General features: G+C 42.3%; 3 protein-coding genes and 1 long non-coding RNA gene across 5 annotated transcripts; 3 read left to right on the plus strand and 1 right to left on the minus strand.

Moving 5' to 3' along the window:
- The first annotated feature begins 15276 nt into the window (after window positions 1-15276).
- abraa (actin binding Rho activating protein a) lies at window positions 15277-20818 on the plus strand. The gene is made up of 2 exons (XM_064967277.1): window positions 15277-15917; window positions 19057-20818. The coding sequence occupies exons 1-2, from the start codon at window positions 15348-15350 to the stop codon at window positions 19504-19506; spliced, it is 1020 nt and encodes a 339-aa protein (XP_064823349.1). The 5' UTR covers window positions 15277-15347; the 3' UTR covers window positions 19507-20818.
- Window positions 20819-29710: 8892 nt separating this feature from the next.
- rims4 (regulating synaptic membrane exocytosis 4) lies at window positions 29711-81409 on the minus strand. Of its 2 annotated transcripts, none has more exons than XM_064969234.1 (6): window positions 80738-81409; window positions 61336-61474; window positions 34096-34208; window positions 33679-33780; window positions 33253-33392; window positions 29711-31836 (listed from the first exon to the last, which is right to left on the minus strand). In XM_064969234.1, the coding sequence occupies exons 1-6, from the start codon at window positions 80874-80876 to the stop codon at window positions 31618-31620; spliced, it is 852 nt and encodes a 283-aa protein (XP_064825306.1). In that variant the 5' UTR covers window positions 80877-81409; the 3' UTR covers window positions 29711-31617. The 2 variants fall into 2 exon arrangements, with proteins under 2 accessions (XP_064825306.1, XP_064825305.1); XM_064969233.1 differs by having other exon boundaries at window positions 80723-81409.
- Window positions 81410-83342: 1933 nt separating this feature from the next.
- Window positions 83343-107159, plus strand: LOC135542339 (uncharacterized). The gene is made up of 3 exons (XR_010456051.1): window positions 83343-83526; window positions 106667-106750; window positions 106874-107159. It is a non-coding gene; the product is annotated as an uncharacterized LOC135542339 (long non-coding RNA).
- A 22726-nt stretch (window positions 107160-129885) lies between these two features.
- Window positions 129886-142652, plus strand: LOC135542340 (14-3-3 protein beta/alpha-1). Its single transcript, XM_064969236.1, has 6 exons — window positions 129886-129996; window positions 138863-139163; window positions 139490-139613; window positions 139947-140110; window positions 140457-140552; window positions 140683-142652. The coding sequence occupies exons 2-6, from the start codon at window positions 138870-138872 to the stop codon at window positions 140737-140739; spliced, it is 735 nt and encodes a 244-aa protein (XP_064825308.1). The 5' UTR covers window positions 129886-129996; window positions 138863-138869; the 3' UTR covers window positions 140740-142652.
- The last annotated feature ends 1527 nt before the right edge of the window (window positions 142653-144179 follow it).

Here is a 144179-nt window from a genome sequence, read left to right on the forward strand (position 1 = left end):
TATTTAGTCCAAGATGGCGTAGCAGTGAAGACGTGTTTGTTTTGTCCTCTCATGTACTTTTGTATTTTTTCGTATTTTTTGTATATATATTTCAATTTATTTTCAATCTCTTCTCGTGTTTTTTATTCGATTATACCTTCCGGTAACCTGCCTCACCCAATGTGATACGTAATCGCTATTATTTTCGATTTTAGAACACATTCAAGAATCTCCAGAAGCTAACCAGCTAATTAGCTACAAGCTATTTAGTCATTGTTAGCCACTGCTAGCAGCTTTTACCTACTGCACAGATACCAGCCCTGTTTTTAGCCTGGATAATACTCGCCTGTCTACCAATATCACTTGTCTACCAATATCGGACTGTCTCTCTCCACGTAATCCCTGGACCACTACTTCTGATCTTTACAGCTAGCTTGCAGCTAGCTTGCAGCTAGCTAGCTAGCTCACAGCTAGCTTTCACTCACCGTGGCACCTAGTACCGAAGCTATTCCCTGAGGCCCACCTCCCGGCCTACTCAGCTCTTCACCCAAACCCCACTCATACACAGCTAGAGCCCAAAACTCCACCGGATCCTTATTGTAAACTCTGGACCTTGGCACCGGATCACCGCTGCAACCGATTGGATATAGTGGCTAACGCCACTGCCACGAAGCTAGCACCAGTTAGCCATGAGCCAGGCACATCTCCCGGCTAGCAAACTAAATTCCACAATACCTCTTTCGCCATCTGGCTTGGTTTCTCTGTCGACACGGCGCCCCGCCGCACCACCACGACTGGTCTGCAGACGAATAATCCATCCGCTGTGCCTTCATCCGCCCTCCGTTGGAGCAGACGCTACCAACTTTAAACGCCGTGTCGCTAGGGTAGTGGGGCTCCCCTGTTCCATCTACTGCTGCCCCCTGGACACTATGATCACTTGGCTACATAGCTGATGCCTACTGGACTGTCCTTTAATCACGGTACTCCATTCTGTTTATTTATTTTTTATCTGTCGGCCCCAGCCACGAACTCAGGCTCTGTGTGTAGTTAATCCGACCATCTCTGCCTAGTCATCACCATTTTACCTGCTGTTGTTGTGTTAGCTGATTAGCTGTTGTTGTCTCACGTGTTGTTTTAGCTAGCTCTGCCAATCAACACCTGTGATTACTTTATGCGTCGCTGTATGTCTCTCTCAAATGTCAATATGCCTTGTATACTGTTATTCAGGTTATTTAGCATTGTTTTAGTTTACAATGGACCCCCTAGTTCCACTCTTCATACCTCTGATACCTCCTTTGTCCCACCTCCCACACATGCGGTGACCTCACCCATTACAACCAGCATGTCCAGAGATACAACCTCTCTCATCATCACCCAGTGCCTGGGCTTACCTCCGCTGTACCCGCACCCCACCATACCCCTGTCTGCGCATTATGCCCTGAATATATTCTACCACGCCCAGAAATCTGCTCCTTTTATTCTTTGTCCCCAACGCTCTAGGTGACCCGTTTTGATAGCCTTTAGCAGCACCCTCATTCTACTCCTCCTCTATTCCGCAGGTGATGTGGAGGTATACCCAAGCCCTGCATGTCCCCAGGCACCCTCATTTGTTGACCTCACCATCTTAGGTACGCATGTTCCGTAAAAGAAATGCAGAACTAAGAACAGATATAGCCCCTGGTTCACTCCAGACCTGACTGCCCTCGACCAGCACAAAAACATGCTGTGCCAGACTGCAATAGCATCGAATAGTCCCCACCATATGCACCTGTTCAGGGAAGTCAGGAACCAATACACGCAGTCAGTCAGGAAAGCTAAGGCCAGCTTTTTCAAGTAGAAATTTGCATCCTGTAGCTCTAACTCCCAAAAGTTCTGGGACACTGTAAAGTCCATGGAGAACAAGAGCACCTCCTCCCAGCTGCCCACTGCACTGAGGCTAGGTAACACGGTCACCACCGATAAATCCATGATAATCGAAAACTTCAACAAGCATTTCTCAACGGCTGGCCATGCCTTCCTCCTGGCTACTCCAACCTCGGCCAACAGCTCCACCCCCCCACCCCCCCCCCCGCAGCTACTCGCCCAAGCCTCCCCAGCTTCTCCTTTACCCAATTCCAGATAGCAGATGTTCTGAAAGAGCTGCAAAACCTGGACCCGTACAAATCAGCTGGGCTTGACAATCTGGACCCTCTATTTCTGAAACTATGCACACATATGCACACCCGACTGGCATCACCACCCTGGATGGTTCTGACCTAGAATATGTGGACATCTATAAGTACCTAGGTGTCTGGCTAGACTGTAAACTCTCCTTCCAGACTCATATCAAACATCTCAAACATCTCCAATCCAAAATCAGATCTAGAATCGGATTTCTATTTCACAACAAAGCCTCCTTCACTCACGCCGCCAAACTTACCCTAGTAACTATCCTACCGATCCTCGACTTCGGCGATGTCATGTACAAAATGGCTTCCAACACTCTACTCAGCAAACTGGATGCAGTTTATCACAGTATCATCCGCTTTGTTACTAAAGCACCTTATACCCCCACCACTGCGACCTGTATGCTCTAGTTCGCTGGCCCTCGCTACATATTCGTCGCCAGACCCACTGGCTACAGGTCATCTACAAGTCCATGCTAGGTAAAGCTCCGCCTTACCTTAGTTCACTGGTCACGATGGCAACACCCATCCGTAGCACGCGCTCCAGCAGGTGTATCTCACTGATCATCCCTAAAGCCAACACCTCATTCGGCCGCCTTTCCTTCCAGTTCTCTGCTGCCTGTGACTGGAACGAATTGCAAAAATCGTTGAAGTTGGAGACTTTTATCTCCCTCACCAACTTTAAGCATGTGAAATTTTGTAATACTCCGGGTGTTGTCGGTGTGGAGTCAAACGTAGGAGATAGAGTGTACAATGCTGTGCTCTTTAATTGCGCGAACGCAGCACAGGGTGCTCACACTAATAACGGCCCCAAAACACAGGGAATGAAAAATGACTACTGAACAATGCACGACCAGGAACTAACACGTTCCTCTACTACAGAGCCGAAGGTTACAATGAATAATCCCGCACAACAACCAGGCGGGCCGGCTGTCTAATAAATACAAACTAATCATCACAAACAGGGGCTACCAATAAACATACAAGGAGGGGGAGGAAAGACAATCAGTGGCAGCTAATAGGCCGGTGACGATGACCGCCGAGCGCCACATTTAACATTTACATTTAAGTCATTTAGCAGACGCTCTTATCCAGAGCGACTTACAAATTGGTGAATTCACCTTCTGACATCAGTGGAACAGCCACTTTACAATAGTGCATCTAAATCATTTAGGGGGGTGAGAAGGATTGCTTTATCCTATCCTAGGTATTCCTTGAAGAGGTGGGGTTTCAGGTGTCTCCGGAAGGTGGTGATTGACTCCGCTGTCCTGGCGTCGTGAGGGAGTTTGTTCCACCATTGGGGGGCCAGAGCAGCGAACAGTTTTGACTGGGCTGAGCGGGAACTGTACTTCCTCAGTGGTAGGGAGGCGAGCAGGCCAGAGGTGGATGAACGCAGTGCGCTTGTTTGGGTGTAGGGCCTGATCAGAGCCTGGAGGTACTGCGGTGCCGTTCCCCTCACAGCTCCGTAGGCAAGCACCATGGTCTTGTAGCGGATGCGAGCTTCAACTGGAAGCCAGTGAAGAGAGCGGAGGAGCGGGGTGACGTGAGAGAACTTGGGAAGGTTGAACACCAGACGGGCTGCGGCGTTCTGGATGAGTTGTAGGGGTTTAATGGCACAGGCAGGGAGCCCAGCCAACAGCGAGTTGCAGTAATCCAGACGGGAGATGACAAGTGCCTGGATTAGGACCTGCGCCGCTTCCTGTGTGAGGCAGGGGCGTACTCTGCGGATGTTGTAGAGCATGAACCTACAGGAACGGGCCACCGCCTTGATGTTAGTTGAGAACGACAGGGTGTTGTCCAGGATCACGCCAAGGTTCTTAGCGCTCTGGGAGGAGGAAACAATGGAGTTGTCAACCGTGATGGCGAGATCATGGAACGGGCAGTCCTTCCCCGGGAGGAAGAGCAGCTCCGTCTTGCGAGGTTCAGCTTGAGGTGGTGATCCGTCATCCACACTGATATGTCTGCCAGACATGCAGAGATGCGATTCGCCACCTGGTCATCAGAAGGGGGAAAGGAGAAGATTAATTGTGTGTCGTCTGCATAGCAATGATAGGAGAGACCATGTGAGGTTATGACAGAGCCAAGTGACTTGGTGTATAGCGAGAATAGGAGAGGGCCTAGAACAGAGCCCTGGGGGACACCAGTGGTGAGAGCGCGTGGCGAGGAGACAGATTCTCGCCACGCCACCTGGTAGGAGCGACCTGTCAGGTAGGACGCAATCCAAGCGTGGGCCGCACCGGAGATGCCCAACTCGGAGAGGGTGGAGAGGAGGATCTGATGGTTCACAGTGTCGAAGGCAGCCGATAGGTCTAGAAGGATGAGAGCAGAGGAGAGAGAGTTAGCTTTAGCAGTGCGGAGCGCCTCCGTGATACAGAGAAGAGCAGTCTCAGTTGAATGACTAGTCTTGAAACCTGACTGATTTGGATCAAGAAGGTCATTCTGAGAGAGATAGCGGGAGAGCTGGCCAAGGACGGCACGTTCAAGAGTTTTGGAGAGAAAAGAAAGAAGGGATACTGGTCTGTAGTTGTTGACATCGGAGGGATCGAGTGTAGGTTTTTTCAGAAGGGGTGCAACTCTCGCTCTCTTGAAGACGGAAGGGACGTAGCCAGCGGTCAGGGATGAGTTGATGAGCGAGGTGAGGTAAGGGAGAAGGTCTCCGGAAATGGTCTGGAGAAGAGAGGAGGGGATAGGGTCAAGCGGGCAGGTTGTTGGGCGGCCGGCCGTCACAAGAAGCGAGATTTCATCTGGAGAGAGAGGGGAGAAAGAGGTCAGAGCACAGGGTAGGGCAGTGTGAGCAGAACCAGCGGTGTCGTTTGACTTAGCAAACGAGGATCGGATGTCGTCGACCTTCTTTTCAAAATGGTTGACGAAGTCATCTGCAGAGAGGGAGGAGGGGGGGAGGGGGAGGAGGATTCAGAAGGGAGGAGAAGGTGGCAAAGAGCTTCCTAGGGTTAGAGGCAGATGCTTGGAATTTAGAGTGGAAGAAAGTGGCTTTAGCAGCAGAGACAGAGGAGGAAAATGTAGAGAGGAGGGAGTGAAAGGATGCCAGGTCCGCAGGGAGGCGAGTTTTCCTCCATTTCCGCTCGGCTGCCCAGAGCACTGTTCTGTGAGCTCGCAATGAGTCGTCGAGCCACGGAGCGGGAGGGGAGGACCGAGCCGGCCTGGAGGATAGGGGACATAGAGAGTCAAAGGATGCAGAAAGGGAAGAGAGGAGGGTTGAGGAGGCAGAATCAGGAGATAGGTTGGAGAAGGTATGAGCAGAGGGAAGAGATGATAGGATGGAAGAGGAGAGAGTAGCGGGGGAGAGAGAGCGAAGGTTGGGACGGCGCGATACCATCCGAGTAGGGGCAGTGTGGGAAGTGTTGGATGAGAGCGAGAGGGAAAAGGATACAAGGTAGTGGTCGGAGACTTGGAGGGGAGTTGCAATGAGGTTAGTGGAAGAACAGCATCTAGTAAAGATGAGGTCGAGCGTATTGCCTGCCTTGGGGGTGAGGTAGGGGGGGAAGGTGAGAGGGTGAGGTCAAAAGAGGAGAGGAGTGGAAAGAAGGAGGCAGAGAGGAATGAGTCAAAGGTAGACGTGGGGAGGTTAAAGTCGCCCAGGACTGTGAGAGGTGAGCCGTCCTCAGGAAAGGAGCTTATCAAGGCATCAAGCTCATTGATGAACTCTCCGAGGGAACCTGGAGGGCGATAAATGATAAGGATGTTAAGCTTGAAAGGGCTGGTAACTGTGACAGCATGGAATTCAAAGGAGGCGATAGACAGATGGGTAAGGGGAGAGAGAGAGAATGACCACTTGGGAGAGATGAGGATCCCGGTGCCACCACCCCGCTGACCAGAAGCTCTCGGGGTGTGAACACGTGGGCGGACGAAGAGAGAGCAGTAGGAGTAGCAGTGTTGTCTGTGGTGATCCATGTTTCCGTCAGTGCCAAGAAGTCGAGGGACTGGAGGGAGGCATAGGCTGAGATGAACTCTGCCTTGTTGGCCGCAGATCGGCAGTTCCAGAGGCTACCGGAGACCTGGAACTCCACGTGGGTCGTGCGCGCTGGGACCACCAGATTAGGGTGGCCGCGGCCACGCGGTGTGGAGCGTTTGTATGGTCTGTGCAGAGAGGAGAGAACAGGGATAGATAGACACATAGTTGACAGGCTACAGAAGAGGCTACGCTAATGCAAAGGAGATTGGAATGACAAGTGGACTACACTTATCGAATGTTCAGAACGTTAAGCTTACGTAGCAAGAATCTTATTGACTAAAATGATTGAAATGATACAGTACTGCTGGAGTAGGCTAGCTGGCAGTGGCTACGTTGTTGACACTACATTAATCAAGTCGTTCCGTCGAGTGTAATAGTTTCTACAGTGCTGCTATTCGGGGGCTAGCTGGCTAGCTAGCAGTGTTGATTACGTAACGTTATGTTAAAAGAACGACAATAGCTGGCTAGCTAACCTAGAAAATCGCTCCAGACTACACAATTGTCTTAGATACAAAGACGGCTATGTAGCTAGCTAGCTACGATCAAACAAATCAAACCGTTGGACTGTAATGAAGTGAAATGAAAATGTGATACTACCTGTGGAGCGAGGCGGAATGTTGACCGGGTTGTTGAAGTTCAATTCGGAAGACGTTGGCTAGCTGTTGGCTAGCTAGCTAGCAGTGACTCCTACGTTAAGGACGACAAATAGTTGGCAAGCTAACCTCGGTAAATTAAGATAATCACTCTAAGTCTACACACTCTAAACTACACAATTACCTTGGATACGAAGACAGCAAAGACAACTATGTAGCTAGCTAACACTACACTAATCGAGTCGTTGAGTGTAATAGTTTCTACAGTGCTAGTGGACGTTAGCTAGCTGCTGTGCTAGTGGACGTTAGCTAGCTGCTGGGCAGAAAGCAGTGTAGACTACGTTAGGACGACGAAATACGATAATTACGCAATTATCTTTGATACAAAGACGGCTATGTAGCTAGCTAAGAAGAAATTGCTAAGATTAGACAAATCAAACCGTTGTACTATAATGAAATGTAATGAAAAGTTATACTACCTGCAGACCGAAGTGTAGATGCGACCGCCACCCGACCGGGAAGGGAAACCACCCTCAGTCGGACTCGTGACAAATGTCAGAATAATAGTACAAAGAATTATTTATTTCAGCTTTCACATTCCCAGTGGGTCAGACGTTTACATAGTTAGTATTTGGTAGCATTACCGTTAAATTGTTTAACCTGGGTCAACCTTTTCGGGTAGCCTTCCACAATCTTCCCCCAATAAGTTAATTTTGGCCCATTCCTCCTGACAAAGGTGGTGTAACTGAGACAGGTGTGTAAGGCCTCCTTGCTTGCACATGCTTTTTCAGTTCTGCCCACACATTTTCTATAGGCTGAGGTCAGGGCTTTGTGATGGCCACTCCAATACCTTGACTTTGTTGTCCTTAAACCATTTTGCCACAACTTTGGAAGTATGCTTGAGGTCATTGTCCATTTGACAGACCCATTTGCAACCAAGCTTTAACTCCTTGGTGATAGGGGGCAGTATTTTCACGTCCGGATGAAATGCATGCCCAAATTCAACTGCCTGCTACTCATCCCCAGAAGATAAGATATGCATATTATTAGTAGATTTGGATAGAAAACACTCCAAAGTGTCTAAAACTGTTTGAATCATGTCTGTGAGTATAACAGAAGCTATTTACCAGGCGAAACCCAGAGGACAAACCATTCAGATTTTTTGGGGGGATGTCACTCTCTTTTCAATGAGGTTTCATTGGGATTCCAGATTTCTAAGGGACCTTCTTGCAGTTCCTATCGCTTCCACTGGATGTCAACAGTCTTCAGAAATTGGTTGAGGTTATTCCTTTGTGTAATGAAGAAGTACGGCCATCTTGAGGGTCACTTGAAGTGTACTGCTTGATAGAGGCGCGTGACCTAGCGACAGTTTGTTTTCCTCCTGTATTGAACACAGATCATCCCGTCTTCAATTTTATAGATTTTTTGACGTTAAAGAAGACCTAAAGTTGTATTACAAAAGTAGTTTGAAATGTTTTGGAAAAGTTTACAGGTAACTTTTGAGATATTTTGTAAGTCATGCTGCGCAAGTTGGAACCGCTGTTTTTCTTGATCAAACGCGCCAAATAAATTGACATTTTGGATATATATCGTCGGAATTAATCGAACAAAAGGACCATTTGTGATGTTTATGGGACATATCGGAGTGCCAACTAAAGAAGCTCGTCAAAGGTATGGCATGAATTACATTTTTATTTCTGCGTTTTGTGTAGTGCCTGCAGGGCGTCCCACATATCCCAGAGAGGTTAACTTCCTGACTGATGTCTTGAGATGTTGCTTCAATATATCCACATAATGTTCCTGCCTCATGATGACATCTTTTTTGTGACGTGCACCAGTCCCTCATTCAGCAAAGCACACCCACAACATGATGCTGCCACCCCCGTGCTTCATGGTTGGGATGGTATTCTTTGGCTTGCAAGCATCCCCCTTTTTCCTCCTAACATAAAGATGGTCATTATGGCCAAACAGTTCTATTTTTGTTTCGTTAGACGAGAGGACATTACAATCTTTTTCACAATGTGCAATTGCAAACCGTAGTCTAGCTTTTTTATGGAGGTTTTGGAGCAGTGGCTTCTTCCTTGCTGAGCGGCCTTTCAGGTTGTGTCGATATAGGACTTGTTTTACTGTAGATATAGGTACTTCAAATCAAATCAAATTTTTTATTTGTCACATACACATGGTTAGCAGATGTTAATGCGAGTGTAGTGAAATGCTTGTGCTTCTAGTTCCGACAATGCAGTAATAACCAACAAGTAATCTAACTAACAATTCCTAAACTACTGACTTATACACAGTGTAAGGGGATGAAGAATATGTACATAAGGATATATGAATGAGTGATGGTACAGAGCAGCATAGGCAAGATACAGTAGATGGTATCGAGTACAGTATATACATATGAGATGAGTATGTAAACAAAGTGGCATAGTTAAAGTGGCTAGTGATACATGTATTACATAAGGATGCAGTCGATGATATAGAGTACAGTATATACATATGCATATGAGAAGAATAATGTAGGGTAAGTAACATTATATAAGGTAGCATTGTTTAAAGTGGCTAGTGATATATTTCCATCATTTCCCATCAATTCCCATTATTAAAGTGGCTGGAGTTGAGTCAGTGTCAGTGTGTTGGCAGCAGCCACTCAATGTTAGTGGTGGCTGTTTAACAGTCTGATGGCCTTGAGATAGAAGCTGTTTTATAGTCTCTTGGTCCCAGCTTTGATGCACCTGTACTGACCTTGCCTTCTGGATGATAGCGGGGTGAACAGGCAGTGGCTCGGGTGGTTGATGTCCTTGATGATCTTTATGGCCTTCCTGTAACATCGGGTGGTGTAGGTGTCCTGGAGGGCAGGTAGTTTGCCCCCGGTGATGCGTTGTGCAGACCTCACTACCCTCTGGAGAGCCTTACGGTTGAGGGCGGAGCAGTTGCCGTACCAGGCGGTGATACAGCCCGCCAGGATGCTCTCGATTGTGCATCTGCAGAAGTTTGTGAGTGCTTTTGGTGACAAGCCAAATTTCTTCAGCCTCCTGAGGTTGAAGAGGCGCTGCTGCGCCTTCTTCACGATGCTGTCTGTGTGAGTGGACCAATTCAGTTTGTCTGTGATGTGTATGCCGAGGAACTTAAAACTTGCTACTCTCTCCACTACTGTTCCATCGATGTGGATAGGGGGGTGTTCCCTCTGCTCTTTCCTGAAGTCCACAATCATCACCTTAGTTTTGTTGACGTTAAGTGTGAGGTTATTTTCCTGACACCACACTCCACACACCACACACCACACCTGTTTCCTCCAGCATCTTCGCAAGGTCCATTGCTGTTGTTCTGGGATTGATTTGCACTTTTCGCACCAAAGTGCGTTCATCTCTAGGAGACAGAACGCGTCTCCTTCCTGGCCGGCATGACCGCTGTGTGGTCCCATGGTGTTTATACTTGCGTACTATTGTTTGAACAGATGAACGTGGTACCGTCAGGCTTTTGGAAATTGCTCCCAAGGATGAACCAAACTTGTGGAGGTCTACAATTTTTTTCTGAGGTCTTGGCTGATATCTTTTGATTTTCCCATGATGTCAAGCAAAGAGGCACTGAGTTTGAAGGTAGGCCTTGAAATACATCCACAGGTACACCTCCAATTGACTCAAATGATGTCAGTTAGTCTATCAGAAGCTTCTGAAGCCATGACAAAATTTTCTGGATTTTTCCAAGCTGTTTAAAAGCACAGTCAACTTTGTGTATGTAAACGTCTGACCCACTGGAATTGTGATACAGTGAATTATAAGTTAAATAATCTGTCTGTAAACAATTGTTGGAAAAATTACTTGTGTCATGCACAATGTTGATGTCCTAACCGACTTGCCAAAAGTTTGTTAACAAGACATTGGTGGAGTGGTTGAAAAATGAGTTTTACTGACCTAAGTGTATGTAAACTTTCGGCTTCAACTGTATATCAGAAAAATACATGTATTTTTTGCATTAATGACTGTGAATTTTGTGTTTCATTTATCAGGACTAAGGATTGATATAATAATAGCTGTATTAGGGTATGGGCAACCATAAGTTATGGAAAACAAACACAATTGCATTTTTATTGGTAAATGCAGAGAGATACCGAGACGAGATCCTGAGGCCAATTATCGTGCCATTCATCCAGCACCATGTTTCAGCATGATAATGTTTCAGCCCTATGTCTCAAGGATCTGTACACAATTCCTGGAGTCTGAAAATGTCCTGCATACTCACCAGACATGTCACCCATTAAGCATGCTTGGGATGCTCTGCATTGGCATGTATGACAGCGTGTTCCAGATCCCACTAATATCCAGCAGCTCCGCACAACCATTGAAGAAGAGTGGGAAGACCTGATCAACTCTATGAGAAGGAGATGTGTCGCACTGCATAAGGAAAATGGTGGTCACACCAGATACTGACCGGTTTTCTGATCTTCGTCCCTATCTTTTTTATCTGTGACCAACAGATGCATATATGTAATCCCAGTCATGTCAAACCCATTGATTAGGCCCTAATTTATTTATTTCAAAACACTAATTTCCTTATATAACTGTAACTCAGTAAAATCTTTTAAATTGCTGCATTTTGCATTTTATATTTTGGTTCAGGGTAGGCCTATGCTTTATATAAAGTGTGCTCTCCTACATAGAGTATGCAGGTATTACGGTCGCTGTCCTTTCAGTACCACAAGCCTAGATGCCACATCCTTTTAAGTGTCACTGATTGATTTCACTATTGGTGATAGTGTGATAGTAAGGGTGTGGGCTACCATAAATTGGGTGCACCGTGTGGTTGTTGTTGCTTGTCGCATTATTCTCTGCCACTACTGTTATGTCTCTGTGTGAGTGGCAGCCCTATGCGCGGCTCAGGCATTTTTAATTCATGATGTCATTAAAAAGCACTGCCTCTCCTGCATTAGAGCTAAATGCTGTATATTGTCAGGTGCATAAAGTGATGCTATTATTCTGTTTTTTGTCTCGATTTTTTTTGGGGGGGGGGATTCGCATAAAGGCCTAGGTCCAATAGCCACGGTTCACCACTGGGATTAACTGGTTGTTAGAACAACTAAATTGAGAAGATATCATTATGTTGTGTTTTGGTGATTAAATCAATGTTCTTGTAACGACGTTCTTCTGTTGAAGGAGGAGCGGACCAAAATGCAGCGTGGTGGTTACTCATGTTTAATGTTGGAAAATGACTTGACATGAAAATACTGAAATGTACAAAAACAACAGACGGAAACTTGAAAAAAACTATACAGCCTATCTAGTGAAACTAAACACAGAGACAGGAACAATCACCCACGAAATACGCAAAGAACATGGCTGCCTAAATATGGTTCCCAATCAGAGACAACGATAATCACCTGACTCTGATTGAGAACCGCCTCAGGCAGCCATAGACTATGCTATACACCCCACAAAACCCCAAGACGAAACACACCACAAATAACCCATGTCACACCCTGGCCTGACCCAATAAATGAAGATAAACATAATATATTTTGACCACTTGCGTTACAAGTGTTACCAGTTTGGAGCTTTGTATTAAAAGTTTAGAAAATTCCACACATACTTGGAAATAGCACCAAAGCGATTGACAAAAACTGTAGTATAATTAAGCAATAAGGCCCGAGGAGGTGTGGTATATGGACAATATTTTCAATAGCTAAGCTGTCCCTTGCATGACACAATGCAGAGTGCCTGGATACAGCCCTTAGCCATGGTATATTGGCCATATACCACAAACACTCGAGATATCTATTTGCTATTATAAACTGGTTACCAACGTAATTAGAGCAGTAAAAATAAATATTTTGTCATACCTGTGATACACGGTCTGATATACCACGGCTGTCATCTAATCAGCATTTAGGGCTCAAACCACCCAGTTAATAATGAATAATAGCATACATTGGACTGGATAAATGTTACTTTTTGAAAACAATTGATAACTATCCAGAAAAATGTCACCTTTGTGTTGTTGTATTTGTTTTTGCCAAGGCAGAAACTATTCTTCCTGGAGGCCATCAAAATTAAGGCAGTTATACAATTTTAAAACCATTAAAATACATTCATAAACTTTTTCACAACACACCAAGTGTGTGTCCTCAGGCCCCTACTCTACTACCACATGTCTACAACACAAAATCCATATGTACGTGTGTGTATAGTAAGTATGTTATCATGTGTGTGAATGCATGTGTCTGTGTCTATGTTTGTGTTGCTACACAAACATAGACTGCTGTTCCTTAAGGTGCATTTTTAACTGTTTTTTAAAATCTGATTTTACTGCTTACATCAGTTACCTGATGTGGAATAGAGTTCCATGTAGTCATGGCTCTAGTAGTACTGTGTGCATCCCATAGTCTGTTCTGGACTTGGGGACTGTGAAGAGTCCTCTGGTGGCATGTCTTGTGGGGTATGCATGGGTGTTGTTAGTGTACACACAGCCAATAAGGACTCCTTGTCATGAACTATTCAAGCCCATATTTCCCATACTTTGTTTTCTTCAAAACTCATTGAAACCAATTTTTTATATGCATACTAGATGACTGATAGGGGGCGCTGTGTTGAAGCCATCGTGACTCCGTCTTGGCACTCCACCACCGTTGTAAAAAATATATTTGGGAAGCTATAAAAAATCCATTAATTAATAATGTCTACGTTCGTTTTTGCCACATTTATTCTGTTACAGATACCTTAATTAATGCAACTTTTCAATGATATAATGTGAGTTAAATATCAACATAAATATCAATTTAATATACATAAATATCCTTACGGTAAAATATACTTAAATGCATGTAATTTTGTCCCTCAAATATTTAATACCAAAAACAGGGGTTAATAGGCGGGCGTGGGATTTCAATAATCTCCTGAGTTTTCTTATATCTCGGCTATAGGACAGACACTTCAAAAGATACTTATTTTTGATGAATTATTTGACTATGTGTTTTGCCATGTATGAATGTGTAATTCAATGCGTTTCTATGAGCTAATAGCAGTAAGGCCAAATTAAATGTTTTATCAAATAATAATAAAACATAATAATTTCATACGTACAGGTGTCCTAAAATTCAAAATCAAATAGGTAAATGATCCTTGGTATGACCATCTTAATAAAACAATTCCATATGTTAGCTTAGTAGAATGCTTAGAGATAAGACACCACTTTTATCATTGTAATCATGTTGATGTCATCTCCATGGTTTGTGGTGAGAGAGAAAAACTCCTCCATGGAGGCCCAATCTGTTCTCTCGCAGTCATACACTGCCAGGTTTTTTCCCTGTGTCCACGTTGAAGCTTGGTCGCCTTCTGTGGAGGATATTTTTACAACCATGCAAGGAACAAACAAGTAACAAGATCTCAATTCTGGCTCCCTTGAAGTGTACGGCAATGACTCAAGAATTACATATTAAACAAATTTAAATGAAAGGACATGTGTGGAATGTGTTGTGAGAAATACATACAAATGGCAGTTTGATAAAACCAAATCATCTTTATTGCTCAATGGAAATCTTCCATTGATACAACCCAGATGATTGAAATATCAATTCATGGCTGTGAGTTTAGAAATATTAGAAATCCTTTGAAGCCTGTTATACTTTTCATATGAGTGCTGCACCTTCATGTCAGCGTTCATGTTAGTGCAAAATGTATCATTATAGTCACACTGATTGAGTGAGCAAATTTTCAAGTGTCTACCAAAGATTTATTTTTCAAGCAGACCTCATCAGAATTCATACACTGTTGATTTCATTAGATTTTTTTAAGGCTTGTTTTTCTACAATCTTTGTTTCTGATACAAGTAGACTTTTTACAAACAACAACCACACAAAGGATATTGCACAAATATAATTAGATTTTTGGTTGCTGCGACAGAACTACAATATGTTTGATGGCCAGACAAAGCGGGCGTCCTTTTAGACCTGTGTGCGTCTCCCCAAAATAACCCAGCTCAAGTTCTCTGGCCAGACCCATGCATCAATCAGCAGTAACCTCGCATTCACACTCCAGCAGGCCCCCTCCAAAATAGAACAACACAGCGAACTGTCAAGCTATATGCAACATTGCATGAAAATAAATTATAGCATGACCCAAAAGTATTGATATCACCATTTTAGCAGATGCTCATTATCCAAGACAATTAGTAGCTACGTAACACATATCCTCTATCAATGTGGGTTAAGCAGGAATTTGCCTTCGAAATAGAAATACAGCATTTATAAATCTAGCAAAAAAAATAAGAATGATGTATTCTTATGTTTGTGTGAGCAAGTACTTTTTGATCAGACACTCAAACGTAGGGATTGTTAGAGGTTTGTTACATCATGTATTTTTGTGTATATGCGTACGACGGCAGAACCCTTGTAGACTGTCATTCACTGCAGAGAGTGACCATCTGTTGCCTGGCTCTCTTGAGGGGAAATTCCACCAATGTTTTGGGGTCGTGGTAGTCATCCATGTACGTAGAAAAAAATGTCACACGTTTGGCCTGTGACTGCTCTCCACAACAGTTTATTTAAAGCGGAGCAAAGGCAGCGAAGGATTATTTCAACTCACTCACTCACTGACTACCTACAACATCAACACAATATCTTGTAAGCACGGTCAAGCAGGAGCCATGATGAGTACCAGCCAGGAGGATAGACCCTTTGTTAGGGCTGTGAGGAAGATCAAATGTGCCGCCATGGTCCACAGTCTTGCCAAGAGCTGGCAGGGCTGGGCCGACGAGAACTTGGTCAAACAAGAGACCATACCCTCTGGGTGGATGCCCACCTCCATCATTGAGGACGAAGAAAGGGAGAAGCAGAACGAGACAAAAATCTTAGTCAAGACACGTGTGGTCGAGGCGGACACCGACAGCGGCAGTCTGATCCGAACGGGTGAGGTGACCAAGAGCCACATGCCAAAGTACAGTGAGTACAGCACTGACCTGGTATGCTCAATCAAGGACAAGATTCAGATGGCACCTGAGGATGCCAACAAGCCCTTCCTGGGCAACGAGTCACCCACCCGGAGACGTCTGGGTGTGAGAGCTCAGGTACATCTGGGTAGTCAGGAGCGGAAGATGGGCTCCCGTAGCAGCAGCCTGGACACAGAGGACAGCGGGTTGGGGGAGGAGGCCGGACTCAGTGACAACAGCGACCAGAGCGACCTGAACAAGCTGAAGAAACAGATCAATAGGCCCAAGGTACAGTACCATTCTTTTATTGGACCTTCATTTTGTGCGGCCATTCATAAAAATACTAAATACACAAATCAATGCAATGCAGTAGACACACTTCAAAGGTAAACCCTCTTTTGTTTATCAACAATCTTGCATGGGGGATTTAACATCAGAATAAAAATGTTGATTTCATATTGGCAAAGTTAACAGGAAATGTGGTTGGCTGAAGAAAGGTACAACTCTAAAGTAAATTAAATAATTAGTATTGCTATTTTTGCACCATCACTAGTATCAATTCAACAAAACCACTGACTGTGCTTTTCAGATATTGGAATATCATCCAAAGACGTATTAGCAATCATGTAGGTGCACATCAGGATGTGTAAGTTTTGTAGATCATGGTTGGACTTGGGTAAAAATGTATGGGCGAGGAGTTCCCAAATCACAGGGGGATTTTCCCCCAAAACTACCCTCTTAATTCCACAATGTTTGCCCTATTTTCATGCCTAAACATACTGTTACATTGCAGCTGCAGCCACTCTACCTGGTGATGTTCAGGAGACAATAAACAGTAGCAAACATTCACAAAGGCTGAGTTGAACTTAAAATATTTTTGCCTTTGTTATTGTGATATTGGGGAATGGACTTTGGTTCATATCGTCTGGCCTTCAAGAAAATACACAGATTTATAGGTATTGTATCTTCAAACTGTAGGATTTTTAGCAACTGAACAAGACCAATGAGCCCTCCATTCACCCTAGCAAAGAGTTGCATAACTTGGAGGGATATAAGTCCTTAAAAAGGCATGAAAATGTATTCTAAAACTCCAACACCTATTCTGGAATATACAGTAAATAAATAAATATAGTCACACATGCCTTCCCCCTGACCTTCAGGGATAATTACGAGGTCCTGATATCCATGGTCAGGCGCAAGATTTATAATGGTGTTCGTCATGTTACTAATTTGGCTCTGGACGTGTAAGGCTTGGGCCTCAGGTTTCACAATGTGCATTCTCCATGGTTTAAATGACTCTGTTGTGGAAGATTCGCCTTTCAGGGACCTCTTTGGAAATGCCAAAGAAAGGATCCCTTACACTGTGTTATATTTTAATGGTGTGGCAAAATGTAGATTTCCACCTAAATAGACATACCAAAAATGTATATTTTTTAATGAGAAGGTCATAAACAATAACTAGAAATGTGGCAAACTATAGTTTTGGCAAGTTGGTTAGGACATCTACTTTGTACATGACACAAGTAATTGTTTACAGACATATTACTTCACTTCTAATTCACTGTATCACAATTCCAGTGTGTCAGAAGATTACATTCACTAAGTTGACTGTGCCTTTAAACAGCTTGGAAAATTCCAGAAAATTATGTCATGGGTTTAGAAGCTTCTGATAGGCTAATTGACATAATTTGAGTCAATTGGAGGTGTACCTGTGGATGTAATTCAAGGTCTACCTTCAAACTCAGTACCTCTTTGCTTGACATCATGGGAAAATCTTTAAAAATGGGCCACGATCTCAGATTATTTTTTTTTGACTTCCACAAGTTTGGTTCATCCTTGGGAGCCATTTCCAAACACCTGAAGGTACCACAATCATCTGTACAAACAATAGTACACAAGTATAAACACCATGGGACCACACGGCTGTCATACCGCTAAGGAAGGAGACGTGTTCCATCTCCTAGAGATGAACGTACTTTGGTGCGAAATGTGCAAATCAATCCCAGAACAACAGCAAAGGACCTTGTGAAGATGCTGAAGGAAACAGGTACAAAAGTATCTATATCCACAGTAAAATGAATCCTACAATCTGAAAGACTGCTCAGCAAGGACGGAGCCATTGCTCCAAATCCTCCATAAAAAAGCCAGATTACAGTTTGCAATTGCACATTGGGAAAAATATTGTAATTTTTGTGAAATAAAAGCTGAAATATCATTCTCTCTTCTATTATTCTGACATTTCAAATTCTTAAAATAAAGTGGTGATCCTAACAGACCTAAAACAAGGATTTTTTTTACCAGGATTAAATGTCAGGAATTGTGAAAAACTGTGTTTAAATGTATTTGGCTAGGGTGTATGTAAACTTCCAACTTCAACTGTATGTAGGGTAAGAGGGCTTTTCAATGTATATGCTTTCCAAATATATTAACAACTATTATTATTATATTGTTATTAACAACTTATTTTAACATTTCACCTTTCTTATAATTGTTAAATAATAATTATCATATGCAGTGAAAATACAGTGAAAATACATTATAAATTCAGTTTTACATAGAAGGTGATTTGTGACCAGGAGAAGGTGGTCGTGTTTCAATTCTACAAAATTATTCCGTACTTTTTCATGTTGAGAGCTGGATTCGATCGACTTTTAACATGCTGTCACCCAGGCTGAGCTACGTTGCTCAGGGGCAGGTGAAATCTTTGTCTGGATAGGCCAGAAAATGTGACTCCCTATGCAAAAGTCACGTGTGAAACCTGATACTTCACGTCAGCTCAGCTGACACAGTGGTAGCGGAAAGCAGACAGATGGGGCTTTCTGACACTATAAGGCACTGGACCCTGCGACATTCACATAGCGCTTTGTACCCCAAAATGTCAGTAGGAACCGGTTCATTTAACCATTTAAAGTCCCCTAAATAGGGGACTTAACATTTAAGAGAGAAGTGGGGCTACTAATCAACATAAATATGAGCCAGTTTCCTGGACTAAAAAGTACTGGAGATTCTCCATTGAGCATTTAATGGAGAATCTCCATTGAGCATGTTTTTTGGTCAAGGATTAGGCATAGCCCTTTTCTGCAGTCATTGACCAAATGCTCCCTCTGGCCTCGTGGGTGGAATGTTATTCATATTTTTTATCATTTCATAATTTATCAAGATTATAAACAAAAAAGTGACGAAAATCCGGTGTTTCTATCTCAAACAGTTTTGTTAAAACCTGCAGTAAAAGGTTAAAATGGGTCCTGTGTCATTAATACATTGGAAAACTTGTAGTGTTTGTCGTGAATTTAGTAGTGTTAGTCACGTAACTTTTCTTTGTGTTATTGTAATTTTACTTTCTGTGACAATCCAATGAAGAGATTGCCAATGCAAATAAACCCACTTTATAATCTGAGCTAATCTGACATGCCTTCCTATTCTACAGATTAGAGTCACCACCATGGGTGACATCAAGAGCAGGTGGCAGCAGTGGTCTCAGCAGCACGTAGAAGGTCAGAAGCTCAACCCCTTCAGTGAGGAGTTTGACTATGAGCATGCCATGGCCCAGCGGTTGCAGAAGGGTGATGAAGGCTACGGACGCCCCAAAGAGGGATCCAAGACAGCCATGCGTGGCGAACGAGCCCAGAAACATGTGTACAAAGAAATGGAGGAGTTGTGCTGGATCGTCAAGGACATGGGCCTCAAGGACAAGAACGGAAAATCCTACATAACTTTCGGCAGGCTGTTTGACCGCTATGTCAAAATCTCGGACAAAGTGGTGGGCATAGTTTTGCGCTGCCGCAAACACAAAATGCTTGACTTTGAGGGAGAGATGCTGTGGAAAGGCCAGGATGACCATGTCGTCATTACTCTGAGGGATGTGAAAGAAGACTGAACCTGCAGATGATCTAGATTTTGACCTACACCTCTCTCTCTCACAATTTACCTAGACCCACAAGTGCCTTTCATATTCTGACCAGCACAGTCCAGGAGTAGATGTCTTAAGCATTCTAACCATGATAGCCACTGGTCATGAGTTCAACCTCAGTAGGATATTCTAAACATGCTGCAGGCCATTTAAAAAAAATTACGTGACAAAATAAATTGAGAAAAAAAACATGTGGTTTGTGGACACAATAGTGATGTGTGGGTTGACTCAAAACCCGCAGTCGATGCAGTTATACAAAGAGAAAACAATACATAAAAAAAATCCATAAATGTATAACTCTTGTGAAATTTATATCTATAGGGTACACTGAGTTTTTTCATTAGTGTGTAAGCCTAAGCTTTAGGACCTAACTGTTCGTGCTCCAAATAGCCTACCCTCCATTCGCCAAATGCTTATGGTAATGGGCAGAAAGAGTTCATGTTGATCCACTGATTAAATAAGAGAAACGTTTGCGAAAAATGGAGAGTTGAAAATAAAGAAGTGGTAAAAAAATTGGTGAAGTGGTAAAAGAGGAAGAAAGCAGTGTTACTGTATGTTACTGTATGTCTGATGATTGTGAGACGCTGTACAAATTTGACAGTCACAAGACAGGTACTTATAAAAGGCCTATGGCACATCATGGGAACTGTAGCCTACTGTTCAGGTGGGTTAAATGGAAACTGAAATCTGGACACTGACTGTAGATCTATAACCTTTGCTAGTGGTTAGAAGCATTGGGCCTGTAACCGAAAGGTCAAAGATTCATATCCCAGAGTAGACTAGGTGAAAAATCTGCCGATGTGCCAATGAGCAAGGCAATTAATCCCAATTGCTCCAGGGTCGCCATCAATAATGGCTGATCCCTAGCTCTGACCCCACTCTCATGGGGAGTAGGATACGCAAAAAAACGAATGTCCAATTCACACGTGTGAAATAGGAAAAATGCAAGTGTACATTTTGATTCGGGAAGAGGAGTGGAGAAAATTATTTCTTTCAGGATCTTGAAAGAATTTGAATGTGTAGTTAGTGACCTTCTGTAGAGGTGCTACATAAAATGTGGCTCCAAGCAGAACTGAAATCTTAGCAGTGTCAAATGACCAAATCTTATTTGGTCATTTTCACAGCTTTCTATTTCCTTACGAGCGTGCAATGGCCAAGAACATATTTCCATTTTATTGCATTTTCTAGATTGTAGCCTTCATTCTATCAATGTATTACATTATTCTTGTCACGCCCTGATCTGTTTCACCTGTTCTTGTGATTGTCTCCACCTCCTCCAGCTGTCGCTTATTTTTCCCAGTGTATTTATCCCTGTGTTTCCTGTCTCCCTGTGCCAGTTTGTCTTGTATGTTTTCAAGTTAACCAGCGTGTTTTTCCCATACTCCTGTTCTCCATTCTCTTTTTCTAGTCTTCCCGGTTTTGACCCTTGCCTGTTTTTTTCTGGACTCCGTACCCGCCTGCCTGACCCTTCTGCCTGCCATGACATCTAGCCTGTCTGCCACTCTTTACCTCTTGGACTCAGAATCTGTTTTTGAACATTTGCCTGTCCATGACCATTCTCTTGCCTACTTTTGGATTAAATAAACAACAAAGACTCTAACCATCTGCCTCCTGTGTCTGCATCTGGGTCTCGCCTTGCGTCCTTATTTTACGAACTGGCCATGACAGACCCAGCAGACTTGGACCAGCTCTGTCACGCTGTCTCCCTGAATGGAGCCACTATTGGGAAACATGAGGAGTTGTTACAGGACCTTCTGGAAGGGCTCCGTTCCTTGACGTAACTCCACGACCAAGGGTTTAAGGAGATTATTGAGAAAATCAGGGAGTTAGCTCAGAGGCTGCCTGGCACCTCTTAGAATCCCCTACCACCCAGTAATGTTTTTCCTAGTAGTGGTAAGCTTGATCAGCCTACCCCGGCTCCCCGAGAATCTCACTTACCTCCTCTGGAGCAATATTCTGGTGATCCTGGTACCCGCAGGGTTTCTTTTCTCAGTGCTCTCCTATTTTTGAGCTACAGCCATCTTCGTTTCCTTCAGACCGATCTAACCGATCTATGTTATTACGCTAATGTGGGGAAGGGCGCTCTCCTGGGCTTCGGCAGTTTGGGAGCAACAATCCGTCATTTGCTGTCATCTGGAAGATTTCATGGCAGAAATGAAGAAGGTATTCGATTCTCCGGTATCTGGGAGAGAGGCGGCCAGTAAACTTCTGGAATTACGTCAAAACTCACATAGTGTGGCAGACTACGCAGCTGATTTTCACACATTGGCCGCCAAGAGCGCCTGGAATTCAGAGTCTTTTTTCGATACTTCTCTTCACGGATTATCTGAGGTGGTAAAAGATGAGCTAGCTGCTCGGGAACTACCAGTGACTCTACCAGTGACTCTCTCATCGTCCTCACCATTAGAATTGATGGACTTCTCAGGGATAGGCGACCCATCAGCGCGAAAGTTGTAAATCATGCAACAAATGTCGGTACATATAAATGTCTTATATCGGCTGAAAGCTTACATTCTTGTTAATATAACTGCACTGTCCAATTTCCAGTAGCTATATTACTTCGGGAAAAAAATGCTATGCTATTGTTTGAGGAGAGCTCCTAACAACTAAACACTTTTTTTTCATCGCGATAGGGTTGATAAATTCACCTTTGAAGGTGAAATGTGTACTTACATTCTGATATCTTGCTCTGATTTATCATCTGCAGGGTCCCAGAGAAAACATGAAGCGTTGTTTTGATAGATTAAATCCTTTTCATATCACAAAAAGGTCCATATAGCATGCACAATCAATTTTGTATTTCCACTCGTTCAATTTGCAAAGAAAGGAGTCTGTGAAAATCTAACCCTAAACATTGTTTCAACCAGTCAAATCACGTTCGTATTTAGGTTGGTTTGTTCTTTGTATTTTCTTCTACCAGATATAGACCAGTTATATTCTCCCATATTCACATTTCCACAAACATCAATGTTCTTCCTTTCAAATGGTACCAACAATATTCATATCCTTGCTTCAGTCCTGGCCGTTAGATTTTGGTATGTCATTTTTGACAAAAATTGAAAAAAGGGGACTATCCCTAAGACGTTTTAAAGTGGAGAAGAGCAAGTTCCACCGCTCCACAATCACTTTTCCGGGATACATAATAAAAAAATAAAAAAATCCTTTATTTAACTAGGCAAATCAGTAAAGAACAAATTCTTATTTTCAATGACAGCCTAGGAACAGTGGGTTAACTGCCTTGTTCAGGGGCGGAACAACAGATGTTTAATTTGTCAGCTTGTGGATTCGATCCTGTTACTAATCCAATGCTCTAACCACTAGGCCACCTGCCGCCCCAAAATCATCTTCGAAGGGAATGTTCAGATTGATCCGTAAAAAGTGAGAGAGTGGTGGATTGGTTCCAACCCACGTACAGGGTGCAGCTACAGCGGTTTCTGGGGTTTTCTCATTTTTACCATTGTTTCATTCGGGGCTACAGCAACCTGACTGCTCCCCTCTCTGCACTCACCTCTCCCACAGTACTGTTCACATGGTCCCCTGCAGCAAACAAGGCTTTTGTGGATTTGAAGCAACGATTCACCACTGCCATCCGGATCCGACCCGTCAGTTTGTGGTGGAGTTTGACGCTTTTGACGTGGGAGTAGGGGCCATTCTTTCTCAGCGATCCGTCCAGGACCAAAAGCTTCATCCCTGTGCCTTCACTTCCCATCGTCTCAACTTGGCGGAGAGGAACTTTGACGTTGGCAACCGGGAACACCTAGCAGTAAATATGGCCTTGGAGGAGTGGAGGCACTGGCTGGAAAGGGCGGAACATCTAATTTGGAATATCTTCACACAACCAAGCGCCTTAACTCTAGGCAGGCCCTTTGGGCTCTGTTATTCACAGAGGTTTAATTTCACCTTCCCCTACCACCCAGGGTCCAAAAATGTGAAGCCGGACACCCTTTTCCACCTGTACAGTTCTGCTACCACACCCTTGGAATCAGAGACCATCCTCCCTGCCTCATGTTTGGCGGCTGCGCTTGTCTGCGGTATTGAGACTCTGGTTCGCAAAGCACAACGTTCCCAGCTGGACCCTGGGGAAGGTCCGGCTAACCGGATGTTTGTTCCTGATTCAGTCCAGTCCCAAGTCCTGAAATGGGCTCATTCCTCCAGGCTTACCTGTCATCCTGGTTCTCGTCATACCCTGGCTTTCCTTCGACAGCACTTCTGGTGGCCCACCATGACTCCTGATGTCTTGGCCTTCGTCACGGCATGCATGGTGTGTGCTCAAAGCAAGACTCTGCAGTAGGCTCCGCCTGGTCACCTTCACCTTCAGCCATTTCCTGTTCCTCATCACCCCTGGTTCCATATTTCCCTGGATTTTTTCACTGGGCTTCCTCCGTCAGATGGCAACACCACCATCCTGACAGTGGTTGACAGGTTCTCCAAGGCCACCCATTTCATGCCTCTTCCTAAATTACCTTCCGCCAAGGAGACGGCCCAGCTCATGGTGCATGGTGCCAGGAATACTCTCCCCTGCTCGGGCACTGGACTATCCCCCTTCGAATGCTCCAAGGGATATCAGCCCAAATATTCCCAGTGCAAGAAGTGGAGGTCAACCCATCTTCACCCCAGATGTTTGTCCGTTGCAGTCGGCGTAACTGGAAAAGAGATCCGACTGCTCTTCTCAAGACATCCTCCAGGTATCGTCCACAAGCAGATTGCCACCGGACTCTGGCTCCCCACTGTCGGAAAGAGGGTATGGTTATCCACTCTACCCCTACTGGTAGAATCCCATAAACTTTCCCCCGTTTCATTGGTCTCCATTCTCTTTTTCTTGTCTTCCCGGTTTTTACCCTTGCCTGTTCTGGTCAGCAAAGGTTAATTTTGTCTTCTAAGGCAACATATTATAAAAGGAGAGATGCTGCATATATCTAGTTACAGACAAGTTGACTAACAAATAGTCAAAAAATTGTTTCGCCGTCTCTGTCTGTAACCTACAGCGCATTTTCAATATTTCCTGGTTAGAGTCAGGTGCGGTCAGATTTTCACTTCGTCACATATAGTTGGGTGGTTGCGGAGGTTTATTAGCAAATGCGGACGGGTGCAGGTGAACAATCAGCTGACACCACTAGAACACACGCTTGAACAAGTCACATCTGAAAAATGTCACGTGGATATTTTGTTTACATGAGTCAGACATGGTTTTCCGTGGTTTCACATTGATTTTCACATGTACATTTGTTTGTACATGTACATTTGTTTGTACACAAATAATCCTTTGCAAAATGTTAACTATGCAAGCCATTGGCAAATGGATACAGCTCTTCATCATGCAAACAATGATAGCCATTGAACATGAGTAGAAAGATCAAGGGAAAGTCAAGTCTGAAATGTCAAAGTGGAAATTACAAACTTCAGAAGCCTTTTTAAACCTTAAATACACTACAAGTCAAAAATGTCCTGCATTGCATGAAAGTGCTCCTGCAACATTGTGATCAAATTAAGATCCGACATCTGTATTGGACATAAGTAAAGGACACTTGTGGTGTTCCACAAACTAACAGTGGTTGTAGTTCCTGAGTTTCGATTACCATTTATGCTAGAAGCTGGTTTTGAATAGAGCCTAACAATGCTCTATTAGATATGGGAGGAAATCTTGAGTATGCTGAACATGATATGCTAAACATTTAAAACATTATAAGATCATGTTACTGGAACGTACAATAAGCTATCAGCAATCAGTGTAGTTTTTTCATTCCATGATTGAAATATGATATACAAGAAACAGCTCACATCTTTATATTAACAGGGATAGTTGCTTAACGTGAATTTTTTTTCCAAAATTAAAGCATGTAAGTCTTCTTACAGAAAGTCAATGTGTACATTTCCAGATTTTTATACAGTGATACAGGTTATTTATTTGTTTGTTCTTGACTGTATTATATTTCTCCCAAACAGCTGTATTTATAATGAAAATATTTTTGTGTTATTTGAAATATGTTTTTGGTGAATTGTGTGTGTGTGTGCGTGGGTGGGTGCATGTCTCTATGTACGTACAGAACCAGTCGAAAGTTTGGACACGCCTACTCATTCCAAGGGTTGATCTTTATTTTTACTATTTTCTACATTGTAGAATAATAGTGAAGACATCAAAACTATGAAATAACACATATGGAATAAAGTAGTAACCACAAAAGTGTTAAACAAATCGAAATATATTTTATATTTTAGATTGTTCAAATAGCCACCATTTGCCTTGATGACAGCTTTGCACACTCTTGATATTTTCTCAACCAGCTTCATGAGGTCACCTGGAAAGCATTTCAATTAACAGGTGTGCCTTGTGAAATGTCTTTCCTTAATGTGTTTGAGCCAATCAGTTTTGTTGTGACAAGATAGGGGTGGGATACAGAAGATAGCCCTATTTGGTAAAATACCAAGTCCATATTATGGCAAGAACAGCTCAAATAAGCAAAGACAAATGACAGTCCATCATTACTTTAAGGCATGAAGGTCAGTCAATCCAGAAAATTTCAAGAACTAATATTTCGTCAATTGCAGTCACAAAAATCATCAAGCACTATGATGAAGCTGGCTCTCATGAGGACTGCCACAAGAACAGAAGACCCAGATTTACCTCTGCTGCAGAGGATAAGTTCATTAGAGTTACTAGCCTCAGAAATTGCAGCCCAAATAAATGCTTCACAGAGTTCAAGCAACAGACACATCTCAACATCAACTGTGCAGAGGAGACTGTATGAATCAGGCCTTCATGGTCAAATTGCTGCAAAGAAACCACTACTAAAGTACACCAAAAAGAATGGACCTTCTTAGGCCAAGAAACACGAGCAATGGATATTAGACCGGTGGAAATCTGTCCTTTGGTCTGATGAGTCCAAATTTGAGGTTTTGGGTTCCAACCGCCATGTCTTTGTTAAATGCAGAGTAGGTCAACGGATTATCTCCTTATGTTTGGTTCCCACCGTGCAGCATAGAGGAGGAGGTGTGATGGTGTGGGGGTGCTTTGCAGGTGACACTGTCTGTGATTTATTTAGAATCCTAGGCACACTTAACCAGCATGGCTACCACGGCATTCTGCAGCGATACACCATCCCATCTGGTTTGCGCTTAGTGAGACTATCATTTGTTTTTCAACAGGACACCTCCAGGCTGTGTAAGGGCTATTTAACCAAGAAGAAGAGTGATGGATTTCTGTATCAGATGACCTGGCCTCCACAATCACCTGATCTCAACCCAATTTAGATGGTTTGGGATGAGTTGGACTGCAGAGAGAAGGAAAAGCAGCCAACAAGTGCTCAGTATGTGTGGGAACTCCTTCAAGGCTGTTTGAAAAGCATTCCAGGTGAAGCTGGTTGAGAGAATGCCAAGAGTGTGCAAAGCTGTCATAAAGAGGAAGCTACTTTGAAGATCTAAAATATGAAATATATTTGTATTTGTTTAACACTTTTTTGGTTACTACATGATATCCTATGTGTTATATCATAGTTTTGATTCCTTCACCATTATTCGACAATGTAGAAAATAGAACAAATAAAGAAAAACCCTTGAATGAGTAGTTGTGTCCAAACATTTGACTGGTACTCTATATGAGGTGTGTATAGTCGGGTGTGTGGATGAGTGTGACCTTACTGTACTACACACTAATCAAATCACAGAAAGTTGAAGCGGATCTTAAAAGAGAGGAAGGCTCCCAGACACAAGCAGAAGTCTGTTGTGTTGACATTCACACGAAAAAGGACCTAGAGGCCAAATTATTCCGTGACCTTCGGAGGTCTATTCAAACAATTCAAACAAATCGATTAAAAAAGTAAGTTCCCTATGTATGTTCATCCACTTCAAAGTAATTCCAGCATCCAAACTGCACTGTGCGCTCGCAGCATTTGATTTACTGTATGTAACAGCTCAAAAAGTGTAACGACATTCAGCAATTGTCTTTGGGTTTACACTCTTGTAGACTGAAATAATGTATGTGTCTTGCTGACAAAAGGATATTTTTTGTTGAAAGAAAAGTTGGGACACCTGAAGAGGGGCTGAAATACAAGACTGTCCTGGGAAGACATGTGCAGCCACATGGAATTCATTTTTTAAAACCATGACACAGAGTAATGTGCACTCTGCAAAGGACAACCAACAACCAGGCTGAGCTCTGTCTATGACCGCCATGGAGTGCCCTATACAGTCTACAAATGCTGTAGGTAACTTATGCTGTAGGTAAATGCTGTAGGTAACTTGAAAATATGACTTTAGGCTAGGTTGCATTGTTTACATAATCCGTTCATAAATAATTAACATTGATGTATTGGTATAGATTTTATTGCTTACCATAATCTGTTGATTTCATGTTGTCTGTCAAAGATACACACAGCAATGTTCACAACATGTTGTTACAAATAGGAGTAAACTATTTTATTGACAGTTGGAATAGAATAATATTTCACCAAATTGTGCATTACTCAACAATTAGTTTGAAAGAATTTCAAATATTGATGTTATAAATTATTGTGAGAAAACCAAGGATCCACATGCTTAACAGCATCAGAAAGGATGTGTTCCCCATTTCATCCCACACCTCTGCACAAGAAAATGATATGCTCTGGATCTAGTTGAAACACACCCATGTATTTTACTAACATAAAACAGTGCTTTCCTCTTTTAAATACCCAAACCCGCAAAGCAACAGAGACGCATGGGGCAAATTAAACTGACAAAATAAGCATTGGACAAAATTGAATTCAAAATAAGTTGAGACATCGAAGAGAAAAAAAACAGTTCACATTTTTACACTTTTTTCCCCTTGAATTACATTTTAGGATTGTTAAGTCATCTGGTATGATTCTTGTGTTTTTAAGGCCTCTACTTGCATCACAATTGATGGTAATGAATTGAGATGTGCATGACAGATACGAGTAAAACAAAAGGGATAAGGATTCTGATGATAGCACATTTTTTGTGTTTTTTTGACATTCTCCACCAATTAACCATAGTGAAACATCTCATTACAACAAACTGAAAGTCACACACCACTTCATTAGACCCATGAATTAAACTGTTGGATAGGCGATATCATACCTCTATGGCTGAGATACAGTATATGAGACAACCACAAGTTAAATTTGAAATCGGGTTGCACTTGTAAGTAGTTACATGGTTAATATTTTGAGCATTCTTCAAACATTTCCTACAATTTTCATTCAATCATAACATTTATTTTGTATTATATCACAGTTGGTGAATCTTACAATAAACCATGTTCCATTCCATTTGGAAATCCAAAATGGTACACCAAAGTACTAAAGTAGGTGAATGACAACCATGCAATGTCAATATTATTTTATTTTATTAATTTTTCATATAGCTACTTTAAATTGATTTTGAAAGTAATGGTATAAGGAACAGAAGCCTGGAAGCTATTGTCTTTAATTGATAAAGGTTATTCCTCAAACTAAAACCTTCCATCAGTTTTTGATTGGAAAATGACTTCAGTTTTAAAATGGAGATTATTTAATGCCATGTGTATCTTTCAGTTGACATGGTACTAAATAATATCAGTTATTTTTGAAAACATAGATTTTTCCCCAAAGGTTTGTTTTACATATAAAAAGAAAATATTTTGGCACAAAGAAATAAAAAATACAAAAACATTCCATTTAAGATAAGTAGATTGATTTGATCTATACATTTTTTTCATGTGTGAAATGTACAAAATACAATCGTACAGTACAATGCACTTTTTTTTACAAATGTTTTAAATCCTTAACTAGTTTTTCCAATATTCTTCAATAATATGGCGTCTTTCTTTTCATGTCTCTTCTATATAATATGTTCAGGCTAGTAAAGGTTCAATCCAAATGTTTTCTTGTTTGATTGTAAACTTGGTACAATGTGGTAAATGAGTTTTCTGGTCAGACTATGAGTGAAACTGTTTCTCAACATATCACCAACTCTGTTTAATTTTGTCCTCTTTGTCCTATTGAGCCACCCTAATGATGTAGCATTTGTCAGTTCAAACACATGCATACACTTATACACTCACTCACACAAATGCATGCATACATACATACATACATATACATACATACATACATACATATACATACATACATACATACATACATACATACATACATACATACATACATACATACATACATACATACATACATACATACATACATACATACATACATACATACATACATACATACATACATACATACATACATACATACATACATACATACATACATACATACATACAAACAGTACATACATACAAACAGTACATACATACTTTACACACTTATTGTCTACACTGGATTGCATATAAATTACTTACAGGTTGTATTACCTTAATAATAGTTTTAGCCTTATACATCACACTTTGAGGGACATAACATGGAGGTTTGTTGTGGATTGTTGTGGATGGGTGCTGCTACTTATTGCTTTACAAAATGAAGATACTGATTGGAAAAAATACATGTTTCAAAACAGTAAGTCTTGGTATCATATTCCTGTACCAGTGCTACCTGCTCTAGTGAGCTCTTATCTTTATCACTTTGATGCTGTGCCTACAATTTAATGTTCATCTTAAGACTTGAATTTAGTCTTCAAGTTAATTCAGCATTTTCAAAATGTTGTCTCCATATTATTTTTTATATTTCATAAAAATTTGACTTAATACATTATACACAACATGTAGGCTCATTCTAGCTAGACCCAGGTGTTCTGTGTAGTACTTAAACGGACCAAATACACTTGTTTCTTAATAGTTAATACAGCTATTCTGTTTTCAACAGTAGCACATGAGTCAGAATTGCAATAATCTTCATAAATCTGAACTTAACTGCTACATGTTAAGGACAATACACAATGTTCCAGTGAATGGTTAAAATGGTTTAGCTCCTCAATCAATTTACAATTTAGTTTTAACCAACTTGTGTTGTTTCACTTCCCCTTGTAATTTCTCATGCTTACTATTATTATTTTGTGATAAGCTAATATGGTATTCTGTCATGCAGATGCTACCACCTAATGCTACAACCTTACTATGCTACCAAGTTCTGCGTCTCTGCCCTTTGAACATGAATCAAATAAATCAGAAAACACACTTTGGCTCACTCAAGACTAACATTCATAGAAAAACATCCATAATAAAGCGGCCAAATAAAATACATGTTATTTTCATTACCCTACAGCTCTACAATTTTCTGTAAATTCCTTTGATTTAATTATATATCTGTCATATTTCCTCTCAGACCTTTGTAGATGATGAAAAAATATATTTCAAGCTTTCCTCACTGCTTCACTTGTGGAGTTGTGTTAATCACTACCTGCTTTGACAGTGTCATAATGATGATTGTAATTTAAAAAAGGACAGCTCTAACTGAAGCTTCAGTGCCCCTGTCACGAGCTGTAATCAGATGTTTCCTTTCGAAAATTACCCTTTTGAACAATGGCACAAGCTACAAAGTCAAGACACTTACTGGTAAATTGGCACAGTTGAAACTGTTAAAATATTAGACAAGCTTCAAAGAGAATCTTAAATCTATTCAAACAACACTTAAGCTCAATTTAAATTTGAATTCTCAGCTTGGCTTATTTAATTGTAGAGAGAATCTGCTTTCCTTGGTGGTAGATGTCTAGAACTTGTGTTGGCTTATTTGCTTCTGTACCAGCTACATTATAACCATGATATTGCACATTCAGCTCTGTGTTGCAACCTTCAGCTTCAGACCCAATGGCTGCCACCAGAACACAGGAATGAAACATTCCCAGAGGAATGCTCCCATGACACGCATTGACATATTATCTGGGGCCATGTAAAAAAACAGCCCAAGTCAAGAGTAAGAATAAGGAAATCCTATTCTCAAAGTCTTTCTAGAACTTTGGTGCCCCCTTTTTCTGCTGTTTAAAATAAATTATTTCTGAAAAACAGTGCAAGGCCAGTGTCACTAACCATCTCAGAGCAGTACACTACGGTCAATATATGTCCCTCTGAAGGGGTAGTGCATTTCTTTTGGGGGGCACACAAAGGGAAGGGTTTGTTCAAAAAAGAGCCTGTTAGCAAAGTTCTTAAGAGCGCTCAAAGGATGGGCCCACGGTGCTCTCCAAGGACAGTTGGGAAGAGTGCCGGATCAATGGTGCCATCGTGGGGTCCACCATGGACGAGGTGGGGAAAAGCTTGTACCAGCCAATCACCATGTTCGTCAAATCCAGCTCCTCCAATAAGATGCGGGCGACACCCATGAAGCATTTACGATCCATTCGTCCGTAGTTTCCCCAAACAATCACCTGTTGGAGAAATAAAATGGGAATGTCAGTGAGACAAACAGAGATGCTATTTCCTGCAGGACAAAATAATCAATGACCAAAATTGATTTCCTCTGTGACTCAGTAGACAAATCACTTCTACTAATGTTTCTCAATCTTTGGACGGAAGATTGTTTCTCTGCCTAGGCCTCCACTACATATATGGTTCCTCCTCAACCTCAGGTTTCCAGAGGACATTTTGCAGAGGGGCTGGGTTCTATTTAAGCCTATAATGTTTGTTATGACAGAAAGGAGTAAATGTTCTCCTCTGAAAATGTTATTTCAGATGAACATCCCCTTTCCTTTCTAATACCAGAAAACCAGGCAGTTTATCCCTGTGTTCCCATGCCAAGTCTCCGAGAGGCAGAAATGTGTCTGAACAGAATGATAAGGAAGGAGGTGCAAAGATCTAATTATGCAGTGATAGGACACCAAATCATTGCTGGGATTATTCACAAGCTGTCAAGTAAACAGTAACTGTTTTGAAAGGCTATTAACCTCTCTGTTCTGTTCTAACTGCTAGGGCATGACTTTAGTTAGCCATATCCATGCAGAGCCCTTTTGCGGCTTCAATAGAGAAACTAAACTTGGGATATACAGAGCCTGGCTCAAATGGATAAGGCTATCAAAATATGAAAATAGGGCAGTCACTATACTTTATTCTTTCTTTGGCACAGTCACTAATGTATGTCGGTGGAGTAAACTCAGCATGCCTTCAGTCCTTCCATTGTGCTTGTTCTCATAGCCGAGTGGGCAAGCCTGATCCCATACTAATAGAAACTGATTTTGTATGTCTGTACTGCCACAGGTGTGTGTGTGAGAAGTAAACAGGAAGAAGGTGTGAGAGGGAGCAGGGAGGAAAGAATGAGTGGAGAAAAATATCCAGTGGACTTGTATATCAGGCTTCCTGGAGCAATCGTCCAAATCATCACTTTTCATCGTCTGATTGCACCTTCGGGGCAAGGAATTTGTTCCACTGGTAATGGTAGATGGTAGCTGACGCTACACTTATAGATATACTTTACATGATGTTGTCTTTACATCTTCATAGGCTAGTCTACAAAATTAGACAACAACACTAGTTAACATTAGCCCGGTGTCCTGCATTTGAGGTTATCGTCAACAGGAGTAAATATTCAGAGATACAGTATCTTTGATTGCCGCAGTCACTGCCATTGTAATTATAGTAGAGACCACCAGGGCCATGTTCATTGGGCACCAAGCGGAAGAAAACAGATGGAAAAGGGGAGGGACTACCTGGACCTGGATACTCATGATCAATTTCTGTTTCAAAACATTTTTAAACATTTTCCATTGCGTGTCCTTATGAACATGAAACTGATGACGTATACATTACGTATATGGAGTGAATAGTGACTGAAATCTGTTTTACCTTACCTGAACGACTTTCGCCTGTGGACTCTCCGAGAACACCAGCACTTGGTTATACAGGGGGTCCAGGGATTTCCTAACCGACTTTGTCTTCTTTTTTGCAACACAGATCCCCTTTTCAAGGAGGTACACTTTAATGTAAGCCGCTGGCAACAAGAGAAGACAGGTATAATTGCATTGTGTGTCTCTGGGGAACGCGTAATACCTCAAAGCAATCAGATCACACAGATACGCTTTTCATCCCCCATTTCAGATTACAAGATTAAATATTAGACTTTGAAATCTACCATGAGGAACAAGGTTTGCAGTGTCTCAAAAATGGTTTTGTTTCTTCCTCCACTGTAGCAATATATGGTTTATTTTGAGTTCTGATTGGATATCATCTCCCAGAGAACTAAAGGGATTAGATGATGGTTGCATCTCCTTGCTCACCTGGAGGTCCTTTGGATCCAGGTTTCTGTGTGAGTCCTCTGGCCTGCACAATCTCCACCTCCAAACCACCATTTCTCTCCAGCAGGCCTATTTCAACATCACCTGGATAATTATAAACATATCTATGACAATAGCCACTCACTCACACTCACAAACTTTACTACTATTGAATGTTGGCTGTATGGTTCATACACATTACCTAATTGTATTACATTTCCTAACTCATGAAACCACACAAATCTTTTTGCTTTAAGACAAACAATATATATTTTGCTCATGTGGTGAAGTGTGGCCCCTTCTGTCCATTACTGCACAATATATCTGTCCAGTTAAATAAAGGCTAAATAAATCGAATCAAATCAAATTTAAGGGACTTCTTTTGGCTCGCTATCTCAAACACAGCGTTGTAACTCTCACCCAATGATGTTGTGGCTAATGTCTGTCGCCCAACAAACTGTGCAGGGCCCATCCCATCTAGGAAGTCACTGAATTGGGCGTCAGAGGCAAGGCACATCCCACTGTAATTTAGACTGGCAAAAAGGAGAAAGAAAATATTAAATTAGAGAAACTGTCAGCTTCGCTTCTCTAAAGAGCAATCCTAGTAAGGCTTTATTTAATTAAGCTTTGTTTTACAGCTCCCTGCCAGGTAGCTATGTAGGAATTACATTTTGGTTTCTTTGAGATTCAGTGACACAACTTTTGTTGAATTCTTAGTTAATAATACCATGTAAATATAAGATAAGTATGAGTAAGCACCAGTGTTACGCTTTATTTTATGAGAATTTCTGAAAAATCATCGGATGTTTTGGAATCAAAATATTACTGCACGTAAGGCGCCAATCTAAAGTGAGATTTTTGGATATAAATATGCACATTATCGAACAAAACATACATGTATTGTGTAACATGATGTCCTATGAGTGTAACATGATGTCCTATCCTTGTCTGGAAAAAAATATGTTTATTTTTACTTGGCTATGACCTAACATAATCATATGTTTTGCTTTAGCAAATCGGACATGATGGGTAGATTAAAAAGGATGTTTATCTTTCATTTGCTGTATTGGACTTGTTAATGTGTGAAAGTTACATATTTCTAAAAAATATTTTTGAATTTTCTGCGCTGCCTTTACAGCGGAATGTTGCCGCTAGCGGAACTCCTGCACTAGAAAAGTTAAAACTTGTTTTTCAACCACTCCACAAATGTATTTTTGGCAAGTCGGTTAGGACATCTACTTTGTGCATGACACAAGTAATTTTTCCAACAATTGTTTACAGACAGATTATTTCACTTATAATTCACTGTATCACAATTCCAGTGGGTCAGAAGTTTACATACACTAAGTTGACTGTGCCTTTAAACAGCTTGGAAAATTCCAGAAAATGATGTCATGGCTTTAGAAGCTTCTGATAGGCTAACTGACATCATTTGAGTCAATTTGAGGTGTACCTGTGGATGTATTTCAAGGCCTACCTTCAAACTCAGTGCCTCTTTTCTTGACATCATGAGAAAATCAAAAGATATCAGCCAAGCCCACAGAAAAAAATTGTAGACATCCACAAGTCTGGTTCATCCTTGGGAGCAATTTCCAAAGGCCTGAATTTACCATGTTAATCTGTACAAACAATAGTACGCAAGTATAAACACCATGGGACCACGCAGCCTTCGAGACCTATATCGACACACCTGAAAGGCCGCTCAGCATGGAAGAAGCCACTGCTCCAAAACTGCCATAAAAAAGCTAGACTACAGTTTGCACTTGCAAATGGAGACAAAGATCATACTTTTTGGAGAAATGTCCTCTCGTCTGATGAAACAAAAATAGAACTGTTTGGCCATAAAGACCATCGTTATGTTTGGAGGAAAAAGGAGGAGGCTTGCAAGCCGAAGAACATCATCCCAACCGTGAAACACGGGGGTGGCAGCATCATGTTATGGGGGTGATTTGCTGCAGGAGGGACTTGTGCACTTCACAAAATAGATGGCATCATGAGGTAGAGAAATGATGCGGATATATTGATGCAATCTCAAGACATCAGTCAGGAAGTTGGTCGCAAATGGGTCTTCCAAAAGTACAATGACCCTAAGCATACTTCCAAAGTTGTGTCAAAATGGCTAAAGGACAACAAAGTCAAGATATTGGAGTGGCCATCACAAAGCCCTGATCTCAATCCCATAGAAAATGTGTGGGCAGAACTGAAAAAGTGTGTGCGAGCAAGGAATGGGCCAAAATTTACCCAACTTATTGTGGTAAGGTTGTGGAAACGTTTGACCCATGTTAAACAATTTAAAGGCAATGCTACCAAATACTAATTTAGTGTATGTAAACTTCTGACCCACTGGGAATGTGACGAAAGAAATTAAAGCTGAAATAATTTATTCTCTCTATTCTTATTCTGACATTTCACAGTCTTAAAATAAAGTGGTGATCCAAACTGAACTAAGACAGGGAATTTTTACTAAGATTAAATGTTAGGAATTGTGAAAACCTCAGTTTAAATGTATTTGGCTAAGGTGCATGTAATCTTCCGACTTCAGCTGTAAAATGTCTGCTAAATGGCATATGATAATTAGTTTTGAATAAAATTACTATTTTACTTCTTCACCCCCCTCACTCAATCACAGTGATTGGAGAGGCACCTGAGCTCTTATACTCAGCTCATCCCGATTTCCTTTGTATTTTATTCCGTCAGAGACAAAATGCTGCCAAAAATCCCACATCAAGTAATTCCCTTAATTCTGCCTCCAGGCTGGTGGTTTAGCTGCTCCTCGGTGCTGGCCTGCCGCCAGAGGACCACTCTGTGCTGCTTCCTGCCATAGACAGGCCGCCCAAACTCCAGCCTCATTGTCAGACACCATTAAGCCAAAGCTGCCGCTATTATATAAGAGCACTGAGTTCCACTGCACCAATACAGTGGCAGTTCTCTATCGAATGTTTAATTGACATGAACCCACAGGGGTTTTCCTTGAATATTGGAGGGGGTAAGGCTGATGTTGTGTTGAAGGGAGGTGTATGATGAGGGCATTTGTTATCGCTTTACTAGGGGTGGCCATTGCTATGTTTAGATGTTGTCATTGAATAACTCAGTCCATTGCAGGACATGGCAACTAACATACTGTAATAAAGTGTAATGCAGTGTGTGTTGTTGTGGCTCCCAGGTCAGTGTTACAGACTGCTGACATTGTGACTGCAGATACAATTATTCTTCTAGGTTCACAGGTGCATTTGATTTTACTGTGGTATTTACATTTCACTATATGTACACCATTGCCGCTTTGAAATGTATTAAAAACATGTACCAACCCAAACCCTGGTACCCAGTTTGTTTTTGTTGAAGTACCAAAAATGTGATGAATTGTTACCACTTAACCTCTTACAGTGCCTTGCGAAAGTATTCGGCCCCCTTGAACTTTGCGACCTTTTGCCACATTTCAGGCTTCAAACATAAAGATATAAAACTGTATTTTTTTGTGAAGAATCAACAACAAGTGGGACACAATCATGAAGTGGAACGACATTTATGCAAAATTATTCAGCCCCCTTAAGTTAATACTTTGTAGCGCCACCTTTTGCTGCGATTACAGCTGTAAGTCGCTTGGGGTATGTCTCTATCAGTTTTGCACATCGAGAGACTGACATTTTTTCCCATTCCTCCTTGCAAAACAGCTCGAGCTCAGTGAGGTTGGATGGAGAGCATTTGTGAACAGCAGTTTTCAGTTCTTTCCACAGATTCCCGATTGGATTCAGGTCTGGACTTTGACTTGGCCATTCTAACACCTGGATATGTTTATTTTTGAACCATTCCATTGTAGATTTTGCTTTATGTTTTGGATCATTGTCTTGTTGGAAGACAAATCTCCGTCCCAGTCTCAGGTGTTTTGCAGACTCCATCAGGTTTTCTTCCAGAATGGTCCTGTATTTGGCTCCATCCATCTTCCCATCAATTTTAACCATCTTCCCTATCCCTGCTGAAGGAAAAGCAGGCCCAAACCATGATGCTGCTACCACCATGTTTGACAGTGGGGATGGTGTGTTGCTTTTTCACCAAACATAACGTTTTGCATTGTTGCCATAAAGTTCAATTTTGGTTTCATCTGACCAGAGCACCTTCTTCCACATGTTTGGTGTGTCTCGCAGGTGGCTTGTGGCAAACTTTAAACAACACTTTATGGATATCTTTAAGAAATGGCTTTCTTCTTGCCACTCTTCCATAAAGGCCAGATTTGTGCAATATACGACTGATTGTTGTCCTATGGACAGAGTCTCCCACCTCAGCTGTAGATCTCTGCAGTTCATCCAGAGTGATCATGGGACTCTTGGCTGCATCTCTGATCAGTCTTCTCCTTGTATGAGCTGAAAGTTTAGAGGGATGGCCAGGTCTTGGTAGATTTACAGTGGTCTGATACTCCTTCCATTTCAATATTATCGCTTGCACAGTGCTCCTTGGGACGTTTAAAGCTTGGGAAATCTTTTTGTATCCAAATCCGGCTTTAAACTTCTTCACAACAGTATCTCGGACCTGCCTGGTGTGTTCCTTGTTCTTTATGATGCTCTCTGCGCTTTTAACGGACCTCTGAGACTATCACAGTGCAGGTGCATTTATACGGAGACTTGATTACACACAGGTGGATTGTATTTATCATCATTAGTCATTTAGGTCAACATTGGATCATTCAGAGATCCTCACTGTACTTCTGGAGAGAGTTTGCTGCACTGAAAGTAAAGGGGCTGAATAATTTTGCACGCCCAATTTTTCAGTTTTTGATTTGTTAAAAAAGTTTGAAATATCCAATAAATGTCGTTCCACTTCATGATTGTGTCCCACTTGTTGTTGATTCTTCACAAAAAAATACAGTTTTATATCTTTATGTTTGGAGCCTGAAATGTGGCAAAAGGTCGCAAAGTTCAAGGGGCCCGAATACTTTCGCAAGGCACTGTACATCTATGGGGGCGCTATTTCATTATTGGATAAAAAAACGTCCCCGTTTTAAGCGCAATATTTTGTCACAAAAAGATGCTCGACTATGCATATAATTGACAGCTTTGGAAAGAGAACACTCTGACGTTTCCAAAACTGCAAAGATATTGTCTGTGAGTGCCCCAGAACTGATGCTACAGGCGAAACCAAGATGAAACTTCAAACAGGAAATGAGCAGGATTTTTGAGGCTCTGTTTTTCATTGTCTCCTTATATGGCTGTGAATGCGCAAGGAATGAGCCTGCCCGATCTATCGTTTCCCCAAGGTGTTTGCAGCATTGTGACGTATTTGTAGGCATATCATTGGAAGATTGACCATAAGAGACTACATTTGCCAAGTGTCCGCCCGGTGTTCTCCGTCGAAATTGGTGCGTCATCTTCAACTGCACGTCTTTTTCCAAGCGATTCAGGAGACATCCACGAACGATATATCTATGAAGAGATATGTGAAAAACACCTTGAGGATTGATTCTAAACAGCGTTTGCCGTGTTTCAGTCGATATTATGGAGTTAATTTGGAAAACAGTTCGCCTTTTTTGATGACTGAATTTTCGTTTTTTTTTGGTACCCAAACGTAATGTACAAAACGGAGCGATTTCTCCTACACAAAGAATCTTTCAGGAAAAACTGAACATTTGCTATGTAACTGAGAGTCTCCTCATTGAAAACATCCGAAGTTCTTCAAAGGTAAATGATTTTATTTGAATCCTTTTCTGGTTTTTGTGCAAATGTTGCCCGCTAAATGCTACGCTAAATGCTACGCTAGCTATCAATACTCTTACACAAATGCTTGTTTTGCTATGGTTCAAAAGCATATTTTGAAAATCTGAGACGACAGTGTTGTAAAGAAAAGGCTAAGCTTGAGAGCTAGCACATTCATTGAATTTAATTTGCGATTTTCATAAATAGTTAACATTACGTTATGCAAATGAGCTTGAGGCTATAACTGGACACAGGTTTTTTTCATAGCCAAACGTGAACAAAACGGAGCGATTTGTCCTACACAAATAATGTTTTTTGATAAACTGAACATTTGCTATCTAACTGAGAGTTTCCTCATTGAAAACATCTGAAGTTCTTCAAAGGTAAATTATTTTATTTGAATGATTTTCTTGTTTTTGTGAAAATGTTGCTGGCTGAATTCTAGGCTCATAACTTTGCTAGCTATCAATACTCTTACACAAATGCTTGTTTAGCTATGGTTGAAAAGCATATTTTGAAAATCTGAGATGACAGTGTTGTTAACCTCTTAGATCTATGGGGGCGCTATTTCATTTTTGGATGAAAAACGTTCCCGTTTTAAACAAGATATTTTGTCACAAAAAGATGCTCGACTATGCATATAATTGATAGCTTTCGAAAGAAAACACTCTGACGTGTCCAAAACTACCAAGATATTCTCTGTGCATGCCCTAGAACTTGAGCTTCAGGCAAAACCAAGATGAGATGGCATCCAGGAAATGAGCAGGATTTTTGAGGCTCTGTTTTCCATTGTCTCCTTATATGGCTGTGAATGCGAGAGGAATGAGCCTGCCCTTTCTGTCGTTTCCCCAAGGTGTCTGCAGCATTGCGACGTATTTGTAGGCAGATCATTGGAAGATTGACCATAAGAGACCACATTTACCAGGTGTCCGCCCGGTGTCCTGCGCCGAAATTGGTGCGCAAAAGTCACCTGCCAGTGTTTTTCCATGGGATACAGAGAGGAAAGCAAGCTTCCACGAACTGCATATCAATGAAGAGATATGTGAAAAAACACCTTGAGGATTGATTCCAAACAACGTTTGCCATGTTTCGGTCGATATTATGTAGTTAATCCGGAAAAAGTTTTACGTTGTAGGTGACTGAATTTTCGGTTCGTTTCGGTAGCCAGACGCAATGTAGAAAACGGAACGATTTCTCCTACACACAGACGCTTTCAGGAAAAACTGCGCATTTGGTATGTAACTGAGAGTCTCCTCATTGAAAACATCAGAAGCTCTTCAAAGGTAAATGATTTTATTTATTTGGTTATCTGGTTTTTGTGAAAATGTTGCGTGCTAAATGCTACTCAAAATGCTATGCTAGCTTTGCATACTCTTACACAAATTAGTCAATTTCTATGGTTCAAAAGCATATTTTGAAAATCTGAGATGACAGTGTTGTTAAGAAAAGGCTAAGCTTGAGAGCAGACGCATTATTTTCATTTTATTTGCGATTTTCAGAAATCGTTAACGTTGCGTTATGCTAATGAGCCTGAGGCTTTAGTCACAAACCCGGATCCGGGGTGGGGAGTTTCAAGAAGTTAACAAAAGTCTAAGCTTGAGAGCAAATATATTTATTTCATTTCATTTGCGATTTTCATGAATAGTTAACGTTGCATTATGCTAATGAGCTTAAGGCTATAAATAGGATCCCAGATCCGGGATTGGTCGACGCAAGAAGTTAATGAGTTGGACGCAAAGGATACAAAGTTGCCCCCAGACAAGGCCCAAATCCCTGTCATTCACATGAAGAAAATAAGGAAATACAGGGGGAGGAGATCAGGGTGCCTTGGGAGAATCGTCGACGAGTGGGTAACCGCCTCTACCATCCGTTCTATTATCCAACGTGCAATCACTGGATAATAAACTGGATGAGCTCCATTCCAGACGATCCTACTGTCATGATGTGACAATCATTCATCTGATGACTGTTATTAATTTTATCAACTAACTATGTTTAATTGATGCTCTATTCAATGAACATAAACACACATGATATAGGTTATCGATCACTAACGTGATACAATGAAAACAGGTCCCTAGTGTACAAACAAAAGCATGACCATTTGCTTACACAAAGGAAAACAAGGGGTAGGTAAGGAGCGGGAGAGACACAAAGTGAGTCAACTTATTGTACATACACCACCGTTCAAAAGTTTGGGGTCACTTAGAAACATCCTTGTTTTGAAAGAAAAGCTATTTTTTTGTCCATTAAAATAACATCAAATTGATAAAAAATACAGTGTAGACATTGTTAATGATGTAAATGACTATTGTATCTGGAAACGGCAGATTTGTAATGGAATATCTACATAGGCGTACAGAGGCCCACTATCAGCAACCATCAGTCCTGTGTTCCAATGGCACGTTGTGTTAGCTAATCCAAGTTCAGCATTTTAAAAGGCTAATTGATCATCACAGAAAACCCTTTTGCAATTATGTTAGCACAGCTGAAAACTGTTGTTCTGGTCTTCTTAAGATTAGTTGAGCATTTGGAACATGGGATTGATAAAGGCTCAGAATGGCCAGAAACAAAGAACTTTTTTCTGAAACTCATCAGTCTATTCTTGTTCTGAGAAATGAAGGCTATTCCACGTGAGAAATTGCCAAGAAACTGAAGATCTGGTACAACGCTGTGTACTACTCCCTTCACAGAACAGTGCAAACTGGCTCTAACCAGAAATGAAAGAGGGTTGGGAGGCCCCAGTGCACAACTGAGCAAGAAGACAAGTACATTAGAGTGTCTAGTTTGAGAAACAGATGCCTCACAAATCCTCAACTGGCAGCTTCATTAAATAGTACCTGCAAAACACCAGTCTCAACGTCAACAGTGAAGAGGTGACTCCGGGATGCTGCCCTTCTAGGCAGCATTGCAAAGAAAAAGCTATTTCTCAGATAGGCCAATAAAAATAATAGATTGAGATGGGCAAAAGAACACAGACACTGGACAGAGGAACTCTGCCTATAAGGTCAGGATACTGGAGTCGCTGTTGACTCTTCACTGTTGATGTTGACACTGGTGTTTTGAGATATTGCTTGCCTGAGGTAGAGTACCTCATGATAAGCTGTAGACCACACTATCTATCCAAGAGAGTTTTCATCAGTAGTGTAAAGATTTTTGGGTATGTGCACATTAATTTACTATTTATAATTTTGGCAACTTTTACTTTACCTTCACTACATTCCTAAAGACAATAATGCACTTTTTACTCCATACATTTTCCCTGACACCCAAAAGTATTCGTTACATTTTGACAAGAAAATGGTCCAATTCACACACTTATGAAAATAACATCCCTGGTCGTCCCTACTGCCTCTGATCTGGCAGACGCACTACACACAAATGCTTCATTTGTAAATTATGTCTGAGTGTTGGAGTGTGCCCCTGGCTAACCATCAATAAAAAAAGCAAGAAAAGTGTGCCGTCTGGTTTGCTTAATATAAGGAACTTTTACTTTAGATACTTAAAAGTACATTTTAGTAATTCCATTTACTTTGATAATTAAGTATATTTAAAATCATATACTTTTAGACTTTTACTCAAGTAATATTTTACTGGGTGACTTTCTCTTTTACTTAGGTCATTTTCTATTAAGGTATCTTTACTTTTACTAAAGTATGACAATTGAATAATTTTTCCACCACTGGTTTTCATCTCTATTTTTTGTAGTCATCTATTTACCACCCCAAACTTGGACTAAGACCACACTCAGCGAGTTGTATAAGGCCATAAGCAAACAAGAAAATGCTCATCCAGAAGCGGCGCTCCTAGTGTAGAGTGTTTAACACAAAATCTGGGGAGGGGTCAGCTGAGTTTAAGACTGCATCATGTGCATTTAAATGGATAAGAGAGCTTCTGTAACAGCTTTCATCTGGTGAAGGAGAAGCGGATCAAAATGCAGCGTGGCATTTTTGATACATGTTTAATGACGACGAAAAAACACGAACAATACAAAAACAACAAACGGATCGTGAAAACCTATACAGCCTATCTGGTGACAACAAACACAGAGACAGGAACAATCACCCACCAAATACTCAAAGAATATGGCTGCCTAAATATGGTTCACAATCAGAGACAACGATAAACACCTGCCTCTGATTGAGAACCACTCCAGACTGCCATAGACTTTGCTAGATACCCCCACTAAGCCACAAACCCAATACCTAACAAAAACCCCAAGACATAACACACCGCAATAAACTCATGTCACACCCTGGACCGACGAAATAAATGAAGGCAAACACAATATAATACGACCAGGGCGTGACAGAACCCCCCCCCCCCCCCAAGGTGCGGACTCCCGGACGCACTTCAAAACAATAGGTGAGGGTCCGGGTGGGCGTCTGTCCATGGTGGCGGCTCCGGCGCGGGACGTGGACCCCACTCTATTAGTGTCTTAATCCCTCCTCCTCGCGTCCTATGATAGTCCACCCTGGCCGACCATGGCCTAGTAGTCCTCACCCAGAACCCCACTGAACTGAGGGGCAGCTCGGGACTGAGGGGCAGCTCGGGACTGAGGGGCAGCTCGGGACTGAGGCAGCTCGAGACTGAGGGGTAGCTCGGGACTGAGGGGAAGCTCAGCACTGAGAGGAAGCTCAGGCAGGTAGTTGGCTCTGGCAGATCCTGGCTGGCTGGTGGATCTGGAAGAGTCTGGCTGACTGGCGGATCCTGGCTGACTGGCGGCTCTGGAAGATCCTGGCTGACTGGCGGATCCTGGCAGACTGACGGCTCTGGCTGCTCCATGCTGACTGGCAGCTCTGGCTGCTCCATGCTGACTGGCGGCTCTGGCTGCTCCATGCTGACTGGCGGCTCTGGCTGCTCCATGCTGACTGGCAGCTCTGGCGGATTCTTGCAGACTGGCAGCTCTGGAGGCTTCTTGCAGACTGGCAGCTCTGGCGGCTTCTTGCAGACTGGCAGCTCTGGCTGCTTCTTGCAGACTGGCAGCTCTGGCTGCTCCTTGTAGACTAGCAGCTCTGGCTGCTCCTTGCAGACTGGCAGCTCTGAACAGGCGGGAGACTCCGGCAGCGCTGGAGAGGCGGAAGGCTCTGGCAGCGCTAAACAGGCGGGAGACTCCGGCATCGCTGGAGAGGAGGAAGGCTCTGGCTGCGCTGAACAGGCAAGAGACTCCAGAAGCGCTGGAGAGGAAGGCTCTGGCAGCGCTGAACAGGCGGGAGATTCCAGCAGCGCTGGAGAGGAGGAAGGCTCTGTAGTCCTGATGCGTGGTGCTGGCACTGGTGGTAGTGGGCTGAGGACACGCACAGGAAGCCTGGTGCGGGGAGCTGCCACCGGAGGGCTGGTGCGTGGAGGTGGTACCGGGTAGACCGGACCGGGCAGGCGCACTGGAGCTCTTGAGCACTGAGCCTGCCCAACCTTAACTGGTTGAATACTCCCGGTCACCCTGCCAGTGCGGCGAGATGGAATAGCCCGCACTGGGCTATGCAGGTGAACCGGGGACACCGTGCGCAAGGCTGGTGCCATGTAAGCCGGCCCAAGGAGACGCACTGGGGACCAGATGCGTAGAGCCGGCTTCATGGCATTTGGCTCACTCTAGCCCGGCCGATACACGGAGCTGGAAAGTACCGCACCAGGCTATGCACCCGCACTGGGGACACCGTGCGCACCACAGCATAACACGGTGCCTGCCTGGTCTCTCTAGCCCCCCGGTAAGCACAGGAAGTTGGCGTAGGTCTCCTACCTAGCGTCGCCATACTCCCTGTGAGCCCCCCCAAGAAATTTTTGAGGCTGACTCCCGGGTTTCCTTGCCAACCGTGTTCCATCATATCGCCGGCTCCTCTCTCTAGCTGCCTCTGCTCTCCTCGCTGCCTCCACCTATTCCCATGGAAGGCGATCTCTTCCCGCCAGGATTTCCTCCCATGTGTAGCAACCCTTGCCATCCAATACATCGTCCCATGTCCAATCCTCATTGCGCCGCTGTTGCTGTTGCCTGTTGTCATGCCGCTTGGTCCTGTTGTGGTGGGTGATTCTGTAACGGTTTTCTTGGTGTGAAGGAGAGTCGGACCAAAATGCGGCGTGGCTATTGAGATTCATGTTTAATGAAAAAACAAAGGAAACACGAATCAATACAAAACAATAAACGTAACGTGAAATCCGAAACAGCCTAAACTGGTGTAAACTAACACAAGACAGGAACAGGAACAATCACCCACGACACACTCAAAGAATATGGCTGCCTCAATATGGTTCCCAATCAGAGACAACGATAAACACCTGCCTCTGATTGAGAACCACTTCAGACAGCCATAGACTAAGCTAGAAAACCCCACTAAGCTACAATCCCAATAACTATGAAAAACCCCAAGACAAAAACACACCACATACCAAAACCCATGTCACACCCTGGCCTGACCAAATAAATAAAGAAAACACAAAATACTAAGACCAGGGCGTAACAATCAGCTTGATCTCCCCCTTTAAATTAAGGACGAACAGTGACTGCCGTCCTAGCAATGGGAACCTCCCAGAGAGAAGAGCCAGGTTAAGAAAGTCAGAGATATGCTTGGCAATTATAGGGGCAGCAACATTAAAGAGGAAAGCGTCTAAACCATCTGACCCAGATGTTTTTTGGGGGATCAAGTTTAAGGAGCTCCTTTAGCACCTCGGACTCAGTGAACGCCCGCAGGGAGAAACTTTGTTAGCTGAGCAGGGGAAAAAGAGGGAGGAGCATCAGGGCTAGTCACATTAGAAGGGTGAGAGATGAGGAAATGTTGGACAGGCAAGGGGGCATGGCTGAGTAAAATAGGAATCCTGACAAAATGAAGTGGTGATTAAAAAGCTCAGCCATGTGCTTCTTGTCAGTAACAACAACATCATCAACTTTAAGGGACATGGGCAGCTACGAGGAGGAGGGTTTATTCTCCAGGTCTTCAACTGTTTTCCAGAACTTTTTGGGGTTAGACCCACAGGCTTTCCAGATAGCCTGAGTGGACTTATTTCTCATTTTCCTGAACGAGAGCCAGTCAGACTGAGTATAAATGTGCCGAGCATTTCGCCAAATGCAATTATTGAGGTGGAGTAACTCTGCAAGAACACGGTCGAACCAGGGGCTGAAGCTGTTATTAATTCTAATTTTCTTCATGGGGGTGTGTTTGTTAACAATATCAATGAAAATATCAAGAAAGAAGGTCGAAGCGACAAACTATCATGGCCCAAACACATTAAGAAAGTCGTGAAGAGGGCACGACAAAACCATCACAAATTTTTACAGATGCACAATTGAAAGCATCTGGTACAGAAAATGCACCACCCACAACTGCAAGGCTCTCCAGAAGGTAGTGTGGTCTGCCCAACACATTACCGGAGGCAAGCTAGGACACCGACAGCACCCGATGTCACAGGTAGGCCAAAAAGATCATCAAGGACATCAGCCACCCGAGCCACTGCCTGTTCACCCGCTATCATCCAGAAGGCGAGGTCAGTACAGGTGCATCAAAGCTGGGACTGAGAAACTGAAAAACAGCTTCTATCTCAAGGTCAACAGACTGTTAAACTTCCATCACTAGCACATTAAAATTTGTTGAGGATAGGGGGCAGTATTTTCACTTTGGATGAATTGCATGCCCATAGTGAACTGCATCAAACTCTGTCCTAGATTGCTAATATATGCATATTATTATTACTATTGGATAGAAAACACTCTAAAGTTTCTAAAACTGTTTGAATTATGTCTGTGAGTATAACAGAACTCATAGGGCAGGCAATCTTCCAAACAAGAAGTGAAATTCTGAAAGTTGGGGCAACTTTGACATCATCGCCCCCTCCTCTCCCAAAAAGATATGGATCTGGAAGCACTTCCTACGCCTTCCACTAGATGTCCTCATTAGCGGGCAATCCAGGACTCACTTTTTATAATTAGTTAACGCTGTTGTTAGATGATAGCGACATTTTGACGGTACATGTGTACATGTGTGCAATTAATTCAGTACAAACAATTAAAGCCACAATCTGTCATTTCAACTGCCTGACCCTGCCACAATGTTTATGAAGTGGAGGGATGGGGGGGTGGAAATGTAACCACTCTCAAATGGATTGCTATGGGTCACTGAGTATAAATCATAACCTGATAGTTCAAAGATGTACTATGCCTTCAGAAACTATTTTGTTGTGTTACAAATTGGGATTAAAATGGATGTTGATTTTTTTTACAATCTATACAAAATACTCTGTAATGTCAAAGTGGAAGAAAATAAACTATTAATGAAAAATATAACACTAATATATCTTCATTAGATAAGTTTTCAACCCCCTGAGTCATTACATATTAGAATCACCTTTGGCAGCAATTAGAGATGTGAGTCTATTTGGGTAAGTGTCTAAGAGCTTTCAACACCTGGATTGTACAATATTTTCCCAATATTGTTTTTTAAACTCTTTAAGCTCTGTCAAGTTGGTTGTTGATCATTGCCCAGACAGCCATTTTCAAGTCTTGCCATAGATGTTCATAGCCGCTTTAAGTCAAACCTGTAACTAGGCCACTCAGGAACATTCAATGTCGTCTTGGTAAGCAACTCCAGTCTATATTTGGCCTTGAGTATTAGGTTTAAGTCCTGCTGAAGGTGAATTTGTCTCCCGGTGTTTGTTGGAAAGCAGACTGAAACAGGTTGTCCTCCAGGACTGTTTATTTTTATGGTAAAAAAAAAACCTAGACCTTGCCGATGATGAGCATATCCATAGCAGGATGCAACCACCACTATGCTTGAAAATGTGAAAATACTCATTGATGTGTTGGATTTGACCCAAACATAATGCTTTGTACTCAATTTCTTTGCCACATTTTTTGCAGGATTACTTTCGTGCCTTGTTGCAAACATATGCATGTTTTGGAATATTTTTTATTTGTACAGTCTTCCTTCTTTCACTCTGTCTTTGTGGAGTAACTACAATGTTCATGATCCATCCTCAGTTTGCTCCTATCACAGCCATTAAACTCTGTAACTGTTTTAAAATCACCATTCGGTCTCATGGTGAAATCCCTGAGCAGTTTCCTTCCTCTCTGGCAACTGAGTTAGGAACAACGCTTGTATCTTTGTAGTGACTGGGTATAATGAAACACCTTCCAAAGCGTAATTAATAACTTTACCATGGTCAAAGGGATATTCAGTGTCTGTTTTATCTACCAATAGATGCCCTTCTTTGCGAAGCACTGGAAAACCTCCTTGCTCTGTTTGAATTTTTTCAAAAATCTAAATTTCACTTTAACATTGTGGGTTATTGTATGTAGATCAGTGGCACAACATCTCAATTTAATGCATATTCAATTCAGGCTGTAACAACAATATGTGGAGAGAGAAAAAAATAAGGGGTGTGAATGCATTCAGAAGGCACTTTCTGAATATTCAAATGAAAACAAAAACACTAGAATAAGCAAACCCCCCCACCCCTGTACCAACCTTGCTCATTGAGCTGAACATAGGTGCTGAAGACGCATAATGAATTTCCTCCCTGTGTTAAAGTTATGACCTCGATTCCTAGTTTTTTCCCCCCCTTCTCTCTGGTTCTTCGCTGATCTATTTTTAAAGCACTTCAGGGACAGTCCAAACCAGCTGCCACACATTTGGACAGGCAGTCTTGGGAGATTTCTCACCCTATCTCATCTATCTTCTGCCATCACTCTCGACTCAGGTTCACTGTTTCTTTATCAAATAGCGCTTGAAGAAACACGGACATTCTGGGTAATGAGTGGGATAACAAAATACAGACTGACCCAATAACTCTTTTGCTCTCTGTTGCTATTATGCATTACATCCTGTTCCACTGAAATTAAAGTTTTACTCTTGATAAATGAAAATGATTACCCCTGTGTCTCTAATGTACCGTATATTCTAGTTGGCAATGTATGAACACAAAATATATTATAATTTGACTAACAGGTCTATTTTCATGCATTAATAATGATCCTGTGCCCATTACCTTATTAAAATACACATGCTCAATCATCATGCTTCATTACTTTGCCAGCTGAAATATGCAGAGGTACACTACATGACCAAAATTATGTGGACACCTGCTCGTCAAACATCTCATTGCCAAATCATGGGCATTAAAATGGAGTTGATCCCCCTTTACTACTATAACAGCCTCCACTCTTCTGGGAAGGCTTTCCACTAGATGTTGGAACGTTGCTGCGGGGACTTGCTTCCATTCAGCCGCAAGAGCATTAGTGAGGTTAGGCACTGATGTTGGACAATTAGGCCTGGCTCGCAGTCTGCGTTCCAATTCATTCCAAAGGTGTTCGATGGAGTTGAGGTCAGGGCTCTGTGTACATCAGTCAAGTTCATCCACACCGGTCTCGACAAACCATTTCTGTATGGACCTTGCTTTGTGCACAGGGGCATTGTCATGCTGAAACAGGAAAGGGCCTTCCCCAAATGGTTGCCACAAAGTTGGAAGCATAGAATCGTCTAGAATGTCATTGATGATCTAGCGTTAAGATTTCTCTTCACTGGAACTGAGGAGCCTGAACCATGACAAACAGCCTCAGACCAGTATTATCCTCCACCAAACTTTACAGTTGTCACTATTAATTTGTTCTGTGAGCTTGTGTGGGCTTGTGTGGCCTACCACTTCGCAGCTGAGACGTTGTTTCTCCTAGACGTTTCCACTTCACAATAACAGCACTTACAGTTGCCCGGGGCAGCTCTAGCAGGGCAGAAATGTAACGAAATGACTTGTAGGAAAGGTGGTATCCTATGACGGTGCCACGTTTAAAGTCAATGAGCTCTCCAGTAAGGCCATTCTACTGCCAAGGTTTGTCTATAGAGATTGACTGGCTGTATGCTCGATTTTATACACCTGTCATCAACAGGTGTGCCTGAAATTAACAAATCCACTCATTTGAAGAGGTGTCCACATACTCAATCACATTTTAGACTTCCATGTTTGTTTGTTGTGACAAAAACGAAGTCAACATCCTGCAAATTTGTATCTAAGGTTGTACATCAGGGATTATGTACATATTTTTTTGAAAACGAGAGCCAATCTCACGCAACCTATGGTATATAAAATAGCTTTTGAAATTAGATTGGGTGAGTTGACTGAGAATACATTCTCATTTGCAACAACGACCTGGGGAAATGTACAAAACATAGGCCTAGTTACATACAAGATCTAAGCAAGCAAAAAAACACAACACAATACAAAATAAAAAAAACTTAAGATCAATCATAGAAATATAAAAAACAAACACATTATTCCTTAAAAAGGTTCTCACATAGCTCTCTGACTGCATCAGAGGCACCAATTCATGAAATTTAAACCATTCCACAAGCAATGTGGAAAATAGATAAAGACAGATTTACATATCTCTGTCAAGATCGAAGGGACCTCTAGAGTTTACCGTTCCCGAGATCTTGTCTGATAGCTTGTATCTCTAAGGGTTACCAGAGAAATAAGGTAGGGTGGTAGTTTACACAAGAGGGCTTTATAGACAAAAAAGCTTAATGCATAGATCTGTGAGACTTCGAATAAGGCCAGCCTACTTTCTCATACAGAGTACATTGATGTGTGCTGAACCTACTGCCCGTAAAGAAGCATTATGCACTATTATAGACAGTGGCTTCAATACAGTGGCAGCTGCATTCATATAAATTATATTGCCATAGTCTAAAATCGGAATGAATATCGACTGAATTATTTGTTTTCTGCTATTTTACCGTAAGGTACAACCTATTCCTGTAAAATAAGCCAATTTTTATACTTCACTTTTTAACAACTCATTAACATGTATCGGGATATCCAGATATTTACACTTTGTCTAACCTGCATTAAGCACTAATTTTAGTTCAACAAAGGCCCTCTGCAGGGCAATAAAGACAGACTGAAAGAGCCTGGTCAGCCGTGGGGGCAATTTTTTACAGATGAACCAATATTGTTAATATAAATCGTGAAAATAACTGACCAAGACTTTAACCTTGTGGGACACCCTCTGTTATGTCCACAAAACACAATTTAACACCATCAGTAAATACACTGTGTTCTGTCTTATGAATAATTTTCAAAACCTGCAACATGCAGCCTGGTTCAGACCAATTATTGTAAGTCTCTGAATAAGTAATGAGTGACCCACAGTGTTGAAAGCCTTAGACAGGTCAATAAAAAGGGCTCCACAATGTTTCTTCCTATCCAAACAATTAAAAAACATAATTTGGCAGATCAGAGATGGTGGTGTACATTTAGAATACATCTTATGTTTAAAAAGGATCTAAGTTGAGTATTTACCAAGGATTATAAAATGTTTGCTAGGGAAAAGGGCTGGTAATTATTTTGGTCACAAGGGTCACCACCTTTGTGAAGGGGTATATGTGCTGCCTTCCAGACCGTGGGGATGATACCAGAAGTAATCGTAAGGGTACAAATATGTGTTAAAGATTCTGCAATCAGAGCAGAAGAAAGCAGCAGCAAGAAGGGATCACGGAAATCTGCCTCAGTGGATTGTTTTTACATCAATCTCCAGCAAGGCATATAGCACATGACAAGTACAAAGTTGTTGAAATGAAAACAAAGATTCACCAGAAGTTGCCTGATCCTCCATCAATCCAACTGGGGGTTGGGAGAGGGAGGAGCCATCTACTGACTGACCAGGGCCAGCTAAACCAATATTTCTTTCAAATTAAAATTGTACTGAGATAAAATCATGATTAAAAGCATAACTTATTTAATTTTTCCCAGTAATGATGCCAGAGTCTGACAGAATTTGCTTAGGCAGGGAAGGAGGGGAATTCCCAAACTTCATTGCATTTACTGTTTTTAAATATTTGGACGGATCACTAACAGTCAGAAATAGAACTTATAGCTGGATTCAACTTTCTAAATTGAGGAAGTACATGTATTTCTCAATTGTCTGAAAAGCTGCCAATTGGCTAACAAGTCTCTTTTTTGCCTTTGCTCAGGCCTGATTTCTCATCATAATGAGATCTCAAAGTTCTATAGAGAATCTTGTATTAGCTATATTTGTTACTCTAAGGTGTTTAAAGCGGGCGTTTGTCTCCCTGAGATATACAAAGAGATTAGAAAATACCTGCTATAAACAAGTAACCAGAAATTCAAACTTTTTGGGAATAGTGACACTTAGGGAACATGAAGCTACAAGAGTCAATTTCCCATACAGTACCAGTCAAAAGTTTGGACACACCTACTCATTCAAGAGTTTTACTGTTTTTAATATTTTCTACATTGTAGAATAATAGTGAAGGCATCAAACTATGAAATAACACATATGGAATCATGTAGTAACCAAAAAAGTGTTTAAACAAATATATTTTAGATTCTTCAAAGTTTTGCATTGACAGTTTTGCACACTCTTGACATTCTCTCAACCAGATTCACCAGTAATGCTTTTCCAACAGTTTTGAAGGAGTTCCCTCTTATGCTGAGCACTTGTTGGCTGGTTTTCCTTCAATCTGCAGGACAAACTTATCCCAAACCATCTCAATTGGGTTGAGGTCGAGTGATTGTGGAGGCCAGGTCATCTGATGCAGCACTCCATCACTCTCCTTCTTGGTCAAATAAACCTTACACAGCCTGGAGGTGTGTTGGGTCATGGTCCTGTTATAAAACAAATTATAGTCCCACTAACGGAAAACCAGATGGGATGGCGTATCGCTGCAGAATGCTGTGCCTTGAATTCTAAATAAATCACAGACCGGGTCACCAGCAAAGCACCCCCTCACCATCACACCTCCATGCTTCACGGTGGGAAACACACATGCGAAGATCATCCATTTACCAACTCTGCATCTCACAAAGACACAGCAGATGGTCCCAAAAATCTATAATCTGGACCAAAGGACAGATTTCCACCGGTCTAATGTCCATTGCTAGTGTTTTCTTGGCCCAAGCAAATCTCTTCTTCTTATTGGTGTCCTTTAGTCGTGGTTTCTTTGCAGCAATTCAACCATGAAGGCCTGATTCTCGCAGTTTCCTCTAAACAGTTGATGTTGAGATGTGTCTGTTACTTAAACTCGGTGAAGGATTTACTTGGGCTGCAATCTGAGGTGCTGTAAGGGTTTTCCTGTGGTGAAGTAGAGGAGGACCAAAACGCGGCGTGGTTATATTGATTCATGTTTAATTAAAACAGATAAACATGAACACTACAAAACAACAAACGTGGAAAAACCAAAACAGTCCTATCTGGTGCCACAAACACAAAGACAGTAACAATCACCCACAAAACCCAACACAAAACAGGCTACCTAAATATGGTTCCCAATCAGAGACAATGACTAACACCTGCCTCTGATTGAGAACCATATCAGGCCTAACATAGAAATGGACAAACCAGACACACAACATAGAATGCCCACCCAGCTCACATCCTGACCAACACTAAAACAAGGAAAACACACACGAACGATGGTCAGAACGTGACAGGTGCAGTTAACTCTAATGAACTTATCATCTGCAGCAGAGGTAACTCTGAGTCTTCCTTTCCTGTGGTGGTCCTCATGAGGGCCAGTTTCATCATAGTGCTTGATGGTTTTTGCGACTGCACTTGAAATGTTCCACATTGACTGACCTTCATGTCTTAAAGTCATGATGGACTGTCGTTTCTCTTAGCTGTTCTTGCCATAATATGGACTTGGGTCTTTTACCAAATAGGGCTATTTTCTGTATACCACCCAATGTGTTATATGTGAAAATGTGATTGTATTATAAATTGTATTTTGATGTTTAAGAACTCTTGTGAGATTAGTCCAAATGAGGACTTAAAGAGATCCTAATAAAATCCAATAAAATCAATCCCTACCTTTTCACAACAAAACGGATTGGCTCAAACGTAAAACACTAATTAACTTTTAACAAGGCACACCTGTTAATTGAAATCCATTCAATGTGACTACCTCATGAAGCTGATTGAGATAATACCAAGAGTGTGCACTTCTGGGACTATTCTATCGGTTTCATTATACATGCAACCTAAATTAAGCACAGCTCAAGTATTTAAACATTATTATTCTGCAATGTAGAAAATAGTAAAAATAAAGAAAAACCCTTGAATGTGTTTGTTTGTCCAAACCTTTGACTTGTACTGTATATAGCCACCCCTACACATTTTTTCAGTCTATCACACCTGAAAATTTTGTAATCTGTTATTTCAATGTCCTTATCCATAATCAAGTAATTAACCAGGTCTCTGTGAGAACCAGAGTGTCAGGGTTAGTGTCATGCATGCAGACATCTATATGGTCCATATTTGACATCAAGCTTCACACGTTTCTGTAGAACCATCCAAGCCCTCTACGTGCTTTGAAAACAGCAGGGGTATCCTTATACTGTAGGTGTTTTTAAATAATAGCATTGGGTAAGCTGACCACAGCAGGCCTCTCATTTTGGCTAACAGCAACATAGTTAAACTTTATGGGTACAAGGTTACTACTGATAATACCCCAGGGGGCATGGAAATCTATAGCAGTACAATGATAATGCTGTGAAATAGTTGGAATTGGGGGGTTTGGCTGAGTAAATGTGTGATAAGAGCCTCTTCGATATTTTCTGAGGGAACTTTTGCACCTCTCATATTTAGATGCAAGCCCTTGTGAAGCTGGGGCCTCTCCCAGAAGTGGTCCAAATTGTCAATGAATTCCAAATCCATGGTGGAACAGTAGGATTTAACCCTTGTGTAGTCTTAACATTCTGTATACTCCCCTTGTCCTAAGGTTAAAAAATGACAGGCCTTCACTAAACCCCTAAAATAAAACAGCTTAATTGAATTTTAAACCCCAAATCTATTTTGCATGAAGAAACAACCTGTCATTCATCACAAACATTGTGAATATCTGGGTTTTCTCTCAGAAAGACTGCATTTGATCAGTGGACACCACTTGTTTTTATTAAAACAGACCTGTCATAATGTTTTCTTTACTAAAGTAGAGGTTTATTATTATTATTATTGCTAAAGGTACTGCATAGGTGTAAACATTCATTTTGTAGCAAGAGGTAGCACTTGTATAGCCTAAGAAAGTAGCAGAAATGTGCAGAAAGTAGTTTTGAATGCATTTTATTGAAGGGAAATAAAAGTCTTGAACTTTTTTTGGGCAACATAGTGATATTCTTATATACTGTACAATGAGGAATTCAACTACAAAAAAAGTAGTCTTCTCCCATGTTTTAACCATTTTCCCCACCAACAAGGTGTTTAAACAACAACAATAAAAAAAAAAATATGATAATAGAAACAAAACAAGAAACTTGATGAACATAAATCAACTCTAATTATGACATGAAGGACAATATGCACGTGTGTGTGCATGGACTTTGCAGATGTATTTCTGACATGTGCAGCACATGGTATTTGTTTCACAGTCCTTCTTTGGGGGACATAGTTGGCATCTCCTCCTCTTGCCTGCCCCAGTTGCAGCCTCAGGTGGATCAGGATTCAGCCCCCTGAACAGCTTTCACAAGCGCTGCAGAGGCTGCTGTTCTGGGGAGTTGCCTTTCCCAGCTGCTCCAGGAACACCCTCCTCTTGTTCCACTAATCAGGAATCCAAATGGGGTTTATCTTGTTCCATATCACAAAGGCATTGTATGAGGACACATCAACAATGTTATGAAATATGACCAGGGGCCAGCGGGCAGTCATCCTCCTGCAGCTGTAAGTTCCCATCACCTTGTCCAGGTTGTCCATGCCTCCTTTCTTGTTTTTTTTTATTTTAATTTTAATTTTACTAGGCAAGTCAGTTAAGAACAAATTCTTATTTTCAATGACGGCCTAGGAACTAACTGCCTGTTCAGGGGCAGAACGACAGATTTGTACCTTGTCAGCTCGGGGATTCGAACTTGCAACCTTTCGTCCAACGCTCTAACCACTAGGCTACCCTGCCGTCCAGGATGATTGCTGGCTTCCTGTCCTCACGATCACTGATCTCAGCCATTTTGTGTAGTGCGCTCAGGAGAACCACATTCTTCTTCCTCTTTGGAAGGTAAGAAACTAGAGTGGTGGTGGGAGTGAAGGAAAACTTTGATGAGAAGGCCTCTCTGCCCCTTGTTGCAAGGACTGTGCCAACCATGGTGATCTTTCTCTTCTGGAGCTACTGGCTGAGTTCATAAGAGGTGAAGAAATTGTCACACTTGACATTGTGCCCCCTCTGTCCATCTATCACATCCCCTGGTTCTTCTCTGGGCCTCCACTGGTCGGCTTCCCTGTGTAGACTTGCATCTTCCAAACGTAGCTGGATTGTGCGTCACAGGCCACCCATATCTTGATGCCATACTTTGCTGGCTTGCTGGGCATATACTGCCGGAAAGGATAGCAAACTGTTAACAAAAGGGATTGCTATCAGTAAATAGTATCAGTGTCACAGAAAACAAATCACATATATCAATTATATTACAGAAATACATAATAAAATGAACAGTGAAAATCACTTACATTACAGATATGAAAATTAAAATGTACCTCTGAATGGTACCAGTTGCTCATCCTCTGTTACTTCAGGCCCAGGGTTGTAGAGGTACGACAGACGCTCTACCCACTTCTCCCAGACCTCTCTTATGGCTGCCAGTTTGTCTCTCACACATCTAGCAGATCTTGACTCACGGCTACAGATTGTAGCATTCTTGAGAAAGTGTGAAAGACTTTCAGTGGCACGGAAAATCGCCCTTCTTACTCTCTGCATGCCAGGGACTACATGTAGCCTCATCTCGGGACCTATACACACCCGCTAAGATTAGCAGCCCTATGTAGGCACGCAGGTCAATCTTATCCATCCTTTTCCAGTTGTCTCCATATTTACAGAAACACTCCAAATTTGTAATCTCCAGGATGATTTTTTTTTAAGGCTGGTGTGATTAACATGTAGAATGTTGAGGCGATGCCTGAGCATGGGCAACTGCTTGTCTTGTGGGCCCTGGGGTCATGCTTGTTACATTTTGTGCTGACATCCTGTCATGGTTGTTACAAGGACCATGTTATTTTGCTGTAATTTGACAAAAATGTTTCACTTTCAGCTTGAGGGATTTCATCTTTATCTGAAGATGATGCATTGTGCTCTGGGTTGTATTCTTCCCCGTCTTCTTCTTCAGATACCTCCTCCTCTTCTAAATCATTGTTCTCTTGTTCCTCCTGGACATTTGAAAATTCAGATCTATGACCTGTTGGGCACTGAAACGTGCACTCCTGGCTTCAGCAAAGAGAGAAGGGGGGGACTGTCATCTGCAGCACCTTTACAGCCTCTGACTGCATTACCAATTAGTAAACAATGCGTTCAAGAAATGATTATTTTGTCTGAAATGTTGTTGATTTTTTTCTGTGAACTTGAGTCATATATGGTCTCGTGGAGGGGAGATGCTGCAGATGCACAAGAACGTTTTCATTTTGTCTGAGTTCACTCAGCAGCACTCAATCTCAATTTTGTGTGCATGTGTGTGCGCGCGTGTGTGTTTTTTGTTGTGTTTAAATTATTTTATAACTGCCGGGTCAAAAATGACCCTAAGACAATTTTTGTACCCTGGTGGTGTACAGCTTTCATGGAAATATGAACATAGTGATGTTTAACTGGGTTAAACCAGCAGTGTAGACCGAGGAGACAACCAAAGCCATCAACTATGCAGCCTATTTTTGGTCCATGCCCATGATATTATATATGATCTACATTGTCGATGATCTACATTGTTCTTTAATCTCTGTTTGACCTCATCCCACCCTAACACCATCTTTCACCCTCTATTCTCATTGCTTATAGGACGCTGGGGGACTGGGGAAAGAAATATCAACAGAGTAGCAATTGATAGTTCATAGTTTGAGTATCTGTAGATCATCTATTGGGGACTAACCAAATATCTTTCCAGCATCAACATAAGGTGCTGACTTGTATAAACCTAAATTGATAATAACCGAACTCACCTACTATAGAGGTTGCTCCAAAAAAGTTACTATTCATTTGGCTGTATAAGAGCCTCAGCCTATACAATCAAAACTGCAAACCATGCTTTCAGGTGAGATGGAAAAAAACAATGAAACTGATTGAATAGTGTGAGTGTTTGTTCATGTTCTGCATGAGTCCTCATCTGAACCGGAGCAGTCTTTTTGTTTGGATTGTTTAAATTGCACCCATTTCTTTGCCTTTCAAGAATGAACTTTCAGAGAGAAAACCAAATCAAGGTAATAGACCATTTTTCCCTCGCCGGTCGGCCCCAAGTTTTTCGACGGCTTGTTTATGTAAAGATGTTATGTATTCTGTTCATGAGATCCAATAAAATATGGTGAACCATCCTCTGTGCCAAAAAAAGTAATCCCTGACTGTTCAATTCCCTGTAATCCAGCTTCAATCAGGTTGATTTCCCTCCCTGATGCTGTTTCCCCTGTCGGAGTAGCCACATATGTTGCGTAACACTACAGTGTGCATGCAGTGGTCATCCCTGGTCCTTTGACGATGGCTCACTTTGCAGAGTACAGAGCTTGCTCACATTTAGTAGGCGGCTGTCAACAAGGGAAACTTCCATAGAGGAAAGAAATACTGTATTTTCCTCTTAATCGTGATAAAAATCCCTTCTTTCGTGTAATGTGTGTAAGCATTGTTTTTTTAATAACACCACAGGACTGGGACGCTGTTACACCAGCTACCATCGGTGTTAGTCTGAGCCAGCCAATCCACATGTTTTGTGTGGTATACATCAAAATCACACTGCACCTATCCACATTACATTCCCTATTGTTTAGAAAAAGAACAGCAACATTGGATACACAAAAGCTTAGCAGAGGCATTTTGCATTCTGACTCTGGATTAGTACTTGTAGTGCAAATAACTTGTATTGAAATCACCGGTTCATCGGTTCACAACAATTCTTCAGGAATATTTATATTATAGTGCCATAAGCCACAACATTTCGGCCGGATCTCCTTCAATGATTTTTTGTTTTCTTAATTTTAGGCATGAAAGAAGAAAATCATGTAGTGAGATGACAATTTATGTTCTGCTTTGTTTGTATTTTTGTTTATTTTCAAATTGTTTTTGGGATGTTTTTTTGGGATGTTTGTAAATCGGAGCAACCTCAATGTAGGCCTGAAATCCAGAACCTGTTTAGTGCTGACATTTCACTCCTCTTACCCCGTGTCATTGCCCAATAGTCTAGCCTTTCTGTAATCTCAACGTTCAATATGCAGCTGGATTTTGTGCATGAGCCCTGATTGTTTGTTAAACATAACATAAATCATTTCATGACAATCACTGCACCAAATACACTAGTTTCAGTCACTTAACTAGTCTTTCACCTCTGAAGACTAGATACTTCTATGCCAACTTTGGTGTTTTATCTCTGAACACTCAAAGCTTGTTTCTCCACCGACTGTTGGTGGGGAACCATGGGGTATTAACAATGCTCGGTGGAGACTAGAGATCTTGACCGCCAATGTGTCTAGGCTGAGACATGCCATGTACTGTAGATATCACCACACTCACACCTGACCATTGTTACAGCCCCCATCTCCCTTTATGGTCACAGCCCCCCACCTCTCTCTTTATTTTCACTAATTCTGTCATCAATTCAAGGAAAAGTCACGTGTTTACTATTTACTATTTAATGCTTTTTTTGTCAAAAACTAAAAACAAGTATTCAAAAGTCAAATGATAAAATACAACATCTCTAATTAAATAAACAATTCTAAAAAAATAAGTATACAAGGAAAACCAAGAAAAAAATACTCCCAACCCCCTTCCAAAAAAAGAAGTAATGAAATAACAGCTCATAATGGTGCAATACACATTTATAATAAAAATGCACGATATTAAGACATTTCTCAAAAAAAGAATAAGGAGTAAAGAATAGTAAAACGGGTAATGTTCTGTGTGGTGTGTGTATATATATATATATTTTTAAAAAAATACATTGGGATACACCTATTCATTCAAGGGTTTTTCTTTATTTTTACTATTTTGTAATTGTGTAGATACCAAACTATGAAATAACACATATGGAATCATGTAGTAACCAAAAAAGTGTTTCCAAATTGGCCTACAGTTTCCAAATTGGCCTACACTCTAATTAGGAGCTATGTTTTTCAATTTTGAATGTTGGATGCTTAGGAATATTAAAATTGTGATGTGAGTTCCACAACCAACAAGACAGGTCGGTTGAGGGATGAGTGGTGGCGCTCATGAGGAGTGACGCAACCTGTCGGAAGACAATGCTATTCTCCTCGTTCATTAATGATATAATGTTTATATTAGAAGGCCTTTCTCAGCCAATTTGGAAACTGTAGAATGATTTCCCAAAGTCTTATCTGCTTCTATTCCATTATGAGCTGTATTTAAATGCATCATAATGGATGCATCTTAATACTTTTGATAAAATGATCAAACTATCGCAGGTGTTGGAGGTATAATGTGTCCACTCCCAAATCATCAACTGCATTTCATGGCCTATAGCTGCTCTGTTTTATCCTCTAATCCCTACTAATAAAGCAAGGTTCAAAATATAGACATCAAACGTGAGCTAGTAGATTAGTCAGCCCACACTGGGGAGAGGGAAGTTTGACACATTGCATTTCCAAGTGAAAGCCAGTGCCATGATTCCACAGGATTTATGGGAGTTTTTTCAAGATGAGAGATGAGAGATGAGCGCATCAGCGGCATATCCAGACACCAAAAAGCTGAACAGATAAACATATATTTGAGGAGGGGGGAATTGCATTGAATCAAATGATTAATTACCAATGATTTACCGCCCGTAAGGGCGGGTGCCACTAGTAACAATATACTTCACTATACTATACTTCACCTCACTTAGCAGATGGTTTTATCTAGAGGGACGTACAGTACAGTAAATGCATACACATTTAGTATGTTTATGTGATTCGCGCTGGAGTGGACCCACAAGCTTGGCTTTGTTAGCGCCACATGCATACCAACTGATCCACACAGAACCACTGTGAATCAGTGGGCGCCCCAAGTGCTAATGGTGCTGGTTATGTTGCTGTACTCACTTGCCCTCTGAGCCGTAGCTGTTCATGCTGTCTTCAATGGACTCGTGGCTGGCTTGGCGTACAGTGCGGCTGGGCATCTCTACAGCCAGTCCCGTCTCAGTGCTCCTTTGGATCCCCTTTAGCCTTCTACCCTCAGCATCTACAATTCACACAGGGAATAGACATGTTTGGTAAACAGAGGTAACACTTCACTGGCTAACTCTAGAGGTCCCGTTGATCTCTAGAGAATGAAGTAAATCTGCATTCCATTTTTGGCGCCCCGTAAATGGAATGATCTGCAGAGCTCTCTGCACCTTGATACTCTGGTGCATCTAGGGCAGTTCAAGCTATTAATGAAGGACCTCATTGTTAAGGAATGTGTTTGTTTCTTAAAGGTCAACTGCCCCTTGGAACCAATCTCTCTGGTTTTAAACAGCCAATGTGGCATTGACATGAGTCAGAAACATTCATTATAGTGTAAAAATGTACTACAAAGTGTAAATAGGATAATTTTGTTCATAAAGTCAGTCTCGTCCAAAACAGATTTTGGTAACTGAATTACCCGAGGGTTTGGTTTGGATTACAATTATGTCATCAATTTATGCTCCCTTTTGCCTATTAATATGTGGTGGCACCGTGTTTTCTGAGAAAAGACTGAGATTTCGATTTGCATGGCCGCAGAGCTTTCCTTAGGAGGACCAATGGTTGAAATGGAGCAAACCCCGCCCACCCGGCTTGATTTGCAATGCACATATTGATTGGGAAATAGCTACTCTAGTGAAAATGGGCTTCCGTAAAGTTCAACAATCAGATGGCCAGGATATGGATTACATCCAACGCTAGATACAAGTTCTGCGGGCTGTCAACCGTCAAACTTGAGACCATACGTGGTGTTGTTGGTGACACTCAGTTGGTTACGCATGTCTTGTGGGGTATGCATGGGTGTCTGAGCTGTGTGCTAGTAGTTTAAACAGACACCTCGGTACATTCAGCATGTCAACACTTCTTACAAAAACAAGTAGCTATGAAGTCAATCTCTTCTCCACTTTGAGCCATGAGAGATTTACATGCACATTATTAATGTTAGCTCTCTGTGTACATTTAAGGGCCAGCCGTGCTGTCTTGTTCTGAGCCAATTGTAATTTTCCACGTTGACTCTTTGTGGCACCTGACCACACGACTGAACAGTAGTTCAGGTGTGACAAAACTAGGGCCTGTAGGACCTGCCTTGTTGATAGTGTTGTAAAAAGGCAGAGTAGCGCTACATTATGGACAAACTTCTCCCCATCTTAGCTACTGTTGTATCAACATGTTTTGACTATGATAGTTTACAATCCAGGGTTACTCCAAGCAGTTTAGTCATCTCAACTTGCTCAAATTTCATATTATTTATTACAAGATTTAGTGTTGAGTCATCTGCATACATAGTATACTGCATACTGGCTGTCCTCAAAGTTAGTGGTGCGTCATTAGTAAAGATTGAAATTAATTGTTTATTATGTTGGAGAGACTTCTATAAAGAACAACCTCTCTTTATCCACAATATAGCAGGGGGTGTAAAGCCATAACACATGTGTTTTTCCAGCAGCAGACTATGAACGATAATGTCAAAACCCACACTGAAGTCGAACAAAACATCTCCCACTATATTTTTATCATAAATTTCTCTTAGCTAATCATCAGTAATTTGTGTAAGTGCTGTGCTTGTTGAATGTCTTTCCCTATAAGCATGCTGAAAGTCTGTTGTCTGTTGTCTATTTTTAGTTGAATCCTGGAATTTAAACAACAGCTATTGATGACTTCCCAAATGCTATATAGGCCTAAATAGCAATATTGATGATATATGATTGATAAAGTATGGTTACATTTAATTTGCTCTGTTAAATCTAACCTTTGGAATTACTTCAATAGCAATGGTAAATCTATTAAATGGAGATCTCTCAACAATCAATCTCAGGATTGCACATTGGTAATAGTCAGTTATAAATATTAAAGCTAAGCAGTGCTGGGCTTGGTTAAAACCCTGGATGGGAGACCAAGGGGATAGCTGTAGACAGATCAACTCTCCAGTAGAAGGTGCAGCCCAGCCTATTGTTTTCTTGCTTATAGTGGATATTATGGATATTATGTTGAAGAGCTGTTGTTTCAAAGGTACAAATTCAACATATTTTATACAAGGTTTGTTTATGTTTAAAATTGGTTACCATAATGGAAATTCCACCCTCAAAACAATAGTTAATATTAAAAATCCAATGTCTTTTTCACGTAGATTCCACATCACAAGGTGTTGACAAATTACATTAAAACAACATAGATGTAACCAGTTAGTGCCAATGTGGCAAGGGTCGATGGGTTGTGCCATTGGGTCATTTGAGGTTCATTATGTGCATCTGTCCGTTTCACATATGATCTTGTTTATTATGTAAGGATTTAGCCTGCATCAAAGTGTCAATGTTACATTCAAATCTCCACAAAAACCTCCTTTTCCAAAATCTAAAACAAAAGAATATTATACTAGGCTATATCAATAATAGGATAATGTTTGCTCCACATACTAGCTCATGAATCACTTCCTTGATTTAGCCTCCAACTGCAAACACACTAGCAACATTTAAAAACAGGGCTTTGATTTTTCAAAATGCAGTATTTCTTAACTCAGAGGGAGAATTTTTCCAAATTGAGCTGTTGAGTCTATGAACAACAGTGCAAAACTTTAATTTGGAAATCTACAGAATGCCAGAACTGTTGTACAACAAGTGCCAACCACACAGCCACATTATTTACAGTAACAATTCATAGTTATTCCTGTCCATCAACGCATAACAATGAATTAAGAGGAACCTTACCGGTTCATAATGTCAAGGTAATAATAAATTGGCTACCTTGTCCTTGTGCAAAGTACAAGGTTATACAGACAAAGGTAGTTTTAGTTATAGAGACAAAGGTAGTTTTTTTCTATTTCTAATTCTCAGTAAATACAAGATGTTCACAGTAGTAGCCTCGCCTACATAACATTTCTCATTCTAAGCAAGAGACACTTTTTGATAGAGTGCTCCAACAGGCTTAATAAAATGTATTTGACATTGTCAATCTATTATTAAGGACAGGAAAATATCCCCTTTTTACAGCCTGGTGGAGCAGACAGAGTGCAGTATCAGTTGCAGGTCATCCTAGTCTATGTTAACTTTGTACTGTGCCATTGTCTCACAACCATGCAGTACAGTACTGAACACTATAGACACCTTAGTGTCCATAGTCTTCCGTGCAATAATCATACTATTGAGATTTGATCATTTGGTGCGTGTAAAATAACTGTGATATCTGTACATGGCCCAGTTTTACATAGCAACTCCAGTAGGGGGTGTCAGGGATTAGGTTTTTAATATTGCTCAGATGTGACCCAGAACATTGCTATTTTCATGCTGTTCACTGGGAAATTAAACATAGGCATATTGGGGTTACTCAAAGACTGGTTTCAAATAATTGTGCATTGATATGCATCCTGTCTGCAGGTAACCGAATTCCACTCATTAAGAATGGGAATAAAATCATGTTCAGCATTCAAATCCTGAATCTTAGACACATTTCATATACTACCTGTACATGCTGTCTGAAACCATATCAACCCGAGTGTATTATATAAAAGCAATGAGCAGCATGCTGTCCTAACAACTTCTCTAAAGCTATGTCTGAAAAAGGACATTCTGCCACAAGAAGTATGAAAAGGATGTTGTTGCTAAGGGAAACCACACCAAAGACATTCTGGAAGTGTGTCCCGTGGCTTTGAAAATGTTTTAACCCTGTTAAAATTTTAGAGAAGGATCATTATGTCTTACTTATACTCTCTTAGAGTGTAACACTATTTCACCTTTCCAGCAAGATCCAGCTGAACAATATTATGCACAGCAGGTAGGACTATAATGGTTCTTGCAAGGTTGAGACAGATGTACAGTACAAATGGAATAAGAATTCATATACCATAGAAAGGGACAATAAACATTCAATAAACACTGAATACAGAGACCTGTTCTGTTGCAAATAGTATAATAAATGACTTGCCATTAAAATAGTGCTATAAACTGAAGGAAAATACACAGGCTCATTGATTTCTCATCATAAAAAGTATTATTGGTACATGTGCTCTAGTCTATGAACATTAAATTATCTGGCAACAGCTCTGTTGGAAAGTCCTGCAATCCGCATGTCAATTGCACACTCCCTTAAAAGTTTAAATATCTGTGGCATTGTGTTTTGTGACAAAACCGCACATATTAGAGTGGCCTTTTATGGTCTCCAGCACAAGGTGCACCTCTGTAGTGATCATGCTGTATAATCAGCTTCTTGATATGCCACACCTGTCAGGATGATGGATTATCTTGGCAAAGGAGAAATGCTCACTAACAGGAATATAAACAAATTTGTGCACATAATTTGAGAGAAATTCCTGGGATCTTTTTCAGCTCATGAAACATGGGACTTTACATGTTGTGTTTATATTTTTGTTTAGTATAGCAGCAATATAACAAATTGATAATCTATACAGTATTTAAATACATTTCAATTCTCTGTAACAAATGTACACTAAAAAACAGACTCAGAAAGCAATGCATTTTCAGCTGATAACCTTGTTTTGTCATTTCAACATAGGTTTGTTTTCAAGCATCTGCTTTTTTTTACGTGAAAAGAGACTTTGTCTTTACTCTAGGAAACCACCAATCTACAATGCTTGCATATGAAGACAAGAATCGGGACCGTATGACACACATACCTTCCCATCAATGTGAACCAGATTGATAACTTTGGTGTCCAGTCTAATGTAGCACATGTACAAGTAGGTCTCATTACAGAGGTCCCTAGTGTGGGGATATAAACGAAATAGAGCACATTGATTAAGTTGGCTGAATTCATTTAGCACATACATTTGAAACAGGGAAAGGGAGAGAAGGGGTATTTTTAAAGCACCTGCTGATAATTTTGCTTATTAAATGGTTCACAAGATAGCAGTAGCATGGGTAAAATCACTGCTGAAGCCAAGCCAAGCCTATGTTGTGATAATTGCGATTTTTGCTCTTTAACCCATTTGTTCATACGCCACCATGATATACAATAAGGCCAAGACAACAAAAAGACAACAGTCACATAGTGGCGGTTTTGTGTTTCATTACAAAACCGGAGAGCAACATCTGTCAGGTGAAGTCCACAAAGCAAATATCGCATGGTCAAGCAACTTAATGTTTTCGTGTGTGTGTGTGTGTGTGTGTGTGTGTGGGTGTGTGTGTGTGGACTAGTTGTAGACTAGTTGAACGCCAATGCCATCCTCCTCACTTTCAGGTTGGCAAAACGGTCTATGGCTCTATAATAAAGTACACTTTTAGTTTTTGTTGTCATAGGCTACCTAGCTTAAATGCTTGCCAGCCTAACTTCGTCGCATGGGAAACAATGAACCAGCTAGGTTAGCTAGCTAGTTTACATGAGCCTAGGTAGGCTACATATTGAACATATCGTCTCAGGCCAGAGGCACAATATATGATTCAGGCACTTGTGAATTGAAGGAAATTTATCCAAACAGTCTTTTGTCTGCAATGTATTTTTCGTTATGTGTTAGATCCCAGTAAAACTAGCAGTCACTAATGAGGATCCTAATAAAAACATATAAAATATATACATTATTTTATCATCTTTATTTTTTATTTGTCAAATATTTGGGGATATTTGGGGCTTTCCTTGGCATCCTTGAACAAACGACACTACAAATCAGGCACAGGCCTTGTAAATGCCTGTGGTGTGAAAATCCCATTGATTGATGAAATACATTCTAGTTTTTTAAGTTCACGAAACTGAACATTGTATTTCTTATCTTCAAAAACTCATGCATCAGAAACAACATGTTTCATCACTATCTCTATCAACATCTGTATCTGCTTTTCCCCTCACAGAGAATGGCTTGTGAAATGGATATTTTCTAATGTTTTAATATAATTAAATGTACCATTCCTATCACCATTCCTATCACCTGTTATCGATCCCAAACCCCAGTCGTCAATGCTCTTTTTAATTCTGATCATTGATTGGGCCATCATTTAGCACTCCATTACTCACTCTTCCATTAATGAACCATTAAGCAGGTGACGGATTGGTGGTGCCTGTAACTCATCAATCCCTAATGATTTCAAGGAATGGTCTGCCAGAGATAAGGGTGTTGCTGTAGACCACTCTGCCTCTGGGGTGTCTTCTGTGTTAGATGGTTTGATCAGATGACCCAGGTCATGAAGTTTGAAAGTCACAGAACATAATATGCAATCCTACATCTGATGAAGGATATACACAGGGTTTCAGATGTCTCTGATGAAACAGACTCTGATCCTTTGTTTGGAACTCATCCATACACAATATTACAATTTGCCAACCTGTGCAACTCTATTTTGTTGTCTTGTCTGACTTGATATCGTCATTCTGGTCAATGGCATCTAAATCAAACACCACGAGTAATAACATCCCATAATACACTAGAAATGAAACTTGACATTGATGTGGAGGATACAGATGTCCTAATAACAATGCTGCAGTAAGGCCAATGGGTTTGGGATGGGCTCATTGTGTTAAGCCCTAAGTAGTCCCATTTTGCAAAGCCGATAAGAGCATGTTATGTAAATGCCTAAAACAAAACAAGCAGCCATCCTAATAGACGACCAAGAGAAACATATGATTTAGGTCTGTCACACAGTCCTGGGCCACATTCAGTAGGCTAACATGGAACATTGCAGATAGAAATGTCATGAATAGGGCCAACATGATTCCTCATTCTACATGTAAGAGAGGCATGTTTGTTCTACATCATATATTTATATCTGAATGTTCCACAGCTCCTGTTATAGGCTAGCTCCGAATGGGGAGGTGTAGCTGTAGCACACATTTGCTTAAAGGTCAGATCAGTGCTTGTTCTGTACAGACCTTGCTTTCATAGAACACATGTTTGTGCATATCCACAGCATTGTATTAGCTGGAACAAAGCAAGCAAGGAAAGGAGGAGGAGGTGGAGGGGTTGATGCAGGCAAGCTGCATGAATGGGTTTCACATGGCTAACAAGAGAACATCAATAGATTGCTAACAGGGTTACTTCATCTCATCTATCTCATGTTTGTGTAAATCAAATATGGATTTGCCATTTTTAGAGGATTGCTCTAGGATGAAATCTCATACATAGTGACAGATTATATAAATCGTGGAAGGATTATACACTTGATAACGCCTAAAAAAGTCACATTAGCACTGAGTAACTTCAGATACACATATTTTGTTCATTCAAAATCCATTAGGGGCTAAGGGATATTTACCCCCTACACACACATGACAACTTGACAACATTAATTAATGTTTAATACAATGCAGACTGCAAGTGCATAGGTATGGGAACTACATTTCTCGAGACAGTGTCTATTTCACTCTCTATCGTTCTCTCTATTTCTCTCTCTCTCTCAGTCTCAATAATATTTTGAGAGGCAGCATCTAACCAGGCTTGACATTGAGTGAGTGGTAACAAGCATAGGAAGTTCTGAGATTTTTTTTCAATAGATCTCAGTTCCTCATGGCATATAGAGCTTGGCATATAGATCCTCAGTAGTGCGTCAATATGAGTGGTAAACACAAACATCTGAAGTAAAAGTTGATACTTTAAATACATTGGGAGAAGGTTGTGCGGTGGGTTGGATCTGAATACACATTTCTTACATATAGTCCATTATGGGACCCTATGAACACAGCTGAGACACTGACCTTGGGAAAGGTAATAGATACTTGACCTTTGAGGCATTGGTTGAGCTGAGGACCCAATAGAGAGGTTATTCATTCATGCCACGAGGCTATGAATTGAACATGGAGATAACTGTAAACTGACCCAGAAAATACCATGCATTTCTGAATCTGGATGACAGTACTTCTAGGTCTCAGGATGGCAGTAGTGATGCACTTAGCCATCCACCACACTTTGGCCTCATCTAGCAGCAACCCCAACAGTCAGATGAAACCCGACTGTGCGATTTGAGTCAAGTGCACCAGGGCATGAACTCACAACCTTTCGCACCGTAACATAACATGCCCAAGAAGCACCACCAATCTCACTGACCACGAAAAGCCAAGGCATTTCTGTTACCGCAGCAGTAATTCTAGGTGTCATGAAGGCAGTAGTGATGCACTTAGCCATCTGCTGCATAACCAGAGGCGCCTGAGCAATGGAGCCAATGGAGCAGCTGCACTTCCACTTTCAAAATAAGGGTGCAAATGTATTGTTTTGCAGATTATCATATTCCATTGGGAAATCTGTCATTTTTTTATATTTGTAATGTTTTGTAATGTAATGTAATACTATAGATATGACAATTTTATACATGATTTTATATATGATTTGTAATGTAATGTAATACTATAGATATGACAATTTTATATATGATATAAAAATGAACAGATTCCATTTTTCACCCCCTCCCCCAATGGACTCAAGATTAATGGTTTTGAGCACTGGAAAGTTTTGCTTCCCTCCTGTGTGCCACTGTTTTAGTTTAGTTAGAAAGGGGTGGCAGGTAGCCTAGTGATTAGAACGTTGAGCCAGTAACCAAAAGGTTGCTAGACCGAATCCCCGAGATGACAAGGTAAAAATCTGCCGTTCTGCCCATGAACAAGGCATTTAACCCACTATTTCTAGGCCGTCATTGTAAATAAGAATTTGTTCTTTAACTGACTTGACTGGTTAAAAAAAGCTCTAGTTGCACCACTGGTGTTTAAAATCAAAAGGCACATTCAAAATAAAATGGTTTATACATTTTTGTTGTTACATTTTTATTGATGGTGTTGGTCCAAAGGTGCTGTTACATATAATTTGAGCTGCGTGCACCACCAGCAAATTCATTGTATCGTTTCACTCTGCCTGTTAGAACCATGATGAGCGTGGGCATGTCTGATTAGACTTCACTGTAGTGCAAACTCTGACTCTGAGTAGCCATCCTTCAGCCTACCAAAGGTTGCACCTGAGCAGAAAACTGCCTGTCCGGTAGCTCGCAGGCTGTCAATGAGTAGCTTGCAAGTAGATAGTGATATTAGGCCTAATATTACATAATTAAATCAGATAAATAATTTTCCTCCCAAGTTGTTTACAGGTATTTAACATCATTCTACCTTTTTGACATCTACTAATGATTATTTTAATGATTTTCATGATTATGATGTTTCTGGTGGTGGTTATTGGCCACTATTAAACAGAACGACAATTTAACAAAAATTGGAAAATAATTGATAGTAGCCTTGTCCTGCAGGGACTGTTCAAACCAGTTTGTTCTCTCATCTTAAAAAGCCAAGATTCTCAATGTGGCTACAGTAGAATGATTTTTTTGTAAAGACAATGTGTGGTTTTAAGAACCAAAATGCAATTAAGTTATGAATGTTCTTTGTTTTTAGTCATCAAATTTGGCCTACACAATAACAAAATATGCAAGCTGTATATGATTAGCTTGCGGAAACATGTTTTAGTATGAAGTAGCTTTTATGAAAGAAAAGGTTGGAGAACCCAGCTCTAGCCCAAACTGTTCAAATATGACCCATATTACCGGAGCAACATTTTATTATTTCTATTGCAGATTCAGGGCCGCAAGTTCTGGATATTTATATAGTATAATATGTTTGCAATATTTTATGTGAACATAATCAATTACCAAATTTAAATGCAAAACTCCAGTTTCCATTTTCAAGTTGACAGTTCTTTTTCAATGCCCTCACATGTTACACTGCCTTATTTAGAAAGAAAATTGTTAAAAGATCTATCAAAGTCACATTTGTAACTGTACTGCATTATTGTGACTGCATTATTTGTGACAACTTAATGTACAATTTAAAAATGTTTTTTTCTGAACCTACCATGTACAACATTCTAATTCAAATCCATTTTGGGTAAAACAATATTATTCCTCCCATTTTGCCATGGCAAATTCTCTCCATAATAGTGATCATAAATGTTGACACTGTAAATTACCTGAGTTTTATGATATGGAAATGTGAAGTGCACATCTCGACTCACAGGTTTTTGGCTTGTTTGTATGTCATCAAAGCAGTATTTACTATAATTCTCAATGTCTCATCTTTCAAAATACATGGAGTCCTCTTAATTTACGGCATTTCCCTCACTGAGACAATAAAAATTTGCAGAAATTGCTGAAATAGTGGGAGGGATGGGGGCAACTTCTTGTCATGTTCAAGTTCAGAATGGCTGTCAATCAAAACCCATACAGTGTTGTGAATCGCAGAGCCAGAGCTCTTAACCATGACAAGGTAACTGGGAATATGGCTGAATACAAACACTGTAGTTATTCCCTTCGTAAGGCAATCAAACAGGCAAAACGTCAGTACAGAGACAAAGTGGAGTCGCAATTCAATGGCTCAGACACAAGGATCTACAGACAATCACGGACCACAAAGGGAAAACCAGCCATGTCGCGGACACCGATGTCTTGCGGACAAGCTAAACACCTTCTTTGCCCGCTTTGAGGGTAACACAGTGCCAACAACGTGGCCCGCTACCAAGAACTGTGGGCTTTCCTTCTCCGTGGCCGACATTTAAGCGTGTTAACCCTTGCAAAGTTGCCAGCCCAGACGGCACCCTTGCGGCGTCCTCAGAGCATGCACAGACCAGCTGGCTGGAGTGTTTACGGACAAATTCAATCTCTACCTATCCCAGTCTGCTGTCCACGCTTCAAAATGTCCACCATTGTTCCTGTACCCAAGAAAGCAAAGATAACTGATCTAAATTACTATTGCCCCGTAGCACTCACTTCTGTCATCATGAAGTGCTTTGAGAGGCTAGTTAAGGTTCATATCACCTCTATCATATCACCTCTACCTTACCTGACACCCTAGACCCATTTCAATTTGCATACCGCCCCAATAGATCCACAGTCGATGCAATCGCCATCGCACTGCACACTGCCTTATCCCATCTGGACAAGATGAATACCTACAGTATGTAAGAATGCTGTGCATTGACTATAGCTCAGCAGTCAAGACCATAGTACCCTCCAAGCACATCATTAAGCTCAGGCCCTGGGTCTTAATCAGCCCTGTACAACTGAGTCCTGGACTTCCTGATGGGCCGCCCCCAGGTGATGAAGGTAGGAAACAACACCTCCACTTCGCTGATCCTCAACACAGGGACTCCAGAAGGGTGCGTGCTCAACCCCCTCCTGTACTCCCTGTTCACCCATGACTGCGTGGCCACACACGCCTCCAACTCAGTCATCAAGTTTGCCGACAACACAACAGCAGTAGGCCTGATTACCAACAATGACGAGACAGCCTACAGGGAGGAGGTGAGGGCCCTGGGAGAGTGGTGCCAGGAAAATAACATCTCACTCAATGTCAACTAAACAAAGAAGCTGATCATGGACTTCAGGAAACAGCAGAGGGAACACGCCCCTGTCCACATCGACAGGACTGCAGTGGAGAAGGTGGAAAGCTTCAAGTTCCTCGGCGTACACATCACTGACGATCTGAAATGGTCCACCCACACAACAGCGACTCTTCAACCTCAGGAGGCTGAAGAAATTTGGCGACTGAAAGAGACTGAAAAACAGCTTCCATCTCAAGGCTATCAGATTGTTAACTAGCCATCACTAACCGGCTTCCACCTTACGCAACCGTGCACCTTAGAGGCTGCTGCCCTATATACTTGGAATCAATGGCCACTTGATAATGGAACACTAGTCACTTTAATAATAATTTTAATAACATACTGCTCTGCTCATCTCATATGTATATACTGTATTCTATTCTACTGTATTTTAGTCATTGCTACTCTGACATTGCTCAATCTAATATTTATATTATTCTTAATTACATTATTTTACTCTTAGATTTGTGTGTATTGTTGTGAATTGTTAGATACTACTGCGCTGTTGGAGCTAGGAACACAATCATTTCTCTACACCCGCAATAACATCTGCTAAATCTGTGTATGTGACCAATCAAATTTCATTTTATTTGATGTATAGCATGTTACTGTACAGCCTTTACATTCCAATTTAGGCATTTATCAGTGCCCAAATCTGCCATTTTCATCCGTATACTGGAACAAGTCTAAAGGGTTAAGAAAAACAGTGTAGAAAAAACATTTAAAATGCAAAAATAGTCTGGGTGCACCACCAAGAGTTTTCACCCCACTTTCAGACAGTCAGGTGCCCATGTGCAAAACAAGATGTTAATAATGTTAGTATTGTTACTGCTATACTACACATATATAAGAACAACTTAGTGCAAAGTGTTAGAGTATATGTAAATAAAGCTTACTGAATGCATAAATGGCAAACAGTTAATAACATTATCACTAGATTGTTAAGTGATTATTTCATTTTTAAGCCCACCCTTAAGGAAACCAACTCTACCAACACTGAAAAACGATGCAATGCAAAATATCACAGGAATTGGTAGATATAATGTATAGTATGTTCTTCAATGGATTGCCTCTTTTCACCACTGACTAGACCTACTTTTCTGCAAATAAACTTTTTATTGGTGACTTTTCTGTTGTTGTTTCTCCAACATGGCCGCCAAGGGAACCTTTTTTCCTCCATGTTCTAGCACTGTCTAAAACATAGACCTGACTGATTGAACAAAATATAAAATGTTCAGTTTCCTCTGGATATAACTGATGTGTAATTATTAGCTTTGTCATTACCTGCAAATGTATAGATCACCACAACCAAAAAAAATGGTTTCATTTTTTCATCAATGTGTGTTTTTATATTGTGCCCAATTTCTCCTCTTAGAAATTGATTTATGGTAGGTAGTAGTAGGAGGGTGCCCTGGGGTTATTTCCCCAATTAGTCCAATGTTGTTGGTTTTGCTGTTGTTTCATCCAATGTTCTGTTAGAAACGTCACAGCGTTCTTCAACTCCTGTTTAAGGTTAATTTGTAGATATTTAGAGTTGCTGTTTTACTTTTCTGTCAAACCAAATTTGACAGATTTGGTGGATTTAGAAGCATCCCTCATCTGCCGAAGTCGTTGCCTCTCCTTGTTCGGGCGGTGCTCGGCGTTCGATGTCACCGGTCTTCTAGCCATCATTGATCCTTTTTTCATTTTCCATTGGTTTTGTCTTGTCTTCCCACACACCTGTTTTCAATCCCATTCATTGTATATAACCCTCTGTTTCCCCTCATGTCTTTGTCAGAGACAGGGAGTTTCTCCAGCGCCACCACCACCACAACCGGAATCTCCCGTCAACGTTTTTTCCTCTCCGGAATCAAAGATCCATTTATCTCTACCTACGGGATACAACGGAGATACTGCCGGCTGCCAGGGTTTCCTCCTTAAACTGAACTTGTATCTAGCCACGGCCTCCCCAGTACCATCTGACCCGTGAGAAGAGTTACGCCCTCGTCTCATGCCTCACCGGGAAAGCCCTGGAATGGGCCAGCGCTGTGTGTAGTAGAGAGGATGCGGCGCTGGACCATTTTGAGGAGTTCACCCGCCAATTCCGGATAGTATTCGATCACCCACCTGAAGGCAAAGCAGCGGGTGAGCTTCTCTATCATCTGAGGCAGGAGACGAGGAGTGCACAGGATTTTGCGTTGGAGTTTAGGACCTTGGCTGCCGGCACTGGATGGAGCGACAGGGCCCTGATCGACCATTACCGGTGTAGTCTACGCGAGGACGTCCGTCGGGAGCTGACCTGTAGAGACACCACCCTCACCTTCGACCAGCTGGTGGACATGTCCATCAAGCTGGACAACATGCTGGCTACTCGTGGACGTCTAAATCGGTGTCTGGTTGTTCCATCCTCCCGCACCCTCTCTCCCGAACCTATGGAATTGGGAGGGATGGTGCGCAGGGCCGGGTTGGTTCCTCTGGGAATAGAGAGGGCAGGCAGGGCATTCTGTCGTCACCCCAGGTGAGTAGGCACCATTCTCATCCAGAGCCCTCTGCTGCACTAATGTTTGTCTCTGTCTCTTTTCCTGATTTTTCACTGCATTCCCAGTATAAGGCGCTAGTAGATTCAGGTGCGGCTGGGCATTTCATTAATAAAAGTCTAGCTCATAGTTTAGGGATCCCTATTGTTCCTGTGGATATGCCTTTCCCTATTCATGCCTTAGATAGTCGACCATTAGGGTCAGGGTTTATCAGGGAGGTAACCGCACCTTTGTGTATGATAACGCGGGAGGGTCACAAGGAGAAGATTAGTCTTTTCCTTATTGATTCTCCTGCGTATTCTGTGGTGCTAGGCCTACCCTGGTTAGTTTGTCATAACCCCACTGTTTCTTGGCCACAGAGGGCTCTCACGGGGTGGTCGCGAGAATGCTCAGGTAGGTGTTTAGGGGTTTCCGTTGGTGCTACTACGGTGGAAAGTCCAGGCCAGGTCTCCACCGTGCGCATTCCCCCCTATTATGCCGATTTGGCTCTCGCCTTCTGTAAAAAGAAGGCGACTCAATTACCACCCCATCGACGGGGGGATTGTGCGATAGATCTCCTGGTAGACGCTGCATATCCCAAGAGTCATGTGTATCCCCTGTCGCAAGCGGAGACGGAGGCTATGGAGACATATGTCTCTGAATCCCTGCATCAGGGGTTCATTCAGCCATCCATTTCACCCGTCTCTTCGAGTTTCTTTGTTGTGAAAAAAAGGATGGCGGTTTACACCCGTGCGTTGATTATCGAGGTCTTAATAAAATCAGTGAAATATAGTTACCCGCTACCTCTGATCAATATGATTATTGAGTTAATGCACGGGGCACGTTTTTTCGCAGAGCGAAACTATGATGTGGGGAACCGAGAGCTGTTAGCTGTCGTAGAAGCTTTGAAGGTGTGGAGGCATTGGCTTGAGGGGGCTAAACACCCTTTTCTCATCTTGACTGACCACCGCAATCTGGAGTATATCCGGCAGGCAAAGAGTCCTCGCCAGGCAAGGTGGGCCATGTTTTTCACTCATTTTGTGTTTACTCTTTCTTACAGACCAGGCTCCCAGAACGTTAAGGCAGACGCATTGTCTCGGCTGTATGACACAGAGGAGCGGTCCATGGATCCCACTCCCATACTCCCAGCTTCGTGTCTGGTGGCGCCTGTAGTGTGGGAGCTGGACGCAGACATTGAGCGGGCATCACATGCAGAGCCTTCTCCCCCTGAGTGTCCAGCTGGTCGTCTGTACGTTCCGTCTGCTGTCCACGACCGATTGATATATTGGGCTCACACGTCACCCTCCTCTGGTCATCCTGGGATAGGTCGGACGATGCGCTGTCTTGACGGGAGATACTGGTGGCCCACTTTAGCTAAGGACGTGAGGATTTATGTTTCTTCCTGCTCGGTGTGCGCCCAGTGCAAGGCTCCTAGACACCTGCCCAGAGGTAAGCTACAACCTCTACCCGTTCCTCAACGGCCGTGGTCGCACCTGTCGGTGGATTTTTTGACTGATCTTCCATCTTCACAGGGTTACACCACGATCCTGGTCGTTGTGGATCGGTTTTCTAAGTCCTGTCGTCTCCTCCCTTTGCCCAGTCTCCCTACGGCCTTACAAACTGCAGAGGCCCTGTTTACACACGTTTTCCGGCACTATGGGGTGCCTGAGGATATAGTGTCTGATCGGGGTCCCCAGTTCACATCAAGGGTCTGGAAGGCGTTCATGGAGCGTCTGGGGATCTCGGTTAGTCTTACCTCAGGTTTTCACCCTGAGAGTAATGGGCAGGTGGAGAGAGTTAACCAGGATGTGGGTAGGTTTCTGCGGTCTTATTGCCAGGATCGGCCGGGGGAGTGGGCGAAGTTCGTGCCCTGGGCAGAGATGGCTCAGAACTCGCTACGTCACTCCTCCACTAACCTTACTCCCTTTCACTGTGTATTAGGGTATCAGCCGGTTCTGGCTCCTTGGCATCAGAGCCAGACCGAGGCCCCTGCGGTTGACAATTGGTTTTGGCACGCTGAGGAGACCTGGGAGGCAGCCCACGTCCACCTTCAGAGTCTCATAAGGCGCCAGAAAATTGGCGCAGACCGTCGCCGCAGTGAGGCCCCAGTGTTCGCACCAGGGGACAGGGTTTGGCTCTCGACCCGAAACCTGCCCCTTCGCCTGCTCTGCTGGAAGCTGGGTCCGCAGTTTGTGGGGCCGTTTAAAGTCCTGAGGAGAGTGAACGAGGTATGCTATAGGTTACAACTACCCACTCATTACCGTATTAACCCCTTGTTCCATGTGTCTCTACTCAGGCCGATGGTGGCTGGCCCGCTCCAGGAGGCTGAAGTGCGTGATGTTCCTCCGCCTCCTCTGGACATCGAGGGGGTTCCGGCGTACTCTGTTCGATCCATTTTGGATTCGAGACGTCGGGCGAGGGGCCTTCAATACCTCGTAGACTGGGAGGGGTACGGGCCGGAGGAGAGATGCTGGGTTCCGGTGGAGGACGTGTTAGATCCTTCCCTGTTATCAGAATTCCACCGTCTCCATCCGGATCGCCCTGCACCTCGCCCTCCGGGTCGTCCCCGAGGCCGGTGTCGACGCGCAGCTGGAGCCGCGCGTCAGGGGGGAGTACTGTCATGACTTCTGCCGAAGTCGTTGCCTCTTCTTGTTCGGGCGGTGCTCGGCGTTCGACATCACCGGTCTTCTAGCCATCATTGATCCTTTTTTCATTTTCCATTGGTTTTGTCTTGTCTTCCCACACAACTGTTTTCAATCCCATTCATTACCTGTTGTGTATATAACCCTCTGTTTCCCCTCATGTCTTTGTCAGAGATTGTTTTATTTGTCAGTGTAGTGTGTTTGTTGTATAGGTGCGTGTCGGGTCCTTGTACCCATGTTTGTTTGTTATGTACATTTAGTGTTATGGAGCATACTCCGTGGACTTTATTAAAAGACTCCATTTTACACTCCATTTGACTCTCCTGCGCCTGACTTCCCTGCCACCTATTACACCTATGCATGACAATAGTACTGCATCTATATGACAGTATCAAATATTATGAAACAGGATTCTTTCCATGACCGTTTAATTTCCTCCGTCACTCTGTTTTATTTGTTCCCCATTTTCCTCACTTTTGGCATTAAAATGCTGCTTGTAACAATTAGGCCCCAGATATATTCCCAAATACAGTATATTCATATTTATTCACTTCTTCCCCTGGCTGAGACATGGTGCCAGGGGTCAGCGATGGTTTTCAAGCTGTAATCAAGGCTGAGTGCCAGTACATGTCTCAACAGGCAATAATCCTCCTCTTTGGCTCCCAGCACCACTAGGTTCGCTACGCTATAGCCACAGCAATGCATTCTGCCAGCATTAGCTTCACAGTAGCATCACTACCATATGCTCACCTGCTGCATTCTATTCCGGTGATTCTTACAGTACACGCAAGAAAATTACCATGATGAAAAGTCTATGTCTGCTGTCTGACAAGATTAAGCCTAATGAGATGCGAGTTATGGAAAGCGGATGAGATCCTGAAATAGAGAAACATATAATACATGTAGGCTACATACGTAGATAAGTGACCATGGGTTTTAGCTATACATGCAAGGATTCAATCATGTAATACAACGTCTGCCATTTAATCGAGTGTAATGACATACTAGCATGGAAGGGCTGATGATGAAATCCCAGAGATTTCTATCTGTGAAAAATCTGTGACAACGGGCTGCTGTGTGTGACTCTTCTGACTGTACGTAGAGCTAGAGCTTGATGGGGAGGTGCAGTCTGATGTGCTGTTCCTGTTGGTGGTGAGGTTTAGCTGGGGAGATGTGATGTCTGGCCTGGTAGCACTTTGTCTCACATGCAGATCCCCACTGTCTGACAGTCAGAGAGGGGAGAGGATATTGAGACATATACAGATACTGTATACCTGTACAATGCCTTCAGAAAGAATTTACACCCCTTGACACATTTGGTTGTGTCTTTAAAATTGAATAAATTAAGATTTTGTGTCATCACAACACCAATGTGGAAATATGTTAGATTTTTTTTATGTATATAAAAGGAAAAGCTGAAATGTATTTAACCCCTTTGTTATGGCAAGCCTAAATACATTCAGGAGTAAAAATGTGCTTAACAAGTCACATAATAAGTTGTGTGGACTCAATCTCAATAATAGTATTTAACATGATTTTTTAATTCATCTCTGTATCACACACATACAATTATCTGTAAGGTCCGTCAGTTCAAGCAATGAATTTCAAACACAGATTCAACCTCAAAGATCACAGAGGTTTTTAAATTCCTCGTGAAGAAAAAAAATAGCAATTTAATACATGTTGAATCCAGGCTGTAATAGAACAAAATGTCGAAAAAGTCAAGGGGTAGGAATATTTTCTGAAGGCACTGCATACAGTGAAAGAGAGGGGGAGATAGAGACATAAAACTGAGGAGATTATGGAGATTGAGATATACAATGAAAGTGAATGGGAGAGAAGGAGATGGAGACAGTGAAAGGGAGGGGGAGATAGAGACATAAAACTGAGGAGATAATGGAGATTGAGATATACAATGAAAGCGAATGGGAGAGAAGGAGATGGAGACAGTGAAAGGGAGGGGGAGATGGAGAGAGTGAAAGAGGGGGAGATGGAGTCATGAAAGAGAGGGGAGATGGAGACAGTGAAAAAGAGGGGGAGACGGAGACAGAACACACAGTAAAAGAGAGGGGAAGATGGAGACATACACAGTGAAAAGAGAGGAGGAGAGATGAGATAAAACAGCGACAGTAGTGATCTCACAATCAATTCTCCTCACCTTCACACGTTTGGCTGGCAATGTGCACCAGGGAGAGTCCAAATCAGCCTAAATATAATGACAGCGATAGATTGAATGAGAAGTGAAATGATGAGGGCATATTTGTGGCTCAACTCAACAGAGGAGAAATGAACCTGTAATCAGTGGGTGTTGAACTTGAGAAGTGTAGTTTGTCAAATCACAAAGGAATTAGCATTTCAATTGCCATTCAAACACAGAACTACTACTCTCTTTTCCATGCGTCCATCTGATTACAGTAGTTAAAGTAGCCAACTTTTGTGTATGTGTTGGCAGCATTAATGGGAATAGTTGTGCTTATGTATCCAGCCATTTATAATGAGATTGGGGTGGATAAATCAATTCTCAGTCAGAGAGAGACTGAATTGCTTTGTGCTCAAAGCTCCACATTAAAATGGCAGTTCTAATATTTGCAATGCATCAAGTTGGGTGACACCTATAATATTAATTTTGGAGTTGTTAACAGTCACCCATCAGCCATTTGCAAATGTATTACACATTTACATCGTGGCAACATTTGATCAGAAGCTATGTTCACTATACATCAAAAGATCTGTCTACCAACCTGTCACAACAATTATGAGTTACTACGAGAAGCCCAGGAGCAGTGAAGATGGAAATGATGGAAGTACTGAATGAGGAGGCCCGTGGAGGCTGCTGCTAGCACCTTTAGGCTGCTTACCGACATCGTCCTCATCAAAAGAGTTCATACAGGGGAAGTAGATGGCCAGAGCCTCGAAGGAGGCCGACAGACTGATCCGACTCTGCGAGCGCTCCATGTAGAGCCCAGGTGTTGGCGCTGGCTCAGCCGGCTTGGCCATCCTCGCCTGGGCATTCTTCACGCGGAGCACGGCACGCGGCGTCTTGACAGACTTTCACAGACCCACCAGAAGAGAGAAAAATCCCCAAATCCCCTCTTTCTCTCCCCAAATGTCACTCTCTCTCTGCACTGGAAGGCCACCGTATATCCGGCCGTAAAGATAGGCTTCTCTCCAAAGTTGATAGGTTTCCACAACTTTTGTTTGGTCAGACTGGGGTGTCCTGGTGTGTTGTGGGAGTGTCTGCTTCGAGGGTAGTCGCTGAGGAGAGGAGCAATGCTGTCCTAGAATGAGAAAATAGAATAATTCTGGGGAGAATTGAATGGAAAAACAGACTCTCAGTTCAGTGGAGTCTGTTGTTTTGTTGAAGAGAAGGTATATTCCTACGTAGCATGCTCTATTGATGTAGCTTCACCCAGGGTAGGGTTCTCCTGTGCACTGCAATGGCGTCGGTGTCTGTCTGGTTGCTCTGGGTGATAAAGATCGGCGGAGAGAGGCTTTTACGATTTCAACAGCTTGTGCTTGACTCAGTTCATTCACTGGTAAGTCCTTTGTGGAGAAAGAGAGGGGAGGAGAGATAGCAGGCTGTTGCTGGGATTTTGTGGATCAGCCAATAGGAAAGCCGATGTGGGAAACTGGGTGTGGTTTAGTGCTGTCAGCAGAACTCCCCCGGCACAATGGGGCTGTGCAAGTTTATTACATCCCCTATCCATCTTTCGCTCTCACTGGCTCTCTTTTTCTCTCTCTCTCTCTGCATCTGTCTTTCTCTCTCTCACTCACCTTCTCTCTCTCTCTTTTCTGGACTTCCATTTGTCTCCTTCTCTCTCTCTTGCTCTGTCTCTCCTCTTTCTCTTTGTTACTATTTTTCAGTACCTCTATCTCCATCCGTCATTGTTCAGCCCAGTGTTGCTCAACCACCTCCATGTCAACATTCATACACCGCGCCTTCACTTTCAAAATGTTTGCTCCGCTGAATAGCATATCACATCCAATCATCCGCCTAGCGTTGGCTCTTCCAGCAGCAGCCTAACGTGTCACATGTACAGTCCATTTGGAAAGTATTCAGACCCCTTGACTTTTTCCACATTTTGTTACGTTGCAGCCTTATTCTAAAATTTATAAATAAAACAATTTCCTCATCAATCTACACACAATACCTGATAATTTCAAAGCAAAAACAGAAAAACCTTATTTACATAAGTATTCAGACCCTTTGAGAATCGAAATTGAGCTCAGGTACATCCTGTTTCCATTGATCATCCTTGAGATGTTTCTACAACTTGATTGGAGGTCCCCAAGAACACAGTGTCCTCCATCATTCTTAAATGGAAGAAGTTTGGAACTACCAAGACTCTTCCTAGAGCTGGCCGCCCAGCCAAACTGAGCAATCGGGGGAGAAGGGCCTTGGTCAAGGAGGTGACCAAGAACCTGATGGTCACCTTGACAGAGCTCCAGAGTTCCTGTGTGGGGATGGGAGAACCTTTCAGATGGACAATCATTTCTGCAGCACTCCACCAATCAGGCCTTTAAACCACTCCTCAGTAAAAAGGCACATGACAGCCCATTTGGAATTTCTCAGACCATGAGAAACAAGATTCTCTGGTCTGATTAAACCACGATTAATCTTTTTGGCCTGAATGCCATGCATCACGTCTGGAGGAAACCTGACACTATCCCTACGGTGAAGCATGGTGTTGGCAGCATCATAATAATATCCCATTTAGCAGACGCTTTTGTCCAAAGCGACTTACAAGTCGGCTGGGGCCACTACTTTTACATATGGGTGGTCCCAGCGGGAATCGAACCCACGACGCTTGGCGTTGCAAGCGCCATGCTCTACCGACTGAGCCACACAGGACCCCATGCTGTGGGGATGTTTTTCAGAGGCAGGAACTGGGAGACTAGTCAGGATCGAGGGAAAGATGAACAGAGCAAAGTACAGAGAGTTCCTTGATTAAAACCTGCTAGGACTGTCTGGGAGTGGTCTGAGTGGGGAGGTGAAAACAGAAAATGTGCTGTTTATGACAGAGAGGTTTGGAACTCTCTTTCTTATTGGTCTATTAACTTATTTAACGCATGGTGATGTCACCATGGGAGGCCAAAAATCCATCCCACCAAATCGGGCTGAAATTTCAGGCAGTCTTTTCAAACAGCGCTTACACTAACATGGTATTTTAGTGTGTAAATATACACTGAGTGTTCAAAACAATGAGGACACCTTCTCTTTCCATAACATACACTGACCAGGTGAATCCAGGTGAAAGCTATGATAGCTAATTGATTTGTAATTTGGTAAATCCACTTCAATCAGTTTACTGTAGATGAAGGGGGGAGGCTTTTTAAGCCTTGAGACCATTGAGACATGGATTGTGTGTGTACCATTCAGTGTTTGAATAGGTAAAACAAAATATTTAAGTGCCTTTGAATGGGGTGTGGTGGCAGGTGCCAGGCGCACCTGTTTGTGTCAAGAACTGCAACGCTGCTGGGTTACTCCCGCTCAACAGTTTCCTGTGTGTATCAAACACAGCAGGGGTATAGACTGTGGAACCCAGTTCCTACATTTAAATATAAAAATGGATTTTATCAAACAGAACTATGCTACATTTTATCTCTGTGACCCTCAGGATGACAAATCAGAACAAGATTACTGAATGTAAGTACATTATTTACCTTCAGAAGGGGATGTATCAAATCAGTTGTCATGATAAAAGTGTTTAGTGCACTCTCCTCAAACAATAGCATGGCATTTTTTTTACTGTAATAGCTACTGGAAACTGGAAACTTAGATTAACACCAATTTAAGCTTTTAACGACTGAGGTTTTAATGTTACAGTTTGTGGGCAAATGAGGAAATGACCATCTGTGAAGTTCAGGGGTAAATGGGTTCGTGTTGACATACCTTGCATAATGGAGAAGATCTGATATCCTTCTTTCCAAAGTCGCAAAATACTTTATTTTCAAGGGGAGCCATATACTTAACAAAGATTTGATTTTGACACGGATGCTGGCTCATTTTGTGTCACATTTTGACCAACTACTGTCTGACGCCAGCATCTGCAGTGCAGTTGTGCTATGGCACAGTGTCACTCATACCAATGCAGAATCCAATTAAAGGATTAGGTGAACATTGTGTCCGTTCACTGGCAAATCCTCCAAACAGATTTTTCTGTAGTAACAGCAGACCAGGAGCATTTGGATTACTCCTGGCCTCTGTACCTAGTTACCGGCAGGTCCCTTTCCCAATGGAATTTCAATGGGACTCCATAGAGCGAGTGGAGTAGAAGAAACTCAGCAAAGAATTACAATGTGCAGGTCCATTGTCTGATCCAAGTCTTTACGGGCCTCTCCAACACCACATAACTCTCAGTTCATCAGCCAACACTGCCCCTGTTTAGCCTGTGGGGATTATGCAATGAAATGTTTGTTATTTCCAAGTAATCCCAATCCCGGTATTAACATTCCAACTTTTATATGTACGTAGAGCAGTTCAACAGTTTTTTTGCAACCTTGGGAAATGGTAACCTGCAGGCTTACTGCAATGTTTGGTTTAGTACAAGATTGTTATTGTGTATGTACAGTGTAGTATGTTAAATAAGTGCCATTATGGGTCACACAACACAATGCAATTGGCTACATGCAATTTTCAAATTCCTCTAACATTGCAAGACAGTCAAGTAAGTTTTGATACAAGTTGAAAAATGCAAGGAATTTACTGTAGAACATCTGCATTTGCATTGGGGACAACATTTAGGGTAACACATGAAGGGTAACAGTAGAGCAGGGCAACTGTAGGCTAGCATTTCAACTGGATCTTGCAAACTCACTTAGATTCTTGACAACGTGAAAATGGAAATGTCAAAACTGGCACAAATGTGAAAATGCTAGGCTGTCAAATGTTTGTGCAAGAAAGAGGATGCAAAATCCTCAAAACAGGTTAGGCAAAACCCCCTAAATGGCTAAGTTATGGTACTCTTCAACCTGCAAGCCACAGCTTGCGCTCACCGTCCACCACAACTCTAGAAAACAAATCTGCTACAACAAGGTGCTCGGCCACCCTCTCATGGAAGAACTGCCTCTTCGTGTCCCTACAATACGTAAAACGACCTTAAAACATCTAAAAACGCAGTTTAAAGCTCAGAGACCAGGCATTGCATTGGCCTACGCAAAATGTTTATTCATGGGGGACCAAATCAACACAAAAGCTCGTTACACCATCTACATATTTTAAGGTTTCGTTTATTGTCATGGTCAACAACATTGGCGGAGCTGCATTATTATTTTTTTTGCCCATGCTACAAACGACTATATTGGTCTGCTAATACAGGTCTAGTAATATATTTTTTTAAATTATTATTATTATTATTACATTTTTTGAGCAAGGCATGTTATACAGCAGCACACTTTACCATACGCAGCATTTACTGTGAATGCAATATCTGCAAACATTGTGGAAAAGGGTGACTGCACTTCCTGATTTGGTCTCGTTTTAGATTTGGTTCATTAAGAAATTCTAGCAGCCATGACTGAATTCAAACGCGAGTTGGTTTTGGGGTGTAGTTTGATGTGGGTGTCTCGTGTGTGTGATCTCACATGGGAAGAGTTAGCCCAATGATTTAGCCAAAGTTGGCTTAACTTTGGATAGCCTTTCTCCGGGGCTAATTAGGGACCATCAATAAATGATTTATTTATTCATTTTTATTTTACTTTTATTTAACTAGGAAAGTCACAATGTAAATGAGACAATATTTTCATGTTGCACACCTTTTTGTTTTCTCATTATTAATAAATGCTTTCAATATTTGTATATGAATTCTTATAATTTATAGATGTTTGAGGTTTTTAAGTCATTGAAATTTGGAGCTATTGGAATTTTTACATGTTGTCCCATGAACATTAATTCCAACCTTCATTTAAATTGTGACATACTATCAAGGGTTACTAGGAGTGAAAGTTAGGAGTCAGGCACAGAGAGCAGAGGGTTCAATGATTCATAATAATTTAATACTCCGGAGAAAACGGTCACGCCAAACACAGGGGAGGGGAGCCACCTTCGGTGGGAGTCGTGACACATACTCATGTATTTTTTTAAATTTAATTTAACCTTTATTTAATTAGGCAAGTCACAGTTAAGAATAAATTTGTATTTACAATGACGGCTTACCCCGGCCAAACCCTAACGGCGCTGGGCCAATTATGCGCCGTCCTATGGGACGGCGCATAATTCCCAATCACGGCCAGTTGTGATAAAGCCTGGAATTTAACCAGGGTCTATAGTGACGTCTCTAGCACTGAGATGCAGTGCCTTAGACTGCTGCTCCACTCGGGAGCCCTATAAAAACTAATCTCAGACGAGACTGACTTTAATGACCAAAATGAACCTAATAACACTTTGTAGTATCGATGAGTATACATTTTCTAAATGACAAGTTTGTTTTTAGGGGCAGTTGCTCTTTAAAAGGTGCAATGTTGACTGTCTAGTGCACTGCTCCAGAATGTTTCTTAGATTGAATCCCGGCCTTGAAAATTTACACTGAGTGACGACTGTGTGATTAATTCAATTTCAATTAATAACAAAAAGGCTAGTATGCACCAGAGGAGGCTGGTGTGAGGAGCTAGATGAGGACAGGCTCATTGTAATGGCTGGAATGGAATTAATAGAACTTGTGGTTTCCATGTTTGATGTGTTTGATACCGTTCCATTTAATTCAATTTCAGCCATTATAATACGCAAGTCCTCCTATAGCTCCTCCCGCCATACTTTGCCCCCTGCAGATAACAACGTCCTGAAATTAATTCATTGAGAGAGTAGTGTTTGTCCTTCTTTAAGGACGAGCCTTCAGTGGTTTATTGTTCAAATGCCAGGCATGTTTGACATTTTGGCTAGGCAGTTACGTTGTTTTTTTATGTTGGTTCTCACTGTGCTCAGTGACTCAGCCATGCTTATAGGCCTCAGGTAATTTCTACCCAGTATTCTTCCTCTAGATGCCGTTTGACATCCGAGACAGGCTTTAATTCTGGAATCATATCTGATTCTCTGCTCTGTCACAGTAGCTGCAAAACAACCCTGTCATTGTTGCATAAATCCTCCAGCCGACTTGTGCTGGGTGTCACCTGTGTACAAAAATGAATGGCATGATATCATATTCCACTACTCTTTAATAACTTTTTCATTAGTAAATGCTGTCCATGTGCTTGTTTGTATTTATGAGCATCCTATCATTCTTGGAAGGGTTTCTATTTATTTTTGGTAAATTATGTGAATAATACTTATGTAACAGCTACTGGCATTCACAACCATTACTAAATCAAGGAGTATTTAATCCAGAACTACTGGTTTGCCCCGATTTTGAATATTCTAATTTGTTGTTTTACAATATCTGCTGTTGGTGAGACATGCAGAGCTTTATGTGAGGCAAAGTTGTAATCATATTTCTGTGGCGCCAACACTCAGGGATTTTCTACCTGTCCTGTTTAGTATGGCAATTAATAATGTCATTGAAATGTGAAAATCATAGATCATTCAATGACAGGACAGTTGTAGACCACTCTACAATACCCAGAGAATGCAAGCAGCCACAGACATCCTGTATTTTCCAAGCTACATTTTTTAAACTGAAGTCTGCCCATACTGTAATGGGCTCTGTAGAAAACCATTTTGGACCCCAGTGAAATCTGTTGCATCAACAATAGCTTAAATAAAACCCTGCTAATGTCCAAGCCACACAGAATCGTACTTGCCGACGCAAATCTCACAATAGACAAAATTAGAACATAGATACACAGAGTCCTTTAATCTAACCACCACGTTTCAGTCTAGTCAGTCCTTTCATGTGACCAGTGTTGCACCTCTTGCCAAACGGAGACATTATTTTGGCAACTCCTGTCACACCCTGACCTTAGAATTCTTTGTTTTCTTTATTATTTTGGTTAGGTCAGAGTGTGACATGGGTGATGTATGTGTTTTTGTACTGTCTAGGGGTTTTGTATGCTTATGGGGTTGTTTACCATCTAGATGTTTATGTATGTCTATGTCTAATTGCCTGTGTCTGCACTAGTATTATATAGCTTCACGTTCGTTTTATTATTTTGTATAGTTTGTTTCTTCATTCATTAAAGTAACATGTATTCACATCACGCTGCGCCTTGGTCTCCTCCGTAAAATGAACGTGACAACTCCATTGAATCATTTGGGAAGTTGTCCAAGAGTGAACAGCACCAATAATTAGAAAGTACAGTAAGTACAGTGTACTCCTGCCCCACACTCTCAATCAACAGAGCAGCCCTTGAGGGTATTGAGATTATGGTGTCTACTAAAAGTAGTGCAATAAATAGAGAATATGGTGTTATTTGGCACACAGTATGTATCTCCTGGTAGTCAGGTGAAGGAAAAAAGGGTGAATGTGGGAGGGGAAGGGGGGTGGTACATAATCAAATCATGATAGATCAGTGGTTTAAGGACCAGTCGCACCAAACTAGCATCTCTGGTCCTTCCTGCAAGAGTGGTCAGAGCCGATCTGTCTCAAACGCATGGCTTCACAGCAGTGCCTCTGCTCGAGAGTATGTGACCTGACTGCATAGGCTCCAGTGCAGTGGTGGTGGGAAAAGTAACCAGGTGTCATACTTGAGTAAAAGTATAGATACCTTAATAGAAAGTTAAATAAGTAAAAGTGAAAATCACCCAGTAAAATACTCCTTGAGTAAAAGTCTAAATATAATTAAGTATCACAAGTAAATCTAATTGGTAAAATATACTTATCAAAAGTCAAAATCATTTCAAATTCCTTATTATGCAACCCAGATGGCACCAATTTCGTTTTGGAAATGTACGTATATCCAGGAGCACACTCCAACACTAATTTACAAATGATGCATTTGTGTTTTGTGAGTCAGAGGCAGTAGGGATGACCACGTGTTCTCCTGATAAGTGTGTGAATTGGACGATTTTCCTGTCCCGCTAAGCATTAAAAATGTATCAAATACTTTTGTGTGTCAGGGAAAATGTGTTGAGCAAAAAGTTTATTTGGGGGGGGAATGTATGTTTTGAGCAAAAAGTTTATTTTTGTTGGGAATGTAGTGAAATAAATGTAAAAGTTGTCAAAAATATAAATAGCAAACTAAAGTACAACTACCCCAAAAAACTACTTAAGTAATACATTAAAGTATTTTCAATTAAGTACTTTACCCTACTGCTCCAGTATGCACTCCTCTTCAGCTTAACTGGCTCTACCTCAGCACTGAAAACAAAAATGCATTTTATGACAGCTGCCCATATGTATTTAGTTTCAATTGGGATGATAATGTGCAATTTGCATTATTATATTTTGATTACAGCATTATTTGACCAACTTTTTTTTCTTTATTCACAGTACCAGTTAAAAGGATGGACATACAGTGCCTTGCGAAAGTATTCGGCCCCTTGAACTTTGCGACCTTTTGCCACATTTTAGGCTTCAAACATAAAGATATAAAACTGTATTTTTTTGTGAAGAATCAACAATAAGTGGGACACAATCATGAAGTGGAACGACATTTATTGGATATTTCAAACTTTTTTAACAAATCAAAGACTGAAAAAATGGGCGTGCAAAATTATTCAGCCCCTTTACTTTCAGTGCAGCAAACTCTCTCCAGAAGTTCAGTGAGGATCTCTGAATGATCCAATGTTAACCTAAATGACTAATGATGATAAATACAATCCACCTGTGTGTAATCAAGTCTCCGTATAAATGCACCTGCACTGTGATAGTCTCAGAGGTCCGTTAAAAGCGCAGAGAGCATCACGAAGAACAAGGAACACACCAGGCAGGTCCGAGATACTGTTGTGAAGAAGTTTAAAGCCGGATTTGGATACAAAAAGATTTCCCAAGCTTTAAACATCCCAAGGAGCACTGTGCAAGTGATAATATTGAAATGGAAGGAGTATCAGACCACTGCAAATCTACCAAGACCTGGCCGTCCCTCTAAACTTTCAGCTCATACAAGGAGAAGACTGATCAGAGATGCAGCCAAGAGGCCCATGATCACTCTGGATGAACTGCAGAGATCTACAGCTGAGTTGGGAGACTTTGTCCATAGGACAACAATCAGTCGTATATTGCACAAATCTGGCCTTTATGGAAGAGTGGCAAGAAGAAAGCCATTTCTTAAAGATATCCATAAAAAAGTGTTGTTTAAAGTTTGCCACAAGCCACCTGGGAGACACACCAAACATGTGGAAGAAGGTGCTCTGGTCAGATGAAACCAAAATTGAACTTTTTGGCAACAATGCAAAACCTTATGTTTGGCGTAAAAGCAACACAGCTCATCACCATGAACACACCATCCCCACTGTCAAACATGGTGGTAGCAGCATCATGGTTTGGGCCTGCTTTTCTTCAGCAGGGACAGGGAAGATGGTTAAAATTGATGGGAAGATGGATGGAGCCAAATACAGGAACATTCTGGAAGAAAACCTGATGGAGTCTGCAAAAGACCTGAGACTGGGACGGAGATTTGTCTTCCAACAAGACAATGATCCAAAACATAAAGCAAAATCTACAATGGAATGGTTCAAAAATAAACATATCCAGGTGTTAGAATGGCCAAGTCAAAGTCCAGACCTGAATCCAATCGAGAATCTGTGGAAAGAACTGAAAACTGCTGTTCACAAATGCTCTCCATCCAACCTCACTGAGCTCGAGCTGTTTTGCAAGGAGGAATGGGAAAAGATTTCAGTCTCTCGATGTGCAAAACTGATAGAGACATACCCCAAGCAACTTACAGCTGTAATCGCAGCAAAAGGTGGCGCTACAAAGTATTAACTTAAGGGGGCTGAATAATTTTGCACGCCCAATTTTTCAGTTTTTGATTTGTTAAAAGAGTTTAAAATATCCAATAAATGTCGTTCCACTTCATGATTGTATCCCACTTGTTGTTGATTCTTCACAAAAAAATACAGTTTTATATCTTTATGTTTGAAGCCTGAAATGTGGCAAAAGGTCGCAAAGTTCAAGGGGGCCGAATACTTTCGCAAGGCACTGTATGCCTTGTTAAAACCTATTGCCTCTAGCTCAGGCACAGAACCAAGGAAATGCATATTATTGGTACCATTTGAAAGAAAACACTGAAGTATGTGTAAATGTGATTTGAATGTAGCAGAATAACACACAATAGATCTGGTTTAGATAAAATAATGGAATTTTTGTATCATCATCTTTAAAATGAACAAGATAAAACAAACATTCAGATAGGATGATGGGGACAATTTCAGTGAAAAATATAAGAGGGCAACAGTACTTGTGCAAAGTGTCAGAATGATAACTTCCAAAATGAGTGTGCTACATTACATTTATCATGAAGTCACCCAGGTGTCCCACACAAGTAGTCCAAATGTACACAAGTGGCCAAATTGGTGAAGGTATACATTTTGAAACAAATAACTATATACAAAATACCAAAATGGTATTCTAACACACCCCCCCCCCCCCCCAAAAAAAATGGAGAAAAAAAATTGAAAGATTTTTTTTAATTATTGATTAAAAAATATAAGCAAAAAATATATATACATTTACAAAATAACATGGGTAACTATTTACACACTTTCAATATTTGGAAGAGCCTCAGTCCTCTATCAAATCAAATCTATTTATATAGCCCCAGCCTAAAACCCCAAACAGCAAGCAATGCAGGTGTAGAAGCATGGTGGCTAGGAAAAACTCCCTAGAAAGGCAAAAACCTAGGAAGAAACCTAGAGAGGAACCAGGCTATGAGGGGTGGCCAGTCTTCTTCTGGCTGTGCCGGGTGGAGATCACAGTGGTTGTAGAGGGTGCAACAGGACAGCACCTCAAGAGTAAAAATTAACAGTTTAGGGTTCCATAGCCGAAGGCAGAACAGTTTAAACTGGAACAGCGGCAAGGCCAGATGGCTGGGGACAGCAAGGAGTCATCATGCCAGGTATTCCTGACGCATGGTCCAAGGGCTCAGGTCCTCCGAGAGAGAGAAAGAGATAATTAGAGAGAGCATACTTAAATTCACACAGGACACCCTTATAAGACTCCCATTCGGAGTCAGTGTCACTGTGAAAGAAAATGTTTAGTGAGAATAGTTTCACATATGAGCCCTGTATCAACAGGTATAATAAACAGATATATATAGAGAGTTGAAGGTTGAATATATTATTACCTGCTAGATCTACTGTCTCTTTTATTTTATGACATTTCAGCAAGATCTACTGTCTCTATTATATTATGACAGACCAGCTAGATCTACTGTCTTTTATTATATTACAACAAGCCAGCTGTATCTACTGTCTCCATTTCACTTTGGCCATTGATGTGGTCCTGCCCTCTCCTCAACAGCCTCAAATAGGCTATTTCATGTGGGTTGGGGTGTGGCGGCAGACACACGGATCTCAGATTTCATGACATTACATGTTTATATATTGCTTCTAAATAAAAATAAAAAAAATCACAAATAATATTTTATATTATAAATTTCAAACAAGAGCATTAGCATGATAAGAACTTACCAGTCCAAAACAATGTCCTCTCCCATTCAAAAAATATTCCTCCACAATTGCTAAATTAAGCTTCCTACAACAATCTCTGTCTCACCTTCCCAATCAATTTATTCTAAAATTGTGTGTACATCTGTATATCTAGACTTAGATTTAGCTTTCCCTGACTTAGTCACCATAATGATTGATATATAAACAGTTGAATCTGCACGTTCACCAAACAATGCAATGCGTAATATGCGTAGCTTCTTCCGGTATGAAACTTCAATAGCGAATGACTCACTTTACTACATGGGTTGGTCTTGCAACATATAAACATGGCGTATTGCCGTTTACCTCAGCTCATTGGCTATCTACCCAGCTAGATTTCAAGACAATCAGTGGTCATTGGGTTAAAAGATAGTCAATCAACGAAACAGTGGGCAAATCATTGGTGCACAATGATGTCATGACCTGTTGTCTTAAAATCGGTTTCTTTCAGTCAATACGTCCCGCGACATGGCCCATCAGGTTTGATTGTGTTACAAACAAACAAGTTGATTGCAGTGAAACCAAACATGACTGGAAAAATCACGTTCTGTGTGGGTTATTTACCTGGAATGTGTTGTCGAAAATGGAATGAGACGGAATTCACGACACAAGCCGTTCACAAAATGTTTCGTGTTAGGCTATAAAAACTGATTTTATCAAACAAAATATCATTCATTGTGTAACAATGAGCATTGGAATTGCAAACAGACGAAGATCGTCAAAGGTGAACAATTTATTTTAATGCAGTTTGTGATTATGTTACGCCTGTGCTGGTTAAAAAAAACTTTTTTATGGGGCTCTATGCTCAGATAATCGCATCGTATTTTGTTGCAGTAAATCCTTTTTAAAATCTGACAACGCAGTTGGATTAGCAAGATTCTAGGCTTTCGATACATGTGAGACACTTGTATTTTCATGAATGTTTAATATGACTATTTATGTAGCGATCACCGTATGTTGTGGAATATCAACCCACTAGCGGGTTCCGTGCGCGGAGGGTTTAAAACGTACATTCGTGGAATTTCTTTCCTTCAAAATGTGTTTGAGCCAATCAGTGTCAAGGCTCGGGAGAAGACCCAGATGCAGACAGTTTTGATGTATCAAAGGTTTATTACAAAAAGAGAGGGGCAAGCAAACGACAGGTCAATGGCAGGCAGAGGTCAGAAGTTCAGAGCAGAGTCCGAAAGGAACAGAACGACAGGGAGGCTCAGAGTCAGGCAGAGGTCAGTAATCCAGAAGTGGTGTTACAAGGTACACCTGGCGTCCTGCCTGGGCACGTACCTGGTTGACCAGGGTGCCAGCATTGGAACTCAGGATGTTCATATCCCTGGACATAACCCTGCCAGTCAACCAGGTACTGGAATGCCCTGCCCCGGGGGCGAACCTTCAGGAGGCGCCACACCGTGAATGACCGTTGGCCATCGATGAAACGGGGAAGGGGGGTGGGGCCTATTGGGATGAATACAGAGGGTACGGGGCAAAAGAAGATGAACAGCAGAGGTACTAATAACTTGAGATTGGGAAAGGGGTGATAAAATGAGGGGAAAGTTTGGGGGACTCCACCCAGAGGGGCAGGTCTCGTGTGGACAGCCATACCCTCTGCCCAAGACGATTACCAGGGAGCTGGGATCCGGTGGCGGTCCGCTTGTCATCGATACCTGCAGGTGGTCATGAGAAGGGCCTGCCCAGGCTCTCTTCCAGGTACGGCAACAGCGGCGGACAAACATCTGGGCCGAGGGTATGCCAACCTGTTCTACTTGCTCCGGGAGGAGCGGGGACTGATAACCCAGGGAACACTCCAAAACACGAGAGCCCAGTGGCAGAGCAGGGGAGTGAGTTGTGGGTGTATTTAACCCACACGAGTTACTGGCTCCAGGTGGTGAGTTGGCGGAAACAAGGCAGCAAAGAGTCATCTCCAGGTCTTGATTGGCTCTCTTCCACTGGCCATTGGACTGAGGGTGTTACCTGTAGGACAGGTTGGCCGACAACCCAATGAGCATGCAGAACGTCTTCCAGGACCGGGACGAGAACCGAGGACCCCGGTCAGAGACCATGTCCACCGGGAGTCCATGGATCTGGAAGGTGTGCTGCACCATGAGCTGGGCCATCTCTTTGGCAGAGGGTAGCTTGGGGAGGAGAATGAAGTGGACGGCTGGCTTTGGAAAACCGGTCCACTACTGTCTGGATGGCAGTGTTGCCATCAGACGGAGGATGACCCGTGACGAAGTCCAGGGATATGTTAGACCAGGGATGGTGAGGGACAGGCAGTGGTTGTAGGAGACCAGCCAGAGATTGCAGAGGAGTCTTGTTCTGCGTACAGACCAAGCAGACGGCGATGAAATCGGAGATGTCTGGGATGGGACCATGGTCGTCCACCAAAAGCTTTACCGCACAAAGGCCAGGGCCCAACGGAAGCCCGGGTAGCAGGCAAGCCTGGAGGAGTAGGCCCACTCCAGGACCAAGGAGCAGACAGCATCTGCAACAAACATCCAGTTATTGGGGTTCGACTGGGAACGATGAGCTTCACGGACATGCTTCCCTATTCCCCAGCTGAGTGCCGTCGCCAGGCACGAGGTGGGAAGGATGGTCTCAGGGTCCGATGGTGTAGCTGCGGGGCTATAGCGGTGTGATAGCGCATCCGGCTTGATATTATTGGATCCTGGTTGGTAGGAAAGGGAGAAGTTAAACTGGGTGAAAAATAGGATCCACCAAGCTTGCCTGGAATTGAGAAGCGTGGAGGTGCGGAGATATTCCAGGTTCTTGTGATCCGTTCACACAATGAATGGATGATCCGCCCCCTCCGCCCCCTCCACTCCTCCAATGCCATCTTCCCCACAAGAAGCTCACGATTGCCCACATCGTAATTCCTCTCTGTGGCGTTGAGGCGATAGGGAGAAGAAGGTTCAGGGATGTAACTTGAGGTCCAGGGAACAACCCTGGGACAGGACAGCCCCCACTCCGAAATCCGAAGCATCGGCCTCCACCACGAACTGATGGGATGGGTCAGGATGAACCAATGTGGGAGCTGGGAACCACATGAACAGAACCTTGGGAGAGGCGAGTTCAGACATGGGGAAGCCAGGGTGCTATAGCCTCAGATAAAGCAGAGATAAAAGTTGGAAAATCACAGGAAACATTGCAGCTGCACTCTAGATGTAGGCTGGGGCCAATCCAGCACCTCTCTCACCTTCCCGGGGCTCCATCTGTACATTATCTGCAGTAATGATGTAACCAAGAAAGGGGATGGTGGAATTCACATTTTTCTGGTTATCCAGGAGGCGCTGGATTACCTTTCGGACATGGAGCATATGTTCTTGGGCTTAGTGGAAGAAAACAAGGATATCGTCGAGGTAGACAAGGACGAAACGGTTTAACATGTTGAGGAGAACATCATTGACCAGGGCCTGGAACATTGCTGGGGCGTCGGTAAGGCCAAATGGCATGACCAGATATTTGTAGTGACCGCTGGCCGTGTTGATGGCAGTCTTCCACTCGTCCCCCTCCTGTATCTGCAGCTGGTGGTAGGCGTTCAGCAGGTCCAACTTGGAGAAAGCAGGGGCCCCCTGGAGAGGGTTGAAGGTCGAGGCGATGAGTGGTAACAGGTAGCCGTGATGTTATTGAAACCCTGGTAGTTAATGCAAGGGAACAGGTTTGTGTCCTTCTCCACAAAGAAGAACCCTTCGACGCCGGGGAAGGCAGAAGGACTGATACACCCTGCAGCTAGGGAGTCCTCGATGTACAGTTGAAGTCGGACGTTTACATAAACTTAGGTTGGAGTCATTAAAACTTGTTTGTTAACAAGAAATTTGTGGAGTGGTTGAAAAACTATAGTTTTGGCAAATCGGTTAGGACATCTACTTTGGGCATGACAAGATAGTTTTCCAACAATTGTTTACAGACAGATGATTTCACTTCTAACACCACAATTTCAGTGGGTCAGAAGTTCACATACAACATGTTGACTGTGCCTTTAAACAGCTTGGAAAATTCCAGGAAATGATATCATGCTTTAGAAACTTCTGATAGGATAATTGACATCATTTGAGTCAATTCGAGGTGTACCTGTGGATGTATTTCAAGGCCTACCTTCACACTCCGTGCCTCTTTGCTTGACATCATGGGAAAATCAAAAGAAATCAGCCAAGATCTCAGATAAATAATTGTAGACCTCCACAAGTCTGGTTCATCCTTGGGAGCAATTTGTAAATGCCTGAAGGTACACGGGCGTCTGTACAAACAATAGCATGCAAGCATAAACACCATGGGACCACGCAGCCATCATACCGTTCAGGAAGGAGACGCGTTCTGACTCCTAGAGATGAACGTACTTTGGTGGGAAAGGTGCAACTCAATCTCAGAACAACAGCAAAGGACCTTATGAAGAAGGAGGAGACAGCTACAAAAGTATCTATATCCACAGTAAAACAATTCCTTGTCTGATGAAACAAAAATATTTTTTGGCCATAATGAGCATCTTTATATTTGGAAGAAAAATGGGGAGGCTTTTAAGCTGAAGAACACCATCCCAACGTGAAGCACGGGGGTGGCAGCATCATGTTGTGGGAGTGCTTTGTTGCAGGAGGGACTGGTGCACTTCACAAAATAGAGTAAAATTATGTGGGTATATTGAAGCAACATCTGAAGACATCAGTCAGGAAGTTAAAGCTTGGTCGCAAATGGGTTTTCCAAATGGACAATGACCCCAAGCATCCAAAGTTGTGGCAAAATGGCTTAAGGACAACAAAGGTATTGGAGTGGCCATCACAAGGCCCTGACCTCAATCCTATAGAAAATTTGTGGGCAGAACTGAAAAAGGGTGTGTTCCGAGCAAGGAGGCCAACAGTCCTGATTCAGTTACAGCAGCTCTGTCAGGAGGAACGGGCAAAAACTCACCCAACTTTTGTGACAAGCTTGTGGAAGGCTACCCAAAACTTTTGACCCACCTTAAACAATTTTGGTGCTTGGGGGCAGAATTTTCACTTTTGGAATTTGTACTAGGATTAAATGTAAAAAATTGTGAAAAACTGAGTTTAAATGTATTTGTCTAAGGTGTATGTAAACCTCCCACTTCTACTGTAGGTCTCCATAGCATTGCGTTCCGGACCCGACAGAGAGTACAGTCGTCCCTGGGGTGGTGTGGTGCCTAGGAGAAGGTCGATCCGGCAGTCATAGGGTTTGTGTGGAGGAAGTGAAGATGCCCAGGCCTTACTGATAACCTGATCCTGGTACACCGCAGCAATGGCGGAGAGGTCCAGGGCAACTCCCTAGCCCACCGGAAGACGTCCCGGGGCATGCTGCGGAATGGGTGTGGCAGAACGGGCTCCAGCCCATGATGGCACCAGCAGTCCAGTCAATAAGGGGATTTGTCGCTGGAGCCAAGAGAATCCGAATACCACTGGAACCTGAGCAGACCTAATCAGTATGAATTTGGATAGCCTTGCTGTAGTTCCTTGACACTCGCAGGTTGATGGGAGTAGTATTGTGGGTGAACAGGCCCATCTAGTGCTCTAATGTCTATGGGAATGGAAAGGGGATGAGTGGGAATGCCGAGCTCAGACGCCAGGGTAGAGCCCATGAAACTCTCATTGGCCCAAGAGTTGATATACACTCGGAGAGATTTCAACTGGTTCCCCCACAGCAGGATGGCATGGAAATGTCAGTAGTCCAGAACAGAGTCCGAAATGTATAGCACGGCAGGCAGGCTCAGGGTCAGGGCAGGCAGAGTAATCAGTAATCCAGGGTGATGTGACAAGGTACAGAATGGTGTTGGGGTGCTTTTCTGGTGACAATATCAGTGATTTATTTAGAATTCATGGAACAGTTAACCAGCATGGCTACCAGAGCATTCTTCAGCGATACGCCATCCCATCTGGTTTTCCGTTAGTGGGACTATCATTTGTTTTTCAACAGGACAATGACCCAACACACCTCCAGGCTGTGTAAGGGCTATTTGACCAAGAGGGAGAGTGATGGAGTGCTGCATCATATCATTTGGCCTCCACAATCACCCCAATTGAGATGGTTTGGGATGAGTTGAACCGCAGAGTGAAGGAAAGCAGCCATCAAGTGCTCAGCATATGTGGGAACTCCTTCAAGACTTCTCAAATATAAAAACATTTTTTGGTTACTACATGATTCCATGTGTGATTCCATGTGTGTTATCTTTACTATTATTCCACAATGTAGAAAATAGCAAAAATAAAGAAAAACCCTTGAATGAGTAGTGTATATGTCAGGACCCGGTTACGAACCTGGGTCTCCGGAGTGAGAAACAGTCACTTAACCAACTGAGCCACGAATAGTCAGCAGAACCCAGAAGATGAGGCAGACACAGCAGTACTTAAGACGGTGTATTTAATAAAGTAAAAAGGAGAAGTCCTTAAATACAAAAATGGCAAATCCAAAAGGTGGTAGGAATAGCACAAAAAAGCCTCAAGAGATACTCAAAAACAAAAACAGAATTCCACAAGAGCATCCACCGGAATCGACAAGAATACACAGAACACTAGGGCTGGGTGCTAACATACAAACACAGAGCACAGAACTGAGGGAAACTAAGGGTTTAAATACAATCAGGGGAAACGAGGCACAGGTGCAAATAATAATGGGGAACAAGGGAAAAAACATAAGGTCAAAAAGCACAATGGGGGCATCTAGTGACCAAAACCCGGAACAACCCTGGCCAAATCCTGACAGAATCCCCCCTAGGAACGGCTCCTGACGTTCCTACCAGCTCTCTCAGGGTGGAGGGCCCTGAACTGACGAATGAGGTCAGGGTCCAGGATGTCTTTGGCAGGAACCCAGGAGCGCTCCTCGGGACCGTAGCCTTCCCAGTCCACCAGATACTGCCAGGACCGCTGCACCCGGCGGGAATCCAGTATCCGATGGACGGTATAAGCCGGCTGGCCTCCAATGACACGAGGCGGAAGGGGAGGTCTGTCTGCCGGGACAAGGGGAGAAAAAACAACAGGTTTTAACAATGAAATGTGAAATGTGGGATTAATCTTAAGGGATCTGGGTAAGTGTAGGCGATAAGAAACTGGGTTAACTCTCCTGGCAACCTTGAAGGGACCGATGTATTTTTGGGACAGCTTGCGAGACTCCACCCGTAGAGGTAAGTCTCTTGTGGAGAGCCAGACTCTCTGGCCGGGGCGCAGGGTAGGCCCGGGACGGCGACGTATATTGGCTTGTTGTTGGTACCTCTGTGAGGAACGCATAAGATTAAGACGGGTCTTCCTCCACATAAGCCGACAGCGTCTGACGAACTTCAAGGCTGAAGGCACTCTGACTTCTGCCTCCTGGTCCGGGAACAATGGAGGAGCATAGCCAAACTGACACTCGTGCGGGGACATACCAGTGGAGGAGGAACGCAAGGTGTTGTGCGCGTATTCGGCCCAAACAATAAAGGATGACCATGTGGACGGGTTGTCACGAGTCATACATCGGAGGGTGGTTTCCAGCTCTTGATTCATCCTCTCTGTTTGGCCGTTGGACTCCGGATGGTACCCTGAAGATAGACTGGCAGAAGCCCCCATGAGTTGGCAGAAGGCCTTCCAAAACCTTGAGGCGAACTGGGGACCTCTGTCAGAAACCATGTCTTGAGGAATGCCGAAGACTCGGAACACATGATTAATTACCAACTCAGCCGTTTCCTTGGCAGAAGGTAACTTAGTCAGAGGGACGAACCTGGCCGCCTTTGAAAACCTGTCGATTATGACTAGGATAGTAGTATTGCCATGGGATGGAGGAAGTCCAGTAATAAAGTCCAATGAGATATGGGACCAGGGTCTGTGGGGAACAGGTAAAGGGTGAAGGAGTCCTTTGAGGGCGGAGGTGAGAAGATTTGCCCTGGCAGCACACGGGACAGGCATTGACGAAAGTGGCAACGTCTTCTCTTATGGTAGGCCACCAGAACTTACGCTGGATGAACTCCAAGGTGCGACCTACGCCCGGATGACAGGTGAGGCGAGAGGAGTGCCCCCACAGAAGGACCTGAGTCCTCACTGCCTTGGGGACAAACAACCGATTGGCAGGACCTCCTTTCGGGTCCGGTTCGCTAGCTTGAGCACGTCTCACGGTATCCTCAACTTGCCACGAGATCGGAGCCACAATCTTAGCAGCAGGAAGGACAGGCATGTCCGTGTCATCTCGAATGGCAGGAGCGTAGACTCGGGACAGGGCATCCGGTTTGAGATTCTTCGACCCGGGCCGATAGGTGAGGATAAACTGGAATCGATTGAAGAAAAGAGACCATCTAGCTTGTCTAGAGTTCAACCGCTTCGCCTGCTGGATATACTCCAGATTTTTGTGGTCCGTAAGCACTTGAAACGGGTGAGAAGCCCCCTCGAGCCAGTGTCTCCATTCCTTCAATGCCATCTTAACCGCTAGGAGTTCACGATCCCCCACATCGTAGTTCCTCTCAGTCGGGGTAAGCCGGTGTGAGAAGAAAGCGCACGGATGAAGCTACTTGTCTTCACCCCTCTGAGACAGGACAGCTCCAACACCAACCTCTGATGCGTCTACCTCCACCACAAATGGTTCATCCGTAGTCGGTAGTATCAGGATGGGAGCAGAGAGAACGCGCTGCTTGAGTCCTTGGAAGGCCGTCTCAGCTTCTCTTCCCCACAAAAACCTTGCATTGCCACCCTTGGTTAAAGCTGAGAGAGGGGCTGCCACCAAGCTGAAGTTCTTGATGAACTTGCGGTAGAAGTTTGTGAAGCCCAGGAAACGCTGAACTTCCTTAACGGATTTGGGGGTGGGCCAATCCGCTACCGCCCTACCTTCCTGGGGTCCATTTGGACTCGACCGGGTTCCACTACAAATCCCAGGAATTGTACTCGGGATGAATGGAATTCACATTTTTCCGGCTTAACGTACAGATGGCTGTCCAGGAGGCGTTTGAGTACTTGTCTGACATGCTTAGTGTGTTCTTGAAGGGAGCTCGAAAAGATGAGGATGTCATCCAAGTAAACGAACACAAATATGTTAAGCATATCCCTAAGCACATCGTTTATGAGCGCTTGGAACACCGCTGGGGCGTTGGTCAGGCCGAAGGGCATCACCAAGTATTCATAGTGACCAGTAGGCGTGTTGAAAGCGGTCTTCCACTCGTCACCAGGTCTGATCCGCACAAGATGGTATGCGTTCCGCAGGTCAAGCTTAGTGAAAACAACTGCTTCCTGGAGCAGCTCGAAGGCTGTGGCCATAAGGGGTAGCGGGTAACGGTTACGGACGGTTATGGCATTGAGTCCCCGGTAGTCGATGCAAGGACGTAATCCAACGTAACACCAGTTTGAGGTCATGGTAACACTCGGGAACTCGGGTCAGGTCGATGGATTCTAAAGACTCGGGAGTAGAACTCGGGGAATTCTGGAAAATACAAGTAGCTTGGCACGTAGGACCCCACTGCTTGTTAGTGCCCACAGACCAGTCGATGTGAGGGTTATGGCTGTGAAGCCAGGGGTATCCAAGGACGAGAGGGAACTCGGAACAGGAGATCAAATGAAAGTTCATCAATTCCTGGTGTTGTGAAACTGAAAGTCGCAAGGAGGTAGTGACATGAGTGACAAGTCCAGATCCCAAAGGGCTTCCATCCAATGTAGTGACCCTCATGGGTTCACTTAGAGGTTCAGAGGGAACGCCATTCTCCTTCGCCCAGACACCATCCATGAAGTTACCTGCGGCTCCAGAGTCTACCAAGGCTTGAAGGTGAAGCTTGTGGTTGTCCCAGGAGAGGGTGACTGGAATGAACAGACGGGAGTTGGACGGATGGGAGGAGGTTATGTTTCCCATTACAGTTCCCCCGGTCTGTACGGGACAGAGCGTTTCCCTGGAGCCCGGGACACGTGGAACGGAAATGGCCCGGTTTGCCGCAATATAGACAGCGTCGCTCCTTCATCCGGCGGTCTCTCTCAGCCTGGGAGATGCGTCCAATCTGCATGGGTTCCGATGGAGCCAGCGAGGATAAAGGTGGGGACTCGGAACTGGGACTGATAGGGGCTAGAGGTCTACGGTTGAGTTCTCTCTCTCTCTCAGACGCTGGTCAATGCGTGAGGCCAACTTGATCAGGGACTCGAGATTGTCCGGTGGTTCCCGAGTGGCCAGTTCATCTTGGATAGTGTCGGAAAGGCCTTTCAGAAAGCACACCGTGAGCGCCTCGTTGTTCCAGCCACTTGCTGCTGCCACCGTGCGGAACTGGATGGCATAGTCCGTCACGCTGCGCCAACCTTGGTGGAGAGTCAGGAGCTGTTTGGCTGAGTCAGAACCACTGCTTGGGCCTTGAAACACGCGTTTGAATTCCTCAGCAAAGGCAGAGTAGCTGGCACAGCAGGAACTATGGGCATCCCACACAGCAGTAGCCCAGGCCAGGGCTTTTTCCGACAGCAGGGTGATGATATAAGAGATCTTAGACCGGTCGGTGGGAAACGACGAGGGTTGTAGCTCAAAGGAGAGAGAACATTGGGTGAGAAACCCTTTACAAGCACTTGGATCACCTGAGAACCGTTGGGGAGGTGGAAGACGAGGTTCAGCCAGGGGGTTAACTGCCATGGGTACGTGAATCTGAGGTACTGGGACGGGAACTGTTGCCGGGGTAAGACGATCAGATATTTGCTTAATGGAAGTCAGCATCTCCGACAGAAGATGACAATGTCTAGCCATTAAGGCCTCTTGCTGAACCAGGGCGGCTTCGTGGCGTTGGACAGTCTCCTGGTGGTGGGACAGCATGGCAAAAAGGTCCTGGGAACTGGCTGCCTCTGGGTTCATTTTTGGCTCTGTGTTTCTGTCAGGACCCGGTTACGAACCTGGGTCTCCGGAGTGAGAAACAGTCACTTAACCAACTGAGCCACGAATAGTCAGCAGAACCCAGAAGATGAGGCAGACACAGCAGTACTTAAGACGGTGTATTTAATAAAGTAAAAAGGAGAAGTCCTTAAATACAAAAATGGCAAATCCAAAAGGTGGTAGGAATAGCACAAAAAAGCCTCAAGAGATACTCAAAAACAAAAACAGAATTCCACAAGAGCATCCACCGGAATCGACAAGAATACACAGAACACTAGGGCTGGGTGCTAACATACAAACACAGAGCACAGAACTGAGGGAAACTAAGGGTTTAAATACAATCAGGGGAAACGAGGCACAGGTGCAAATAATAATGGGGAACAAGGGAAAAAACATAAGGTCAAAAAGCACAATGGGGGCATCTAGTGACCAAAACCCGGAACAACCCTGGCCAAATCCTGACAGTATACAACTGAAATATCACATTTACATAAGTATTCAGACTCTTTACTCAGTACTTTGTTGAAGCACTTTTGGCAGCGATTACAGACTTGAGTCATCTTGAGTATAACACTACAAGCTTGGCACACCTGGATTTGGAGAGTTTCTTAAATTCTTCTCTGCAGATCCTCTCAAGCTCTGTCAGGTTGGATGGGGAGCGTCACTGCACAGCTATTTTCAGGTCTCTCCAGAGATGTTCGATCGGGTTCAAGTCCGGGCTTTGGCTGGGCCACTCAATGATATTGAGACTTTACCCAAAGCCACTCCTGTGTTGTCTTGGCTGTGTGCTTCGAGACATTGTCATGTTGGGAGGTGAACCGTCACTCCAGTCTGAGGTCCTGAGCATTCTGCAACAGGTTTTAATCAAGGATCTCTCTATACTTTGCTCCATTCATCTATCTCTCGATCCTGACTAGTCTCCCAGTTCCTGCTGCTAAAAAGCATCCCCACAGCATGATGCTGCCACCACCATGCTTCACCATAGGGATGGTGCCAGGTTTCCTCCAGACGTGACGCTTGGCATTCAGGCCAAATAATTCAATCTTGGTTTCACCAGAGAATCTTGTTTTTCATGTCTGAGAGTCCTTTAGGTGCCTTTTGGCCAACTCCAAGTGGGCTGTCATGTTCCTTTTACTGAGGAGTGGCTTCTGTCTGGCCAGTCTACCATAAAGGATCTTGGTCACCTCCCAGACCAAGGCCCTTCTCCTCAGATTGCTCAGTTTGGCCGGGCGGCTGTCTCTAGGAAAAGTCTTGGTGGTTCCAAACTTCTTCCATTTAAGCATGATGGATGCCACTGTGTTCTTGGGACCTTCAATGCTGCAGAAATGTTTTGTTACCCTTCGCCAGATCTGTGCCTCAGCACAATCCTGTCTCAGAGCTCTATGGACAATTCCTTCAACCTCTTGGCTTGTCAACTGCACATGACATTGTCAACTGTGGGACCTTATTTCGGCAGGTGTCTGCCTTTCCAAATCATGTCCAATCAATTGTATTTACCACAGGTGGACTTCAGTCAAGTTGTAGAAACATCTCAAGGATTGTCAATGGAAACAGGATGCACCTGAGCTCAAGTTTGAGTCTCGTAGCAAAGGGTCTGAATACTTATGTAAATAAGGTAAGGTATTTCTGTTTGGGTTTATTTGGTTTGTTCATTGAAACTATCACTACAGTATGGTACCATCTGGTACCACATAGTTAGTTAAATTAGGATTATAAAATAACTTACCTCATACTGATCCCAAATGTTATGTAGTGCAGCTTGTTAAAATGAATCCCAAATTAACTGAAACACAATTTTTTGTAAATATTACAACCTCTTAATAAACACCAGGTAGAATGGGACAATAAAATAACACATAACCCTTATTTTTCCCACTAATTTAGAATACCATACATACCATTGTATTATAACTGAAGGGTGAGCCTTTACAGTATTTCTGAACCTATGTTTATGCTGTGTCCTCCTCCTTGGGGGATACACCATGATTAATCCTGCACGTTTGTTGCATCCCTCAAGCAGCTTGTGTATCGACAGCATGACCTGGCATAGAGAGAGCACACGACACCATAGATTTTTTCCCCCATCGTGGTCATCCAAACATCACTGGGCTCCTTCACACCAACAATGAGAGACATGGCGAGGGGGAGGTGTCTTCGTAAAGTAATTAAACACATTCAAACATGACCCTTTGCAGCAATGGTCCTACATTATGTTAAAACATATTGTTCTTTGTTGTGACTGTCAGCTACAGAACTGCCACACTGTGTAGTAGACCTGGATTCAATGGAACCATTAAGTGCAAATTTCGCCCATCGAGCACTACAGGCAGGCTAAAGCAAATGCTAAAAGTATTTGTAAGATTTTTAAATAGTATTTGAACCCAAGTCTTCTGTGTAGCATACTGTTTAGTCTCTAAGCTGTTCTCTCAATGCTTGTTAGCTGCTGAGGCTTTGAGATTCGGTCATAATGTACCATAAATCATATTTGAGTCATTTGTGTTTACTTGTTCCAGCTGCAATAAAGGTTGTTAGCTGCAGTGTTCGGTTTCGGGGACTGTTGGAAGCCTATGAGCAAGGGAACGGGTTCATATTTTTGCATGCACGTGATTGGAGCAGCTTCTGTGCAGCCCTCCTCTGTAGCAGATTGACGATTATTATCATGAATCTTGCCATGAAGTCAGAACTGAGTGATTTCCGCTTGCTGGACCAGCTGCAAAATCAACATTTGCTATATTGTAAAAATGTATGAAGACAAAAATGAGCTTTTTGGTCTTAGAATTTAAGGTTTGGGTTAGGCATTAGGGTTAGCAGGGTGGTTAAGGTTAAGCTTAAAATCAGATTTTATGAATTTGTGGCTGAGCCAGCTGGTGACCACTCTGCAGAGCTGCTTCCAGTGTAAGATTCATTACAATAAATGCCAACCTGCTCCTCAGTATAACAGGACATGTATGACATTGATTTGCCTTTGACAGCTGCTCTCTCCACGGTAGCCCCCTCCTCCTATTCTCTCTCTCCTCACTCTCATTCCTGGTCTAGGGAGGTAGCTGCAGGCAGCTGCTCCGTTCCATGTAGCCTGGTCTCAGACATAGTAAACATTAATCTGGGACACTCAAATTAGTATGATACAGTGCCTTCAGTATTCACACCCCTTGATCTATTTCACATTTTGTTGTGTTACAAACCAGAATTCAAAATTGATTAAATAAAAACCATTTTCACCCATCTACACACAATACCCCACAATGACAAAGTGAAAACGTGTTTTTAGACATTTTTGCTAATTTATTATATTCAGGATTGACCTGAGGGATGGACTCCTGTTGGACAGGAAAACATAGAGGCAGTGGTGGGGCTTTTTCAACACCGTAGCAACATCTTTATCTGGACAGAAAATGCATTGTTTATAACACAAACCCACCTTGGACAAGTGGTCCCTCAACACTCAACCCTCATGCCTCATTGTTTGTTCTTGTTTCCCAATTAACAGCTACTTCTCTCATGAGTGGGTCTTGGAGATGTACAAGTGCACAGCAAGTCTGAACCAGCACAATACTATATTGATGCAGATGAGGTGGGATGAATCTGTTTTTTTTTCATCTTATAGTCGAGCATTTACCCTCTCAACATGGATCTTGTTTCTCGCAATGTCTTTCATGAGATGTTTCTCACACTCTGTGAACCTTCTGTGTTTCAGGAATAGAAGAATATTCACAGTGACTCCTGCAGGCATCAAGCTCTGGAACAACAAGCCTTTGTATGCCAACATCATGTCTCCTACACACATGGAGATGATCTCAAACCCAACTTCTGGACAATGGCTTTGTACGACAGAGATCCTTGATACAGATCACTGCAGTATGTTATCACCACATTGGCCCAGCATCGTCCGAGTTTGGCCGGTGTAGTCCATCATTGTAAAGAAGAATTTGTTCTTAACGGTCTTGCCTAGTTAAATAAAGGTTCAATTTGTAACAATTGAATGTATTGCCTGTCGGGAAAGTCTGACTACACCATAGTGAGATGCAGTGTAACGTCAGCTAGCTAACGTTAGCTAATGTAGCCAACTAGCTAACCAAGGTGCCTAACTATAGATAGCCCACCAGGTGATATTTAGTTAGCTAGCTAGAAACATTAGCTCACCGTTCATGTAGTCAGACTTTTCTAAGTGGTGGCATGCTAGCTAACCAACTATCCTTGTCATGGTGCCAGCCTAACGTTAGCTCGCAAGTCTGACTACACGAACAGTGAGTTAAAACCTCTTAGAGATCGTGCGACTTTTTTCAAAATTCTGTTAAAAATCGTGCAACATTTCAACGTCCTGCTACTCATGCCAGGAATATAGTATATGCATATGATTAGTATGTGTGCATAGAAAACACTCTGAAGTTTCTAGAACTGATTCAATGGTGTCTGTGACTATAACAGAACGAGTTCCGTGGTGAAAATCGCAAGAAAACCTGGTCACTAAATCGTAGAAGAAAAAATCCATCCGTCAGTCTCTGTATTGTCTATGGCTTGCCATAAATGATGGGACTGAGGTTGCAATTCCTACAGATTCCACACGATGTCGCCAGTGTGGTGATTTCCAGAACCATTTATTCTTGGTCAGACCACTGATGACCACATCCGATCTTCATGTGTGCATCACAAAAATATCTCGACTGGAAATTTCACCTCGTTTTCTTTACTACTAGTTATTGAATACAGATCGCTCCATGATCAATTTGATCGTTTATTAACGTTTACTAATACCTAAACTTGGATTACAGAAGTAGGTTGAAGTGTTTTGTCAAAGTTTATAGGCAACTTTATGAATTTTTTAAAATTACGTTGCGTTGGGAAACGTGACTTTTTCCATGGATTTCACGGTGTTCATAAATGGACATTTTGGGTATATATGGACCGATTTAATAAAAAAAAAGACCAAATTGTGATGTTTATGGGACATATAGGAGTGCCAACAAAGAATCTCGTCAAAGGTAATGAATGTTTTATATTTTATTTCTGCGTTTTTGGTAGCGCCGGCTACGCTAATTTGTATGTTTTACGTCCCGTTTCTGTGTGTCAGGGAGCTGTATGCTATCAGATAATAGCTTGTCATGCTTTCGCCGAAAAGCATTTTACAAATCTGACATATTAGCTATATTCACAACGAGTGTGGCTTGATTAGAGTACCATGGATGTGAATTTTAATGAAAGTTTGCGTTTCAACGAGTACAATTAGTTGGCGCTCTGGAATTTTTGCTGATTTTGTTCCACGACAGGAACCGCAGTCGTAAAAGGTTAATGTTAACGAGCTAACTAAATATCCCTTTTCTGGTGGGCTACTACTAGATAGTGTTAGAATTGCGTCAATTCGAATCTGGTATCAGGATAAATATGACAATGAGTCACCGATTGTATACTATGTATTTTTTAGTAGCTAAGCAATTAAATGCAATTTTCGTATATACGGGCTCTCTGTCCCACCTCGCAGGGCAAAACAGAGAACTGACAAGATGTATGTAAACAGTATTCTTTATACTGTGATAGACAGTTCCAACCCGTCTGTTGGCCTATCACTGTAGAGACTGGGCGTGGTTTAAACTTGCTCAGTCTATTGCAGGCGCTCAGGCGGGTCCCCGCCTCTTGGTGCTTCTGTTGATAGATGTAACTGTCGCTGCGAAGAACATCCATGCGCTCATACCGTTATCTCGCACCTGGCTCCTGTTATCTAACAAAAGACCGCTTGTTCTCGCAACACCCGCTCTGAATGTGCCCCCCTCCCAACTCATTGAACAGTTCCTGTCTTCATGCTTCTCTGTATTTTTCCATCATGAGAAAGTCCCATGGCCTTGAAACTGTTAACAATGTTTCAAGAGAGCTATGTTGCATAACACATACATACATCCACACAAGCCAACAGCAGATAATATTCAATCATATATATGGTAATGGGCTATAGTGCATAACACAGAAACCTCATACTAGCATGTTACCACATGAAAAATTATAACTACACAGACCGTGAGTTAAGGTTAACTAGCTGGCTAGCTCACTAAAGACTTGTCAATAAAAAGGTCATAACAGTCATTATGCTGGCCTATGCTATTTTTCTTTTCACTTGTAATGAAGGTAACATGAATTGTACCTAGCTAAACACAGATATTTGACCTCACCAAAATAACTTGTTAGCAGCTAGAAAACAGGGCTTACCTTAACACATGGCTCCAACGACACATCCCGATGACAGAGGTTGGAAAACGATAATATCGGAGTAGTGGTTACAATCAGGTACATAGCACGGAACCATCCTTGCTTCTGATCGACGGACTGACCTAAGATTAGTTAGTTAGTTAGTTAGTTAGTTACAAAGGCTAGTGTAATTCCCAAAATTCTAGTAATAAAAAAATGCTAAGGTAGCTAATTGGAAAGATGCCAAACAACAATACACATGAGAAATACACAATTTTAATAATTTAAATGAGAAAATACAAAAAGGCTATAATATCTACTTGTTACTTGTTAGATTCCTTGCTACTTGTTGCTGAGAGTTTGCGTCAAGAAATTGAGTTTTTTCCAACCCTGTAACACTGCCTTGAGTGATGACGTCAAAGCTTGCGACAGGATGTGTAGTTCTGTATGAAAGCCACATTAGCGGCTAATTAGCATTTCATTTTGGGAGGGAGGGGGTAATTACAGGCAAATATATTGATAAAAGTTACCTTGTCCAAGAGAGATTTTAGCAGTTATCAAAATGTCACGCTAGGGTAAGCCTACACGGGACACAAACCTTATATGAAGGTGTTCTAAAATCCCCTAAAATGAATGATGGAAAAACGATTGGAACCATTTCCGGGTTTTACCGCAAGGTTTTATGGGTATGACTCATACTGTGGTACTCAATTGCAAATATGATGCACGTTTTAGAATATTTTTATTCTGTTACAGGCTTCCTTCTTTTCACTCTGTCATTTAGGTTAGTATTGTGGAGTGTTATTGTTATTGAGCCAGCCTCAGTTCCTATCAGCCATTAAACTGTTTTAAAGTCAGCATTGGCTTCATTGTGAAATCCCTGAGTGGTTACCTTTCTCTCCGGCAACTGAGTTAGGAAGGAGACCTGTATTTTTTGAAGTGACTGGATGTTTTGATACACCATCCAAAGAGTAATTGATAACTTCACCTTGCTCAAAGGGATATTCAAATAATGCTTTGTTTTTTTACCCATGTACCAATAAGTGCCCTTCTTTGCGAGGCATTGGAAAACCTCCCTGGTCTTTGTGGTTGAATCTGTGTTTGAAATTCACTGTTCAACCTTACAGATAATTGTCTGTGCAGGGTACAGAGTAGACATTAAAAAATCATGTTAAACTTTATCATTGCACACAGAGTGAATCAATGCAACATATTATGTGACTCCAGAATTATTTAGGCTTGCCATAACAACGGGGTTCAATACTTATTCACAGAAGGCATTTCGTCTTTTTATATTTTTATTAATTTGTTTTTAAAGAAATCTAAAAACATTGTCATAAGGTATTGTGTGTAGCCCAGTGACCGACACAAAATCTCAATTAAATCCATTTTAAATACAGGCTCTAACCCAACAAAATGTGGAAAAATTCAAGGCTTGTGAATACTTTCTGAAGGCACTGTATGTTATGTTTGGTATGCTTTTGTAAGACAGAAGGTTACTTAAGGCAAAAATTAAAGGAAGGGGGTGGATCGGTGTTGTTTGGGGTGGGTGGACATATAGCGCTATCTAATTACCAGCTTGGCAACTACTTAATTTCAATCGAGTACAAACTCAACTGAACAGAGACAGAATACAATATGAATAGTTTATTGAATAGTTTGGGGTTGTCTTTGTCTCCGAGGAATGCTGGGCAGCTGGCATCAAACCGTTTTGTGTTGTAGATATGAGGTAGTAGAGCAGTGGCCTGAAGGCAAAAATCAAATCAAATCAAATCAAACTTAATGCGTTGTGAAATGTATTGTAAAGTTTTTTAAATGTTATATAACTGCCTTAATTTTGCTGGACACGAGAATGAGTACATTCATAGCCAGCTGAGAAGAGCTCATTGCTGGAAATGCCTGGAACAGCTGGAACATTCTCGGCCAGGATGCCCCACTTTCTCTAACATCTTCTCAGGGAACCTAGTCGTGGAGGAATTACCTGAGTGTTTGTAGATTGATCATTGGAACAAGGGACGTAGATTCTCCGTCAGGGGAGACACGCCATCTGACATGACTTAAACAACACAGAAACATACCATTGTTGAAAAACTGTTGTCGTGTGCTCCAGAGTGGCGCAGTGGTCTAAGGCACTGCATCGCAGTGCAGCTGCGGTGTCACTACAACCTGAGGATTGACACAACCGACTGTGACCGGGAGTCTCATAGGGCAGCGCACAATTGGCCCAGTGTTGTCTGGGTTAGGGGAGGGTTTGGCCGGAAGGGGCTTTACTTGGCTTATCGCACTCTAGTGACTCTTTGTGGCGGGCAGGGTGCCTGCAGGCTGACTTTCGTCAGTTGTTGACTGAATGTACTCTTCCTGGGGTCCACCAACACATTGGTGCAGCTGGCTTCCGGGTTAAGCGAGTGTGTGTTAAATTGACATATAAATACTCCCCTAGATATATGCCCATTGGTTGAAAGAAAGGAAAGTGATTATTACACGAGTGAGCCCATAGGTTAATCAGCAAGCTTCGTGGAATTGCCTTAGTGTGCCATGCTCATAGGCTCAAGTCAATAGGTGAATAACATTCTACACGCTAACTAATAGTAAAGGCTAATAGTGATGCTATGCTGATGAAGTAACATTATGGTGGTGTAAAGTACTTTTACATTTTTTTGGGTATCTGTACTTATCTTTTACTATTCATATTTTTGACAAATTTTACTTTTACTTCACTACATTCCTAAATTAAATTATGTACTTTTGACTCCATACATTTTCCCTGACACCAAAAAGTACTTGTTATATTTTGAATGCTTAGCAGGACAGGAAAATGGTCTAATTCACACACTTATCAAGAGAGCATCCCTGGTTAATCCCTACTGCCTCTGATCTGGCGAACTCACTAAGCACATGCTTCGTTTTAAATTATGTCTGAGAGTTGGAGCGTGCCCCTGGCTATCGGTAAATAAATAAAAACTAGAAAATGCTTAAAATAAGGAATTAAAAATTATTTAGACTTCTATTTTTACTTTTAGCACATTTTAGCAATTACATTTACTTTTGATACTTAAGTATATTTAAAACCAAAAACGTTTAGAATTTTATTCAAGCAGTATTTAACTGGGCACTTGAGTCATTTTCAATTAATGTATCTTTACTTTTACTCAAGTATAGCAATTGGGTACTTTTCCTACCACTGATTGTGACACTACCATAGATACCTGTTGTGCTGATGCGGTAACATTGCGAACTCTACCTTATAAATACCTGCTATGCTTATGAGGTAACATAACATAACCCTATAAATACATGCTATGCTGATGAGTGAGATAGGAAACAATGTGAATTATGTGTTTACTAGGTGATGAAAAAAGTGACGAGCCATTCAGACCAGCCTTCCTGATTGAACTTTCATAAACTACATATTCTTTAGCGACTTTGCAACTACTTAGCATGTTAGCTAACCCTCTAACCTAACTCTTAACCGTCACCTTAATCCTTGGGTTGTCTTAAGGGTAAAAAAAGGACCCTCAATGTTTAACAGCAGAGAAAACCTCCTAAATTATAATTTTTCAACATGAAATTTTAGAAAAAGTGAAACATTGCTGTAAAATAAAAGCTGTACACCACCAGGGTACAAAGATCGACCCGGCAGTTAGAAAATAATTTACACACCACAAAAAAACACAAAGACACACACACAATGAGAAATTGAGAATATGTGTGCTACTGATTGAAGTCAGCCAGCAGCTCCTGAAAAAAACACCATGGTTGACACAGTCACAAAGAACAAGCCTGAGCTCCCCACTGCACTCCTAGCAACAAGGGGGAGAGAGGCTTTCTCATCAAAGTTTGCCTTCACCCCCACCACCAGTCTAGTTTCTTACCTCCCAAAGAGGAACAAGAATGTGGTCCTCCTGAGCACACTGCACAAAACAGCTGAGATCAGTGATCGTGAGGACAGGAAGCCAGCCATCATTCTGGACTACAACCACAACAAAGGAGGCGTGGACAACCTGACAGGGTGATTGGAACTTACAGCTGCAGGAGGATGACTGCCCACTGGTCCCTGGTCATCTTCCATAACATCATTAATGTGTGCTCATACAATGCCTTCATTATATGGATATGGAACAAGATAAACCCTACCTGGATGTCTGATAAGCGGAACAAGAGGAGGGTTTTCCTGGAGCAGCTGGGAAAGGCACTTGTAACCCCATACATTCAAAGGAGGGAGCACCTCCTTGGCACAGCAGCCTCTGCAGCGCTTGTGAAAGCTGTTCAGTGGGCTGCATCTTGTCCTGATCCACCTAAGGCTGCAGCTGGGGCAGGCAAGAGGATGAGATGCCAATTCTGCCTCCCAAAGAAGGACTTTAAAACAAATACAATGTGCTGTACATGTGAGATATACATCTGCAAAGTCCATGCACACACACTTGCATACTGTCCTACATGTGCTAATTAGAGTTGATTGATTGATTTATGTTCTTCACGTTTTTGTTTTGTATCTATGATCTTATTTTTGTTGTTTATACACCTTGTGGGTGGGGGCAATGGTTCAAAAAATGGGAGAAGACTAGTATTTGTAGTTCCTCATTGTACAGTATATAAGAATATCACTATGTTGCCAATAAAGTTCAAGACTGTTATGGTTTCCCTTCAATTAAATGCATTCCAAACTACTTTCTGCACATTTCTTCTACTTTGTTAGGCTATACAAGTGCTATCTCTTGCTAAAAAATATATTTTACACCTATGCAGTACCTTTAGCAATAATAATAATAATAAACCTCTACTTTAGTAAAGAAAACAATTATGACAGCTGTGTTGTGATGAATGACAGGTTGTTTCTTCAAGCAAAAAAGATTTGGGGTTTAAAATTCAATTAAGCTGCTTTATTTTAGGGGTTTAGTGAAAGCGGGACATTTTGTACTAGGACAAGGGGTGTATACAGAATGTTAAGACTACACAAGGGTTAACCCTAATGTTAGCGTTAGTCACCTAGCTAAAGGTAGCCACAACAAATTGGAATTCATAACATATCATATTTACATTTTGTACTAATTGTCATTTGTAGTATATCATACGAATTATAATTTCTAACATATCAAATCAAATGGATGATGGACATCCACAAGTGAATACATACCATATGAAATGTAACATAAATAGAGGGAGCAGTGTTGTGTTACTCAAGACAAGTCTCGGCCTCTAGTTTGTTCTTGAAACCACATTTTGAGTGTCTGGGTCTTGTCTTGGTGTCTGATACATTTGTACTCGGTCTTGACTCGGTCTCGGACAGTGAGGACTCATAATTTCTTCCTGAAACTAGCCCTGCCCAGCGGAGTTTAAAAAAAACTAATAATTATCAGCTTCCATTCAGTCAGCTCATAAAACCGTTCCACAAATATATCCATTATAGACATGTTTGCGCAGTGGCGAACCTATAGCCCTTCAGTGTGTGACAGATTCGTGATTCTGAAAGGACAGCAACCGAAATACCAGCGCACTCATGTAGGTGGGTGCACTTTTTGTAAAACAATAAGGGGCTGTGGTGTAGAGGAGGGTATATGCATATATTATAAGCTGTATACCAACCATTTTCCTGTGGGAATTGCTTATACTCACTTCGTAATCCCCACTGATGCGTATCAAAGTAGTATAGTGGAGGTATACGACTTTTTAATTATGTAGTACAATAGAGAAATCACAACCGCAAAGTTTGAGTGGAATATAGTCTGCAAGCAGCAAGTGTGCAGCTCTCAATTAGTTTTAACATTGGTTTCAAATTATGATATCTACTAGTAAACACCATCTAAGGCAACAATTGGTATGCAAATCAGGTAGTCAGAGTTTAGTCAGAAGTGTTGGCTAGTAGGTTTTTTGTGATGTGCAATTGTCATCATGTGTTGTTTGCATCAGCGGAGTAGACATGGTTGTATTTTTCTATTTTTTTGTGAAAACCCATAAGAAGAACTCATAAAAGCCATAGGAAAACACAGTGTGACTTTCCGTCGCTGGGCGGGCCATTTGGGAACTTTTGGACAAAATTAGAGTATATCCAGTTCTCCAGGCACCACTACACCACTACATCTGGCAAGACAGCAGTCACACACAGCATGATGTTAAAGGATAAGCAGTCCATAAACTCATAATAAGCCAGGAGGTCCCAATCATTGGAATTAAAAACACAACTGCATTTCCCAATTGAAATGTACAAATATTACTTCCCATTGCCAAAAACATTTCACGTTTAGAACACAAAGTAACCAGTGACCTAAAGTTTAGGTGCAGATATCAAACAAAGACAATCATAAATATCAAAATTCAAATTCCCAGTTTATGCTACAAAACCAACTTCATAAGAGGTTTAAAAATAGGTTCTATATGTCTCAACGTTCTATGACATACACTTAAGCATTGTTGGCAGAATAGATGGATAAAGTTCAATGCATTATTATTATAATTCACCAATACATTTCTTGGTAGATATTGCTGTCAGGTTGTAAAATCACAGCTGGCCTGGTACATTGTTTGCTGCCATTCGGGGTGCACTGTTTTAGTTTCAATGACTCAATATTTTTGGACAAAAATGGACGAATGTAACTAAGCCTGGGAATGTCAATACAATCAAACTAGGAAGGGCAATGATCACAAGTCAGTCATAAAGTGGATAATAGGGAAGCAAATATATTTATGTAACAAGCTAAAAACACAGAGCCTAACATTAGCTAGAAAGCTGCTAGGAGGATGTTATGTCATGACATTGTAGAAGTGGGTGAGTGAGTGACTTTTTCCCCTCATATTGTTTTTAGGTGGCTATACACCTAGCTAGCAAAAACTAGCAAAAACTTGAATGATTGCTTCTGTATTCTATTAAAGTTGGATTTTAATTCAAATGATTTTTTTTGTTCCAAATTAGTTTGGGGACAATCTGTCGACATGTTGCATGTTTTATTTTATTTATTTAACCCTTTTCTATTGCGTTCACAAATTCATTCTGATTACCTACTCCGATTTCAGAGCACTCTCATCTGAGTGTGCCAGGGCGCAGAACAACTTATGAATTTACGAATGCACAACACCTGCTGAGTATCATCGGTGTCAGAAACGTAGGCAAAAAAAGAACGCTCTAGATAACATGTAAACACCCTAACCAGGTCTGCTAGGGGCAAGTCAAATGGTTGGAGTGAGGTGTTCTCTCATTTGTGTCTGGAAGTAGCTAGCAAGCTAGACAACTTTAGCCAGTTAGCTTGGATGCTTGGTTGGGACAAGCATGCCTTGGCAGTCAAGCTGCAGAAGGACGAGGACGCTACAATTAACCATCCTTTATCAATGCAATTTTGATGGCCAACTACCTGAAAACGTTTGAGAGCTTTATCTAATGTTCCTTTGTTAGATTTTAGCTAATATTGCTCTGGATAGCATAAGTTGTTGCTCGTGTTGTTGTTGATGATGTGTATAACTGAGGGAGAGAGTGTAACGAGTGCGCTGAGAGTCGAGAAGCAAGTTCAGGGAGTGAGTGTTTTCATAAATAATATAAACAATGAACATGAAACACAAACAACGCACCGACATGAAAACACCTGAGGAAAGAACCAAGGAGAGTGACAGATATACAGATATAGAGAAGATAATCAATGAGGGGATGGAGTCCAGGTGAGTTTTTTTTATATGTATTTTTTATTTCACCTTTATTTAACCAGGTAGGCTAGTTGAGAACAAGTTCTCATTTACAACTGCGACCTGGCCAATATAAAGCTGTGATAAGGTGCGTCTCGGTGAGAGGTGTAGGAGTCAGGCGCAGGAGAGCAGGGATTTCTGAGAAGCGTTTTTAATATATATATACATATATATATTTATATATACATAGTCCACCAATACAAAATTGGCACAGATGAAAATCCAAAACTACGCTCTCGAAGGAACAGAAACTTGTGCCAATACATGGAGGAACAACCACAGTTCCGGCACTACATACAAGTGCCTAAATAGTGAAGAAAATACAGAAACTCGTGCCAAAGGTACGGAGGAACAAACTCAGTTCCGAAACTTAACTACACGTACGTAATAGCGAAAAAAATAAACATCATAGATCATCGAACGCAATACATTAGCACGAATTAAGGCAGGCAACAGGTGCCCTATATACACACAGAAATAAATGCAATTGAAACCAGGTGTGAAAAGGAACACAGACAAAACAACCAGAAAAGGAAAAAGGAATCGGTGGCGGCTAGTAAACCGGCGACGCCGAGCGCCGAGAGCCTCCCGAACAGGGAGAGGAGTGACCTTCGGTAGAAGTCGCGACAGTATCCGGATGGAGGCGGTGAAACTCCCTTAGCATAGGTGGATCCAGTACGTCCTCCACCGGCACCAGCATCTCTCATCCCCTCCCAGTCCACGAGGTACTGAAGACCCCCAACCCGACGCCTCTAGTCCAGTATGGACCAAACTGCATACGCCGGCGCCCCCGATGTGGGGCGGAGGGACCTCCCACACCTCATCTTCTTGAAGCGGACCAGCCACCACCGGCCTGAGGAGAGACACATGAAACAAGGTGTTAATACGGTAATAAGGGGGAGCTGTAACCTATAACACACCTCGTTTATTCTCCTCAGGACTTTGAATGGCCCCACAAACTGCGGACCCAGCTTCTGGCAGGGCAGGTGGAGTGGCAGGTGGAGGGTTGAGAGCCATACCCGGTCCCCCGGTGTGTACACCGGGGCCTCGCTGCGGTGGCGGTCGGCACTGGCCTTCTGCCGCCCTTCGGCCCGTTTAAGGTACCCGTGGGTGGCCTCCCAGGTTTCCCTTGACCTAATCGTCCACCACAGGAGCCTCGGTCTGGCTCTGATGCCATGGTACCAGGACCAGGTGATAGCCAATCACACATTGGAAGGGCGACAGGTTCGTAGAGGAGTTGCGGAGTGAGTTCTGGGCCATCTCTGCCCAGGGGATGTACTTCGCCCACTCCCCTGGCCGGTCCTGGCAATATGACCCCAGAAACCTACCCACATCCTGGTTCACTCTTTCCACCTGCCCATTACTCTCGGGGTGAAACCCAGAGGTAAGGCTGACCGAGACCCCCAAACGTTCCATGAACGCCTTCCACACCCTGGACGTGAACTGGGGACCCTGATCAGAAACAATATCCTCAGGCACCCCATAGTGCCGGAAGACGTGAGTAAACAGGGCCTCCGCCGTCTGTAGGGCTGTAGGGAGACCGGGCAAAGGGAGGGGACGACAGGACTGATCCACAACGACCAGGATCGTGGTGTTGCCCTGTGATGGTGGCAGATCGGTCAAGAAGTCAATCGACAGGTGTGACCAAGGCCGCTGTGGAACGGGAAGGGGTTGTAACTTTCCTCTGGGCAGGTGCCTAGGAGCCTTGCACTGAGCGCTTGCTGAGCAGGAGGACACATAAACCCCCTTGGATGCGTCCATCTCCACTATGAATGCCAAAAAGGGGTCCGGATAAGCCTGCACGGGAGCCGAGGTAAAAAGAGCCTTCAGGTGACCAAAAGCCCTGTACGCCTCAGCCGACCATCCCAGAGGCGCCGGCCCCACCTTCAGCAGTGACGTAATGGGAGCAGCCACCTGCCCAAAACCCCGGATAAACCTCTGGTAGTAGTTGGCAAACCCTAAGAACCGCTGCACCTCCTTTACCGTGGTTGGAGTCGGCCAATTACGCACGGCTGCAATGCGGTTACCCCCCATCACCAACCCCGATGTGGAAATGTGATGCCCAAGGAAGGAGACGGCCTGTTGGAAGAACAAGAATTTCTCAGCCTTGGCGTACAGGTCATGCTCCATCAGTCGCCCAAGTACCTTGCGCACCAGAGACACATGCGCGGCGCGTGTAGCGGAATAGACCAGAATATCATCGATGTAAACCACCACACCCTGACCTTGCAGGTCCCTGAGAATCTCGTCTACAAAATATTGGAAGACTGCTGGAGCATTCTTCAACCCGTACGGCATGACGAGTTACTCATAATGGCCGGATGTGGTACTAAACGCTGTCTTCCACTCATCTCCCTTCCGGACAAGCACCAAGTTATATGCACTCCTGAGATCCAGTTTTGTGAAAAACCGTGCTCCGTGAAATGACTTAATCGCCGTGGCATTGGGAGGTAGCGGGTAACTATACCCCACCGTGATGGAATTTAGACCTCTATAGTCAATGCACGGACGCAGACCTTCCTCCTTCACAAAAAAGAAACTCGAGGAGGCAGGTGAGATGGAGGACCGAATGAACCCCTGCCCCAGAGATTCAGATATATATGCTACACGCACCACGCATGTGTCTCTCCATAGCCACCGCCTCCTCCTGTGACAGGGGATACACGTGACTCCTGGGAAGTGCAGCGCCTACCAGGAGATTTACCGCACAATCCCCTCATCGATGACGTGGTAATTGGGTCGCCTACTTTTTACAGAAGGCGATAGCCAAATCGGCATATTCTGAGGGAATGCGCACGGTGGAGACTTGGTCTGGACTCTCCACCGTTTTAGCACGGATGGAAACTCCTACACACCTGCCTCAGCACTCCTCCGACCACCCCTGTAGAGCCCTCTGTTGCCACGAAATCCTGGGGTTGTGACGGGCCAACCAGGGGATCCCCAACACCACCGGAAACGCAGGAGAATCAATGAGGAAGAGACTAATTCTCTCCTCATCACCCTCCTGCGTGACCATACCCAGTGGAGCTGTGGCCTCCCTGACTAGCCCTGACCCTAATGGTCGGCTATCTAAGGCGTGCACTGGGAAGGGTTTGTCAAGCTGAACAAGGGGAATCCCTAACCTGTGCACTAAACCGCTGTCAATAAAATTCCCCGCCGCGCCTGAATCTACTAGCGCCTTATGCCAGGAAAGAGTGGAAAATTCAGGAAAAACAATCCATACATACATGTGACTAACAGCGGGCTCTGGGTGAGCCTGGTGCCGACTTTCCTGAGGTGTCCGGGCAGTGCTCGGCCTGGCGTCTCGACTCCCTGGAGGACCCCCCCCAACACCGGTCAGCAGTATGCCCTCTGCGACCACAGCTGGCACAGGAAAGGCCCCTTCCTCCGGTCGCCCTCGCTGCAGCACCTCCTAGCTCCATGGGTGTTGGACATGTCGATCAACTGGTCCAAGGAGAGGGTGGTGTCTCTACAGGCCAGCTCCCTATGGACGTCATCACGCAAACTACACCTATTGTGATTTATCAAGGCCCTGTCGTTCCATCCCGCGCCAGCGGCCAAGGTCCGGAACTCTAGAGCAAAGTCCTGAGCACTCCTCTTCTCCTGCCTCAGATGGAACAGCCATTCACCTGCCTCTCGACCCTCAGGTGGGTGATCGAACACGGCCCGAAAGCGGCAGGTGAACTCTGGGTAGTGGTCCCTCGCCGAGTCAGGATCGTTCCATACCGCGTTGGCCCACTCCAGGACTTTACCTGAGAGGCAGGAGACGAGGGCGTTCACGCTCTCACCCCCCGAAGGAGCCGGATGAACGGTCGCCAGGTATAGGTCCATCTGGAGTAAGAACCCCTGGCCGTCCCATCATACCTCTGGAGGGCGAGTCGAATCCCACTGTGCTCAGGCAATGAAGGAGAGGGTAGTGGTACTGGTTGGGGTGTTGTTGATAAAGGTGTGGGAAGGCAACCTCTCTCCCATCTCTCCATCATTGCCATCAATAAATTATGGAGTCAGCAGGGTCCGTGGAGGAGCGAGTTCAACACCACATGGCAGTGTTACACCGGCTGGGGACTGCCATGATTCATGGCAGTCCCCAGCCGGTGTAACACTGCCATGTGGTGTTGAACTCGCTCCTCCACGGACCCTGTCGACTCCATAATTTATTGGTGCAGGATTCTGTGATAAGGTGCAGTACGACACAAACAACAACACAGAGTTACACATGGAATAAACAAGCGTCAATAAAACAATAGAAAAAAATAAAGTCTATATACAGTATATGCAAATGGCGTGAGAAGGTAAGGCAATAAATAGGCCATAGTAGCAAGTCATTACAATTTAGCAAATTAACACTGGAGTGATAGATGTGCAGATGATGATGTGGAAGTAGAAATACTGGTGTGCAAAAGAGCAGAATAGTAAATAAGTAAATAAACACAATATGGGGACGAGGTAGGTAGATTGGATGGCTATTTACAGATGGGCTATGTACAGCTGCAGCGATCGGTGAGTGTCATGAGGCGCAGGTGCGCAAGACGATGGTGGTAGGTGTGCGGGATAATCAGCAGCCTGATGACCTAGAGGCCAGAGAGGGAGTATATGTGACAGAGAGGCTACTTTTTGGTGGTTGTTTGATCAACTAAAGTCTCTGTTGTAACTACTTGTCAACACACAGTCCAGTTCAAAGTGAATGATGGCAGGCCCGAATGTCAAATGGCTTGTTTGTATAAAGGTCTACTGTAGCTCTGATTGGCTATAGCGCATTTGTCTGTTTCGACTCCGGTCCTGGACAAGACAGATGGTTTTATTTGGTTTTATTTCTTGCAGTGTCTAATAATTGTCCAAACGCAGTCACTTTCCCACGCTATATTGCTATAGAATTTTCACAAATGCCTTAGTATATGTACTTCCAAAACAATCTAAGAATTTATGAAAATTACCATATCTACTGCAAGTAGAATTGCTTCATATTCTTTCTGGGGGTGTATATGAACAGATTTGTTGCTAAAATGATGTCTGTTCCACTTTAAATGCAAGAAAAGCGTGCAATGTTTCATACACATACTGTAAGTTATTTTCAAAGAGACGGCTAACAACAGCAAGCGCAATGTAATAAAAAACAGTTGCCAATGGCTGACTTAGATAACTAGATTTATCTCCCCAGAGACCAGCAAAAATAAATCCTGCTTGCATCTTTTTTTCTCTTCAGTGTTATTCCTTTTCTTTTCAACAAAAACTGAAGAGATTAAATCAGAACATCATTGAAAATAATAATATAATTATCATCAATTGTCTCTCCATCTCATTCTGTCTGTTATTCCATTGTATTATAATCATTATTTTATATATACTTAGTCTTTATCTGAAAGCCTAGAAGGCCCATTGTTCCCCACTGTTTCACTAATAATTTGTAGAGTGGCTTTTTCACTATTCTGAATGTTTAAAAGCCATATGTTGTTCTGAAATATGAACACAGAAAAACTGGACATTTTGAACTCTTATTATGATGGTGATTTGAAAAATTACTATCATGTTCTTGAATTGGACTTGCATTTTTCTGGTCTCGGTCTTGACTTGGTCCCCCCCAGGAATCAGTCCCGCTTTAGGTGGTCTCGAACACAACACTGAGAGAGAGATTGATTTACATTTACTATGTTACATCTACCCCTGATTCCAGGTTGCCTGATGTAGAGTAATTAGCACCATGCTCTCTCTCTCCCTCTCTATTTTTCTCTCTCTCCCCCACTCTCTGTTTCTCATTTGAAACATGCACTGTATCAGCCTGACCTAGAAACATGGGACGAGTGTCTTGCTGCATCAACAAGAGCTTGGGAAAATATTTATCTTGGTGCTTGGTGCTCCCAGCATTCAAACTCAGATACATGTAATATGTACATTAATTTCATGACGGTCTGCATGTGCAAGCTTTTCTTTGACAGAGGCCTGTCACACCCGCTACTGATAAACAATATGTCTGCGATTTCATATACTGTATGATGTATGTCATATGCTGAATTTAGTATATACTCTGTGTGAACAGGGCTGGATATTTCTTTGTGTATAAGAATAATTCCAACCAAACATGAGGAGAGTTTGCATTAATAGTGCAAAGGAATATAATCAGCACTATCAATTCAACATTTTCACCAGACAGTCTGACATTGCCTATGATGTGACAGACAAATTGTGCTGAAAATCACTGCAACCTTTCCTTGCGGGGACAAAATAAAGTTGGTCTGTAAACAAAAAATAAAATCAAAAATGTTGTTGTGAAATGTAATTTGTTTGTACACCAGGAGTGAGTGATCTTTAAATGTTAAGATATTGCAAAACATACATTGCACTAAACCCTTGACAATAGGGGACAGTGGGACTTGACACAGACAGAACACTTAATAGTTGATCTTGCTATGCCTCTGTTCTCCTATAATGTCATATTGCGATTCCAAGGACACAGATGTCCACTGACTGTTCAATATACTGTAGTGATCTGGGAAAGGCTCATGGAGAAATTTTGCAGACAGCTGTTTTTCCCTCCCCAGGCTGTGTACCTGGAGAGAGAGAATCACATTTGCCAGGGAATTGCATGCTCCAGCACACTTGCCATAATGTGGTTCAGAGGCACGGGCAGGCAATTGCCTTAGACCTTTCACAACATATTGTAAAGAGGGGGTGGGGGGAGGCCTGACATTTTATTTAGGTAAGCAGTGACACTATTGCAGCAACATATTTGGTATTTATTAGGATCCCCATTAGATGCTGCAAAAGCATCAGCTGCACTTCCTGGGATCCACATGAAACATGACATAGTAGATAGTACAGAGCATTATTAGTCAAGGACTGAAATACATACATTTAAAACGTCACACGTAGCCTACATATCAGTACATACACACAATATCTAGGTCTAATACATAGTGCAGTGCAAATTACAATACAAGATATACAATATAAAATGGCTGTCTCTTCACAGTCCCCTTTGTACAGTAAGGTGTTCTTTTATCTGTTTTAAACTGGTTTTATTGCTTGCTTGAGATACCTGGGGTGGCAGAATTCCATGTAGTCATGACTCTATTTTATACTATGCCTTTCCCAGGCTCTGTTCTGGACCTGGGAACTGTTAAGAGACCTCTGGTTGCATGTCTTATGTTGTACAGAACTGTGTGCCAACTGCTTGAACAGGAGGTTCGGTACCTTCAACACAAGGATTTGCAAAGGATTTGAAACCAAGATTTTTTTAAACATTTGAGCCACTAAAATTGGGGGGCTATGTATAAAAATGGTTGAAATGCCTATACGGTTCATACAATAATTTTGACAAAACCCTTAAATTAATGATGAAAGTCTACACTTAAAGCACATTTTGATTGTTTCCTTTCAAATCCATTGTGGTGGCTTACAGAGCCAAAATTATGCCAATTGTGTCACTGTCCAAATACTTATGGACCTGACCCTATACATATTCAGCCCCCTTGACATTTTCCACATTTTGTTACATTACAGCCTTATTCAAAAATGTTTTAAATCGTTGTTTTCCCTCATCAGTCTACACACAATACCCCATAATAACAAAGCAAAAACAGATTTCTATTCATTTTTGCTCATATATAAAGAAACTAAAATATTACATTTACATAACTATTCAGACACTTTACTCAGTACTTTGTTGAAACACCTTTGGCAGTGATTATAAACCTTTTATCTTTGTCATGATGGGTTATTTTGTGTAGATTGATGAGAAAACCTTTACTTTAATTAATACAGCCTTATGGCTGTAACACAACAAAATGTTTGGAAAAAGTCAAAGGGGTCTGAATAATTTCCGAATGCACTGTATATATACATATTTTTTTATTAAATGTTTTTAATTTAGATATTTGTAAATAAATTCATAAATAAAATTACAGGCCTCTCTCTCATCTTTTTAAGTGGGAGAACTTGCACAATTGGTGTCTGACTAAATACTTTTTTGCCCCACTGTATGATTGACTATAGAGTCAGCTACCATTCTCCGTAGCTTTCCATCTAAATTGTCAATGCCAGGAGGTTGCCATTATTGATCAATAACAATCATTTTCCAACTGCAAATTATGGTGGAAAATAAGTATTTGGTCAATAACAAAAGTTTATCTCAATACTTTGTTGTATACCCTTTGTTGGCAATGACAGAGGTCAAACGTTTTCTGTAAGGCTTCACAAGGTTTTCACACACTGCTGCTGGTATTTTGGCCCATTCCTCCATGCAGACCTCCTCTAGAGCAGTGAAGTTTTGGGGCTGTTGTTGGGCAACACGGACTATGATCCTATTAGCAGCATTTTGTAAGGCAGGCCAAAGTTAAACATGAAAAAAAAAACATATGTAGGACTATCCATCCAATAGCATAGTCTCCACTACACCCTGCTGGCTGCTTCAAAGCATAACTTTACCACAGTCAGGTTCACACTTATAAAATACCTCTGAGGACTAGCCTTACCCTAATATTAACCACACTGCTAACCTTGTGCCTAACCCTAAAAAGCACATTTTTCTTTTCATCCATTTTTTCACGATATACAGTGCCATGCAAAAGTATTCATCCCCCTTGGCTTTTTCCTATTTTGTTGCATTACAACCTGTAATTTAAATTGATTTTTATTTGGATTTTATGTAACGGACATACACAAAATAGGCCAAATTGGTGAAGTGAAATGAAAAAAATAACTTGTTTAAAAAAATGCAACGGAAAAGTGGTGTGTGCATATGTATTCACCCCCTTTGCTATGAAGCCCCTAAATAAGATCTGGTGCAACCAATTACCTTCAGAAGTCTCATAAATAGTTAAATAAAGTCCACCTGTGTGCAATCTAAGTGTCACATAATCTCAGTATATATACACCTGTTCCGAACGGCCCCAGAGTCTGCAACATCACTAAGCAAAGGGCACCACCAAGCAAGCGGCACCATGAAGACCAAGGAGCTCTCCAAACAGGTCAAGGACAAAGTTGTGGAGAAGTACAGATCAGGGTTGGGTTATAAAAAAAAAAATCTGAAGTTTTGAACATTCCACAGAGCAACATTAAATCCATTATAAAAGAATGGAAAAAATATGGCACCACAACAAACCCGCCAAGAGAGGGCCGCCCACCAAAACCCATGGACCAGCAAGGAGGGCATTAATCAGAGAGGCAACAAAGAGACCAAAGATTACCCTGAAGGAGCTGCAAATCTCCACAGCGGAGATTGGAGTATCTGTCCATAGGACCACTTTAAGCCGTACACTCCAGAGTTGGGCTTTAAGGAAGAGTGGTCATAAAAAACGTTATTGCTTAATTAGGGATAGGTGTCCTGTGAGCAGGACAACATCCGGTGAAATTGTAGGGCGCACAATTCAAATAAATATTCCTAATATTAAACATTCATGAACATACAAGTGTCTTATACCATTTAAAAGCTTATCGTCTTGTTAATCGAACTGCATTGTCAGATTTCAAAAAGGCTCTATGGTGAAAGCATACCATGCAATTGTCTGAGGATGGCGCCAACATATTTTTCAACCAGCACAGGCTTCACAAAATCACAAATCGCGATTAAATAAATCACTAACTTTTGAATATCTTCCTCTGTTAGCAATCCCAAGGGTCCCAGCTTCAACATGATTGGTCGTTTAGTTAGATAAAATCCTTCTTTTTATCCCAAAAAGTCAGTTTAGTTGGCACCATCGATTTCAGTAATCCACTTGTTCAACATGCAGACAAAGGAGTCCAAAAAGCTACAGCAAAACTTAATCAAAAAAAGTCAAACGACATTTCTATTTAATCCTCAGGTACTCTAAAATGTAAATAAACTATAATATTTCATATGGAAAGTAGTATGTTCAACAGGAAAGGAAAATCGTAAGTGCCCGACCTCTCCCTTAAGACTGATTTTCTTCAGGAGGTCTCCTAATAAAAACTTGAAATACTTGTTCATTTTTTCAAAAAGAAGCCTGAAACCTTGTATAACGACTGTTGACATCTAGTTGAAGCCATAAGAATTGCAATCTGGGAGACGGATTTACATAGAAACAATAGGTTTCCATAATAAGAGCCTGGGAGCTAAAAAACAACAACATTTTGGTCGGATTTCCTTTGGATTTTTGCCTGCCATATTAATTCTGTTATAGTCTCAGACATAATTTTAACAGTCTTAGAAACTTCAATGTGTGTTTTATCCAATGTTATCAATTATATGCATATCCTGGTTTCTGGGCCTAAGTAACAGGCAGTTTACTTTGGGCACGTCAGTCAGGCGGAAATTCAGGAAACTAGACCCTATCTTAGAGAGGTTTAAAAGAAAGAAATAAGCAAACACGTTTGGTGTTCGCCAAAATGTGGGAGATGTGGGAGACTCCCCAAACATATGGAAGAAGGTACTCTGGTCAGATGAGACTAAAACTGATATTTTTGGCCATCAAAGAAAACGTTATGTGTGGCGCAAATCCAACACGTTTCATCCCCCGAGAACACCATCCCCACAGTGACGCATGGTGGTAGCAGCATCATGATGTGGGGATGTTTTTCATCGGCAGGGACCGGGAAACTGGTCAAAATTGAAGAAATGATGGATGGCGCTAAATAAATTCTTGAGGGAAACCTGTTTCCCTCTTCCAGAAATTTGAGATTGGGACGGAGGTTCACCTTCCAGCTGGACAATGACCCAAAGCATACTGCTAAAGTAAGACTTGAGTGGTCTAAGAGGAAACATTTTAATATCTTGGAATTTGCTAGTCAAAGCCCAGACCTCAATCCACAGAATCTGTGGTAAGACTTAAAGATTGCTGTACACTAGCAGAACCCATCCAACTTTAAGGAACTGGAGCATTTTCGCCTTGAAGAGTGGGCAAAAATCCCAGTGGCTAGATGTGCCAAGCTTATAGAGACATACCCCAAGAGACTTGCAGCTGTAATTGCTGCAAAAGGTGGCTCTACAAAGTATTGACTTTGGGGGGGTGAATACTTACGCACGTTTTCTGATTTTTTTGTGTTGTTTCTTGTTTGTTTCACAATAAAATATATTTAGCATCTTCATAGTGATAGGCATGTTGTGTAAATCAAATGATATTACACCCCCCCCCAAAAAAAATCCAGGTTGTAAGCAGCAAAATAGGAAAAATACCAAGGCGGGTGAATAGTTTCGCAAGCCACTGTAGACAATTTTGACTTTGCAGCTTGGCCATCCAGTGGGAACCCCTCATAGGTCATGGATACGAGTGCATTGCAAACACTGGGTTAAACATTTGTACCCATGACTTGAGACGTACTATTCTTGACTCCTGTGAATGATTAAGAGAGGCCTAGAATTCCTTTTGTTTTATTTCTCAGTCTCTCTCTTATTTTTCTTATTTTATTTTTTACATAAACGCATACATTTATCCATAATTCGATAATACCAACAGTCATTTATTTGGTGTTCTTGCTTGAAGAACAAACCTGAATAAGATGCAATCTGATGACACCACTTCAGGGGTGCTTAATTAAAGTTCAAGATGGGGTACAGCTTGTTTCTGAACTTTTCTTTGGGCATTTGTGGTACTGCCTTGAGCTGCAGTGCAGACGCAGTCTTCAGTTAGTGACCAAAATTCAGCAGTAATAAGGCCTTGGTCAAACACAATTTCTAGTGTCAGTAGTGAAAGAGCATGCTTTATGCTGGTATGTAACCTAAAACGAAACTGGGGAGCTTGGAGTTTTTCCCCTTAAAAGGGTTTTATTACAGACAGAATACTCCTCAGTTTCATCAGCTGTCCGGGTGGTCGGTCTCAGACGATCCCGCAGGTGAAGAAGCCGGATGAGAAAGTCCTGGGCTGGCGTGGTTACACAAGGTCTGTGGTTGTAAGGCCGGTTGGACGTACTGCCAAATTCTCTAAAACAACGTTGGAGGCAGCTTATGGTAGAGAAATTAACAATAAACTCTCTGGCAACAGATATGGTGAACATTCCTACATGAGACACATGTGGCAATGTGTTGTGTGACAAAACTGCACATTTCAGAGTGGCCTTTTATTGTCCCCAGCACAACTTACACCTGTGCAATGATCATGCTGTTTAATCAGCTTCTTGATATGCCACACCTGTTAAGTCGATGGATTAACTTGGAAAATGAGAAATACTCACTAACAGGGATGTAAACAAATTTGTGCACACATTTTTAGAGAAATATGCTTTTTGTCCATGTGGAACACTTCTGAGATCTTTTATTTCAGCTCATGGAACATGGTACCAACACTTTAGACATTTCCTTTGTCATTTTGTTCAGTATACATGGAACTCTTTTCATCCGAGGGGGTTCTTAGAACATTCACTATGTAAAAAAAATGTGTGGGTGAAAGGGTTATTCTACCAAGTCCCATAACGGGTTCTTCTGCCAGAATAACTTTTTCTCAGAGCAGTGTTTTTTCTAAGAGCAGTGTTGTTAGTATTATGGAAGCAATATATACTTTTAATCATATGCATGCAATCATATTCATGGAAGCAGTCATTTCATAAGACATGATCAGTGCTTGACTTGGACAGGAGCTCACAGGAGCTGATTACTGGCAAATGTTCTACTGCTTGAGCTCCTGTTCCTCTTTAATAATATTAGCTCAAAAGTATTGTGGCGCTCCTGCAACTTTACATAAACAGTACAGCCAGACTATCCTGTCTCAACATCTGTGTTCTATGATTTACACTTTACATCGGACTGTAAGCAATCGCTTGGAGACAGTAACTATGGTGACCACCTACGTCATCGCATAGTGGCTCGCATACTCTTTTTGACGTCAAATACCCTGCAAGAATGCTTAGGAAACCCCGGAGTGCTGTTACCATAGACACTGGCGGGGGGAGGGGTGCAGTTTTAGAGGAAGCGGAAGTGTTAGCGCAGGCGGAAGTGGTACTGCCCTGAAAATCCCGAGCAGCGAACGGAGGACAGCTTGGTACTCCCATCGTTTAGAGAAAAAGCAGGATTCAAAATACAAGCTAAATGTGAGTTCACTTGCATAAAAGTTCGATTATATTATTATCTCCTGGGTAAGATTGGTAATTGTGGGTTCATAATAATGACCCAACAATGTCTCCAATCGCTATCTGTGGCGGACAGTGCCTATTGTGGTTTGGGGCTGGGTACAAGGATTTAGGCCGAGACGCGAGATTGAATATCGAGCGAGAGCTCACAAGCTAGCTATGAATTAGATTATTGTGAACCACGTAGGGGAGATCTCAGATCTGCCCTGGGAAATATGAACCCAAATCCAAAATGGTACCGTAATGCTGGTGTATATATCCACAGAAGACTGTTTATTTTTTTTTGCAAGGCTAATGTTCCCTGCCTGGTCGTCGTGAAATCAAGACTTACAGGAGCTACCTTACCAGCGCTAACAAGCTAATGCTAACTTGACGCTATCTCCAGCTAATTTTACAAGTGAATGGACTGCAATGCACAGGTTTTTGCGATTACACTGGTGCTTAATAGCTACGAATTAAATTATATGTTCGTATATCCAACTCATTGGTAGCATTCAATTACTATAACTGTTGCTAGATAACGTTAGCTGGTTTGCTAACGGCAGCTTTCATATTAAAATTCCGCAAGGGAATGCGACAGAGAGGGCGTTACTAGCTCTCCAGCTCCATCTTCAATGCCGGACTGGAATCTAGCAAGCTAGCGCTTTAGCGATTAGGTTGGCTACCGATTTTATAGCGCAATGGTGCAGTATTTCCGCCATGGACGTTACATTTGACATCCGTGATCATAACTAGTTCGCGAGTATTTGCTAACGATCGAAAGATGGTTATGTTGGAGGAAACTGTAGCGATAGTAAAACACAGTGACATTTAAGACACAGCCTTGGTAATGTAGGATACCATACTGTCATAGTATACCAGTTGTTTTTTAAATATTTTTATAAATAAACTGATCTCAACTGGCGCAAGTGACATAGCCATTGTGAGCAAATCTGACCTTATCACAGTCGAAATTGACTTGAGATAACATGGCCACAAGAGCCGTGTAACTAACTATACATGGCCATAATAATACATTGGTTTAACAATAAAGCTAAGATCACCTGCTGCGTTGTCACTGCTGCACGTTATTTCTTAGGGATGTATGTCCTTTGAAAACATGCCTTGCGTCTAGAGCTGGGTTTCACGTAAAAGTTATATGGTTAATTTCCTATAATGGTTGTTTAGAAGAAGAAAGTCTGCTGATTATGGCTTAAACTTTCTAGAGCCCCAATGGGGACAAATCGACATTTCTAGGAATGTCGTGTTTTCAAGATAGATTATCAGAAAACCACAATATTGGAGTTTGTTTAGTGGCCAATCATAATGGACAAGTTTGCTCAAATATAATAATATTTACCAAGCTGATCTTATATTGTCCTATGTCAGCATTATTTGACGTTCCGGTGTGGACAATATTTTCTTTATAACATTAAATTTTTGTTACTGGCCCAGAGAAAGGGGTTCCTTTCCTCTCAAAAAAAATGCTGAAAGTGTTCAAAGGTACATGTATACTGTGTTTTTAAAATATTTTTAATGACCTTTATTTAGCTAGGCAAGTCATTTAAGAACAAATTATGATTTACAATGATGGCCTGTATGTCAATATATCAAATTAATTCAATCAATGCCTGTATAACAAGAATCGCTTTTTTTCTATTTTTCTTTATGAGCGTTTGTTCTCATGTTGTTGTTTTGTGTCTTGGCTCCTTGTGTGCTGTGCACCTTCCCATTTACACACATACAGCAAGCCCTCCCCCTTACTATTCCCAACAACAACGATGAGATCACTTCTTTCTCTCCTTTTTTTAAGACAAGAACTTTGAAAGTTTCTTCAAGTACAATTGCAAAAAGCATCAAGCGCTATGATGAAACAGGCTTTCATGTGGACCGCCACAGGAAAAGAAGACCCGGAGTTACCTCTGCTGCAGAGGATAAGTTCATTGGAGTTACCAGCCTCAGAAATTGTAGCTCAAATAAATGCTTCACAGAGTTCAAGTAACAGACACATCTCAACATCAACTGTTCAGAGGAGTCTGCGTGAATCAGGCCTTAATGGTCAAATTGCTGCGAAGACACCACTACTAAAGGAAACCAATAAGAAGAAGAGACTTGCTTGGGTCAAAAAACACGAGTAATGGACATTACACCGGTGGAAATCTGTCCTTTTGATCTGAGTCCAAATGTGAGATTTTTGGTTCCAACTGCTGTGGCTTTGTGAGACGCAGAGTAGATGAACAGATGAATTCCGCATGTGTGGTTACCACCGTGAAGCATGGGGGTGCTGCTGGGGTGCTTTGCTGGTGACACTGTTGATGATTTATTTAGAATTAATTTAGAATTAATCTGTAACCGATGCCATTCATATTCTATCTCTGAAACTCACTTAGATAATACATTTGATGATACAGTGGTAGCAATACATGGTTATAACATCTACCGAAAATACAGAAATGCCAACGGAGGCGGTGTTGCTGTCTATATTCAGAACCACATTCCTGTAAAGCTTAGAGAGGATCTAATGTTAAATACTGTTGACGTAATATGGCTACAAGTTCATCTGCCTCACCTAAAGCCCATTCTTATGGGAAGCTGCTATAGACCACCAAGTGCTAAGTCAGTATCTGAATGTGTGAAATGCATGATAATGTAAACTCGGCAACAACAAAAAACGTTCACACTGTCAACTGTTTTTATTTTCAGAAAACTTAACATGTGTAAATATTTGTATGAACATAATATTCAACAACTGCGACATAAACAGAACAAGTTCCACAGACATGTGATTAACAGAAATGAAATAACTTGTCCCTGAACAAAGGGGGGGTCAAAATAAAAAGTAACAGTCAGTATCTGGTGTGGCCACCAGCTTCATTAAATACTGCAGTGCATCTCCTCGTGGAGTGCACCAGATTGGCCAGTTCTTGCTGTGAGATGTTACCCCACTCTTGCACCAAGGCACCTGCATGTTCCCGGACATTTCTAGGGGGAATGGCTATAGCCCTCACCCTCCGATCCAACAGGTTCCAGACGTGCTCTATGCGATTGAGATCCGGGCTCTTCGCTGGCCATGGCAGAACACTGACATTCATGTCTTGCAGGAAATCACGCACAGAACGAACAGTATGGCTGGTGGCATTGTCATGCTGGAGGGTCATGTCAGGTTGAGCCTGCAGGAAGGGTACCACATGAGGGAGGAGGATGTCTTCCCTGTAACGAGTTGAGATTGCCTGCAATGACAACAAGCTTAGTTCGATGATGCTGTGACACACCGCCCCAAACCATGACGGACCCTCCACCTCCAAATTGATCCCGCTCACAGAGTACAGGCCTCTGTGTAATGCTCATTCCTTCGACGATAAACGCAAATCCGACCATCACCTCTGGTGAGACAAAACTGCGACTCGTCAGTGAAGAGCACTTTTTGCCAGTCCTGTCTGGTCCAGCAACGGTGGACTCTAGGAGCTCAGATGCAAAAATGTAGTTACCAACGTTTCGACAGCCAAGCTGTCTTCATCAGGGTTTAATCACAAACACTGCGGGATGACTCGTTTATATAGTGTCAAAAGACACAGGTGTCAGTAATCATGGCAAGTGGCCTAATATCATTGGCTAATTATCAAATATTAAAATGGCATAAAAACAGCATGCAAACAACAAATGGATAGCATACGAGCATACGCTCAATGCAATGGCACTTATAAATGTAGATCCTTCAAACACCCACAAACAGGGAAATCAATCCCAATCAAATGTGTTGTTACGTGCTCCACTAAGGTAGTTATTTATCTTACTTGTCCTTGTGGCAAAAATTATGTGGGTAAAACGAAGCTCAAATTAAAAGTACGTATCTCAGAGCATCATAGCACCATTAGGTGTAAAAACTTTACTTACCCAGTTGCGGCCCACTTCTTGGAGGCAGGCCACTCGATTTTGTCTCTGCGTTACTTTGGCATCAAACATGTCATCCACCCTAGGAGAGGGGGTGACCTTGATAATTTATTGTTAAAACGAGAGGCTGCCTGGATCTTTAACTTAAAGACCCTTGCTCCCTTCGGTCTCAACGTAGACTTTGATCTGAAGCCATTCTTGTGATTATTGTGACTTTGTCATTGTAATTGTTTGTAAGCTTGTGTCGTCAAATTAATTTATGATCGTATGCTATCCATTTGTTGTTTGTATGCTGTTCTTTGTATGCCATTTTAATATTTGATGATTAACCAATGAATATTAGGCCACTCTTGGCCATGATTACAGACACCAGTGTCTTTTGACAGAATATAAACAAGTCATCCTGCAGTATTTGTGAATATACCCTGATGAAGACAGCTTGGCTGTAGAAACATTGGTAATTACATTTTTGCATCTGAGCTCCTAGAGTGTCTGGCTGTTATTATATTTTCGAAGACCTGCCTTACAACAGGCCTACAAGTCCACCGTCCAGCCTCTCTCAGCCTATTGTGGACAGTCTGAGCACCGATGGAGGGATTGTGCGTTCCTGGTGTAACTCGGGCAGTTGTTGTTGCCATCCTGTACCTGTCCCGCAGGTGTGATGTTTGGATGTACCAATCCTGTGCAGGTGTTGTTACACGTGGTCTGTCTCTCTGTAGCGCTGTCTTAGGCGTCTCACAGTACGGACATTGCAATTTATTGCCCTGGCCACATTTGCAGTCCTCATGCCTCCTTGCAGCATGTCTAAGGCACATTCACAAAGGTAAGCATGGACCCTAGGCATCTCTCTTTTGGTGTTTTTCAGAGTCAGTAGAAAGGCCTCTTTAGTGTCCTAAGATTTCATAACTGTGACCTTAATTGCCTATCGTTTGTAAGCTGTGTCTTAACCTCTCTGGGATATGTGGGACGCTAGCATCACACCTGGCCAAAAGCCAGGGAAAATGCAGAGCACCAAATTCAAATACATTACTATAAAATCAAACTGTCATTTAATCACACATGCCATATAGCAAATTAAAGCTACACTTGTTGTGAATCTAGCCAACATGTCAGATTTCAAAAAGGCTTTTCGGCGAAAGCGACCGATGCTATTACCTGAGGATAGCACCCCGTAAACAAAGAGAGAAACCATATTTCAACCCTGCGGGCGTGACACAAAACACAGAAATAAAAATATAATTCATGCCTTACCTTTGCCAAGCTTCTTTTCAACTGATTCAGAGGGGTTGGGTTAAATGCGGAAGACACATTTCAGTTGAATGCATTCAGACATTCAACTGACTAGGTAACAGTCACACTGTAAATTAAAGGAATGGGTGGATTTGTCTTTTAAGTTGTTTGGCAAATGCACATGTTTTAGAAACTTTAACCTGCTCTTTTCTGGTTAGGAAATCAAAAAGTTTGCCTGCATGAAGAATTATTTGAAAAGGTTGCTTTTTGGTAAGCTGAAGCTCCTTTCCCTTTGTTAATTACCCACACCGTGTAGTCTCTTCAATCACAAGGTAGTTAATACTATTGTCACCCATCAGAATATTATCACCCATCAGAATATTGTAACTCTAATCTGGTCTTTAGGCTACAACTATTATTACTACATCTATATGTGAAATTAGTTTTGATATAGTTTAGGTCAGGTGTCACTAGCCTTCTCAAGATCACTTTCTGAGTCAAAATGCAACCCGAGATCTACTGCTCAGATTTTCTTTTAACGTGTCTTAAAACATTTAAGTCTATGCGACACTAACCTATTAAAAACAGTACTGTAGCAATGAGATTTGTGCAGTGGGCTATAGGCCCAATACGTTATCACCGCACATTGGCTTTGCTTGAATTGCCCCCCCCGCCCCAAAAAAAGTTAATTTAAAACTGTGAGTTATATGATCACAGCGGTAATAGATAAGTCATTGTATTACTTTTGAGTCACAGCTGATTGAGCATACATATAAATAATTTGCTTATTTTTTTACTTTACTGGGCTGATGGTGCCTGCATCTGATGGTCAGTCTCAGCGGAGGGAGAGAGCAGCTGACTGAGGGTCTGCCTCAAACGTCCTGCTGCTTTCCCTTTCCTCTGCTGACACTGACCAAAAAGGGACACCGATTTTTCATGCTGTGAACAGAGAAAGTGAAATATTCCTGGATATTAAAAAATAACCAAGACTCTTAATAAAAACGCAAGCCTATCGATACACTTTCCTACTCATTCGTTACAACTGCAGCGCTGGTTGAAGCACGAGTGGAAGTGGGAAGAATATGCATTTTATGGCTTATAAATGTTGAATAAAAAGAGTTGACAGTGCTGAGTAAGGACTTACATAAACTCACTCATAAAAACAGCAGCTCTCGTCATGGTTAAAAATTTTAAAAAATCTCGCTGTATCAGCTTTAATGTAGCTTTTTTAAAATTCCTGCTACATTACTGCAGACACGGTAAACTGAGCCACACGATTGGCCAGCGGTAGGCCTTTAGTGCACTCTCTGGGCCAGCCTGGAAGGCAGGGTCCGTAACTTCAGACACATGTTTCAAAATGCAAACTCTGCCTGCTCAGCGCTCAGGCCAGCTAAAGTGGGTGCACCTACCTGTAACATGTACACTACCAGTCAAAAGTTTGGACACACATACTCATTCAAGGTTTTTTAAAATGTTTTATTGTTATTATTTTCTAAATTGTAGAATAATAGTGAAGACATCAACTATGAAATAACACATTAAATCCAAGAAAGTGTTAAACAAATCCAAATATATTTTAGATAATTCAAAGTAGCTACCCTTTGCCTTGATGACAGTTTTGCAGTCTTGACATTCTCTCAACCAGCTTCCCTGGAGGTGTGTTCGGTCATTGTCCTGCTGAAAAACAAATGATAGTCCCACTAAGCGTAAACCAGATGCGATGGCATATCGCTGCAGAATGCTGTGGTTGCCATGCTGGTTAAGTGTGCCTTGAATTCCAAATAAATTAAGAATATTGACACCAGCAAAGCACCATAACACCACCTCCTCCATGCTTCATGCTGGGAACCATGCATGTGCCGATCATCCATTCACCTACTCTGCATCTCAGAAATACACAGTGGTTAGAACCAGAAATGTATAATTTGGACTCTTCAGACCAAAGGAGATTTTCACCTGTCTATTGTCCATTGCTCTCTTATTGTTGGTGTCCGTTAGTGGTGGTTTCTTTGCAGCAATTCAACCACGAAGGCCTGATTCACGCAGTCTCCTCTGAACAGTTGATTTTGAGATGTCTGTTACTTGAACTCCGTGAAGCATTTATTTGGGCTACAATTTCTGAAGCTGGTAACTCAAATTAACTTATCCTCTGCAGCAGAGGTAACTGGGTCTTGATGGATGATGGGTTTTTGTGACTGTACTTGAAGAAATGTTCCGTATTAACTGACCTTTGTCTTAAAGTAATGATGGACTGTCATTTCTCTTTGCTTATATGAGCTGTTCTTACCACAACATGGACTTGGTCTTTAACCAAATAGAGCTATCTTCTGTATATCACCCCTACCTTGTCACAACATAAATGCTTGGCTCAAACGTATTAAGGAGGTAAGAAATTCCACAAATTGACTTTTAACAAGGCACACCTGCTAATTGAAATGCATTCCAGGTGAATACCTCATGAAGCTGGTTGAGAGAATGCCAAGAGTGTGCAACGCTGTCATCAAGACAGGGTGGCTTCTTTTGAAAAATCTTAAGTAAAAATATATATTTGGATTTGTTAAACGTGTTATTTCATAGTTTTCACTATTTTCACTATTATTCTACAATTGTAGAAAATAGTACAAATGTGGCCTCCCGAGTGGCGCAGTGGTCGAAGGCACTGCATCACAGTTGCTAGCTGTGCCACTAGAGATCCTGGTTCGAGTCCAGGCTCTGTTACAGCCGGCCGCGAACGGGAGACTTGTGGGGTGGCGCACAATTGGCCCAGCGTCGTCCGGGTTAGGCGAGGGTTTGGCTGGCAGGGATGTCCTTGTTCCAACGTGCTCTAGCGACTCCTGTGGCTGGCCGGGTGCATGCACGCTGACACGGTCGCCAGGTGTAGTGTTTCCTCTGACACGTTGGTGTCGTACGGGAGTTGCAGCGATGTAACTACCAATTGGACACCACGAAATTGGGGAGAAAATGGGTTAAAAGTAAAAACAAAAAATCAAGATAAACCAGCAAATGAGTAGGTGTCCAAACCTTTGACTGGTACATTTATTTTGTAACGCTCGTGCACGGAATGTAGCCGCTGTGGTTTGCATGTAAGGGAGTAGTTCCTGACTGGTATCTGAAAGGTTTTATGATGTTTATTAATCAATTTGATTGTGTAGCCTATTGAATACTCAGTAATTTTCCATTTGAAGGACACTTGCAGGTTTTGGGTCAGTTCCATTTAAATTCAGTCAAGTAAACTTGCTTTTCAGTTTACTTCCAGAATTAACTGAATTGAAATGAAATTGACCCGGACATGTATGGACATGCTATTGGGTTGTCTTTATATCTGTATATTAATGCATATTTAAAAATCCTAATCATTATCAGTCAGAAATGAGGCCCTCCTTTAGCTGAGAGAGACGTCTGTGCTAATAGGCTATTGGTTTGTTGGGCATTTTATTACACCTAATAACTGAGTATTCAGTAGGCTACATGATAAAACGGATTAATAAAATCAGAACATTATAAAACTTTTCAGGACCCACAGAGGTGCACATTAATGTTCTAGCCCAGCACAAGCACACCAGATGCATCTAATCAGGTCTGTTAGTATACGACTAGATAAAAAAAAATCATCCCCTTGGGTCCACAGTACTAGGATTGTAGAATGGGTAACCTCATACTTTCTAACACTACTAATAACTGTTGCTTGGTGTGACTATGACCACAATAACTCTGTGCCATTTCACAGCCTCGACATGGACAAGAACGACCTGGTACAGAAGGCTAAGCTGGCCGAGCAGGCCGAACGCTATGACGACATGGCGGCGGCGATGAAAGCGGTGACGGAGCAGGGCGGCGAGCTCTCCAACGAGGAGCGCAACCTGCTGTCGGTGGCCTACAAGAATGTGGTGGGGGCGCGTCGCTCCTCCTGGCGTGTCATCTCCAGCATCGAGCAGAAGACCGAGGGCAACGAGAAGAAGCAGCAGATGGCCCGTGAATACCGCGAGAAGATTGAGGCCGAGCTGCAGGACATCTGCAAGGATGTGCTGGTGAGAGAGCTTGCTAGTCCCCATCGCTTTCAAAGGAATCCCTTGATGCTATGGGGACAGGGTGATATAACGTGACACTGGGGCTAGAGTTACATTCATTTAGAGTCCAGGCAATTTGGGAATGTGGTTGGAAGTGGAAATTGTACAGGGAAAATGCCCTATTTACACAACAAGCATTTTTCATTTAGCGTGAATGTGAGCTGGAATGAATTTGACACCAAAGCAAGGTTGCAGAGCATCTATTTTTGGTTAATCTTTTGTTTGGTCCTGTGTGTTGAAAGAGTGGAGTTGACTGACACCCAATCAACCCCTTTTCTTGGTTTTAGGCACTCCTCGACAATTACCTCATTGCCAATGCGACTCAGGCAGAAAGCAAGGTGTTCTACCTTAAAATGAAAGGTGACTACTACAGATATCTGTCCGAGGTGGCATCTGGAGACTCAAAAAAGAGTAAGTAGATCTCTGTTCTGTGAGGAAGCTTCCGAGTCACACTGTTGCCAAGAACCCATAATCGTTAATTGGCCGCTTTTCCTTAGCCTCTGGTTATCATGGAAATAAGCAAAACCTACATTTTTATAATCTGCTGCTTGCAGTGCTTTTTAAGGCTTAAGTGGTATCATCACTGGCCTGATTTGATGTCCACAGTACATAATATCTAGACAATGTTCAATCAGTATCCATTATACAGGAGATGCTCTGTGAAATGAAACATTACTTCTCTTCAACAAAAGCATGATGAGTGAATAGTGTTAATTCATTGGGCCCCTTCTCTCCCCATCACAGCCACAGTGGAGAACTCCCAGCAGGCCTACCAAGAGGCATTTGACATCAGCAAGAAGGACATGCAGCCGACACACCCCATCAGGCTGGGCCTCGCTCTCAATTTTTCCGTCTTCTATTACGAGATCCTCAACTCCCCCGAGCAGGCCTGCAGTTTGGCAAAGGCGGTGGGGCACAGTTATACACACACATGTTACACCATCACACTGCAGTGACTGCATGATACAGAAGGAGCCTTTTTTGGCCTCCGAATCAATACGGAGTGAAAACACGCCCCTCCTGCTCAGCTTTTTTACACAAACCTGTTCGTTAACACCAGTGCTTGTGCTGTTGGCATTTGCCAAATATTTAAATGAAAAATAGTCTGTTGACTGTTGTGATGGTGCTTTGTCATCTGGAGTACCAAGCTTTGTCAATTGGTAAAGTGTTTTGGAGGCATTTTATGCTGTGGTATTCTGAGTCTTATAAAACATGTTTTTTTTACCCCCTTCCATATACCTATTTTCCCTATAGGCTTTCGACGAAGCGATCGCCGAACTTGACACCTTGAACGAGGACTCTTACAAAGACAGCACCTTGATCATGCAGCTACTAAGGGACAATCTCACTGTAAGTGCTTACCGCCAATATGCGCCTTGCCAATGACATGCCATTCAAATGCATTATCGTTCGATAGACTTGGAACTGAATGCCTCAGGTGTATGAATCCAATGTTTTTTTGTTTTTTCCCCCTCTACAGCTGTGGACATCAGAAAACCAGGGTGACGAGGGGGATGCCGGCGAAGGGGAGAACTAAAGGCGTTGCACATCACTGTTAATCCACTCACACTCTTCTTTCTCTTATTTTACACATATACAGCCCATACATCCCTACTCCATCCAGCCCCCTCCCTTTCTGTATGACAAGCAGCATGAATTGTACCTGACCTACCAGTTGTGCCCTTTCTCAGATATGCTCAGTTGTTAACAAGCAGAGTATTGTTTTGTGAGGATAAAAGAAAAAGACATTTACCCGGTTGAGTGGCAAGGCCATTCACCCCCCCCCCCCTTCCCCTTTTGATTCTCTCCTAACATTTCATAAAGATATGTTCTTTCACCTAGCAAGATATGCATTTTAATATCCTTTTTTGCTTTGCTAGTGTACTGGCGATTGCTGGTTTTATTCAAAAAGGTCATTAAACTGTCCGTTTATTTTCAACAAACACTGTGATGCTTAGTTTTTCTCCACATAATCACAAGTTCTGGTCGCTAAAATTCAGTACTGTATGTAGCAGTGCAATTCTGCTGTGGCCTCATAGAGAATGGTAGAAGAGGTTGTATTGTGACACTGACTAACATGCATATTGCTGTGTATTGTACATTTTATTTTGGATCTGGAACTAAAATGAATACAAGGGACCCCAGGTTTTGCCATTCAATGTATGTCCAGCTGAAAAGAAAAAAAAACATTCCATTAGAACCTAACATTAAAGGTAGACTCAGCAAAATAACGTTGCAGCACTGCAGATATTGAGATGAGCAAGACTTTGGTCTTACACGGTCACACAGTATCTGTGCATGCGCACAGGTTTGCTTCACATTGTTAGTGTGGTAGGTACGAGACCAAAACAGAGTGAAAGTTGAGCTCCCACTTCAGCGCTCTTAGTTGCGGAAATAGACCCACTGCTGTTTACTTTCTGCATTGACGTCATTTCGCTGAGTCTACCTTCAAGATGTTATACGTTTTTTGAACAAACGGGAGCATTTTCCTAATGGTATGTACTAGAACAGTTGACAAAAAGGTGCTGTTTGACATTAGTATAATAATACTATTTTGTTCTTAAATGTTACTTTTTTGCTTTGCGTAATAGTGACTTGCACATTGGTTCAAAACTGTAAATTGTAAACCCTTTTAAAATACATTTTAAATCTGTCTTAAATTTTGTTAACCTGCTTGCAAAGAAACACCTTAAAGCTGTTTTATGTTGAACTTTTACATATTGGTTATTAAAGCCTTTCTTGAAGGCCTTATGCTGACAGTCCAAACTGACCAGTCAAAAGTTAGATTTCATAAAGGAAACAATAAGAGAATGCATGCTCTTGCCCACGAAGAGTGTGTAAGCAAGCCCCCTTATGTAAATTGTGTCAGAGATGGCATTGATGCTTTTGTTTTGTGTATCTCCAGACTTAAGGGTCTATCAGAGGAGACCATATTGTCAGTGGATGGGTTAGATTCTGGAGTAGTGCAAGGAACTTGAAGAAGTAGCTGAATTCACTCAGTGTCACAATACTTTGTCATCACCATAACATTCCACTTAGGTGTTGAATTCATCTGGTTCAGTCTTGCTGAAGACAATGTTTCATGCACTGAAAAAAATCTCCCCGTTAGCTGAATAAATGGCAGTTATTCTACGCTTAATTAAAAAAATGCAGTAGTGAATGTGGAACCGAGCCTGTCTGTATATCTGGTATTTCCAATTGCTTTGTTTTTACTGACCAGTATTCTGCCTAAAGTTTGCTTCTGTGATGGTTTATATTGCTTAGCGCGCACGTGGTTGTGAAAATTTAGAATAGCATTAAAACAAAAATACACAAAAAAAAACAACCCCTGGTTATTGACGTAATACTAGATTTGTATGTCTTTTAAAACAGTTCTAGTTTCACCCTACATGTTATCAGGAAAATGTAAAAGACAATTTAAAGTGAAATAAAAGTTTTATCAGTTCCAAATTGTCCTGTTTTGTTTTTGTAACGAGTGGTTTGTCTGACAGAGTTAAACACTCTCGCATACATTTTTACTTAGTCTGATAAGCATTATTTAATGTTAAATTAAAACAGGCTAATTATTTAGTTGACCTCAAAGGCTGCATTTACAGCCCAATTCTGATCTTTTTTTCACTAATTGGTTTTTCAACCAATCAGATCAGCGATTGGTCAAAATAACAATTAGTGGGAAAAATGTCTGAAATGGGTTGCCTGTGTACATGCAGCCAAAGAAGATTCAATCAGATCAAGTATTAACCGGATAGCCAACACCCGCATAGCTGATGTTTTGGCAGTGTAGATGCATTGGAGCTGTCAAATTGGTGAAAAGCTGCTTGATCTTGATCATTGTCATTAAAGCCACACCTTCCTGCTTGCATTAGATGTTCAGAATGAGAAAGTGTAGGCTATATAGAAATGACGCTTAAATTTGAAATAATGAATGAGGATTTCTATCAACCTAATTGAGTAGATTAGGCCTACAAGTCACATTCCACTGTTCGAACGTGTGAACAAGGCTGCACGGGATTGCTCTTAATGCAACTCCGTGCAGCCAATGGCAATGTCCACTTTAGGTATAACGCCAGGAGCTGCTTTTGGATTTGACAGCTCTAGCGCAGCTCACCTTTGACACTGCTAGGCTACGCTGATGTCTGAAAGCGGATCTGATTGAATAGAGCTCTTAATATATTCCTCAGGCGTCCTATTTTTATTTGGTCCTTTCTACTATGGGCTCTTGAATTAGGCTCCATACTATTGCACACAACCTAGAAATTGAAATGAAGCATCAGGGCACTAGATACATCCTGAAGTGCAGTCATTGACCACAATGAAGATAAATGGGGGAAATTATTATTTTGCTACATCAACAAAAGATTGCCAAATATCAAAATTGATTGAATAGCCCCAGGAATTGACCAGCAGTTCTGAAAATCTGAGGATAGTCATTTCTGTGGGGCTCCCTCTTTGAAGTCTGGTTACTCTCATGGATTTTTCCTATTTAGGGAGTTTTTCCTTTAAACTCCCCAACACTGCTTATTTCCTATGGGATTATCATGGCACTTGCTTTCTCTTTAAAATTAAATGTTGTGATCGGCCAACCACGAACCCAGTATAGTATGTACCTTGCATTATTTAACAGCATTTAAAAAAAAAAAGGTTAGTTGGGGAAAACGGGGTTGTGGGTCATGAGATATGCAGTTGAAGATAAAATAAACAAAAATACAAAACACAGCTGAAAATAATTTAGTCAGCGAACCTAAAATTAAGAAACTCTGCATAGTTTCCCTGCAGTCAAGTGGCTTACAGTATTATTATAGATTTTCAACTTCCTAGAACAAGAACCTACCAGCATACAGTTGCTTGGCTGACCACTCTTGACAGTTACACTATCAAGCAACTTCAAATGGATAGCTTCAAATAAAAATGGGATTTTCTCTCAATTGAATTCCTACTACTACATAGCCTATATGATACATCTCATACATTATACAC

This window comes from Oncorhynchus masou, chromosome 6 (assembly GCF_036934945.1).
Source record: "Oncorhynchus masou masou isolate Uvic2021 chromosome 6, UVic_Omas_1.1, whole genome shotgun sequence".
In the NCBI taxonomy this organism is placed as follows: domain Eukaryota; kingdom Metazoa; phylum Chordata; class Actinopteri; order Salmoniformes; family Salmonidae; genus Oncorhynchus; species Oncorhynchus masou.

Bases quoted from the DNA above. Each gene is read 5' to 3' on its own strand.
- abraa (XM_064967277.1), top strand. From the start codon at position 15,348: ATGATGAGTACCAGCCAGGAGGATAGACCCTTTGTTAGGGCTGTGAGG. The intron at 15,918-19,056 runs GTACAGTACCAT...CCTATTCTACAG, and splicing joins AACAGATCAATAGGCCCAAG to ATTAGAGTCACCACCATGGG.
- rims4 (XM_064969233.1), bottom strand. From the start codon at position 80,876: ATGGCCAAGCCGGCTGAGCCAGCGCCAACACCTGGGCTCTACATGGAG. The intron at 33,781-34,095 runs GTGAGAGTTACA...ATAATTATCCAG, and splicing joins ATTAGCCACAACATCATTGG to GTGATGTTGAAATAGGCCTG. The intron at 33,393-33,678 runs GTGAGCAAGGAG...TCTTGTTGCCAG, and splicing joins TGGATCCAAAGGACCTCCAG to CGGCTTACATTAAAGTGTAC.
- LOC135542340 (XM_064969236.1), top strand. From the start codon at position 138,870: ATGGACAAGAACGACCTGGTACAGAAGGCTAAGCTGGCCGAGCAGGCC. The intron at 139,164-139,489 runs GTGAGAGAGCTT...TCTTGGTTTTAG, and splicing joins ACATCTGCAAGGATGTGCTG to GCACTCCTCGACAATTACCT. The intron at 139,614-139,946 runs GTAAGTAGATCT...TCCCCATCACAG, and splicing joins ATCTGGAGACTCAAAAAAGA to CCACAGTGGAGAACTCCCAG.